Genomic DNA, 127402 nt, shown 5'->3' on the forward strand with positions numbered 1-127402 from the left:
CACTTTGGCAGGGAGGGGCCTGGCCCAGGCCTGGGTTGTCAATGGCAACAGCGCCATTCTTTTTTGTGTGGAGCTTGGCTCCTTGGCTGCAACGGCAGCAGCTGCACAGCCTCTGACAGCACAGCTGCCAACTTGTGATACAGGCCCTGGAAGCAAAAGCTTTTGGGCTGCAGGCACCTTATTTTTTCCCTTTTCATTGAACTTTATTAGGGTGACATTGGTTAATAAATGATATGGGTCTCAGGTATACAGTTGTATAACACATCATCTGTATATCGTACTGTGTGTTCACCACCCGTGTCTTGTTTTAGAAGACTTACAGGAACAGGAACCGGCTAGTAAGTAACAGGAAAACCATGGTATGGACTCGGGGCAGTTCTGGGGGTTTTTTTTGTTTACAGGGCACATGTGGGCAGAGAAGGTAGTATTCAGAAGCTTTCCCTAAAGCAGAATGTTTAACAGCTCTTGTCTTTTACTTTTTACTTAAGATCATCAGTATCCTTTGCTCAGAGTCCAAAGCCTGGTTCCTCAGGGTTGAGCCTAGCTGTGAAGGTGAGCCGACCTCACTCCTCTAAGACCAGCTGCCCAGGGAGACAGGGCGACTTCCTTCCGCACAGGGAGCTCCCACAGGCTCCTGGCAGCAGCCCTGGAGGATCTCTCCCCACCACCCTCCCGGCAGGCCACCTCCTCCGGACCCCCGGACGCCAGCAGCCCCCGATGATGAGGGTTCTGAAGGACTTGCCTCCTGCTGGCTGAGTCACAAGGCCCAGAGCTTGAGAGAGGATATTATTTACTTGGCTCCACTGAAAGGTGTTCAGAAATAATAGTCAAAAGGAAAGAGACCAGACTTTTAATGATACTTTCCATAAAACAGTTCAGGTTGGTGAAGCAGAAAAGGGATGTGATTACAACTTAAATGAAATCAGTCACTTGCACAATTAATCCTCTCGGCACCATACAAACTAGGTTTTAACGGCAAACGATCATAGCACAGCCAACACGTGCGGAGGGAGGCTGGAGCCGGGCTCTCTGACCTGAGGGGCAGGGGCCTGCGCTACAGCTGACGACGCCGCCCACCTCGCCCTGCGCTGACGGCGCTCCTGTGGCTGCACTCGGCCGGGGACCCCCGCCCTGGCGGCAGGAACTGGCCTTCCTGCACTTTTCCAGGGCCCGCGGGAGAGGCCGCTCCAGCCACAGAGGGGCCGTGAGAGCTTAGGGGAAGGGGGAGGGGGAGGTTGAAGTGGGATAAGTATATCTAAATAGACGTATGTACACTAACCGATGAAGGAGAGGTTTGGCTTTAAGAAATAAATATGTCCCCAACCCCAGAAGCCACACTGCCGAGTGGGTTCCACAGGTGAGATACACATTTAACACTCAACCAGGGCCAGTACACCTGACTGGCTTAATTCTGTTACACTTGTCATCACTATACACTGAGTAGAATACAGTGGATTAGCAAAGGTTTCTCCACCATGGAGAGAGATTTGTGTTGCCACAAACTGTTCTATCACCCACCTAGGTGGGAGGACTTCTGAGAAAGGTTTCTCGTCCAAGGAGCACATGACGGCGTGAGGCCCTGCCTCCGCACAAGCTCTGAGCGAGGAGCCACGCGAGCCGAGAGCGTGGCCCAGGGAAAGCCCTGAAGAGCACAAAAGTCAGCTTTTAAAAGAGGTGTGGTAAGGCTACACAGTTAAATTTCAAAATACAAACAGGCACATTTACATCACTGGTGCTAAGCGCACAATTCAAATGAGTCCAATCACTTTCCCAGAGAGCCTTCATGATATTCAAACAGTTCTGCTCAAGTAAAATCAAGCAATAAAAACACGACAGCAATTCAAGAGAGATGTGTGCATCTTTTAAGCCAAGAGTGCCAGCCTGTCTGAGGACCACTTCCCCCAACGAGTGGTCTGCAGTGGTCCAGCCTGCTGCTGAACTCCATCTGGTATGAAAACAGCTCTTCTCCACCAGTCAACACTGGCCGAGCTTTACTGCTGAAGCAACGGCAGCTGCCTGCTTGGAGACTCGACCTGCGTGCAGGTGCTGGGAGTGACAGCTGTGCACCTTCTACCTGGGTCCATAGCAGATGCTCACCAAGATCAGAGTGGAGTTAAATTAAGGTAGTGATATGTTAGATCAAATTAAGTGAAACTAATTTCTGAAGATCAAAAATAACAATTTCAGTTGGTTCACATAATGTAATTTAGCATTGTGAACTGCTTTAAATAGGTTCCTCTTCTAGACTAAGTTTTAAGACCTAAACATGACGACAAAGCTTTTTTTCCTCTGGAGTAAAAACTCAGACCCCACCATCCGCGAAAACGACAGAGCGATGGAAATGTGTTGGGTCTGCACAGCCCCATGCCGTGAGCCGGAGTGACTGAGAACCGAGTTCTTTAACTGAGTTAAACGTGCAGCTGTGACCACTGTCCTGAGAGGTCAGGGTGAGACATGATCTCAGTTCGCTCCTGGTCATGCTAAAGTGTTAGCAGACGGGAGCGCCTTTCTGTTTACTGGGTAGGTTGCTACCTGATTCATAAATTGTTGAATAAAGCCAATTAGATTTTTTTAAAAAGTGTTTAATGAATATGGCTTACTCTGAGGAAATGTGGGATTTAACATGGGATTCTAGTTCCAAATTTCAATTTGAGTTAAATTTGAATAAATTCTGAAAATTTAAAAAAACTATTAAGAGATAGAAACTACTTATTGAATACTTCCAACCTGCTCTGCTAAGTTGGACAAGCTAATGGAATAGGGCCATAAGACTCATTTTCTTCTGTAGAAGCAGGGCCCACAGTGTTACCTGAGAAGCAGGTGGTCAAAATAAGCTCTGGAGTTGGGCGAAGTAGGACCAAAGAGGACACGCAGTTATCCTCAGTGCTCAGTCAACGGGGGAACAGATGCTGATGCCAACAAAGCCATGTTCCCATCTCACTGGGAGCACCAAAACCATGTAGCTGAGTCAGGATTTTTTAAACACTAAATGTATTTGGTCTTTTCTGTACTCCTATCTTCTCCATGAAAACACACATTAAAAATACACCTCAAACCCAACAGAGTAATTCTTGAATTTGCAGTACAGATATCAGTTATTTCGTTCATGCTAATAAACAGCAGCTTTGAGAAATACAAGAGCATCGGTTACCTGGTCTGCTTATTGATGCCCTGCTACCTTTACAGGCAGAATGAATGATTCCTGAGCAGTCACTGAAATCCCATGGGCCACAGATTCCACACACACGTGATTCTTGATTCAGAGTCAGCCTGGTCTCCAGCACAGCTGTGCAGGCAGCTGCATTGCTCTCCAGTCAGGAACATGCCTTACTGTCAGCATGTGAGAGCAACAAAGCATTGATGTAAATGTGCCTCAAAGTGAGAACTGAAACATTAATATAAAAACGTCCAATAGAACTAAGTTCTTGGAACTACATATAAAAACTGAATTATTACCACTAAAGCAGCAAATCAAAATATCTGCTGAGGTTTTCTGGTAGAACTAAAAAAAAAATTAGTTGGTGCCCAGGTTCACTACCATTGACAAAATAAAACTAAACCCCAAATAGGAAATTGAAAAGTGCATAATGAAATTAAATCTTGGATCAAGTATTTATGGAAAATTGGAAATGTTTGTCCGGCATAGTTGACGAGTAGCGGTGGAGAGGAGGTATTAAAGTTTATCCGCCCCAGCTCTGGCCTGGCGCTCCACATAGAAGAGGATGTAGGCCTTGGCCTTCACCACGGTGTCTTCCTCCGTCAGCGTCACCGTGCTGTCATTGAAATGGAACCAGCGGCCTTCGTGAGTCGCATATGCTGTGTAATGTCCAGAACCCACCCTGTGAGGAGGAGTGAGAAGATAAAACTGTAGTAAGTGCTACAATGGAATAAACTCTAGAGAACTGTGGTTTAAGATGGTTTACTGAGCTCACATGTTTATCTTCCTCAAAACCTACTGAAATGACAAGGCAGAGGCTGACACCAGAGTGGAAGATTTTCTCAAACACAAAGGTGTATTCACGGCCCTGGATTAATGGAGAAACTAGCTGAGTAACGCTCAACCTAACAAGCACAGGCTAAGGCTATAGGAAACAGAACACAGAACCAGACTTCCCGTTGAGAGTTTTGGGGAGGGGTAACTGAGCTTAATAAAGAACCTAGCTGAAGGAAAGTGCCTTTCCCCTATTTTGGCCATCAAGGGCTTTTTTCTGTCAGCACGACCCACCCAATCTCCCAGGCAGAACAGCCTGCAGGTATAACAGAGACTGTCACAGTAATTAACCACTGAGGAAATGAAGGCAAAAAAACAGAGAACTTCACAACTGTTAGAAAAACCCTTACCATCCTATGTATAATCCTATGTAATAAAAGCCTAATATGCTAGGTGTCTGGTCGTCTGGTGACCGGTTGACTGCCAACCAACCAAAGCATAATATGTTAATGATATGCTAAGGCCGCTCAACCACCTGCTATAATGTGCAATGACCACCAGGAGGCAGTCAACTAGTCAACCAGGAGCTATGACATGCACTGACCACCAGGGCAGATGCTCCAACTGGTAGGTTAGCTTGCTGCTGGGGTCTGGCCGATTGGTACTGAGTGAGATGGGCTGGACACGCCCTGGAGCCCTCTCATGGTTCCTCCTGGGCTGGCCAACCAGGACTGGGTGAGACAGGACCGGACACAGCCCTCGCGCAGTCCCTCCCGGGCCCCATCATGCATTGATGGGGTCCCTTGGCCTGGCCTGTGCCCTCCTGGAACCCATGACCCCTGGGGGGATTTCGGAAAGCCAGTTTCAGCCTGATCCCACAGGCTGCTCCCCTGGGGAAGGCGCCAGATGCAGCGCTCACGGTTGCAAGCACCACTGCAGCAGCAGGAGTCTCTCCCAATTGGGACTGATTGGGCGCGAGCCTGTGGCAGGCACAGGGGGCCAGCATGAGTAAGACCTGCAGGTGGCGCTGGCCTGTGGGTTCTGGCCGATCCCCACCGGCCACCCAGAGGGGCCCACCCATGCATGAATTGGTGCACAGGGCCTTCGGTTTACCAATAATGACCAATCTCATCATTTATGATTCTGAATAAACATCCCAAAATCATCAGTCATGAGGGGGGAAAATAGCATGAAAGAGAAGTATCAGAAGAAAAAAAAACCACAGTAATTAACCACTGAGGAAATGAAGGCAAAAAAACAGAACTTTAAAAATTCTAATTAGTACCAATGTTTTCAAGAAGATACTGCAACCATAAAACAGGAACAGGCTGTTATGAAACAGTTCTGAGAAAAAATGTGATCTCCACAATATAAAAATTCATGGAGGAGCAAATCTTTAATTTGGAAAGAGATGTAACGCAGATTGCTGATTTGGCAAAATGGGCCAAAAAGATGGAAAACATTAAAGAATAATTAAAATATGTGAAAGATCCAAGAAAGTTACTATACATTTCACAAAGTGAGGTATTCAAGAGGAGAGTATGGGGTGGGAAAAACAAATTCCCATTATTGGAAGACAGGAGATTAAGACTGTTCCTTATCAACGATCAAGCAGGAATAGATCATCCAATGTTATTTCTTAAGTCCAAAGACAGAGGATCCTACAACCTTCTAAAGAAAGAAAACACAGAGGAGTGAGTTACCCAGCCAGTGTGGCTCAGTGGTTGAGTATCAGCCTATGAACCAAGCGGCCATGGTTTGATGCCCAATCAGGGCACATGCCCGGATTGCTGGCTCGAACTCCAGTGTGTAGGACTTGTAGGAAACAGCCCCTCAATGATCTCTCTCATCACTGATGTTTCTATTTCTCTGTCCCTCTCCCTTCCTCTCTGAAATCAATAAAAAAAATATTTTTTATAAAAAGGAGTAAAGACTCAGAATTGTAGTGGTGAAGTCAATGGAACAAAGTCTATAAAATTCTGAGGAAAAGGGTATTCAGTATGGAGAGTGGTTTTCTGAAGGTAAAACAGTCATTCTCAAACAGACCAAACTTTCAGGGGGAAAAATAATCAAGAATTATTCAACAAAATAAAAAATGAAATATAGGACACGAAGTTATAAATAATTTTCCATTTCCCCTATTTAAACATCAGTTGGCAAAGGAAATTCGTTGAGTGAAGAATGCTCCGGATTTGTGAACTGACTGGGTTCTGGATGCTAGGCTCAAACAAACCACCTTCCATCTAGCTTTTATGTGCCCTCACTTCACAGCATTCTTGCAGGAATATTCTTTCACACCAAACCTGAAGGAAAATTCTATTTCACCCACTTTAATGTGCCTGAATCCACATTTTTTAAGGGAGTTTGGGGAGATTGTCAGAGTGGTGCTATTCCTAACCGGGGCCAGCCGCTGGCATACTCACCCGGACCCATGGTGCACCACCACCGCGGCGAGGTCGTACAGGCAGCTCTCAGGGCCACTGTTCTCAGGCTGCGGACAAGGGAGAAGGCAGCCAGGACTGAGTTAGGGGCAGTGGTCAAGGGCATCCATATCTCCCACCTCAACAACCTCCAGCCTGTGTCAGTGAAGACTTAATTTTACTGAAGAGCCGTCTTCTCACCAGCTAACAATGATATTACCTTACCTCTAGTAAGTAGCATTTCATGTCTAGTCCTCTCAGTGGAAACTCTACGTAGGTGTCAACCTTGTTTCTTAAATATGCTGTCCAATGAAATCTTTTCAAATGTAAGCATAGCACCTGGATCAGAAACAAAGGCAAAGATTGTAAACAAACTACTTGGTTAACTGTCTATCAAATATTTTAGGTGGCTTTCAGTTTATCTTTTGGTCCTTGACATTGCTTTCTTCCATGCACGCACTATTGTGATACTATGATTTGTAATAATGAAATGTATTACTTGGTCGTAGTACCCTTTTCTGGTATATGGCTCCTAAAATTCTTAGAATTTCCTAAGTGACAGAGTGATGAAGGTCTTTAGTTGATGAATGAGGTGACTCACTTTAGGATGAGGGCCTACCTCCCTGATCTCGGGTAGGGTAGAGGAACTAGAAGTTAAATCAATGGCCAATGGCCAGTAATTTAATCAGTCACGTCTATGCCATGAGGGCACCTGGAGAGTTCCGGGTTGGGGAACCAGAATGCTTTCTTTCATATGCCCCATGCTGGCCCCAAACTCCACACGGCAGGAGGGTCCTCTGGAACCTCATCCTGTGTATCTCTTCATCAGATTATTTATTTCTATCCTTGGTAATAAATCAGTAATCTAGCGAGTAAACAGGTTTCCTCAGTTCTGTGAGCTCCTCTAGCAAATTAATGGAACCCAAGGATGGAGGGTGGAAACCTCTGACATACAGCCAAACAGAAGACTAAGCATCTAAAGTGCAAAGGGGTGGGGGGCGGGGTTTAAGATAACCTCTAATGTGTAGGTGAGAAACCTAAAGTAGCAATCTGGGCTTATGACTGGCTCTGAGGTGGAGGACCTGACGTCCCTTCAGCTGGTGTCAGAACTGAGCTGCAGTGGGGGTCACCGAGCTGGTGCCGTGGGAGCCTCTCTCCCTCCACACACTGCAAACTCTGATGGGGACACATTAAAGTATGCCTTATCAGAGAGTTTATTCAGCTTTTAATGAAAACACTAGAGACTAATACAGGAGAGATTACATAAAGTTACAGAAACAATTTGCTTTTCATCAGTCATAAAAGCACTGTTCCCTTGAAACTGCATTAGAATCTGAAACTCAACACTCACCTTGGGTAGTTTTTGAATCCAGAACTTTTTAGTGGACTTTTGTTTCTTTTTGCATTTGTGGCACATATATAACTCTGTCTCATCAAGCTCTTCCAGGTCGGTAAAACTGCGAAGACAATCTAAAACCAAATGGGTTTTGGCAGCATTACATCGGGAAGTCTTTAATAAAGGCAATTACTATAGAAAAAGACTGACCTTTGAAAGCAAACAACTTAGGCTCAGATCTCAGCTCTATTAGCTATGTGTTACTGTGGAAAAGTCAGCTCTCCTCAGTTACAAAATGAAGATTTAAAAAAATAACAACAAGCCCTAACCGGTTTGGCTCAGTGAATAAGAGCGTCGACCTACAGACTGAAGGGTCTCAGGTTCGATTCCAATCAAGGGCATGTACCTTGGTTTGGGGCACATCCCCAGTACAATAGGCAGCTGATTGATGTTTCTCTCTCATTAATGTTTCTAACTCTCTATCCTTCTCCCTTCCTCTCTGTAAAAAATAAATATATTTTTAAAAAAAACAACAATACCTACTAAGAACAACCGCTGTAAGGGAGACAAATAATGTGTACAAAGTGCGTGGCATCATAACTTATTAGAAAATAAACATAGATTACAGAAGGCCACCTTATTGGTCTTCCTCCTGTACTGCAATGAATCCTCTGTTCCAGACTACTTTCAATATGAATATATCTCTCTCTTCCCCTTGCTCTCTGAAATAAAAATATTTCAAAAAATGAAATCAATAAAAAAATATCCTCGGGAGAGGATTAAAAAATATATATATAAAGTTTAAAAAATAAATAAGACACATTTTATACTCATGATGGTTATTATTTTTTAAAAATGGGAAATAACATGTTATCTAGAATGTGGAGAAATTAGAACGCTCATGCATTGCTGATGAGAAGGTCAGATGGTGCAGCCACTGAGGATCCAGTGTTGTGGATCCTCAAAAAGTTAAACATAGAATTACCATATGATCCAGCAATTCCACTCCTAAGCCTACACCCAAAAGAATGGAAAGCAGGGACTCAAACAGGCGTTTGTACATTTATGTTAGAACAGCCCTGTTCACAATAGCCAAAGGTGGAAGCACCAGGCCCTGCATCACCTACTCCTTTTCTCCAACTCCTTCCTCCACAACCTTCTCCCTCAGCTTCTCGCTGCCCCCAGCACTTCCTGCTTCCCAACGTTTTCTTCCTTCGACCTTTTTGAGAAGCTAAGACTTGCAGGGTGACCACAGAGTGTCCCACAGCCTATTTACACGAGACAGCACAGCTTCCTCCTTTCCGTGTGAAGCCACGTGATGAACCAAAACAGAGTGAAAGGCCGTCCAAGCAGGTCACAAAGCACTGCAAGTGGAGCCTGGTTTTTCAAGTGCTCGGTTTAAAAAATGGTGGCCTCTAGGAGCCCTTTTTTTTTTCTTTTCACACCTCTCGCTGCGGCTACAACAGGCTCAGTAACCCCACAACCACTACTGTACCCAGACAATGAAGCAGCCTCACTGTCAGCTACATCAGGTCAGAAGGCTGGTGTGCCCGGGGCAGCCACGAGGGAATTTCAACAACGAGGCAGCATCATGCACTCTTGCTGAGCTAGTGCTGAACTACCAGTCACCTCCATCTGGGTTTTTAAAAACTTCCTAAGCTCTTCTGAAAACCTAATGCCCATTTGTAATGGTTTCTATGGATTAAAAAACAAAACATAGTTTTTTCCCTAAAAAGTTCCAACCGATGCCCCTTTATAAAACAGCTTTTAAATCTGTTTTTAAACAGAAATACTTTAAAAAAAAAAAAAAAATATATATATATATATATATATATATATATATATATATATATATATATTTTATCAATTTTTTACAGAGAGGAAGGGAGAGGGATAGAGAGTTAGAAACATCGGTCAGCTGCCTGCTGCACACCCCCCTACTGGGGATGTGCCCACAACCAAGGTACATGCCCTTGACCGGAATCAAACCCGGGACCTTTCAGTCCGCAGGCCAAGGCTCTATCCACTGAACCAAACCGGTTTTGGCTAAACAGAAATATTCTTAATCATGGTATTTCTGGACAGGGCTTATAAGGAAAGGGTATTTATTTTCCTCTCCGCGCTCTTTTGAATTCTCCTTGTCTGTAATAAGGAAAACCATTATGAAAATACACCCACACACATCTCTTTAAGAGCAAGATTGCCTCAATACAGCATCTCCTCTACACTCATAGATTTGACAGTTACCATCTATATCTATAACAATAAAAGTGTAACATGCAAATCAATTGAAGAGCCCAACACCAGAACGACTGTCCGGACGACCATGCTATGACACACACTGAGGCCAGGCCAGCTAAGACGGGAGTGATGCGATTGGTCAGGGGGGCCCCACCACTGCCCCACAGAGGAAGGCCCAGGCCACGCTCTTCGGGGTGACTGATCAAGGGGGGGGGGGGGAGGGCTGTGCGATCGACTGCCCCAAAGAGGGAGGCCCAGGCAACCAAGCTGAAGGCTGAGGTGGGAGGGTGGAGCCTCCCTCTGCAGGGCAGTGGATCACGTGGTCCAGACTGCAAGAGGGCACAGGCTGGGCTGAGGAAACTCCCGCCAAGAAAGTGCACAAATTTCATGCACTGGGCCTCTAGTTTTAAATATTTGAAAACTCTGACCCTGAATGTACTAGAGTAATATTTTGCAGCAGCACAAATAAGAATTTCACCTCAAAGCTTATATATGGAAGTGAATTATCTCTAGTAGGTATCCACAGTCACACCTCAGCAAAGCTTTGTTGCTCTCTACTGACCTTCACTTCTCTCATTAAGAACCTCAAGAAGCTGCTTAAATTTTCATTTGTATTTCATGAGGGGGAAAAAATGTCTTGGTTGTTTTTTAAACTCCTAAGATTCTCAAAGCTTTCAGGGCATATATTTCACAAGTGTCAGTCTTCTACATTATATTAACTGTTAAACAGAATTCCTATAGAAAGCAAGGAATAAAACTGGTTTGTTGAAGTTATTGAGTCATTTTTATATATTTTGTAAGTTTAATTTAGCAAAGCAGTAATAGTGAAGTATGCATAAATTAATCCATATTTTTATTCCTCTCAAATAAATACCTAATTATAAAGGTGACAAAAGTTAAAAAATTCAAACAATATAAAAGAACATGAAAAAGAAGTCACAATTCCATTTATTCCTAAATCCCATTCCTTAAGATAATCACTGTGAACAGACGGTGTATGCTATTCAAGAATTTTAATGTTTTTTTTTTATCATACACAATGGATTAATTCAAACTACATACATCCATGGAGTGTTTTATTCTATAATATTTTGTATTCATCTTTCTGTGCCTGGGCTATTCATCAACTTTAGATTTCTTAATTGCTACATAGTATAATTTATTGAGCCAATACCCTACTGTTGGGCATATAAATTGTTTCTGATGTCTTGCAGTAACAAAGAATGCTCCAATGAATATCATTTACATATGTTAATGTCCACATTTGCAAGTGAAATTACTATGTCTAAGGAAATGCCTATTAAAAATTATCACTACCCTCCAAAAACTGCACCAATTTATACTCCTAACACCAATATGAGAGCCCACTTTCAAAATTTTCACTAACAACAGCTATTATCTATCATTTTGACCAATTTTGTTTTACTTATACTTGAAAATGTGAGACATTTTTCAGATGTTAAATTGACCATTTGCATTTTTTCTTCTTAATATACTTTTCCCAAGTACTCTTTCTTACATTACAAATGTTTGTTCCCAGTTTATTAACTCCATCTGCCAAGTTTCTTGTTTGTAGTACCAATTAACCACCCACGCTGTGTCATGCACTCTCCAGGATGGTCTTAAGAAAGGAAGGTTGGTATTGAAGCATCTGGGATGGGTAATAAGTGCAAAGCTACAGAGAACCATGAATATGACCAATTTGGGCTGGGGAGAAGGGGGGGGGCAGGGGAGGAGACACACAGGGGGGGAAAAAAAAAAAGGAAAGAAGCCTGAACAAACAAGTATTTCTTGGGGCTTCCACCAAAGATCATCTGGATTTATTGGGTTTTATTAAATATTAGGAAATACTTTTAAAATATATACCCACATGTTTATATCAAGGAACAGTATTTAAAAAAAAAACAAAAACAAAAAAAACTAATGCCAATATTAAGACTTATTGAAGAAATTTCGCCAAAACCAGTTTGGCTCAGTGGATAGAGCGTTGTCTGCGGACTGAATGGTCCCAGGTTCGATTCCGGTCAAGGGCATGTACCTTGGTTGCGGGCACATCCCCAGTAGGGAGTGTGCAAGAGGCAGCTGATCAATGATTCTCTCTCATCGATATTTCTAACTCTCTATCCCTCTCTCTTCCTCTCTGTAAAAAAAAAAAAAAAGGTAACCAATGGCCTCCTTATGTTATTTAAAAAAAAAAAAAAGACTTATTGGAGATATTTCAAAATAAAGTCAATCCAATTTAGATTATATAGTTTTAGGCTCTCTAATTAATAATTTAATTTTTACTGATTCCCTCTAACTGATCAAATATTTATTTTTTAAAATTTTATTTTATTGATTTTTTTACAGAGAGGAAGGGAGAGGGAGAGTTAGAAACGTCGATGAGAGAGAAACATCGACCAGCTGCCTCCTGCACACCCCCCACTGGGGATGTGCCTGCAACCCAGGTACATGCCCTTGACTGGAATCGAACCTGGGATCTTTCAGTCCGCAGACCAACCTTCTACCACTGAGCCAAACCGGTTTCGGCTCAAATACTTATTTTCTGACTAGAGGGCTGGTGTATGAAAATCGTGCACAGAGGGCGGGGATCCCGCAGCCCAGCCTGCACGCTCTCGAATTCCAGGACATCCCTCTTACCATCTGGGACCACTGGCTCCTAACTGGTCACCTGCCTGATGGCCCCTAACCACTCTGCCTGCCTGAGCACCCCTAAATGCTTGCCTGCCTGCCTGCCTGATTGCCCCTGCCTCAACCCCCCTGCCAAGGCTTCATCAGGAAGAATGTCTGGATGGAAGGTTGTTTGGCTGTCTGGTCTAATTAGCATGTTATGCTTTTATTATTATAGATTAAGTTCACCTGTATTCATGTGCTACAAATATAAAGTATATCTGATGTCAAGTATATTGTGATATTTAAAAAACTGATCTCAAGTCAAAAACAGTTTTAGAGAAACACACAATAGCCTATATATTAGGGGAAGTGGAGTGGGCAGGGCTTCCTTAAAACTTCTCCTGTACTTCTGTTCAACAGAGACAATCTGCACTCACACAGGTGGGAACAAACTGAAAGCATCTATGAGGACAGGTTTGCTCTTGTTTCTCAGAGTAGTCCAGTGCCTTTGACAGTCATCCACTGAGAGATTTCCAGAAACTGCCTGAGCCACAGTTCTACAAGCAAGACTCCACAGCTCCTATTTAACGAGCCAAATGCCGCACTATGCACCTGTGACACAGAGAAGCTCGCCCCTCCCCAAACAGCTATATTTTTACTCAGAGAAGTTGATTCTAGAGCAGTGCTGTCCAGCAGAATTTTCTGCAATAATGGAAATGTTCTGCATCTGTGCTGTTGAATACCATAGCCAATAGCCACACGGTTCTTGAACACGTAAAATATGACTAGTGCAGGTGAGCAACAAAAAATTTTAAATGTCATTTTAATGCATTTTAATAACCACATGCAACTATGGTTGCCATACAAGGCAGTACAGTTTTCAAATCTCTTCTTTAAAAACAAAACAAAAACACACAAAACCTTCCTATCTATCTATCTATCTATCTATCTATCTATCTATCTATCTATCTAAAAGCCAGGGACCAGAACACTATAACAACTGTAATGACCGGTCACTATGATGCCCACTGCAGCCAGCAAATAGGCCTGATTAGGGGTGGTGCCAGCTGGCCAATCTCCCGCTGCCCCTCCCCCGGCTGGCCCTGCCCCTGATGGGCCTCCCACCCTAATCCAGGGCGAGGTGAACAGCTAACCCCCTCCCCTCCGCCCCCCCATAGCTCCCTCAGGCCAGCCCCATCCTGATAGCCCCGCCTACCTCAATAGGAGATGGGGCCGGCCATCCAACCTCCTGGAGCCCCTCCCTCCAGCCGGCCCGCCCTGATAAGCTCCCACCACCTGGATAGGCCCAAGGCCCCTACCCCCAGTCAGCTCTGCCCCTGATCAGCTCCCAACTCCTTTCAGGGATAAGGACGGCAGGCCAACCACCCATGGCTCCTCCCCCAGCCTGCTGGCATCCAACTGGCCACCTGCCTCATTCAGGGGTGGGGCCGGCTGGCCAATCGCCCTCAGCCCCTCCTCCCAGCCAAGCTGGCCGTGATCAGGTCCAGATCTGGACCAGCCAGCCAGCTGGCCAGCCAACCTCCCACCATCTCCTCCTCATGACAGGCCTGACCCTAATCAGGGTGGATTGGGGCCCAGTCGGCCCGACCTCACCCATGCACGAATTTGTGCAGTGGGCCTCTGGTCTAACTATAATTGTGACAATACTCCCTGAAACAGTTGAAGGAAAAAAAGTTACTTTTAGTCAACAATTGAGGGCAGAAATTATGTTGCTTGCCTTCAGTGTACAGTTGCTTAATGATAGAACATTTACTAGGTCCTCTTTTTTCTATCCTAGTTTCTTCTTTCTATGACTAAAAAGAACAATTAGTCATTATAGTGGCTCTTGCCTTCACTAAAGTACAATAGTTAATACTCACCAAGGAAAAAAGTTGTTCAAAATCTTGCAAATTAAATGTAAATTTTAATATTCTTGCAATTAAAAGTAGGGCCTATGTTTAACCAATGGTATTATCAACAGATTTCTCACACTATTTGTCATACAAAAGCATAAATAATACCATAATTCATAAAACTCTGCTAAGTATTCTTTCTTCCTGTGGATACTAGTGGGATATCCATAGAATAATTATATTTCATTAGGTCAGAAAAGGTTTTGTTATGAACTTTCACTTTTAAAAGAGAAAAGTGAAAAATGTTTTATGCTTGACCTACTATCTCTGAAAGGCCTTCTCATTAAACTGAATTTTTTTGGACAGGAAGAGACATCCAGGTTCAATTTTTGTTAAGTTACAACACAAATTCATTAAACTGATTAACAACACAGCACATAGTGATGGAACTTACAAATATATCTGGGTATTTCAGAGGGAAAAAAGAATTCTAGGATATTAATATCTTACCTCGTAATGAACAAACTGGTCCATTTTCTTGATTCTTAGAGCGCTTATTTCTGAATTGACTTGGAATATCTAATGAAAGGTCTTAAAAGGAAATAGGACAACAACTGTTAAAGACATATAACTCAAAGAGTAATTTCAAAAATTGTTTTTAAAAAATATATATATATTCTTTTTTTCATTTCAGAGAGGAAGGGAGAGGGAGAGACAGAAACATCAATGATGAGATGACAAGAGAGAATCATCGGCTGCCTCCTGCACGCACCCTACTGGGGATTGAGCACACAACCCAGCCATGTGCCCTTGGCCGGAATCAAACCTGGAACCCTTAAATCTGCAGGCTGATGCTCTATCCACTGAGCCAAACCGGCTAGGGCAAATTATGTATTTTTAATGATATATCTTCACTGTTTTAATTTTCAAAGGAAATAAAATTATTTAAATATAATATCTCCACATACCAAATATGTCTTACCTAGGAATGGATCAAACTTTCTAGATTCTGTCCCACATATAAGGCAGTTAACCTCATTTTGGAGAATGCCTCCAAATATAGCCGTGACAACTGTAGATGCTCCATTTCTAAAGAAAATCACATAAGAAAACATCTCAGTAAAAAAAAGAAACAATTTCTATTTAAATTATAAAATAATGCAAAAAAAGTTTAAATCTACAATATATAAATGTATTCTAAATAAGAGGGTTAAGCCATTGTTGGGCCTTCCCCCCAAACTGTCTACCTACTACTTTTTCCAACATTAACCGACACTAGACATTTGCCACTCCTAACAGGAGTCACACTCAGGCCAGAGAACACCTTCCCCACAATTATATGCCGAAGAAAAGTGGGAACCGCCTTATAATTTGAGTCTTTCCACGGCCTCTCATCTTACAGGGAGCTCTCAATTCCTTTACTTTGAATCACTACCTCAATCGGAAGTAGATTTCCATTTGTCAGGTTTGGGGAAAAAGAAGAAATGTAATACTTACTTAGTAATTACTGGGGAAGTTCTGACTTCACAATTGAAGTGCTGAATGTTATGGTCAATGAGACTTAAAAAGCTCACTTAGAATATTATGAATAACTAGAGGCCCAGTGCACAAAATTCGTAAACGAGGGGGGGGATGTCCCCTCAGCCCGGCCTGTGCCCTCGGAGGATGTCTGACTGATGGTTTAGGCCCAATCCCCATAGGGCATAAACCGACAGTCAGAGATCCCTCTCACCATCTGGGATGCTGCATGCACCAGTGACCATACTTTTCACACAGGAGAAAGGCATCTAGCTGTTGTATGGGCAGCTACATTTTTTGCCCTGATTATAAAAAGTAGTACATAATATGACCCTTCTGAGGCAGTAGTACCATTTTCTCCATCTTATGGGTGGAAAACTGAAGTAGAGAGAAGTTAAGTAATTGGCTTTATCACACAGTTATAAGTGTCAGAATCAGGGCTGACCACAAAATGTGCAAGCCAGGGCCCATGCATCTCACCGCTGCATTATCCTGTTTTTTCAGTGTTAGAGCAGCCTTGCCAGGTTTTAATTTTTAAATCTAAAAGACTGCTCCCAATATATAGGGTAGGGTTCCTAGGCCTGGCCAGTAATGCAAATATAAATGCCTCTGGTCTGAAAGTGGGAGGCAGGTGCTAGCCAGTCCACTCACAAAGTTCAAGAGCAAACATTTTCAGCCAGTCCACTCACAAAGTTCAAGAGCAAACATTTTCAGCCAGTCCACTCACAAAGTTCAAGAGCAAACATTTTCAGCAAAGATTAAGGAAAACTCTCCGCCTTCCATTATAAATCTAACAAAAAATAACACCAACAGAAATCTGAGGTTCTCCTAAAACAGCAAAGGAAACTAAATCTTACATGCAACATTTGTTACTTGCAGACAGAGTAGAATTCTCCTGCAGAATCGGTGAGCAGGATACACCATTGAAACCGCCCTGGAGTTCCAAGTGCAGGTGGTCCAAAAGGTAGCGCATGAATTCATGGGCATCCTGCTGCTGGTAGCCCCTGAAACAAACACAAACATCTGTCATGGGGGAGGCTCCACCTGCCCACCAAGCCCACAGGAGGAAAAGCGTGGGGGCAGAGATACACCCGGTGCTCAGAGCTCAGACTCAGGGAGGCTCCTGGAGACTTTTCATCCCCACCTGCTCCATGTTTTACACACAAAATTTCTCAGCAAGAAAAATAATTGTTTGGAAATAAAAAATATTAGAGGTAATTGGACTTGTAGTGATCTCAAATGAACCCTCTTTAGAGATGAGGTCAAAAAGGGGGTGAGGGTGGGATCTGCCTAAAGTCCTGCAGAGACAGAGCTATAACCCACGTCTCTCTCCTGGATGGACTCTGAATCTTCCCACTGTCCCACTGGCCTGTCCAGAAGATGCTAAACTGTTAAAATTTCATATCTCAACGTCACCATAAAACTAAATCTAAAACACTACCTCATGAAATAAGGAATCTAAAACTAATTCTTTAGATTGAAAGATACTAGTTTTTAAGCACTGGCTGAAAGATAAGAAACACTTTATAAAGGGTTAAAAAGACATCTACCATTCTATACCTAAATCCTAATCTCGATTCAAAAGACACTTTTAAATAAACATGTTTAAAAATGCATTGACTCATACACAATTATTCTCTATCCTAAAATTTGAATATATATAGCAACATTTTCTTAGGTTACTTCTTTCACTGTATTCAAATAGGAAATACATAGAATTCTTATACTAATGCAGACCAATGACAAGTAAACAGAAATGAAGGCTGACAGAAAATAAAGCTGATACAACTGGAAGGTCATAAGGGTTTATATAGATAAAATAAATCAAGCAATGAAATACAAGGTTCTTGCATAAAACTGTTGATGGAAAAGACTTATGCCTACATTTTGCCAGCATGGAAGGTTCTCTTTAATCTATCCTCTAAATCTCAAGGTTTTCTGGCTTGGTCTTGAGTCAAAACTTCCACTGCTCTTCCAGGCAATGGTTCCATAATCAAAATTTCTTTCAACCAGAATTTCCCTCAATCTATATTTTCCCCCTTTTCCTGAAATTTCTCCTGGAAGAAGAAATTATGAAAATAGTCTGCCTAATCAATGAAAACTTAAATCAGAAGTCACTTTGGCACTGCACTATAACTTTTTCTGAACTACTTAGTTACAAAATACCAATATGTGTTCAAATATTTCTTCTAAGATTCATATGAATAAATGTTAACATTCACAGTCAAAACTATTCATTGAAAGTTGATAGTTCCTTTATGTACCTAAGGAGGTGCTTTAAACCTTTTCAATACAACATCTTTTATTTTTTCATAACTCAAAGGTATTATTACTACTTCTGGACATGTGTGAAGTTCTACACATATAAAAATAGTTTTGTTCCTCCACCAAAATAACCTGATATCTAATCATCATGTTTCTAAAATGGATCATGAAAAACCAGTCAGTACATTGTAGTTATGCCAATTTGCATTTTCATCAGATATGTTAAAAAAAATAATGTTCTTAATGTATACTAATGAATGTTTCCAACCACACCATGATTTTATATTCTTTTATCAAAATATATTATATTCTAATGTTTATTTTTTACCACTGGAAACACATTTTTTACCTACATGAGATCATAGAACACTCAGCATTTTTATAAAGGTAAGTTATGGGTTTTAATGTGTGATCTTTACCAGAAAACAGACTCTTTTAAGACTAGGAAAATTTTCTAATTCTGACTAAAGAGACATTTACAATTCCATTTTTAAACATTTAAATAAAACCTTTTATTGAATTATATGGAAATCTTAATATTATTTAGTATGTTAAATTGAACAAACTTCAGTTAACTTTTTAATTATTTGCCAAATATACAATATGAGCTTCAGAGTTTCCTTGTAGTCAATTTAGAATCAAATATCTATTATTTAAACAAACATTTATCTAGTCAGATATATCCAACTTCTGTTCTCCTCCTTTAAATAAATAAATAAATAAATAAATAAATAAATAAATAGTAAAACCAGTCTTTACTATTTAGAATACCACACTTCACTGTAAATTGTTTCAGGAACAATATAAAGACTAATATTAATGTTTTAAATGACTTTCATTAAATAATACTTACCTAAAATTTGGCATAATCTTCCAAACAACATAAAATAAGGACTCTGGGCTAAATGCAGTTTGGCTACCTTGCCATAAAGCACATAGTGTCTTTCTAAACTCTTCCACCAAAGACCTGCAAAAGAGGAAGGGACAAGACTCTGAGCATTAATGAGAGGCTATTATTACAATGCATAATGTCTAAAGTTCACAACAAATTATACAATAAAAACATTAAGAGGGCCTGGTCTCTTCTGAGCTAAGTCTGACAATTAAGTAAAAGCCTTTCAAAAATTCATATAAACAGAAGTAATTACTGAGAAAACTAGTTTTGTAACCATATGGTGAAGTCTGTGACAAAAGACCGTCATCCTTGAACAATAAAGCAATGGGTAAGTTACAAACCAAATTATTAAAGAATATACATTTTTCAAACTTAAAATCTTCATTTCTCCTTCTTGCCCCTCACTAGGGGCACTTCTCTGCCTCAGAGAGTCCATCTGACCACAAAGCTTCAACATTCGGTTCCATACTAATGATTCTCAAAAATCCAAATCTAAAAGCTGCATTTTCTCATAACTTTTATTCAGGTTTCTCTAGCTTCCAACTGGAATTTTCCACTGAATGTCCTCTTGCCACTTCAAACTCAACATGCACTGAGCCTGTTCTCTGTACTCTCCCTATTGTCCCCCAATATCCATTCTCATCTTCTCCGTAAGAATAAAACTTCCTTTTTTCCCTTTGGCACATAAATTCCTGGAATAAAAAAGTTTGAGTGTGTTTAAATTCTGAGAAATTTCCTTAAAGAGAAATAGTCCTTATTAACCCTTCCTGCCTCCTTCTAGCTGGAATGAGGATGAACTGGTGACCTCCAGTTAGACCTCCAGCATCGTCTTGCACTGTGTGGCTGAGAGCCCCACCCCAGTGCTGATGGCACAGAGAGCGAGAAGGAGCCTAAAGACTGCGTGAAACAGTCCTAGACAGAAACTTCTAACTTTTGCGTGAGAAAATAAACCATGGATGTTTAGGTCACAGTTAATTTTGGTTATCTATGCATGTAGCTAAGTTGATAACACCTCCTCAACTTCAATGACTATAAACTATCATACTCATGGGTAGCTAAAAGATGAGATGACTCAGGGAATCTCAGTATCTTCTTTCTCAACGCATTATCCTGTAGGTCCCTGGAATACAAAGTACATTTTTTACTTAGTGCCTGAACTTATTTGAGGAATTCTCCACCTTAGTCTTGGTGAGAGTCAGAGCCCGTCTCCCGCTATGGAAGCTGGAAAGTCCGGATACTTGCTTTCCCAGCCTATCCCTCCATCCCCACTGCAGGAATGAGATACAGGGCCTGGGCTCTGCTTATCTGAGCAGGTGTTAGTGACACAGAGAATCTGGGACAGTACCATACCCTTTCTGGCGGCAAACATCATCGTCTGCAGCTCACCACGCACCCAGATGCAGCAGTGCAGCAGTGGGAGCTCGAGCTGCACTGGGCAGCAAAAGCAGTGTTTTCATGGGGAAGTTCTGTGGAGTGACTGTGGCTTTGGTTCTAGATGCCCGGACTTCATACCTGATTTTTTACCTATCCAGTAATGGTTAGCACTCCAATTAGACCTTCAGTAAATTCCTTTTCTGCTTAACATAGCCAGAAGGAATTTCTATAGTTTGTAACTAAACCCTAAATGGTTAATGCATCAAGTACTACTCACTCTTCCCTTAAGTTTTGTGCACATGCATTTTTTCCTCTACATTTCACTGCTATCCCCTCCAACCCAATCCTATGTAATAAAAGGCTAATACGCAAATTGTCCCCTTGACTGGGATTTCGACCGTAAGTTCAGTGAGGGAGCGGGGCCAACCAACCAACAGCCTGCAGTCCCTCCACCCAACCAGCTCCACCCCTGATCAGGCTCCCCAAGCCCTATCAGGGCAGACCAGCCAGACCCCACCTGTGAATGAGTTCATGCACTGGGCTTCTAGTTACTATGGAGTATGAGGCTCCCTGAATGCAGGCATTTTCCAGTTCATCCTATATCATTTTCCAGTTCTTCCTATATGCTGTTATCTAAGTGAATTCTTTTTTAAATATATGTTTATTGATTTGAGAGAGAGAGAGAGGAAGAGAGAGGGAGGGAGGGAGGGAGGGAGGGAGGAACATTGACCGGCTGTCTTCTACACGCCCTCTACTGGGGATCATGCCCACAACCCAGGCATGTACCCTGACTGTGAACTGAACCTTGACCTCCTGGTTCATAGGTCAATGCTCAATCACTAAGCCATGCAGGCCAGGCAAAGTAAACTCTTAAAACACCACTTCCAGTGATGTCATTCCATCCCTCTTCAATGCCTGGCTTTAAAGTTGCCCCATATTTTGGCTCTAACCATACTGGTATACTCATCTAACATGTTCTATCCTATTCTCCCTCAGCCACCTAGGCAGAACAGTGCCAGGTTATAAAACAGCTTTTTGGAATGTGTGGGATGGGGGTGTGGGTATGGGATGGGCAGGCAGGGAAAATATTACATTAAAAACATACACAGATGCCCTAGCTGGTTTGGCTCAGTGGATAGATCAGCCAATCAGCCCATGTACTGAAGGGTCCCAAGTTCGATTCCAGTCAAGGGCATGTACCTTGGTTGCAGGCTCCCGGCCTAGTTGGGGGTATGTGGGAAGTAACCAATGGATGTATCACTCTCACATCAGTGTTTATCTCTGTCTCTCCCTCTCCCTTCTACTCTCTCTAAAAATCAATGGAAAAAATATCTTTTGGTAAAATAAAAAAAACTCACACCAGATTATAAACCACAGACCTGTTGCAGTAATGGTAAGATATGAAAAAAGGTGCCCCTTACAATCATGATAATATGATAGATCATCTAAACCCCAAATAGTGTGTGGCTGCTCTGAATAGATATTAGTTCTCAATAATCACTAATCAATTCTTCCCCTCTTCATGTCAATGAAAAATGAACTGTATTGCCCAAGAGAGGTTTACCAAACAATATCAGACAAGTCAATTCACAAAGACTAGTGATATTCATGCTGGTCTTCACCTAAAACTGTATTTCATATATAGACATCAGTTTTAGAATGTCCAAATTCACAAAAATTCAGTAAATAGTGATAAAGTTATGCTGCCTTTTAAGTAAATACATATAAAGAATTTCACCAATTAAGATTATCTGCTAGATACTTAAACACAACTTTTAGAAGAGTTTTTTTTAAATGTCTGTGCCTGTGAACTGACATATGCAATGGAAATCACCAATAAGAGTCTTTTGTTTTGTATCAAAGCCAGAAAGGATATATAGTCTTAGAACTCACACGTTGTTATCCCCTTGGCTCCTGGTGTGGTATGTTCGCCTTCCTGCCGTCTTCCCATTCCTTAACTCCACAGCAGGCAGTTCTTTGAAATAACAGCAAAACTGTTCAATGTTACTATTTAAAAAGGAAGGGAAGAAAATTATTTTTTTTCATTTACTGTAAAGAAAGTTCTATGAAACCTACATATGGATTTTGTGAAAACAAAATCTCAACTTTTCATTTTAATTGTACTCAACGTATTCTCTTGCACTGGGTATCTTCATTAAGTTCCCACATTTATACTAAGTTTAAATACATGACTGCAGAAATGAACAAAGATCTTAAAACAAAATCTGTTAAAAAAGATCCTCAATCTCCCATCCCCACACATCTTTAGAACTGGTTGTCACCATTTCTTTCTTCTCAGGGTGTTTGTAGGTGGTAAACAATTCCCTCAAATAAAAACAACCCATAGAACCAAACATACACTATATGGAATAACAAGGAGGATTCAGTAGTGACTAAAATGTCTTCTTTGGGCAAACTGGATAAGCTAACAGTACCTTTAAGAAGAAATAAAAATATGGCTTCTGCCTTATTCCCAAGGTGGTCTCCAGAAGATAATTTATTCTGACTTTTGAAAGCTCATTAAAATCTAAAAGTAAACAACTTTCAAAATAATTTATTCTATACAACTTAGGGCAGCCTTCTTGGCCATTTTATTTTTACTGCTTATCTTACATTCTGAAGATCTTCTAAACATCCAATCTTATGACTACACTTAAGACTCAACTAATGATTCAAATAAGCTTTCTGAAAAAGGTTCCTTGTAGCCCAGGAGTCTGCAAACTACAGCCCACACACCATATCTGGCCCTGGGCCAGTGAGCTTTTACATTTTAACACAGATGTTTAAAAATGGAGGGAGGGGGTGGTTGAGGGGAGAAGAATAAGTGAGAGACGACTATATGTGGCAGGCAAAGATTAAAAGTATTTATTTAACTTGGCCTTTTACAGAAGAAATTTGATGGTCTCTGCTCTAGCCTATTCAAGAAGCAATAGAAAATAAATAATAACTGCTATCAGTTATTTAATGCAAGGTACTTTTCTAATAAGCACTTTATATAAATTATATTATATACTACCCAATTACCCTGTGAGGTAGAATTATTATTCCCAATTTTACTGATGAGAAATCTAAGGAACTGAGGTAACTTGCCCCAAGCCATATGATTAGAGTCGATGGCAGAGAGGATCTGAACCCACAGCCTTTGCTCTTAACTATTCCACTAGAAACTAACAGCAGATACTTGTCAGATTACCTGAGTGACTGAAGGATGGCATTCATAAAACACGTGTTTCCCAAGTTCCGAAGGCCAGTGGCACAAACGGCAGCGGTGCTTCCCTGTAAAATGGGACAAGAAGAGGCCGTCAGTAATGCCAAGAGAAAAACTGTTTCAAACATCGAAGCAAAGCAAAGGCCTATATTTTGAAACTCCAACATCAAGCCAATCTGGAATTGGTCCTTTTCTGTCCAATTAATATTTCAAAATCTGTTTATATTCTCTGTATAAGTGTCTACACATGTTTAGGTGGTTGTTTTTAATCCTGGGACTGTTCTAAATGGGAGTATCTTGTGGACGGTTATGAGGAAAGCAGCATTAATAAGTACCATGTAGTACAGAATGCAAAAACCAGGAAGATCCTTAAAAGAAGTAAAAATTAAGACTTAATGCCATTACAAGATTCTATTAAAACTACTACTCGTTACAAAAAAAAAAAATGTATACACCCCAAGTATTTCTGTCACCAAACTTTTAACGCTAAGCCATGCATAAATAACTAATATATATTTTTCTAGCAATAGAGTATTAATCTTAAAAAACTACCTGACTTTCCCTTAAACTAAGGCTTGATTTTCTAATTAGCTCTAAAAGTTCATCATGACATCTGAATACTACACCTGAACATTGGAAGTGAATCTACTGATCCAAATCAAAGCATCTCTGACCATAACTCAGTTGGGCAGAGAACACGTTAGCTCTTTCTTCCACCAAATAGAGACACTTTAAGAGTGTGTCTATACATAGCTGGCACAAGAGCAGAGAGATAGATGCAGGGTAAAATTATTGAAATATTTTCTGATTTTGCCCTGGCCAGGGTATTTCAGTTGATTGGAGTGTCGTCCAGTATACCAAAAGGTGGTGGGTTCAATCCTGGTCAGGGCACATGTGGGAGGCAACCAACAGACGTTTCTCTCTCACATCTATGTTCTCTCTCTAAAATCAATAAAAATTGTTTCAAAATAAATAAATATTTCATGATTTTAAAATTTTGCTAATCCATTAATGGCTCATACATCTGGTAACAGATGATTACCAGAATGAGAAAGCATATTATTTTATGGTGAAGTTATATTAATGAAGTCCTAAGAAACTTTTAGGACTTTAATTTTTAGAATATTAATATAAATATTCTGAAAAATATTTCAGACCCACAGATTTTATACTAGGGACTTTAACAGAAAGCAAGGATCTTTGGATCTTACAGAAACATTGTAATGAGGTACGTGAGTAGGCATTAAGAACAAACACTTTGGTGTGGTGAACACACAATACAATATACAGATGATGTATTATAAAATTGTACCCCTGAAACCTATATAATTAACCAGTCACCCAATATAGTCAATAAAATTAATTAATTTTAAAAAAAGAACAAATGCTTGCTAAAGCGGAGTACAGTAGCAATCGTGACAAAAGAAAGCACTGTCAATTGGACTCATTGGGGTATTTAGCCACATTAAGAATTATTGGTACAAGTGGCAAACATTTTATAAAATATTCTAAATCCAACGCATCCTATAATAAAGAGGTAATATGCAAATTAACCCTCATGCTCTCACAAGATGGTTGCCCACAACCAGGCCAACAGGGGGATTAGTGAGGGTCGACCAAATGACTGTACAGCAGGCTGCATGGGGTGACCAGGCCAGCAGGGGGTGGCAGTTCGGGACAACCAGGCTGGCAAGGGGGGACAGTTGGGGGCGACCAGGCTGGCAGGGGAGACAGTAAGAGGCAACCAGGCCGATGGGGGGTGGGCAGTTAGGGGCGACAATGCCTGCAGGAGGGTGCAGTTGGGGATGACTGAGCTGGCAGGGGAGGGCGGTAGGAGGTAATTAGGCTGGCAGGGGGGCAGTGAGGGGCAACTGGGCCAGCGAGCGTGGGGTGGGGGGGGGTAGTAAGGGGCAACCAGGCAGGCAGACATGAGTGATTAGAAGCCAGTGGTCCAAGACTGTGAGAGGAATATCCAACTGCCAATTTGGGGATCAGGTCTAAACTGGCAGTTAGATATCTCCCGAAGGGGCCCCAGACTGGAGAGGATGCAGGCTGGGCTGAGGGACCTATCCTGTGCACAAATTTCATGCACTGGGCTTCTAGTATACTTATAAAAGTGAACAAGGACTATCATTAATGTAATAAAGCAGACTATATCTGAAACAATTCTTATATTTGAATAAATTTTAATTACTTACATTTACTTTTAGTAACTTGGTGTTTAGTGATGAGTTTTCCAAAAGTTTTCTTTTCCTATGCCTGTCAGCTGTGAAAGCTGAGCTATTGAAACACAAACAAACAATAAAAAAAGACATTAATACACACACAAACTTCACAGCAGGTTTTAGAGAATATACTTGGCTGTTCTTAGTGTCTAGGTGCTTAGTCAGGTGAGGAAATGACCTATTACCGTGTTTCCCGAAAAGTAAGACATCCTCCGAAAATAAGACCTAGCACATGGAAAGATAAGACATCCCCTGAAAATAAGACCTAGCGCAACTTTGGGAGAAAAAAATTAATATAAGACACTGTCTTATTTTTGGGGAAACAGGGTAGGTCCACTGTGGCCCACAAAGTACTGAAGTAACTGAGGAGCTCCACTCCCTGGAAAAGCCCTGCGCTCCTTCAGCAAGATGAGCCAGAAGAAGCCACCACCGGGATGTGACATCAATCAGCTGCCTCCTGCACATCCTCCTAATGGGGATTGAGCCTGCAATTCGGGCAAGTGCCCTGACTGGGAATCAAACTAGCGACCTCTTGGTTCATGTGTCAATGCTTAACCACTGTCTTATTTGAAAAGCTGGCCAGGTAGGTAAACCCTTGCCATCGCCACTCTATTTGCCTAGGTGAAGCTTCACAAATGAGAACAGCCATTCCTCGTAACAAAAGTAAAACCCTGGTCTGGCAAGATTATTCTAAGATTTATCATAAATCTCAAATACTGTGCTACTTCTTTTATAATTTTGGTAAAGATATAAATCATGTTGTATTCATCTGTCATATTAGGTGATGATATAATCTAAGTTTGTGAAATAATAAAAAAGGATAGGTATATACAAATTCATTTGATCCAGCTATGCTACAAAGGATATCCTAAAATAAATAATTAGCACAGAAATTCTGAATTAAAATTGTTTAAATTTCTCTTGATGAAAGAAATATTTTATACCAAGCCCATGTGGCTCAGTAGTTAAGCATTGACACATGAACCAAGAGGTCGCTAGTTTGATTCCCAGTCAGGGCACTTGCCCGGATTGCAGGCTCAATCCCCATTAGGGGGATGTGCAGGAGGCAGCTGATTGATGTCACATCCATGTTTTTATCTCTGTATTCCTTTTCCTTCCTCTCTCTCTAAAAATCAATAAAAACGTATTTTTTAAAAGAAAGATATATTTTGCTTAAATTTATCAGAGATTAAGTACTATCTTCAAAGGGTCACTTTAAAATTATGTATCAGGAGATAAAATTATCATTAAACAACACAGACTTCTAAGTCTGCCAATTCTTTCCCATCTCCTAAAAATACTAAGCTTATCCATAGCAAATACAAAATTGCTTCTTTCCAGAATTTCCAGATGAACTATGTCTTTGGAGCATCAGATCTACTAACAGTCAGTTGCTTCAAATCTAAACACACTCATAGGAAACGTATCTTCAGAACTGCATGTCCCTCTCAGAGTATTGGTGGCTATAAGGTAAGAATAGACCAGTTCCATAGACTACTATGTTGTTATTCCTTCAAAATTTCTGTAAGTAGCCGAGGCCGGTTTGGCTCAGTGGTAGAGCGTCGGTCGGCAGACTGAAAGGTCCCAGGTTCGATTCCGGTCAAGGGCATATATTATACATTGGTTGCAGGCACATCCCCGGTAGGGGGTGTGCAAGAGGTAGCTGGTCGATGTTTCTCTCTCATCGACGTTTCTAGCTCTCTATCTCTCTCCTTTCCTCTCTGTAAAAAAATCAATAAAATATATATTTTTTAAAATTCTGTAAGTAAAGAAGTTGAATCACAAGCATAGGACATATGCTACTTAGTGACAATGGCTAACAGTTTATTTTTAATCTACATAAAACATTTAGCTTTTAAAACTAAAGTCATTAAAATTTATCATCAGGAAGTCTCAAAATAGCAAAATCCTCTAGATGCACACACTATGGTAGCCACTTGCAGCATGTGGCTACATATATCTAAATAAATTAAAATTAAATAATATTTAAAATTCAGTTCTCTAGTCACATTAGCCACTTTTCTGGTGCTCAATAGCCACGTGTGACCAGTGGCTATCATACTGGATACTGCTGATTACACAAAGTTCTAGTGCTGCTCTAGAGAATATGCAGAAAAGTCTCAAGGTAAGTAAAACATAAATGTAATCACAGTTTTTAAAATGTAGCTCCCATTATAAACTAAAGCCTATGTTTGAAAACATAAAAATGGATGTAGGTGTTTTTCAACACAGGAAAAGGATTGATTACAAGGTAGATGTTTCCGTGGGCCAAGTAGAAGTGTAGACAAGGTGGTCTGCAACATCTTTTACATGATGAAATGGTCAATGGAAATAAAAGATTGATAACTGCATAAATGCATGCAGGTTCCTGAATGTTTTCTTTTCCCTTTAACTTAGTCCTGATTAATTTATTAGGGATTAGATAGTAGACTTAAGAGAAAAACTATTCTGCTAGCTACCCACTTCTACAACAAAGCACCATCGTAGTAAGATCTTTACAATGACTTCACACAAAGAGTGATATTTCATCAATTACTGCAGGAATCTCCTACTTCACAGTTAATTGTGACTGTTTCAGACAAAATTAAATATTTTGGATTTGTCTGTCTAATCCTAGATAGGGCTCTGACTGCTTTGTTCCAATTAAGGGAAGAAGTGCTTTGAAAAAGAAAAAAGCCAAAAAAAAAAGATGACAAGCCAGAAAGTTCTTAAACCCAAAGTGCTTTAGTTTAGATTTAAAAAAATAAATTCTTCCCTTATCTGCTTTATAATCTATTTAGTCAAAGAGACATGCACATAGACTTAGTTAACCAAAGCTATGCAGTGTTTCACTTGAAGAACTTAAGTTATTTCCTCTCAATATACAATTTTAAAATATTCTATTGGCTTTACATTTAAGCTTGCTTTTGACATACTACATGATAAAAACCTAATATGCTAAGTATCTGGTCGACCGTTCAACCAATCAAAGCATAATATCCTAATGATATGCTAAGGCTGCTCAACCACTCACTATGATGTGCACTGACAACCAGGGGGGCAGACGCCGGACACAGGGACTGCCCCCTGGTGGTCAGTGCACTCCCACAGGGGGAGCTCTTCTCAGCCACAAGCCAGGGTCATGGCTGGCGAGTGCAGTGGTGGCGGTGGGGGCCTCTCCCACTTCTGCGGCAGTGCTAAGGATGTCCGACTGCCATGGAGAGCAGGCCTAAGCCGGCAGTCAGTCATTCCCCAAGGGCTCCTGGACTGGAAGGACAGAGGAACCTCCCCATCCCCACCCCTCCACCTCCAGAGTACACAAATTTCGTGCACCAGGCCGCTAGTATTCTCGTAATACCTTTTATATATCAACTGTGACAATAAATTTGATGGCACCTAATGACTCAGGATGATTTACACAGATTTCACTTGAGTCAGCAGTCATTCCAGGACTATGCTTCTATCCACTGTAGCTTCCAAGGCACTATTTGGATTTTTATTTAGCTGCCTGAATTTTGGGTCCAGTGAGTTTTCTCTGAATGGCCTATTTGGCTACAGCAAGAAAATTCTATTCATATAAATTCTTTAATTTCTTTATGATGACATAACAAAATATTTTTATATTTCCAATGAAAACAAAAAGGAAAAACAAAAGGAAAAAGAAGAAACTAGGATCTTGTGCTATCATAAAGATGCAAAGTGGACAATAAAATTAAACCTAATTTCCCTTAAAAAGAACACATAAACTTCAGTGCTTCTAAGAAGGCCTCATAATACATTTGATAAGGATTTTCTATTATCAAAGGTAACTGTATAAAGATTTCATATTGTCTTCTGACTTTTCCTTGCACCCCCCAAATTCTCCTAGCAAATAAACCAGGTGGCTTACAAGTCGGTGGGTTATAACTGAAAAACAGGCCCTGGGACCCTTGGATATATTTATGACAAATATTAAATGAAATAAATGCTGAGATGTGACCACTAACTATGGGCACTGTTTCACAGTTTAAGATAGCCAAACTCAAATCTTATTTTATTAACATTTCAATCACACTAAAAACATGAAGTTATAGAACTCATAAACAAAATCCCCACTCAAAGATTCAGAAAGATCCCTCAACCCCAATCAATCCAATCCCTCCTCCCCCCAAGGCTTATTACTTACTTTTCCAAGTTCTGCAAGTGTTCTCTGACTTTCTGTACCAGTCCCAGCTTGGTGTCATTAACCACAAAATCATCACAGCGATAACTGCAAGAAAAATATTCATCAATGTGTGTAAAGAGCTTGAGGAAACCACAGTAATGAAATCACTAAAAGGTCTGGTTGCTGCCAAGATGATCACATGGCTCTGCAGGCAGTTGGTGGCAAGTTTAAAGAGGACTTGGAATCCACAGCGGAATGTTTTTATGAGCCTTTTTAAAAAGCCACGTAGGCAATGAACACTAGTTTCTTTCACATTTTTATTCAAAAGCTCGATTCCTCCTTCAAAAATGAAATAAACTGCTACTTCTATTATATTCTTTTTAGAGATGCATAATATGTGAAAAATGAAATAAAAAGCAACCAACTCTATTCATAAAGCTTTAAAGTGATACTTCCCAACTCAAATTAATGGAGAAATTGGGGGCAGGGGGAGATTTAAATGAAAAATAGGGGGAAGGTAACTAACTAACCTGTAGGGAGAGTTGAATAAAAACACTAAAAATAAAACTATGTGTTTTAAACATAATTTAACTAAAATAAATTGTATTCAGATGGTTGAGAAGAATGAATCTTTTCATTCTGAGGTGCTAGAAAACAAAAGTATAAAACAGTGGCTACCTCTTTTGGAAAACTGATATCATTTAAAATGATACTCTGTGTGTGTGTGTGTTTGTGTGTGTATGTGTGGTGTGTTTACATGCTTCAGAACATCAATAACCAAATAACATAAGGAATCACACATAAATAAATTTTAACTTGTACATTAGCATTCAATTTTTTCCCCTGGGATAAGACCAATTTTAACAAAAACAACTTATGAGTTAGTACCAATATATTCTTTTGAATACCAGCTTTGTATAAAAGCACTTATTCTAACTACCGAGGAATAATGACAGTAATGCTGCCATTCTGAGCAAACAAAACTTTGAATGCATAGCAATTAGCAAAAATTAGGTCATCTCTAGCAGAATCCAAAAACCATTTCTTGCATATCTGAAACAGCAAATCTATTTTAAAGATTTGATGAGAAAATGAGGCAAAGTAGTAACTAAAAAATTTTTTTTATACAAAAGCATGGTTTGTGTCTTTTATTCTAGTGAATAAAACTTTAAATGAATGCTTTTGAAAACTTTAAATTACATATGTAATAATTTACACCCCATCCTCCCATTAACATTACTATGCTGTCAACCAAATCTCTCTCATCTACTGTCCAAGTTCCCAGAGTCAAATACGAACATTTCTATCAATAACAAAAGCCACCTTTTACATCCTAGTGTGTTTCTCTTTGGTTAAATAGCAATAATGGCAGGAGAGTAATGATCACTTTATGATAAATATGTAAAAAATTATGTAAGAGAAAAGTTTTAATTCTTTGTTCTTCTCAGCAAAGATGTTAAGAGGGTCAAATCTATTCTGTCTAAATTTGGGCTTAAGGCACTTGGTTCTTCCATGAACATTCAGCATTCACTGAAGAAGGAAATTGCACTGTTACTCTAATTCCTCCTTATATTTTAATTTTATGTTTGCATATACTTATGCAAGTATTTCAAATAAAACAGTATTCTATTCAAAATAAAAATACTCCAAATGCTAGTGTTCATCTGGGAAATGAAGTCTAAAAGGAAATTTACATCACCTTTCATGTACTGACAGGATATTCTACTATCTAATTGAAAAGTGAACCCCTTAACTTCCATAAATAGTGTAACTTCCCTAAAAATTGTTTGCTTTGTATAAAGAAACAAACTGTTTCAAATTAAATGAAGTAACTGATTTTTTTTTCTTATTAAAGCAATTCTTTAATTCATGCATTCAGCCAGGATATAAAATTACTTAACATCTGTTAAAATAATGTTTTCATATATTAAAATAGACTTATTTTGGGCCTTGTCTCCTTCAACTAATCTTGTTTAATTGGGTCTAGTTGTTTCATCTAAGTGAATTTTTATCATTAAAGTGAATAAGTTGCTATAGATTCTAGAGCTGTGCTAATATGTTTCATGCAATTTTATTTTTTTAAGGATTTTTAAGTTGACTTTTTAGAGAGAGAGGAAGGGAGAGAGAAAAAAAAACATTGATGTGATAGTGAAACATCAAATGGCTGCCTCCTGTACACCCCCTACTGGGGATGGAACCAACCTTTTGGTGCACAGAACTATCTATGCCCAACCAAGTGAGCCAAATTGGCCAGGGCTGACTTTTAATTTTTCAAAGTTGTAATTAATATAAAATTTTACTTAACAACTGAAGCAGTACAAAATATTTTTTAATTAATGACAATTTTATGGTCTAGGGGTGAAACTATATTTCACTTTTATTATATCACATAGATGTGTTGCAGCTTATTGTACTTTCTAGTGGAAACAAAAAGAAAAAACAAAAAGGAAAAGAAGAAACTAGGATCTTGTGCTATCATAAAGATGCAAAGTGGACAATATAATTAAACCTAATTTCCCTTAAAAAGAACACAAAAACTAGTGCTCCTAAGACGACCTCATAATACATTTGATAAGGATTTTCTAATATCAAAGGTAAATGTATCAAGATATCATATTGTCTTGATGGGGGCATGTCATTTCTAGTATAATATACATAAACAGAGCACCAATCTAGTTTGTATCAACAGAATGATTCAGTTGAAGTTATTTTTCCTTACAACAATGCAGCATTGTAATGTGTTTACTTGACTAGTTTATGAAGACAGCATGAGTTACAGTGATATTTATGTAAATCACAATTGGTAGTAAAATTGAAATATATTTTTAACTATAATAAATTATTTTTCTAGCTTACTAGTAAGAATAAAAATTTTAACTTTTTTTAACTTTCAAATGAAAACACACTAATGAGACAATTAAAAGGTATGGTATGTCACAAATTTTACAAAGAATGGCAATTATGATTTGCTACAGCAGAGTAAAATAAATCAGTTGTGTAAAACTAATCTATATATATAAAACCCTAATATGCAAATAGGCCGAACAGCAGTACAACCAAACTGGTCACTATGACGTGCACTGACCACCAGGAGGGGCATGCAGAACATGGCAGTGTTGGCTATGGCAGGATGGTGGAGCAGGTGAGTGGGGGCACCAGACCAACGTGGGGTTCTGGTTGCTGTCATCTCTTCCCCGCTCTCCCCCCCCCATCTTCCTCCTAATAAGCTGGCCACTCAGTGTGTGTGTGTGTGTGTGTGTGTGTGTGTGTGTGTGTATCACCATTTCAAAATTTATTAATTTTAGTTGTTTTCTACTACCCCGAGTTTTCTGAGCATCCTATAATTTGAAAACAGAAATAATTATTTTCTTCTTTTCCAACGTTTATAGTAATTATTTCATTTACTTATTACTTACTTCAATGGCTGGAACTGCCACAATGAAGTTTAATTACAGTGACAATCATGTAATTGATGATAGGAAGTATTTGTCTTGTTTCTGACTTGAACAAAAACAGCTTTCCTATTTCATCCACTAGTATAGAACATTTGACTTTTATGGAGGAAAACTGTCATATTTTAATAGTTTCCTTTTATTTTGATGTTAGTTTTATAAAATCAGAATTGGTTTCTTTATAAATGCATTTTTGCTTCTAATGGTACAATAATCTGAGGTTTCCTTAATAATGAATATGTTGGCAGACTGCAGGTATAATTTACTCAGTAGTTATATAATTTTTTTGATACTTCTTACTAGGCTAGATTTTCTTCAAGTTATAATTATTTGTAACTATTTTAATTAATGAAATTGACTTGTTTTCTTTTGGGAGTTTCCATTAAATTTAAAAAATATATATTTTATTGATTTTTAAAAAAATATATTTTATTGATTTTTTACAGAGAGGAAGGGAGAGGGATAGAGAGCTAGAAATGTCGATTAGAGAGAAACATCGACCAGCTGCCTCTTGCACACCCCTTACCGGGGATGTGCGCGCAACCAATGTACATGCTCTTGACCGGAATCGAACCTGGGACCTTTCAGACCGCAGACCGACGCTCTACTACTGAGCCAAACCGGCTTCGGCTATATTTTATTGACTTTTTTACAGAGAGGAAGAGAGAGAGATAGAGAGTTAGAAACATCGATGAGAGAGAGTCATCGATCAGCTGCCTCTTGCACACCCCCCACCGGGGATGTGCCCGCAGCCAAGGCACATGGCCAGGCCGATGCTCTATCCGCTGAGCCAGACCGGTTTTGCCTCCATCAAAGTTTTGTCTTAGACTTTGAACATTTCCTAACAATATACTCAATGTCAAATTTTAAGTTTGAGATTGTATTATGCAATAGATTAACTACCAGCCACATATGGCAATTTAACTTATATTAATTAAATCAAAATGAAACATTCAATTCCTCAGACCCCAAGCCACTTTTAATTGCCATCATAGTGTACCACACAGATGTTACATCTGATGTTAAAATTCTAAGTTTTTCCTCCATTCCTATTATCAGTGTTATTGAAGCTACCCAAGTCATACGGTTCTACATCATATTCTTAAGGAACTAATACTCCCAAATCATTCTTCTCCCATCTCAAACAAGTCACAATCATCATACAAATGAACATGACTTTCTATGCAACAGAAAAAAATTTCTTAATCTACTAGATACAAAGTTATCTTTATACAATAAGTCATATATAATACTAAAATCACCAAAACTTTTATGCAGAAAGTACCCTCAAGAAGGGGATAATGACAAATCTATCATTAAGTTTTAAATTCCTTTTCATTCCCTGGCATAATGTTTATATATCTGAGAGACAAATTTGACCTTCAGCTTTATTATAAACTAGTGTCCCAGTGCATAAAATTCATACATGGGGCAAGGGGTAGGAGGCCCCTCAGCCCAGCATGCACTCTCTTCAACTGGAGATCTCTTGGGGGACATCCCTCTCACAATTTAGGACCCCTGGCTCCTAACTGCTGACTTGCCTGCCTGCCTAATTTCCCCTAACTGCCTGTCCCTGCCTGGCTGATCTTGTCCCTCACTGCTCTGCCCTGCTGGCCTGATCACCCCCCCTAATTGCCCTCTCTTGCCAGCCTGATCTCACCCCCAACTGCCCTGCCCTGCTAGCCTAATCACCCCTAACTGCCTCTGCCCCTCCACCATGACTTTGTCTGGAAGGAATCGGACATGCAGCAGATGACTGGTCAACCTGGTCTAATTATAATAGCATGTTACCCTTTTATTAGTATAGATTATATAGGATATGATTGCTTAAATGGGTGGGGAAGCCTTTTTCATCAGGAGGAGATGCTCTTGGCAGACAAAAACACTTAATCCCTATATATGGACTGATAGGCAGCCATATGCACTATACTGCCAAACTGGTCACTAAAAAATGAACCCCTTTTTTTTTTTAAATGAACTTTCATTGTTCAGAATATTAGTTATTCCTCTTTTCCCTCCCCAGTTTCCATCCACCCAGTTCCCACCTCACCTTCTGCCCTTACCCACCCCCCTCCACTGTCCTCATCCATAGATGTACGATTTTTATCCACTCATCCTGCACCCCCCCCCCTCTTCCCCAAGAATTGTCAGTCCTCCCCCTTTCTATGCCTCTGATTCTATTATATTCACCAGTTTATTCTGTTCATCAGATTTTTTATTCACTTGATTTTTAGATTCATATTGTTTATATGTTGATATGTATCTGTTGTCACTTTGTTGTTCATAATTTTTATCTTTACCTTTTCCTCCTTCTTCCTCTTCTTAAAAGATACCCTTCAGCATTTCATATAATACTGGTTTGGTGTTGATGAACTACCTTAGCTTTTTCTTATCTGTGAAGCTCTTTATCTGACCTTCAATTCTGAATGATAGCTTTACTGGGTAATCTTGGTTGTAGGTTCTTGCTATTCATCACTTTGAATATTTCTTGCCACTCCCATCTGGCCTGCATAGTTTCTGTTGAGAAACAGCTGATAATTGTATGCATGCTCCCTTGTAGGTAACTGTTTTTCTCTTGCTGCTTTTAATATTCTGTCTTTTGCTCTTGGCAGTTTAATTATGATGTGTCTTGGTGTGGTCCTCTTTGGATTCATTTTGTTTGGGGTTCTTGCACTTCCCGGACTTGGAAGTCTATTTCTTTCACCAGGTAGGGGAAGTTTTCTGTCATTATTTCTTCAAATGGGTTTTCAGTATCTTGCTCTCTCTCTTCTCCTGGCACCCCCATAATTCAGATGTTGGTATGCTTGAAGTTCTCCTAGAGGCTCCTTAGACTATCTTCATATTCTTGGATTATTTTGTTTTTCTGGTTGGGTGTCTTTTGCTTCTTTGTATTTCAAATCTAGGACTTGACTTTTGGGATCCTCTAGTCTGCTGTTGGATCTCTGTATATTATTCTTTATTTCAATCAGTGTATGCTTAATTTCTAGTTGGTCTTTTTTAATATCCTCAAGGGTCTCACTAAATTTCTTATAAGTTGCCGAAACTGGTTTGGCTCAATGGATAGAGCATCGGCTTGGGGACTGAAGGGTCCCGGGTTCGATTCCGGTCAAGGGCATGTATGTACCTTGGTTGCGGGCATATCCCCAGTAGGGGGTGTGTAAGAGGCAGCTGATCAATGACTCTCATCGATGTTTCTAACTATCTCTCTCCCTTCCTCTCTGTACAAAATCAATAAAATGTTTAAAAAGTAAATAAATAAATTTCTCATAAGTTTCCAGAAGATTCCTGAGTAACCCTATAAATGTGGTTTTGGACTCTATATCCAGTAGTTTGCTTTCCTCCATTTCTTTCATTTGTGACTTGTCTTTGCATTTTGGCTGCTTCCGTGTATTAATATAGTGGCCTTGTGTGCTAGGTGACCTAAAGGTCTAGTGGTGCAGAGTCTGCCACCAAGTGTGTCTCTTATGGATCTGAAAAGTGATAATCTGGATGGTCTCACTCTAACCACTGGGTACACTGGCTCTTGGATCTCCAAGGAGGTGCAAAGTCAGCCACTGCCTGAGGCCACCCAGTAGGAGCTACAAAGATATCTGCAGATTCCTTCTCTTTGTTTGGGGTTTGGAGGTGCCCAGATAGGTCCAGTTGTGAAGCAATGCAAGCTGCTGTGGACCTTTAGGCCCTCTTTTGGAAGTTCTGGGACTTTTTGACACAGTTGCTGTTTGTTAGGTAATTTTAGATTACAAAAGGCCAGGACATTCATACACAAAAGCATTCTGCGCACAGCGTGGGTGGGGTTATAAATTGGGTGGGGCGGGGTCTCAGGAAATCACCAGGAGGGAGCAAACAGCAATGGCTGTCAGCCCTGCCCCAAAGAGGCCTCTGGGTTTCTGTGTCCCATGGCACTGTGCAGGAACAATGATGGCTGCAAGCACCTTTGAGAGAAAGCCACCCTTGTGTTCTGGCCCAATGCCAGACAGCCCACTCTCTCCCCAAATGAGTCTGGCCCAGAACTGGAGTTCAGAGAGTCGGGAGCTTGAGTCTCCAGTTCAGAGCAGTCGGGAGCTTGAATCTCCTTCCCAATTAAAAATGACAACAGCAGCCGAAACCGGTTTGGCTCAATGGATAGAGTGTCGGCTTGGGGACTGAAGGGACCCGGGTTCGATTCCGGTCAAGGGCATGTACCTTGGTTGCGGGCATATCCCCAGTGGGGGATGTGCAAGAGGCAGCTGATCTATGACTCTCTCTCATCGATGTTTCTAGCTCTCTCTCTCTCTCCCTTCCTCTCTGTACAAAATCAATAAAATATATTTTTAAAATAAATAAAATAAAATAAAATAAAAATGACAACAGCATACTCAGTTGCCAGACCCCTTCCGCACATGTGTGCACGCCTTTGTAGCTCCGCACTTCATTCCTGTACCTCCTCCAAGTCTCAGTGTGCTTTTCTCTTTCCTTCTAGTTGTATAAATTCCATTTAGCCAGCCTTCCAGTGGTTCTGGATGATACTCGTTTGTCTTTTAGTTTTAGTTTTGAACTAATTGTGTGAAGCAGCAAGTTCAGGGGTTTACCTATGCCATCTTGGTTTCTCCTAAACCCTTTGTTACACCTTACAGCAAATAGCTGTTGCCCTTAAAACCCATCCTCCCCCCCACTTTAGGTTCTGCCTTCGCAGTTCACCCAGATTAGATTCTGATTGGTCAGTTTCTATGATAGTCAACATCAAAAGCTCTGCCTCGTAGGCAGCAACTGGCTCCTCAGTTCACCCAGATTTGGTTCTGATTGGTGGGTTTCTATGCCAGTCAGCATCTCTGGGCCTATCTCTGGGGCTGATCTGCAGCACTGACTGCAAGACTGACTTACAGTGTTTGGTTGAGCATTTGGTTGTTTTGGACATTAGGGACCCTGGCTCTTTATATATATAGATAACATATAGATATGGAAGAAGAAAAACATCCAAGTGTATATCCTAGTAGCTTCATCTATTGTATTTCAAGACAAGAAAAGTTAAAATCCAAAAATCTATTTTAGAAAAGCAAGCTTATTTTTAAATTTTCCATTAAATTCTGATGTATTGCCATAAAATAAGCCAATTTTAAGAAAGTAGGAGAATACCTGCAGAGAATACTCATATCCTTTGTTTTGTTTTTTTTAATATATTTTATTTATTTATTTATTTATTTATTTTTTAATATATATTTTTTATTGATTTTGTACAGAGAGGAAGGGAGAGAGATAGTTAGAAACATCGATGAGAGAGAGTCATCAATCAGCCGCCTATTGCACACCCCTACTGAGGATATGCCTGCAACCAAGATACATGCCCCTGACCGGAATCGAACCTGGGACCCTTCAGTCCCCAAGTCGACGCTCTATCCATTGAGCCAAACCAGTCCTGGCATTGAGCCAAACCAGTCCTGGCCTCATATCCTTTGTTAAAAGCACACAAGTATCAGTTTTTATGCTTTTAGACCACTTCTGTTAAAGGGTTTATTTTTTCAATTTCAAAATAGTCTTTAAATAAACAAAACTCTTCCTGTTCTCTAATCTGTACACACTGAAGACTTGTTTCCAAAGAGTTTATAATGATAAAGAAAAGATTTTCTCCTTTTTTATTTTTAATCATAACGTCCTTAGAAAATGATTTAGTATTAACTTAAGCACACTAGGTAAGAGCTTTATTTTCATTAGTTTTGATTAAAACTGCTAATGTTACAGGTGTTTAAAATGTGAAATATAAGGGATTTTTTGAAGAAAAATGAATCAATTCATTATCATTTCACAATATTTCTTTGTTTGGAGTTAAGACATTACCCTGCCAGGAAAGAAAAAAAATCTATAGAAATTTTGTTTTAATACTCCTTTTATACTTTTGCATTCTCAGAAATTCAGCTATTGATAAGGATCAATTTGACAACACTATATCAGGTGTCAAAAATTATTTGTTCAGTATTTTCAATCAATTAACTCAATAAGATATCAAATTAATGTTCCTAATTTTTTTATTGAAGTTTTATATATGTCTCCTTTTTCCCAATTGACCCCACTTCCCCCGCCACTCCCACTCCGAGGGCAAGACTCTACCACTCCAGTGTCTGTGTCCATTGGTTATGCTAACATGCATGCATACAAGTCCTTTGGTTGATCTCTAAACCAAAGATCTCTCGGTCTTCTGTATATCTTCTTTCGAAAAGTTTCTATTTAGGTCCTTTGCCCATTTAAAAAAAAAAAAAAATAGATTATCTTCCGATTGTTAAGTTGTAGTTCTCTGTAAATTTTGGAGATGAACCCCTTATCTGAAATAGCATTGGGAAATATGTTCTCCCATGCAGTGGGCTTTCTTATTTTGTTGATGGTTTTTTTTTACCGTGCAGAAGCTTTTTATTTTGATGTAGTCCTATTTGTTTCTTTTCTTCTTAGTCTCCACTGCCCTAGGAGCTGTATTGGGAAAAATACTGCTATGACATATGTCTGATATTTTGCTGCCTATGGAGTCATCTAAGATTTTTATGTTTTCCCATCTTACATTTTAAGTCCTTCAGCCATTTTGAGTTTGTTTTTGAGTATGGTTTAAGTTGATCTAGTTTCATGTTTTTGCATATATTTGTCCAAATTTCCCAACACCATTTATTAAAGAGAGTCTTTTAAAAAAATGTATTTTACTAATTTTCTTACAGAGAGGAAGGGAGAAATAGTTTGAAACATCGAGGAGTGTGAAACATCAATTAGCTGCCTTCTGCAACCCCCCTCCTAGGGATGTGCCTGCAACCAAGTATATGCTCTTGACCGGAATTGAATGGGACCCTTCAGTTGGCAGGCCGACACTCTATCTACTGAGCCAAACCAGTTAGGGCAAAGAGACTGTCTTGACTCTATTGTATGCTCTTGTCTCCTTTGTCAAATATTGAGCATAATGGCTAGGGTCATTTCCTGGATCTCTGTTCTGTTCCATTGGTCTATATGTCTGTTCTTGTGCCAGTACCAGGCAATTTTGAGAACTGTCGTTTGTTATTATAGCTGGATATCTGGTATTGTGATCCCTCCAACTTTGTTGTTCTTTCTCATGATTGTTGTGGCTATATTGGGGTCTTTTTTTATTCTATATGAAATTTTAGAGTTTTTTTCTAGGTCTTTGAAATATGCCACTGGTATTTTAATGGGGATTGCATTAAAACTGTAGATTGCTTTGGTTAGTATGGCCATTTTAATCATTTGATTCTACCAATCCATGAACATGGTATGTTCTTCCATTTGTTTATGTATTTCTCTATCTTTTTTTTCAATGTACTGTAGTTTTCCAAGTACAGATCTTTTACCTCCTTAATTACGTTTATTCCTAGGTATCAATTTTTTTGGTGCAATAATAAATGGAATTGTTTTTTTAGTTTCTCTTTCTGTGAGTTCATTATTGATGTATAAAAAGGCCATAGATTTCTGGGTATTAATTTTGTATCCTGTTACATTACTGAATTCATTTATTAAGTCTAGTAGTTTTTTGATGGAGTCTTTGGGATTTTTTATGTACAGTATCATGTCCTCTGCGAATAAGGACAGTTTTACTTCTTTTCCGATTTGGATGCCTTTTATTTCTTCTTCTTGCTGATCACAATGGCTAGCACTTCTAGTACTTCATCAAACAGTAGTAGTGAAAATGAGCATCCCTCTCTTGTTTCTGTTTTTAGGAGAAATGGATTTAGTTTTTGACCATTGAGTATGATGTTGGCTGTAGGTTTGTCATATAAGGCTTTTATTATGTTGAGGTATGATCCCTCTAATCCCACTTTGTGGAGGGTATTACGAGTTTGTCAAATGCTTTTTCTGCAATGACTGATATGATTATGTGATTTTGTCTCTCAATTTTTTAATGCAAAGTATCACAATTATCGATTTGTGGGTATTATACCAACCTTGCATCCCCAAAATAAATCCTGCTTAGTCATGGCATATGATCTTTCTAATGTAATGCTGGATCTGATCTGTTAGAATTTTGTTGAGGATTTTAGCATCTATGTTCATCAAGAATATTGGCCTATATATCTCTGTTTTTGTGGTGTCTTTATCTGGTTTTGGAATTAGGGTAATGCTGACTTCATAGAAAGAGCTTGGAAGTGAGCCTTCCTATTGAATTTTTTTGAATAGTCTGAGGAGGACAGGTATTTCTTCTTTGAATGCTTGTTAGAACTCCCCTGTAAAGCCAGGGCTTTTGTTTGCTGGAAGATTATTGATTACTGCTTCAATTTCTTCAGTAGTTATTGGCCTATTCAGGGTTTTTTTTTTATTCTTCATGATTGAGTTTTGGGAGCTTTATTTTTCTACTATGTCCATTTCATCTAGGTTGTCCAGTTCAGTAGAATAGAGTTCTTCAAACTATCCTATCTAACAAAGAGGGAATATGTTAATTGACTCTCATGCTGTCATAAAGGAGATGCCCACTGCCAATAAGGAGGGAATATGCTAATTGACTGCCCCACCCTCAAATGTGGTGGCACCATAGCCACAACACGGACAGCAGGGAAGGCCAGTTGTGGGTAATCAAGCCAGCAGGGGAGGCAGTTAAAGGCGACCAGGTCAACAGGGGAAGGCAGTTGGGGGAACCAGGCCTGCAGGGGAGGTCAGTTAGGGGCAACCAGACTGGCAGGGGAGTGTGACCGAGCCTACAGGAAAGGGAAATTGGGGCCAACTGCAGCAGCAGAGGAGGGCAACTGGGGGCAATTGGGCCGGCAGGGGAGCAGTTAGGCATCAATCAGGCTGGCAGGGGAGTGGTTAGAGAATGATCAAGCTGGCAGTCAGAAGCGGTTAGGGGCAATCAGTCAGGCTGGCAAGTGCCTGGCCCATTCTCCAGATTGTGAGAGAGATGTCCAACTGCTGGTTTAGGCCCAATCCCTGTGGGCCTAAACCAGTAGTCGTACATATCCCAAGGGGTCCCAGATTGGAGAGGATGTAGGCTGGGCTGAGGGACACCCCACTCCCCCCCCCGCCCCAGTGCACAAATTTCATGCACCTGGCCTCTACTTTTTTTTCATAATCTGTTGTATTTCTTTGGGATCAGTTGTTACTTCACCTCTTTCATTACTGATTTTATTTGGGTCCTTTCTCTTTGCTTCTTGGTGAGCCTGCCTAGAGGTTCATTAATCTTATTTATCTTTTCAAAGAACCAGCTCTTGGTTTTGTTGATTTTTTGTTGTTTTTTTTTTTGTCTCTATGTTGTTTATTTCCACTCTGATCTTTATTTCCTTCCTTCTGCTTACGCTGGGCTTTCCTTCTTGCTCTGTAACTCTTTGAGTTCTATGGTTAAATAATTTATTACCATTTTTTCTTTTCTTTTTTTCTTCTTCTTTGGTAGGCCTGTAGAGCTATGAAACCTCCCCTTTTTTTAAATATCAAACCTACAAAATTATTGCAAATCCTATGGTAAATAAATCATGTTATATGATTAAGACATGTTTACTTTTCAGAGAACAGTGGAGCATATGAACTAATACTTTGTTATTTGTTTTTTTGTGTTACTTATTAATATATATTTTATTGATTTTTTTACAGAGAGGAAGAGAGGGATAGAGAGTTAGAAACATCGATCAGCTGCCTCTTACACACCCCCTACTGGAGATGTGCCCACAACCAAGGTACATGCCCTTGACCACAATCAAACCTGGGACCCTTGAGTCCGCAGGCCGACGCTCTATCGACTGAGCCAAACCAGTTTCGGCTGTTATTTCTTTATTAATTCTCACCCAAGAATATTTTTTCCATGGATTTTTTTTGGAGAGAGTGGGAGGGGAAAGATAGAGAGAAACATCAATGTGAGAGAGACACATCTATCGGTTGCCTCCCACTCACACCCAGGGGCAGGAAGGGAAACTGCAACCCAGGTAACGGCCTTGACCAGAATTGAATCCACAACCCTTTCAGTCCATGGGCCATGCTCTAACCAATGAGTCAAACCAGCTAGAGCTATACTAATTCTTATATACTTACTAGAGGCTCAGTGCATGAATTCATGCACAGGTGGTGGGGACCCTTGGCATGGCCTGCAGGGATTGGGCCGAAACCGGCAGTACAACATGCCTGCCGCTCCTGCTCATCCTGGCCCTGCTGTGCCTGCAACGGGCTTGTGCCCAGTCAGTCCTGAATAGGAGAGGCTTGCGCCACTACAGCGGGCAGGTGCTCACCAGCTGTGAGCCCTGCATCTGGTGCCTATCCCGAATTGAGTTGGGGGGGGAGGGGAGAGATTCATGATTGGCACTCTGGGCGGGTGGTGGGATGTTCTTGCCAGCCCAGGACCAGGATCTGTCATACTGACATTTGCGCTGGTTGTCGGGAGCCACTTTTATATCATTTCTTCCTTGCAGAGCGTCTAGGGAGGAGAAGGGGTTGCTGTGCTAGAGGCCAACAGCATTGTCAGGATCATGCCAGTGGCACTGGTCCATTGGTGACTGGCTCATTCTCCAGAGATTGGACCTGCAGGACTACTGAGGGAGTGAGTGGCTGCCACTCGGCTGGTGGGCTGGTGGGCTGCTGGAACAGGTCAGTCAGCTGAGCAACACTCCAACTGTGCGAGTGCATCGACCACCAGGGGGCAGCTCCTGTGTTGAGCATCTGCTTCCTGGTGGTCAGTTCACATCATAGCCACCAGTCAACCAGTTATTTGGCTGTATGGTTGCTTAGGCTTTTATATATATACTAGAGGCCTGGTGCAAGAAATTCATGCATGGGTGGGGGTGTTCTTCAGCCCAGCCTGCACCCTCTCTAATCTGGGATCCCTCTCCCAATGCAGACCTGGATTGGGGGCTGGGCCTGGGGCACAAGCAGAAATTTTCTGAATGGGTCCATCATGGTAGGTGGCATGCCAGATCAAAGTGGAGTAGCTATGCCAATAGGGGAACCTGCAAGGAGTTCCACCTGCAAGCCAGCCATAGATATCCAGCTCCCTGGTGACAAGCCAAGCCACTAGTACTGCACTACAGGGTCTGCAGAGCCCATGGGGTGGAAGGCAGCAGCCCCAGGTGTCCCTCATACCTCCTGTTGGCCCTGGCCTCAGCACTGGTCCTGAGTTGGTTTGCATAATACTAACTCATATTCTAGACACCAAGTAACAGATATAAAACCACCCATACTCATTATTTTTGTTTAAAATTAAGCATGATTCATTATTCTGAAAAACTATAAAGAAGGAGAGTCAGCAATTACCCTTTTTTTATATATATATTTTATTGATTTTTCACAGAGAGGAAGAGAGAGGGATAGAAAGTTAGAAACATCGATGAGAGAGAGTCATCGATCAGCTGCCTCTTGCACACCCCCTACTGGGGATGTGCACGCAACCAAGGTACATGCCCTTGACTGGAATCAAATCCGGGACCTTTCAGTCCGCAGGCTGATGCTCTATCCACTTAGCCAAACCGATGCCAGCTACCGTTTTGTTTGTTTTTTTATTTCAAAGAAGAAGGGGGAGAGAGAGAGAGGTAGAAACATCAATGATGAGAGAGAATCACCGATAGGCCGCCCCTGCATGCGCCCTATTGGGAACTGAGCCAGCAATGCGGGTATGTGCCCCTAACTGGAATCAAACCCGGGACCCTTCAGTCTGCAGGCTGACACTATCCATTGAGCAACTAGCTAGAACTCCCCTGCTATTACTATATGAACTATACCTCGGGGTAGCCAAATAGATGCAAGAATAAAAGATTCTAAACTTGAGAGGTTTCTTTGTTTTTCCCCCAGCAAAACAAAATAACATGTAAGTTAATTTTTCTTACAAATAGAGTAACATGTTTTTCTTAAAACAAAAAACAAGAACACCATATTTTAACTAGATAACATCTATTCTGTCAGAATGTAATCTGTTGCTAACCCACCTTACTTAAAAAAAAATCTTCATAGTTGTAAGTATTAACATATATTCCTCCTTTCCCCCACTGACCCCTTCTAGTCCGCCCCACCACCTAATTTTTTTTATAAGAGGAATATTCATCAATAAGCATTAACTCAGCAAGTAGAGACTTTAAGGAATAGCATCTCAACCAGCCAATGTGGCTCGGGTTGAGCATCGACCTATGAACCAAGAGGTTATGTTCAATTCCTTGATCAGGGCACATGCCCAGGGCACAATGAATGACTCTCTCCCATCATCAATGCATCTCTCCCTCCCTCCCTTTCTCTTTCCCTCATCTCTGAAATAAAAAAAAATATATTATAAAAAAAAAAAAGAATGGCATCTCTTTCTAGTGAGTCAAATCTCAGAAATGCAAAAGACTCTCTAAACAACCATGGTCTTAGGTATGGAAACACAGAGCTGGTAGGCTGCCTTCTTTCTCTTTATGTCATCAAACTTGATAAAGAAAAGACCTGGTCAACAGCATTAAGTAAAAATGATGACTTAATAAGGTAATGATTCATTCATGAATAAATATTAATAAACACATTCTAATAAACTTGGCTAATTGTTATTGAAATATTTTACATTCTTTTTCATTTGTGAGAAAAGCAATTTTGTAAATGTTTTTAAGTCCTCCATGTACTACATTTGGCTAAAAAAAATTCTCAATGCTGTATTTTCTAACTTACAAATATGCTAAAACCAGATAGAAAATTTGGGGGAGAGCCAATATACCTAAATCAAAGATAAAAGCAAATATTGCCTCAATGTTTTGACCTCAAATCACTGAGTAAGATGAACTCCTCTGAACTGTATGTTCAACTTGGCAAATAGTCACTGCAGTTAGCTACAAAGCAAAACCAGAGGAGTGGGTATATAGGTGGCTATTAATGGGCCAACAGTGGTTTGTCCCACAGTCTCTGAGAAACAGAGAGCCCAGTAGTGGACTAGACCCTGATAGTTACTAAGCCAGCAGAGTAGTGATTACAGAGGTTGACAGATAAAAAATTCCAACAAGTTTTATCTATGATAACTATACTGGCAACTTACTGACTATATATATTTTCAATTTAAATGTTTGATTATGGAAAAGTTAAAACACACACACACACACACACACACACACACACACATATATATATATATGTTTATATATATACAACACTATAATGAATTCCATTACCATCACTGAGTTTTAATAATTAGCCAATCATGTTTCATCTATACCTTCCACTCACTTATAGTGCCCATATTATTCTGAAACAAGTCTAGATCATATCATTTCACCTATAAATATTTCAATACTAGCGGCCAGGTTCACGGATTCATGCACATTGAAAAGAAATTAATTAGAATATTTTAATATCACTATTCACTCTTTATAAGTGTCAGAGATGAAAGAAAATTAATAAAATGTACATGAAAATAATATATAAATTCAATAAACAATAACATGATATAACAACAAAGACATATGAAAAAAGATGATATAAAAACAAAAAGATGATATAAAAACAAAAACATGACATAAAAAAATCGTTAAAAACAATGATTGATACATTGATTAAACTTATTCTAATATCTCCCAGTATAGCACATTAAGACTAAAAACGCTTTCAGAATGCTTGACTAATTTCCCTTGTGATGAAGTATTTACAACTTTAACGTCACACGCTCTTTGAACTCGAGAGAAGGCAACGTATTTCATCAGAGAAACTTAGGGATAGGCAAAATTGACATGTAACACCACATGTGTTACGTTCCACCACAACTGTGTTCGGTAACTGTATCCTCATTTACCTCATTTTCGCTATGAAGGCAGTTTCTACCAGTAGTGGTAGTACTTGTTGATGACTGGTTTCTTTCAGCTTCAGAGGTACATTGTACCAAACGTCGTTTTTCAGACACATTCTGTTGACACCACTGTCTTCTTTCACGTGTGCCAATTGCTGTTCTTCAGTCATATTCTGTAGACGAATTCGCCTTCTTTCGGATGGAGAAACATATGGTGGCAATTCTTGGTCATCAGGCATATTATATCGACGACAACGCTTTATTTGGGGATTGTTCTCGACAATTAGTCTGACAAGAGTCCTCTTTGCACTGTCGCTGTTCTGTGCCCCGCTGCCGTGCTTAACAACAGAAGCGTAGAGAGCGATGGGCACTGGAGCTGAGACTGGCTCCTGGCTCTCAGAAACTGTAGTAGTTTCATCCACTGAATTATAATCTTCAACTTCAGATTCCTCAATGACATCACTGATTTTCTGCTATGGCTCCAGCTCCCCCTCCTCACATTCCATAAACAGGTCCAGGTCCGTGTCCTCCATGCTCCTGTGGTCGCCGCCGGTAGTCTGACCCAGAGAAGGCGCCATCGCCTAAAGGGACCTTACGTTTAAATGGTAAACACCGCTGAAGTTTTACTCTTCAGGACAGCCCAGGAAGGTGCCAGAGAGCAATGAGGTACTGTTGGCGTGAACCTGATAATAACCAAATAGTCCATTTACTTTCTAAACCTCCACACAACTTTCCGTTACCACTTCTGGTTCTTCCAAAGTATTGGGCTTCTCTGGGTCCCGGATAGTTTGAATCAAATCATAAACCTCTAGCGCTTTCTCTTCCATGATCCGGGGCTGCCGGTCAAAGAGGCCCGAGAGCCACAGGACCCTGCTCAGCGTCCAGGAGAGCAGCCCTGACGCCCGCTTCATCCTCACGCTCCGCCATCCCTGGCGACTGTCCCACCCGAGCCGCCGTCTTCCAGCAGCTGGCCTCGCGATTTATCAACTTCCTGGTCTTCCAAAGGGCCAAGACCAACCTAAAAGTGTCCAGGGGAGCAGGGAATGGGCCTAAAGTTCTAATTTTAATCTGCTCCTGTTTGATAAAATAATTCACACCACATACAGTTCCATTTGTATTGACTAAAGGAGAGAAGTTGGGGGTAGGAAGAAAGAAAATATTACTTAAATAATAGAAGTGAACATGAGCCCCTGTGTGAAAATCTTGGTAAGATGCTCACTGCTATTGAAAGCTTCACTTACCTCTAGCTCAGTTAACATGATCTATCAAAGCGGTGGGTTTGTGTCAAATCAAAATTTTCTTTTTGGTATTTCTTTCAATCTTTTCAAACAGTGACCCATTTTTTGTTGTTCTATTTGGTTAATATGTACCCCTTCCAGACGCCCTATTTTATATCAGAAATGAAGGGAGCTGTTCTGCAAGGGTCTCCCTCTTGAGAGGTAAATGAAATGGCTCACATATGCCCAATTTATTTAGGTCTTCTTCAGGAATAGCGTTCTGTGGCCCAAGATGATCTGAGGGCACAGTATTCCAGATTTGGTATAAACCTGCCCATTCTGGGGAGATAATAACAAAATTCAATCTTTCCAATATATACTGCCTTTTGTGTACCAGACACTGAGTACTGTGGAAGATACAAAAATTTGGCATATGGTTCCTGCAGTCCCCAACGACATTTTCAAATATCTAACACATAGTAGGAAATTACAAGTATCCCAAGCTCTATGAGGTTAGGAGAAGTTACATCCAGTTACAGTTGGAGCTGGAAGGCGGGAATGGTGTCAGTTCAGTGACAATGTCATAAAGGGTATGTAAAAATAGGACAGGGCAGGGAATCTTGGAAAGGAAAGGATAGAGAAATTGTATTCCTCAGAGCATGTTTCACTTCTTTAGAGCATAGAGCAGATGGAAAAGAAATTTTACCATTAGCTATAGTCAAAATATTTTGACTACAAGCATAGTAATTAATAATCAAATAGGTTACACCTAATATATCAATATTTTACCTCTAAACCAAATCATTCTGTCTAACCACAAGAAATTTATGTACAATGAAAACTTACAAACAGGAATTGAATTACCAAAATGCCCCGAGAAATAATACATATACACATACCCCATAGAGAAAAAAGAAATTTTGTTTGTTTCCTAATCATAGTGAGGTGTGGGGAAAATGTTCATTTAAACTCCAGCTTCATCAATGTACAGCTATCACAGAATCCTTTTAGGCCTTCAGTGCAATCATAATACAGGATGAATCCCTGGCATTTTGTTCTAAAACCCACAAATGAAATGGTAATGCGCCCAGCTGCAGCTCCCTTCCTGAATTTCAGAAGCTCTGGGTGTCGCACACATGCAGCTCTGTATCACTTCACACAAAAGACTGGCAACTAGCCAAGAAGTCTCTGTATGGTATATATTCCCCAAGGTTTAAGAACTGCCACTTAATTACAATTCAGTCATAAAACGACAGGTACTTTTAGGACATTATCCCAATATAAAACAAATTCAATTCAAATTTATTTAATAAAGGTATTCCTCCAAATTGCAATATACAGTATAAAGACAGTAAAGTATATAACCTATATTTTTAAAAAGATCTATAATTGTAATTCCATTTCATTAAGATATTCTAAGATAATTCTTAAAATTTCCTCAGATTACGATTTCCTTATAATTTTACCAACAGCAAGAAAGCCCACCGCACACAGAGATTTAACTGTATTTGGAAACTTTTCCATAAGCAGTTAATCACGTTGCTAATTAAAAATCAAGATGAATGAATGTTTTAATATCTGGAACATGTAGGTTGACATGACCAACAATAATGAATGTGAGATAGATATCTCAAGAATGATCTTATTTTCTGTTTTACAACCCTTCCGAAATGCATAATTCTATCAATTAGGTAGCTACGTAATTCTAGTATGTAAGTTTCCTGAGAAAAAGGGAGGGGAAAATAAAGAAAACACCTTCAATAGCTTGGCTAATACTTAACTTTCGTAGAAAGTTTTACAAGAGCAAATAACAATAAACTGAACACTAGCCTTTCTATGAAAAGCTTAGGAAGATTTTCATCTTTACTGAAATGTTCATCTACTTCTAGCTTCTCTTTCTCCCATGGCTGGACATCTTCCATACAAAGGATCACTGATATATTAGTGATCTGAATGACTGAACTTTAAAATGTTATATTCAACAATCACAATTTAATAATGTTAAGCTTGTCAAAATTTAAGACTTAAGAAGCCAACTGATCTTTTTTTTCTCCTTTTGATGAACACCTTTCTACAATACAACTATCAACTAAAGATGATGTAGAAAGGATTAGCACACAACTTCAGTAGAAAATGTAAATTGAACATATTTGGAGTTTAAATTTCCACCCAGCCTACTACCACTTCATATGACAATCAAGGGCTATATAGGAAAAACACACACACACACAAAAACCTTCCACCCTGACCAGTCCGACCATGGGATCAAACCCGCAATCTAAGTATGTGCCCTAATGGGGAATCCAACCCTGTGTATGGGACAATGCTCCAATTAACTGAGTCACACCAATCAGGATGAGACATGAGTTTTTAAAGTCATATTCCCAGGTCTGCCCCCAAAAGAGCAGCTTGGTTTATAGCCTAATTGCTTAAATAATTCCAGATATTCTGACAAATCATACTGGTTTCCCCTTCTGAAACTTTCATTGCATGATAAGGGGACAGTGATGGAATGCTCCCCATCCTCTCACCCATGATAACTTCCATTGTTATTCCCTTGTCTTGTTCAGGTAGAACTTTCCTCTGGTCAACAGTATCATCATTATGAATATCCCCACTATAGGCAACATTCAGCAATTCCCATTCTTCTTCCAATCAAATCAAGGAAGGAAGAAATAGAAGAAAGGGAAGTAGGGAGAATATTTGCAAATAGTTTTCATGAGTTTCTCCTTTCCCCCCCCTTCATTACTACCCTCCTCAGATCTCACCCGAGAACATAGAAGCCATGTAATTCACTGCTATTCTCAAGTTTGTTTTCAGCTGTACTTTTGATAGTACCATTAGGCAGTAGGGCTTTGAAGTATTCTGGTTGAGCAATTATTTAATGAATGCATTTTAAATTTATTCCCTACTTTGTAAATTATACTATGGAAAAAAAACTTTCAAAGAAAGCCTTTAACTGGCCTTTCCCACTTCAGTGTCAAAAGCCTTTTGAATTAAGTAAACTGATTAAAACAACTGTTCATCATAATTTTCTAGTCAAGGAAATAAATTTGCTTCACACCAAAGTTAAAATTGTAAAATACATTGACTTTCTAAGGATATGGATTGTTAAACATCACTGTAATCTAAATAACCTAGATCTAAGTAGTTCTAAAAAGAGATACTTAACTTTATTGTCATTTATATGAAAATCTCCTCCTAAAAAATTTGATATTTAAAAAAAAAATAGCTACACATAAAATTTCTGACAATCATCTGCAGAGAAGTAGGAGAATGGAGCTATTCTGGAAGAGGGGACATTGTCACAGTAGTTTTTTATACAAAGAAATTAAATTTTTAGGGATTATGTAACAAAATATTAACTTGCACCATAGAAACATGGGTTTGTACCATATTCTTCAATTAAAAAAAAAAAGGAATTGTAATGAACAACAAAGAAATAGATATTTTTCATTTTCCTAAAGATTATTGGGATAGACAAGGAACATAAGGTGGGTAAAAAGAGGGGGCCAGGAAGTTGAAAGGAACAATGCAAAGTAAAAGCTAAGTGAATAGGATAGGCATTCCTGATGGCTCCAGGCCCATGAGTAAATCTTAAAAGAACTAAAAGGAGGTGTTAGCAGTAGCAACTGGCTTAGAGATTGGTGAGGAAGGGGAGCGAGGAAATGAAAAAACACTTGCACACTCATAGGAAGAAATATCACTTCTAGGAAAATATTAATACTTACCAGTATGTACTGTAGCTACTACAATCCATACACACTGTGTGCTGAGCTTTATCTTGTTTTTCTGATTTCTTATGGTTGGTTAAGGGTACTTGTGCATCTTCATAATGCTTCTTTGCATGGCCGTTCACATACCTTACAAAAACCAAATGAAAAATTATTTTAATCTAAATATTGCTTTGGAAGTTAAAGTAGTAGGAGATGATGATAAAATTAGATGGTAAACAAACTAGAGTAAGAAAGAATTCTTCCTTATAAGAGCATTCAATCATTTATTTATTAAATTGAATACTTAATTGAATGCTCCTTTTTCTGCAATCAAATATGACAATCAACTTGTGCTTTACAGCATATATACAAAGATGCACCCACTGGTGCATGATTGAGATTGCAGAGGGACTCAGGAGGTTGGCCAGCCAGGGAAGAACCACAGGAGGGCTCCAGGGCCTGTCTAGCCTATCTTATTCAGTCCTGATGAGCTGGACCCCAGCAGCAAGTTAATCTACTGGTCAGAGCATCTGCTCCCTTGTGGTCAGTGCATGTGATAGCGAGAGGCTGAGTGGCCTTGGCATATCATTGGCATATTACGTTTTGATGGGTTGAATAGCTGACTGGTTGACCAGACACTTAACGTATTAGGCTTTTATTATATAGTATGTTTAAATGATTAGTGTAAATGTCAGTAATAAAGTAGTAAGTGTATTACTGCCAATATTAAGATTGGCAATGTTTTGGCTAATATGTAAATACATCAATCAAATGTTAACAGTTTTATATAAAAAATGGCTAATATAAAAATAAGTATTTCCCTCAACTAGTTTTAGATTTTAACTAGGCAATTTGGTCTAAAAAGGAAAATGTCAATATATGTCACACATTTCTAACAATGAGCACAAAAAAGTTTTTAGATAACTTAAATGGGATGGTATTATGAAGACCAATAAATATATAACTCAAATATGCTGATAAACTATGTTTTCTAGTTGAAAAAATATTCAATTTTAGACTTCCCTACAGATAAGTGGTCTAAAATTACTAAAATCAGAATCTATGTCAATCAACACATAATAAAAGGGAATTAACCAATCAGCTATGTAAAATGAAAATCCAAATGCAGACTACTCTCACTTGTTTAATCTACTTAATCATATTCCTCTAAAACTATATAAAATGTTTAAATTTAAGATTCTGTGCAAATGGAAACAGACTACCTGCATAGTCTAGGAAATTTTCAATTTATTTTCTCAAAACCTGCTTAAAGAATTGTTTATTGCTTGCTATTAATAACACTAGTATCTCCAATTTTTTAGTTTGGTCTTTTTGTTGGCATATGACCTTCAAGATTTAGGTTGTAGAGCACTATGAGACAACTGGAGAACAGAACTATATAAATTTTATTGCATTATTAATTCTCACCTCTCAAAATCTAGGAGAGGAATCTGTCTCTTCAAGTGCAGAATTTAAGTGCTTGTACATTTCTTCTGTTTTAAAAAAGTGTTATCTGTACAAAGTATTTTCAGGTTCCCCAAATCCTAGAGATTTCAAAACCACAACAGCCAAAATTAAGAAATATGCAGTTAACATTTTCCAAAGGTACTCTTAAGTGTACATGGAAAAAAATATTAAATTTCAGGGCTCAAAATGTAAAAAATCAAAAGTTAACTGAATAAAGATGCTCTCTTCATGCAATGAGGGTTTTAAAATAACAATGGGGAAGCAGTCCTAATAAATATGATATAGATTTCAGTCTGTGTGACTTAGTATAATTTCCCATCCCCTGCTGCTAAACTTTTAACTTTGAAGCAAATTCAAAGTGGATTTTTTTAAGCTACAAGAACAATAGATATAAATGTGCTACTGCCAGGCTAAAAGAACACAAAGGTTGATATTTGAGTTTGTGTCAAAAGAAGAGTTACTTCAGTAACATCATTTTGAAACCAAGAACTGGGAGGAAACTCAGGCTTGAACCAGGATGGGGTTGGGGATGGGGAATTAGGTCCCTGGAAAACAAAAGTATCTTAATATAACAATGAAACATTTGACATATCTTAGAAATTAACTATGAACTCCACAGTGAGAACATTATCAAGGGAATTCCTTTTGCTGTAATATTTTAGTGTTACTTTTTCTTTCTTTTTTCTTCTTCTTCAGAAGAATGATGTAATACCTGGGATTTGAATCAAAAATCAGTAAATTAGGTGGAGATGGGGTAGGTAATAGGTGAAACAAGCTCGGCCATGTGCTGATGATTGCTGAAACTGGTCACCCTAATAAAAGTTTTAAAAACAACCATGAGGTAAACTTTTATTTAAATACTAGAGGATCGGTGCACAAAATTAGTGCATGGGTAGGGTCCCTAGGCCTGGCCAGCGATCAGGGTGGATCAGGGCCTTTTGGCTGCCAGCTGGGGCCTCCCTTCCCTTGCTGCCAATTGCTGGCCTGGACCTGCCTTCTTTCTGTGCTGCCCCCTGGTGGTCAAATATGTCATAGCAAGCGATCAGTCTCCCAGTTGAACTCCCAGGGGACAATTTACATATTAGGCTATTATATAGAGAGATTTCAAAGTTCCCATATATCATCTTTTCAATCAAATATTACTAGGTTTAGGTTATCTTGATCATCAAATGAATTCTAAGTATCAATATAAAGGGTTTCTCCCCTAGATTTTCCTTAGTTGTACCACTGGGGGGGAAAGAACCCAACTGATTCTATGGGGACAGATAAACTCTACAGAGAATTACACATTATGATTAAGCAATGGTGATAAATAAACCCAAATCAAACCATTAACATGAAGCTTAAAGGCAAACTGAAAAATGCAAGTAGGGAAGCCAAGCAATAAGTATGTCACCTACCTTCCACAGTGGACACTTGAACAAGTCAAACAGACCCAGGGGCTTTTGTTGGATCGGCACACTAATAAAAAGAAAAATACACAATATACCAATTGTACATGTTAATTTTCAATTTCTCCCCTAATCTGTAATGTCATACCCTATGATTCAGTTGTGAATTCCATGTCAGCGTAGGTGTACTGTGCTCACAGATCCCTGCCCTGTGAGAGCACTGACACGAAGAGACAGCCTAATTAGTTCTACTGAGAAGAATGTAAATGCACATACTCAGCAGCTGCTCATTTTAATTGTTGATTCAAACAGTTTAATTACTAGTTAAATACATATTTACTTTTTTCTTTTATTACTTATTCCTTTTACCAGTATCTGACAAAATTGGTAAGTCTATTTTCTCGTAGCATATTTAAAATTTTAAATTTATCTTTCATTAAAAGCATTTTAAGTCTAATGTGTAATCACGTCTTTGCCATGTAGATCACATCCTACATAATAAAGAGGGAATATGCAAATTGACCATCACTCCCCCCAAAGATGGCTGTGCCCACAGCGGAGGCAGGGTTTCCATAACAAGCCTTAAGGAGCAATCAGCCAGGGTTTCCATAACAAGCCTTAAGGAGCAATCAGCCGGGACCTGAGGCTGCACCCCCACAACCTCCATGGGGCTTAATGGGGGGCCTCAGGCCACGACCCCGCCCTGGTGCCAGACTGGGCGACCTCAGGTCATGCCCCCACCTTGGCACCAGGCCAGGGGACCTGAGGCTGCACCCCCTGCCCAGCAGGGCTTGACAGGGGACCTCAGGCTGCACCCTCCCCTGGTGCCAGGCAGGGGGACCTGAGGCCATGCCCCCACACCTCAAAGTGGTCCTGCCCTGGTTCTTGGCCATGGAACCTCAGGCTGCTCCTCCCACCCCAGTGCCAGGCTGCACCCCCCATCTGGCAGGGGTTGGCAGTGACTTCAGGCCTCGCCACCCCGCCCCAGTGCCGGGCCAGGGGACCTGAGGCTGCCTGCACCTCCTGCCCGGTGGGGCTTGACAAGGGTGGGACTGGCCAGGTCTGGATCTCACCCAATGGGGGAGGGGCCAGCCGGATCTGGGTCTTGTGCAATTTTTAGGTGCACTTGGGTGGGTGGGGACTTGACTCTGGAACCCGTGGTTTCCCCCAGACTCTGACAGAAGATTTTCATATACATTTTACTTAGTTTCTTTCATCTCTGACACTTCTTTTATTTAAAAAAAAAAAAGGGGGGGGGGCAAATACCAATATTAAAATACTTCCTTTAATTAATCCCCATTTAATGTGCATGAATTTCAGGCCACTAGTACTATTATAAATGACAATTTTCAGTTTATTTAGTAAAGACATAACTTAAGGATACAATTAGGAGCACTAAACCCAATTCTTCCCAAATCAATGTCTCAGTTACATAAAATATAACTCTAAATATGACAACTGCATATAATTCTTACTGAGAGTGTAATCAGAACATTAATTATTTTACTTTAAGTATTATGGAGTGGGGAAGGATAACAGGGTTATGAATATTTTTAAAATATTAATTGCAATTTTACTTGTTTATTCAACTTTTTTTCCAAAAAGCCCAATAAATATAACAATGATTTTCAAAAGGGAAGGGATATAAACATCACCTGGGAAGATTTTTCAAAACACATGTTCTGCTGAGGCAGAAAGAACGTGTATTTTGAGAAAAGCAGCTTCGCAGACAACTGCCTAATAATACAACCCCTTGAGAACCACTAGTTAGCCTCCTAGGAGGATGCGAGGAGCAGCACAGCACAGCCACACACACACACACACAGGATTATAGTAAATCCATTGTCTGGCATATAACATGTGTTCAATAAACATGTTGATCAACCAAAAGACTTGTATGCATGCATATATGCATAACCAATGGACACAGACAATAGGGAGGTCAGAGCCTGTGCTTGAAAGTGGGAGCAGGCTAGGAGAGGTCAATGGAAGAAAAAGGAGACATGTAAAACTTTCAACAATAAGAATTTTAAAAATAGTAATAAACATTTGTTGAAAGTAAGTTTAAATTTCTTAGTTTAAAATAGCAAGCTCTTCCAAAACCTGGTCCCTACCTTACTGCTCTTGCCTTATACAACACAACAGGTCTTTCTCACAGTTAAGAAAAATTAACCAGACCTAGCTGGTTTGGTTCAGTGGATGGAGCATTGGCCAGAGGATTGAAGGGTCCCTGGTTTGATTCCGGTCAAGGGCAAGTACCTTGGTTGCAGGCTCAATCCTGCAACCAATCTATGTGTCTCTCTCACATCGATATTTCTCTGTCTCTCCTCCTCCTTAGGTGAGGGGGGAGAGAGAGAGAGAGAGAGAGAGAGAGAGAGAGAGAGAGAGAGAGAGAGAGAGAGGGAGGGAGGGAGGGAGGGAGGGAGGGAGGGAGGAAAGAAAACTTACTCAAAATGGAGAATAAGGTGAATCAAGAACTATAAATCCTTCAAATATGTAATGAAACATTTTTAATAGGTCCTCCTAAAGATATTTTATTATAGTACCACTAGAGGCTGAATGCATGAAATTCATGCAAGGGGCTTGGAGCTGCATCTGGAAAGTTGTCTGGAAGGTCATTCGGCCATCCGGTCTATTTAGCATATTATGCTTTTATTATTATAGATTGTCTGATCTGGTTCTATAGATTAGGAACCAAATTCTATTAGGTTAAGGTAAATTTGTAAATTTTTATTCAGTAGAGATTTCTGTCCAACAGAATCCAAAGGTTTTACTACCCTGTAGGACATGAACCAATTTTGTACCTAATGGAGCTATTTAAATGTTCTTTCTTTAGTGTCAACATACACTCAATTCCTCAAATGCTTTTGGAATCAGCTTTACCATCCTGCTGTTTCCCTAATAGTGAGTTAAATAAATCTATGACATATGGTCATTCTGTATTTGTTTGGGAAGAGCAGAGTGGACAAAGAATAATAAAAGAACAGTGATATTCTGACCAGCAGGGCTCTATTTTTGTATTAGTTTTATATTGATAAAGAGAGAGACAAAAGAGAGAGAGAAGCATCTTTGTGAGAGCACATCAATGGCTGTCTCCTGCATGCACCCCAACAAGGATCAAGCCACAACCCTGGCCTGTGTTCTTGATTGGGAATTGAACCAGCAACCTCCTGTGCACTGGATGCTCAACCAACTGAACCACACATGGGCCAGAGCTCTAACCTACTCTTGAATATGAAGGCTTTGAACGTAAAATCCCTTTCCAGTTAGCCAAAGACGCAGTGAGAAAATCTTTATTTTACATTATTTGCCAGCGCATCCTAAAGGTATCTGAGTTTTTTACTCAGTTGGGTCCAATTTTGTTATGTTTTTGTAAGCTACATGACAGAAAGGCTAAGAAGGATACCTGCCAAACTGCTAACAATTATTTTAGGCAAGTACATGAGAAAACTGTTTTTGGAGGGAAACTGTTGGCTTTTTATTTGTACACTCCTGTGGTACTGGGATTTATGTCAACAAGAAGATGATGTATTTATAGTTTGAAAAGAAAGTCCTAAAATGATATTTTTAAGAAGGAAAATAGCCCTACCTGGTTTGGCTCAATGGATAGTGTCGGCCTATGGACTGAAGAGTCCCAGGTTCTTTTCCATGCACATGCCTGGGTTGCAGGCTCAATCCCAGTAGGGGGTGTGCAGGAGGCAGCCAATGAATGATTCTCTCTCATCACTGATATCTGAATCTCTCTCTCCCTCTTCCTTCCTTTCTAAAATCAATAGAAATGTTTTAATAAAATAAAAATAAATTAGAAAACAGCAAAAAAAAATTTTTACTCTTAGTGAATAGTAAGAAACCCTATAACTCAATTTGGGAAAAAATAACTATTGAAGTTTAATATTATCCTCACGTAATTATAATTGTTATAATAGTAACTATGAGCCCAATATTTTAACTACCTAGAGTTCTTTTTAATAATGAGATATTTATTATTATTTTAAATGAAAAATCTATAGCTAAATCACTATTACTTTGATATGTTTCCTACCAAGTGTTTCTCTCCCCTCCCCCCCATAGTTGTAAATATACACACAGTACATAAAATTTTATAATCTAACTAGTGGCCCACTGCATGGATTCATGCACATTGAAAGGAAATTAATTAGAAGGTGGCTGGCAGGGCAGGACTGGGCGAGACAAGCCAGACATGCCCTGAAGCCAACCTACAGCAGTCCCTCCCCAGGCAGCCACACCTGGGGCACACCATGGCTCGAAGGTCATCTGCGGAGTAAGCGGGATCCCTCTGGCAGGTGGGGTGCCTCAGCCTGGCCCTCGGGATCAGCCGAAACTGGCTCTCCTACATCCCCAGAGGGATCCTAGGGTGTGAGAGAGCACTCTGCAAAGTTGCTGTCATACAGAGTTTGGAACTCAAATGCAAGTGTGCAGTAAATCAGATTCAGGACCAACTGTGCCCCAGCAACAACATAATCCATGGCCAAAGGTGGAATCGTGCAACCCCATGAGGATTTGGGCTCCCTCCTCTCTGGTTCTGGGGTGCGTCACCTGAGAACCACCGATGCTAAGTCACAGCAGCTCAGTAGTAAACCAGATTCGGGGCTGACAGTGCCCAAACAACAACATAACCCATGGTCAAAGGTGGAATTTCGGGGCCCAGCAAGGAATTGGACTCCCTCCTCTCTGGTCCCAGGGTGCATCACCTGAAAAGCGCCACTGCCCCCTGGTGGTCAGTGTGCATCATACCTACTGGCCACTTTGAAAGGGTTAATGTTATGTTAAGCTGGTTGCTTAGCCTTTTATATATACTGTATATAGACTAATGGCCCGGTGCACGAATTTGTGCACATTGTAATAAAATTAATTAGAAGAAATATTTTAATACCGCTATTTGCTCTTTCTCTATAATAGAAGTGTCAAATTCATGATTTACAACGGCAGATCAAAACGTGTGTGAGTGGTGCCAGTGAGAGCTTTATATGTATTGCACATGGAAGAGTCAACTTAGCCTTTTATAGATATATAATAAACTTACTTAATTAGACCCTCTTTCTGATTTAGTTAACCTTTTTCCAGCTCAGTGAAGCACCCCAAATTCTCTTTCAGGTAATTGTCAGCAACACAACAGTAAATATCAACACAAAGCAGATTATTATTGTAGATCATGCAGGAAGAACAAAGGGAAAAATACTTAACTGCATCAGTGTTTGACTACATTCTGCACAATGAGAATACCTGAAGTCATTTTCAAGGTCCACCAGTTCTTTTCATTCAAATCAAGCTTTCTAAATCTCCATTTTCTGGCTAATGAAAAGAAAACAGGATTCCACCAAGTCTCCTATCTACCTACTTCATGACTTCTGTGAAGATCAAATGAGATGAAGCACTGGGAAATACTTCACAGACATTTGGTTAAAGTGTAAAATGTTTCCACCTGGCTATAAAGCAATTGGTGTTCCTGTGCTGAAGAAACTCCAAGGAGGCTAGCTGCTAGGGAGAGGAAGCTGGGCATTCTATGTGATGTCATTACTCAGTACCTACAGTAACCATTTCAGGGCTGGGTTGGGCTGTGAGCTGCATTTTGTGCCATGGGATCTTGGCAGCATTGGCTATGATTTGGTGGGTGATGCTCTAGGATGGTGGTAGGGCTTGTGTCCCACTTGGGGGAAGCCAAATGTTGCTTTGTGGGCACCAGATCTGCCATGCCATTTATTGTTAAATGGCCTATCACTAGGGAGAGGAAGCTGGGCGTTGCTACGTGACATCATTACCCAATGCCCACTACCACCGTTTCTGGACTGGGCTGGGCTGTGGGCTGCATTTTGTGCCATGGGGTCTCAGCAGAGTCAGCGGCAGTTTGGTGGGCCATCACTCCAGAGTGGTGGCAGTGCCTGTGTCCTACTTGCAGGAAGTCAAGCGTTGCTTGTTTTGTGCCAGGTCCGCAGTGCTGTTTCTCTGTAAATGGCCAGTGTGTGCCATGGCAACTCCTGCATTGAGCGTCTATTCTCTGATAGTGCACATTATAGCTACCAGTCAGACAGACACTTAGTATATTAGTCTTTTATATGTATAGATTGTTCCATTATTGGTATATTGGATGCATTTCCATTGGTATATTGGATGCATGAGAAGTAACTGTTTAATAGGTCTGATGTTTATTTTGGGGTGATGAAAATGTCTTGAAACTAGAAACTAGATAGGTTGTAGGTTTACTAAGAGTCACTGAATTGTGCACTTTGAAAGGGTTAATGTTATGTTATATGAATCGTACCTCAATAAAGTAAATATAAGTAAATAAGTAAGTAGGTATTTAAGACAGGAAAGGGGAGTGATGATGAAAGAGAATACTGACTTTCAAAAACATTGAAACAAATGACTATACCTTTTAATAAATCTCAAAAAAGACATTCTGAATCAAGATACCCAATTTCTTCTATCATAAACATTTATAATAACAGAGTGAAGATTTGTTAAGTCTTAATAATAGAGTAAGGGAGTTGGTCTTGGCTATTTAAAAGATTGTCTTCTGAAGGCTTAATTCTGCCACACTGGAAAAAACATTTGAAGGATAAGAGTTATAGAAAACCGGGTATGATAGGTATTCTAAAGCCATATATTGCATTGCTTTGGGGAATATTCACTCTTGTCTATACACTCCTTATCCAAATTAAGACCCTTAATGTAATAAAGCCAATTATAAAATAGAATGAAAATACTGGCTTTAAATTAACCAAATTCTCGATAATTATTTATAGAACAGGTCATAGCATGAAAAGGCACATATAATCTTAAAAAGTCATTTATTTTAATCACCTTAAGGAGAAATAATATAACAAGGTAGTCTCAATTGATAGATGAGTTCAAAAGTTTACTGTAGGTTGAATCTGTTTTCCATGGGAACAGTATTAGAGGTACCCAAGCTCTTCTGTAAAACTCTAAATGAACTATAACATAACTGAATTTTTATAAATATGATAAAATAAAATCATAATCCCTAAAATATTTTAGCTCTAAATTTACTATCTATTCAGTATGACATAAAAATATTAAACTGAAGGTTTATTTTAAAATTTGTAAGTGTTAGTATTTGAGAGAAAGAGAGTACTATGGATGGAAAGTTGTAGAAGTTCAAAAACTAAGTCTGAAAATTTATATGCTCTTTTTATTACTACATTTCAAGGACATTTGAATTTGCAGTGTATTTCTCATACTTTTCTACTTGGCCACGGCAGGGTCATTGGATCTCATAAACAGAGTCTTGTCTTCTTTCACGGAGATTATAAAATTTCTTTAAATGTTATAATTTAAAATTTTATAATTTAAAATCTTTCATGGAGATTATAAAATTCCCTCCTCCAGCAATCTCTCACTGGCCTCAATTCTTCCAACCCCAAGTACAGTGTCTCTTCTCTCAGTCTCTGGATATCTCAGCCTGAAGGTTGGCACTATCTAGGCTCCCTCCACCATTCTCCTTCAGGTATGGCTGCAGAACCTTCCTCTGGTCCACTTCTCACCCCAACCACAAGCTCTGCAAGTGTCAGCAGGCCTCTTTGGAGGAAATGGAGAATCTTGATCCTCTCCTTAGGCCATTCTCCAGAAGGTAGAAGCTGTTAACACATGCAGTGTGGGCAGAAGGCCTTTAAAACCTGCTCACTCACTGCTCAGTCTTCTTCCTAAAGCTCCCCAAAATGTTAATCCTCTTGGGAACCAGGAGGTGAGAACTGATGGGGCACAAAGGCAGAGGAGAGGCATCCAAGGGATCTAGAAACCAAAGTGGTTTTCTGGCCTACTAGTCCTGGGAAAGGAAATTGTAGTCTGCTCCTTTATCAATTGAGAAAAAAAGAGCAGAAAACTAGGGAGTTCGGCTCTTAAAGGAGCCTATTTATACAGGAATATTTTCAAATTGTGTTCAGGAGGCAAACAATTCATAAGACAAAATGGTATTGACACCAAATATAACATTCTTTCCACATAACCAATAATCTGCAAAATCTTTTGTATTCACTACATAGAACCTAGTAATATAGACATTTGATATTCAAGGCCTAGAAAGGGTTCTCCTGAAATTCTAAAAAAAAAAATTATAAAATATGATGCACTTAACGTTTATGATACAACTTATCCCTGTCTCTACACAGAAAACAGATCAAGCACACAGCACCAACAGGCAAGCCATTTATAGTGCATCCATTATTGAACAGTTGCTGCAACTGGGAGAGAGGCTCTTTTATCTTCTAAGTAATGCAAATGGTGAGGATCTGATGACCTGGATTTTAGTCTTGGCTCTTCCATTACTAGCTATAGAACTGAAAATATCACTACTCTTGGATCTATTTCTTCATGGTAGTTAGGTAATGAGCATGTCCCTTCTAATGATAAAATTATTCAAAGAATGTAAGGCAAAAAAATAAATTAAACAATCATGTCATCTATAATTTTTTTTTAATTCTGCTTTTCACCTACTTTTCTTTAAAGATTTAAAAAAAAAACTAATTGCTAATCCTATCTAATAAAAGGGTAATATGCAAATTAACCATCACTCTGCTACACCACAAGTCACGCCCACCAGCCACACTCACCATCCAATCAGAGCGAGTATGCAAATAAACCCAACCAGGATGGCTATGGCCACAAAGAGCAGGAGGGAGGCTTGGGTTTCCCAGGCAACGGAAGAAGCCAAGCTTTCCACCTGCTCTTGACTGCCTAGCCCTCCACTCAAGGCTACAAAGTTTCAATCATAGAAGGTAAACAAATCTAAACAGAAATGGCAGCAGCCACGGAGCTGGAGAGAGCAGGCTAGGGTTGCCCCCAGCAACAGAGGAAGCAAAGCTTTCTGCACACCCTGGCTGGTCCAGGTCTCTGCTTAAGGCTACAAAGTTTCAATTATAGAAGGTACATAAGTCCCAATAGAAATGGCTGCTGACCATGGAGCAAGCAGGAGGCTTGACTCTTCTCCAGGCTACAAAGTTTCAATTGTAAAAGGTAGATAAATTCCAGATAACAGGGCCTCTGCTTGGGTCTCCAGGAGGCATGGCTAGCCTGCAAACCACCACAGGCCGCTTGCCCAGGCTGCCCAACGCCCCAAGGGAACCTCCACCCTGATCCGGGACACCCTTCAGGGCAAACCAGCTGGCTCCCACTCATGCTCCAGGTCTCTTTCCTATCTAATAAAAGAGTAATATGCAGATTGACCATCACTCCAACACACAATAGCTGCCCCCATGTGGTCAAAGATCCTGCCCCTATGTGGACACAAGATGGCCACCACAAGATGGCCAGCAGGAGAGGGCAGTTGGGAGGCACCAGGCCTGCAAGGGAGGGCAGTTGAGAGAGGCCAGGCCTGCAAGGGAGGGCAGTTGTGGGCAATCATGCAAGCAGGGGAGGGCAGTTGGAAGGCACTAGGCCTGCAAGGGAGGGCAGTTGAGAGAGGCCAGGCCTGCAAGGGAGGGCAGTTTGGGGCAATCAACCCTGCAGGGAAGGGCAGTTAGGGGTGACCAGACTGGCAAGTGGAGGGCAGTTAGGGAAAACAGGCTGGCAGGGGAGCAGTTAGACATCAATCAGGCTGGCATGAGAGTGGTTAGGGGGTGATCAGGCTGGCAGGCAGAAGGGGTTAGGGGCAATCAGGAAGGCAGGCAGGCAAGCAGTTGAGAGCCAGTGGTCCTGGACTGTGAGAGGGATGCCGACTGCCCGTTTAAGGGATTAGGCATAAACGGGCAGTCAGACATCCCTTGAGAGGTCCCAGAGTAGAGAGGGTGCAAGTTGGGCTGAGGGACACTCCACCCCCACCCCATGCATGAATTTCGTGCACTGGGCCTCTAGTGTAGTATAATTTTCTAAACCAACAGCTTTTTGTTTTTTCAGGTGTTTTTTTTTCTGCCTCCCACCACCCCTGAGAAGCAAACACATTCCACCACATTGCCCATCAGTAACAGCAAGTCACTGCAAATGCGGAGTGGGAAGTGTGTGGAATCACCGTTCAAAACCATCTTAGGCAAACATGCTGCTCCCACAGTGAAGCTCAGAACATCCCCACCAAAGCATGCAGAATTGTTAAAGTTCAATACTCTAAAATATCAGCAATCCATAAGAAAACATCCATAATATGCATTTCTTACTAAGTAAATTCATTTTTACCTAGGTAATGCTTATTTAGTACATACTATGTGCTAAGTACTATCGCATCCACTTTATAACTATTACTTCATTTAATCCTTTACAATCCAGTGTGTTGCATATTGTTATTTGGCATGTTTACAAGGCAAAGAGAAGTTATATAACTTGCTAAGTTAGTGACAGAACTGGAACTCAAATTCAAACAATGTTTGCAATCATTTTAATTTTCATAAGATCCCAGTCTGTGTGTGTGTGTGTGTGTGTATTTACATATATATATATATATATATATATATATATATATATATATATATATATATATATATAAAACATACCTTTATACACATTTTTTAAAATCTGGGAGGTATATAGTAATTATGAACAATTAAATAAAAGGAATTAGATGGAGGATTAGAGGCACATAAACCACCTTTATACTGATTTTTTTCAGAAAAAAATTTTTATAATAAAAATAAACTTTAAATGCCTTATCTTAAAGATACTGGTATTCAAGTTGTCCTAATGAAAGAATTTATTCTAAATTAAGTATGAATAATAAGTTAAATCAAAATCCAAGATTACAACTCGGAGGTTTTATAAACACCCACACACCACATAAAAGTATCAATAGTAAAAGTGTTAGTCTTCTTGAAATTGGAGGATAGGGCACATATACCCAGGTTGCAGGTTCAGTCCCCAGTGGGAGCATGTGTGTGAGGCAACCCATCAGTTGATGTTCCTGACTCCTTTCATCTCACTAAAACCTATAAAAAACATATCCTCAAGAGGTGGGGGGGGGGGGGAGGGAGGGAGGGAGGGAGGGAGGGAGGGAGAGAGAGAGAGAGAGAGAGAGAGAGAGAGAGAGAGAGAGAGAAGAAGAAGAAGGAGGAGGAGGAGAAGGAGGAGGAGGGGAGGAGGAGGAGGGGGGGGAGGGGGAGGAGGAGGGGGAGGAGAAGGGAAGGAAGGAGACGGAGGAAGGGAAGAAGGGAGGGAGGGAGGGAACTGGTCCATAATGTAATCTAGAAAAGAAGAAATCCAGCTAAACTAAGTAACTGCCAAAGGTGCCAAAGGTGCCGAAGCTGCTAGAGTGCAGCCAAAATCACAATCTGTTGCACTCCTCACCCCCCTGCTAGGCACTGGGTTCCCAGGAATTCACAGGAATAGGGAAACAGGAGATTTCTCTTAAAAAGCAACAGAAAGTGTCCAAGGCCAAAGGATGATCCAAGGTAGAGCTTGGGAAGTTAAGCAGAAGTCTAAATAAGGCAGGAGGAAGAGACCAAGCATGAGCACCAAATTCAAAATGGTTGGAAGTAGAGGTTTGGACTCAAGGCCAAGATCATGGAAGCAAGAATTCACAACCCAAGCAAGAAGGGCAATTATGATGCAGTTTATCTTGGTTGTCTTTCTCCTTTATCCCAATGAGAATATTTTCCACCTTCCTCCTTCTAGCAGCTCCCTCTTGCTTCAGTCCCATTCTTATTCAAGGCTAGTAGTCAATTTCTCCTGAATCATTAGATAAGTAAATTGTTTTCTGGTGAAGTCACAGTTCAGTATTTCCCATAACCATTCTCTTTCCATTTAATGGCCCCCTGATAGATTAAAGAAAGTAACAAATTCTTTGACATTCTACTGAACAAGGCAGGTCTTCTGTCTGCTTTCCTTGTATAGGGCAGGCTCTGGAACTGCTCTGGCCAACTGAATGGCAGACATGACTCTGCCAGTTTGCAGGTCCAGGCCTTAAGAAACTGACAGCTTCCTCTTCCTATTGCTTGGGTGGCTAGCTCTTAGAGAAGCCAACCACCATATAAGAAGTCTGATCACCCTGAACCAACATATTATAAGAAGCCCAAACCTCATGGAGAGACTTTGGAGAATATGACATTTGTCAGGGTGAGGGAGACTGGGAAAGGGAGAAAGACAGAGACAGAGACCAGGGAGCACAGAGGCTCCAGATATGCGAATTAAGAAACCATCTTGGAAGAGGACTTTCCAGCCCAGGCACTCCAGTCACAGGTACTCCAGCTGATGCAACACCAGCTAAATTCTTTCTGAATTCCTGACCCAGAAAAAGATAAGCAAAATCACTAAAATGTAGGATAGCTTGTTATGCAGCAATAGATAACCAGAATACTAGATACAGCATTAACAACTCACCCTCACCAACAACTCACTGAAATGACTGACACTGTTATTCTGAAGTGAAGATGGGAACCTTCAAGGCTTTCTACCCCATAAGAATCAAAACTCTTTAAAGACTAACTATCCCCTCTGCAACAGAGGTAGGAAGAGTAAAGACATAGCAGTCTATCATCAACTAAGCTGCTATCATCCTTTGGACTAGCTCTTTTTGTGGCCCATCAATATTTTAATAACCCAAATACAGATGTGCTGTCATAAGGCAAAATAATTCTTTCTTGAGTACAAACATCGCTCCAAGTATTGTTCCTCATTGTAAAAATGACCTTCAAAATCTCAAAAACAGTATTCTTATAATAACCCCAAAGTCTGGGTTAAATCCTTAAGAAGGTCATTGGCACTTGCAGAATTCCTTTTCTCATTAAAAGCTACAAAGCCTTACCCTTCATTCCTTTTGCGTCATTGGATTATGTTCTTTAGAAGCATTCTGGGAAACCTCAGGTTTTATTGAAGGCTGAATTTGAAAAACTGACTCTGAATAAAAAAGTTGAGAACATCCTACTCCATCTCTGTTTCCAATTCTATTTTTACTCTAAGAGTTCTGACACATTCCTCTGCCAGCCTGACTTGATCCCCATCATACCAAGTGATGTCTCATTCCAGGCCTTTGAAGCTGGGATCAAGAGCCCACATCCAAACCAGAATCCCAAAATTTCTGCGGAAGTACACTTTTCTCTTCGTGCTCTCGGTCAATTGTTGCAGAGACCCAGAAGGAGGAGGTAGGCAAGGGGCACACTGACCAGAATTCTGCTTCATCTCATTTTTTACTGAACTGAGCAGAGGCCTTGATCACTTGCCCATGACCTCTAACACTATCAAAAGAACTCCTTCCTTCTTTAATACAAAAATGTACCAATCTGACTGGGTTCCTCTCATAGGAATGTAACTGCTACTCTGTAGATTCCAACATGTTACAGTGCTTGCCCCAGCCAGGGGATTTAGTTGGTTGGAGCATTGTCCTATACACCAAAAAGATTACAAATTCTATTCCAGGTCAAAGCACCTATCTAGGTTGTGGGTTCATCCATGATTGGAGTGCATTTGGGAGACAACCAATCAATGTTTCTCACATTGATGTTTCTCTCTCTCTTACCCTATCCCCTTACTCTCTCTCTAATCAGTAAAAAAAAAAAAATCCTCAGGAGAGATTTTTTTAAAAGCATTGTAGAGGACATGTGATATATAATGAAGCAGGCATGGGCTTCAGAATCAACAACCTTCTAGCTTTACCATTCTTTTAGCAACAACTTAGGGGAGTTGTTCCAGAGTCTACTTCCTCATCTGTAGAACATAAATAATACCACCTCTATTCACATGGCTATGGTAAGGATTTCATGAAATAAACAATATAAAGTGTACAGCAAAGGGCCTAACAAATAGAAAGCACCACATGATTGTTAGAGCTTTCCCTACTGAACACACACACATAATAAACATATACATATATACATATACATATACATATATATTTAAATATATATTTATTGATTTTTGAGAGGAACGGAGAAGGGAGAGAGAGACAGAAACATCAATGATGAGAAAGAATCATTGACTGGCTGCCTCCTGCATGTCTCCTACTGGGATCAAGCCCACAACCTGGGCATGTGCCCTTGACCAGAAATCAAACCTGGGACCACTCGTCCACAGGTTGATGCTCTATCCTCTGAGCCAAACCAGCTAGTGCTAAACATATATTTTAAAAAGTTTATTTCAAAAGTGATGTAACTACCATAGCCACCTTAATATAAGAATCATTAAGTTTTAATATATGCAATATAAAATACACACCTTAGGAAGCAAATTCATTTTAGAAACAAATTTTGAGAGATTTGCAAGGCGGTTTAGAAACATTTAAGTAAGTATAGAAGCAACTTAGGTGTCAAACCATACTGAAATATACCGAACTCAGGGGTATTCGGAGATTACCGTATTTTCCGGCGTATAAGACGACCCACTAATTTTACAGTTAAAACATAGGTTTAGGCCTTTATTTGCTGTATAAGACTAACCCCCACTTCAAAGATAGACTTACTTTGCCGTCAAGATCTGCAGGTAATTTTTGTGCAATTTTGGTCTTTTGCCCCCGATTTGCGGTTGACTTTTTTTTTTTTTTTAATATATTTTATTGATTTTTCACAGAGAGGAAAGGAGAGGGATAGAGAGTTAGAAACATCGATGAGAGAAAATCATCGATCAGCTGCATCTTGCACACCCCCCACTGGGGATGTGCCCACAACCAAGGTACATGCCCTTGCCCGGAATCGAACCCGGGACCTTTCAGTCAGCAGGCCGACGCTCTATCCACTGAGCCAAACCGGTCCTGGCCGGTTGACTTTTTTTCGTTTCAAAAGTCGTCTTATACACCGGAAAATGATTCACTAATCTGATCAATCAGAATACACCTTAGGTATTCCAATATCCAATACAATAAAGTTAGAAGCCCAGTCATTTAAAAATACTTTTATATTTCTAACTTTTGTTTTAACAAAGAAATAAATAGGAATGATTTCAACACATTCTACAATAGATTTAAGATAGGGTGATCAGCTTATTTTTAGGGACAGTAGGTTCAAACTTCTACTCTAAATAATTCACTTCTTCTTTTCCACTTTATTGCCTGCTTCTCTTTAAGGGCAATGTCCTTGGCTTTTAGAGACTATGCTCTAGCCTACTTTCTCAACCTTTTTCATGTCAGGACATGCACAGAAAATGATAGAATCTGTACGGCATAGGCACACAAACTGAAGACTTCTCAGGGCCAGAAGTGATCTGCTTGGAGGCTCTAACCACCCTTAGGCTGAGATTATTATCTCAACCCACATGTAATCCCTTCCCCTAATGGGAAGCCAGGCTCACCAATCTTTTACTTGGTTATCTAGTAATGTAAGAAGAAGTCCTCCTACTCCGATGACCACTTGTTTGAACAAAAGACTGGGAGTCATCAACCACCTGAGAGGGCCAGCAGAATTATCAGGCAATTTAAGATGCCACTCTTCTGAGAATCTACAGTTTATAAATACCCCTAATGCTCTGAAACCTATCGGAAAAAATAGATGCCCAAATCTTTATTTCTATCCTATGTAAAACTGTTTTACTGCCATTCTGTAACCCCAGGGATCAGCCAGTCAACAGTATGACATGAAGGAAAAATGAATTAAATTAAAAGAGAGAAGTGCCAGAAGTAGATGAGTCTGAGTAGAGGGTGATAAAACAGCATTGCTAAATATGTACAAGCAATAGTCAACTGCTTAAAATGTACCTGGATCCAAAGCATATGATTAGCTACCACTGACTAAAAATGTTTCCATGGTCACTTCCAGGTCTCTGATTTCAAGGTTGCCCAGGCAGAAAAATAATTACAATAAATATTTCACTTCAGCAGTCTTGAACACATTTTTAAGATCACAGTAAGAGCTCAAAGACAGGAGCAGGCAGACAAATATCTTGAAGTATTCTTTTTTTAAACATGTTTTTATTGACTGTTAGAGAGAAAAATATTTATGTGAGAGAGAAACATCAATCATTTGCCTCCTACACACACCTCCAGCAGGGATCAAACCCAAAACCAATAGGTGTCCTGACCACCTATTGAACCAGTGACCCTTTGATGCTTGGGACAATGTTCAACCAACTGAATCACACCAGCTAGGACTTGAAGTATTCTCATAAAATCACTTACATATTACTGTTCATACAATTAGAAAGTTAAAACTTTTCTTCTTCCTTGAAGACACTCAAAATACAAAAATGTATTTATATAAGGCTACCAGTTGCATCATTACTTGTAACTATAATATGTTGGAGACAATCTAAATGCCCTAACATAGGAGAGTGGTTGAATTCACTGTGACACATCCACAAATAGGAGTACTATGAAACTATTAGTGCTATCCAAAATATACTATTAATTGAAAGAAGCAAAGTCCAAAAGAGTATATTTAAGCTTGAGACCTTTTGTAGGAGAAAATAGGAAAAGATTCCTATATTTTCATTTAAAAATAAAAAAAGAAATGCAGGAAGGATAAATCAGAATAACTGGTTGTCTACAAGGAGTGAGTGGGAATGAGTAGAGGGATTGGGTAGTAACACTTCTAGAAACAGTTTTCATTTTTGGAACCATGCTAATGTTTTACATATTCAAAAAGTAAATAAAGCCAAAACCGGTTTGGCTCAATGAATAGAGCATCGGCCTGCGAACTGAAGGGTCCCGGGTTTGATTCCGGTCAAGGGCATGTACTGTGGTTGCGGGCATATCCCTGATGGGGGGTGTGCAGGAGGCAGCTGATCGATGACTCTCTCTCTCATCGATGTTTCTAACTCTCTATCCCTCTCTCTTCCTCTCTGTAAAAAAATCAATAAAATATATATATTTTTAAAGTAAATAAAAATCAGCAAGGATGTTGTGCAAAAAGATCTAAAATGGAAATTAAACACAAACAAATGTACTTAACTGTATGTCAAATAAATAATGTGTGTAGTAACAGGAGGGTGACTAACCCAAGTAATTTTTGAACATATACTTTATATATTGTCAGTATCCAGACAAAAAGAACTGTAAAGAAATGCTGACCTCTAGTTATAAGGGTTTTCTTTGCAGTGGTATGGGTTAGCAGTTCTGGAACTACTTTCTCTGATTATGTCATTGAGCAAATGAGTACATATGTTGGAGATAATGGGAACCATATTACCAGTCTTGGAAAAGGGCATTACAAGTAAGGAAAAGGGCAAGACTAGATCTGTAGTGTGAAGTTGGAATTATAGGCATCAAATAAACTATTGGTTTTATACACACACACACGTATAGACATGTATATTTGTATTTCTTAGCTCTTATCCACTGAGAGATCTTTGTTTATAAACATTATTTATTCCCAACAAAAAGAAATGAGTGCTACTTGGAGAAATGGCTGATTGCAAGCAAGGCTGGGGCAGGCTGAGTACAAAATGAGCCTGGAGCATCTTGCTGTACCAGAGTAAGAGCTCAAAGAACAATAGGGACATGTCAAAATTATGGCCCTAGGGGTTTCCTACTGGCCAAATCTAAGTCATGTTGAGCCTCAAAATAAGTAACAAAATATCACAAAATAAAGTAAAAATCTGAGTCTATACTAATAAAACAAACAAGGAAAACTTTCCCTCACAAAATATCAACTAATATGTTTAGAAGAAATACAAATTAGAAACTCAACATCTTGCAACTGCTCTAATAATAACTGATTCAGTCAAGAATTATCAATGTGTGGTAAATTTAGGTGCAAGTTTAGTAATGAACAGGATATATATACACACTGGGTGAAATGGGCTGGACATGCCCTGGGACCCTCCCATAGCCCCTCCCCAGCCCCAATCTTGCACCAGTGGGGTCCCTCAGCCAGGCCTACACCCTCTCACAATTCAGGACCCCTCGGGGGGATGTCCACAGGCCAGGCTAAGGGACCCCACTGTGCACGAAACTGTGCACCAGGCCTATAGTTAAGTATAAAGGTAAAAAAAAAAAAAAAAAAGCATCAGACTTGCATGGGGTCAAAAAGTAACCTCCCACAGGCAGAGAGCTCAATGATGTAACCCAGCAAAACAGTTAATAAACCAAGAAAGAGAAAGACAAAGAATCCAGGAAGTAGATCTAAAACAAGATAATAGGAAGGGAATCACAGGATAAGAGCTGTCCATTAAGGCCTAAGGAACAATTAGTTCAAATTGGAGCAAGAGGGCTCTGGGAAAGAGGGCTTCAGAGAAAAACAGTGGTAAGAGATTATCTCCCTGTTTAAGTGCTTGGAAAATAATATTCATAGACATTTGGCAGACTTGCAAGTATACTTGGGAGAAAACATGTAGAAGGTAAACTAAGCAATTTTTTAAAAAGGCAATTATTTACTCAAGGAAAAATAAAATGCTGGACAAAAAAAGAAAAAGCAATCACCGCACTAATCAGAATTTGTCATCAAATTGCAATGAGAAATGGAGAGGGGGGCAGAGGGAAGGGTGGTGCAACCATGAATGTCCCATTTAACCATAGCAAGATGTCGAGAGGTAATGCCTAAAATTGATAAATTAAGAAATAAGAGTGTATTACTTAGCAGTATGCAGGAAAATATGAGAGAAAAAGCTAAGTATGGCTTAAAGTGGTTGTCTGTGGACAGCAGGACTGAGGGTGAAATGGAAGGAGAATACTGTTCTATTTTAAACCTTTTGATACTATGACTTACTGTTTATATGTATTACTTTTTGAAAGCATGAATTAATATTTATAAGGTAAACTGATATATAAGTTATATCAATTTATAAGACTTCCCAAACCTTATTTTTTTTTTTTTAAGTATGCTTAAAATCCACTATTTGGCATAAAAATTACAATAGCAGTTTATCATTTGGAACCAATTCCCTATATACTGTAAGGCTAATTTGCAGACTTAATATGTGTCCTCTACTAGAGAAAGTGATTTCAAAGCTGGCCAAAATTTGTCATGCATATGTTAACAAATCCAGATACCTACAGAGACAGAAAAGAGAGGGCATCTGGTCCTGCTGACTTGCCACATAGAGACAAATTTCCATCCATAAGGCTAGTCCCCTCACCGTTTCAAGCACTTAAGTTTTGAAATGGATTTTTGAAATCAGTTTTCAACATCAAATGAAAACAACATATGGAAACAATATATGTGAAACCACATATTCTCAAAAACTGTAATGCACTAAACAAATTTGTTATTCACTCTGTCACAAACTCAGACTTGTTCAGGCCTAGTTTGGAGAAAAACACCTTTATAGGGCTGTTAATGCTCTATCTGCCAGTCTTCAGCTAACACTGGACCTGTGCCCCTACCTCCAAATGAGGGGAAAGGGCAGTGGGAAGAAGGATTAGAACTACTGAAGCCAAAGGAGATTACAAAATCAGAGACAAAATAGGCCACTTCTGCCTTTGGGAGATCAGACACAAATAACTATAGAAAAAATATCAGTTTACACTGTTTGGAAAATAACTTCCCCATGAAGTTAATTATGTGGAGAATGAACACAAAAGCCATGAATCACTTAAGAAAAATTCTGACATCCAATATTTTCATTTATTTAATATAGCAAGGTCTGATGCAACTGCATGCTTTTGCCAACAACCTGAGTAAGCAAAGCCAAGGTTAAACAGCAGTGTGATCTTCAAAAGAAATGAATCAAATTATAAATGTAAATACCACACAACTATCATTTAAAAATAATAGCAAGTGTATGCAATATAAGAAAATGTATATGTTTTTATAGGAAGCACTCCATCCCATAAATAAATTTTAAAAACTAAGAGCTTTAGGGATCTCTTATGAACAGACTTTACTCAGAGAACAATGTGTTTAATATATACATTGTATAATTCTCTTGCTATTTTTTGTGATTATATAATAAAAGTTAGTGCTAAAGCACATGGAGAAATTACCACACATATATTTACTGGTATGCTGGGAAATTTTGTTCTTTTAAAATTAATGGGACTATATATGAAGAAGTGGAAAATACAAATATAACAACTGGGCACAGACTTACACTCTGCTTAAAGGGCTGGATACCAGATATTAAAAAAATCGGCACCTGCAAACTCCAACCGCTATTATTTTTTAAAATATTTTATTGATTTTTGTACAGAAAGAAAGGGAAAGGAAGAGAGAATTAGAAACATCGATGAGAGAAACACTGGTCAGCTGCCTCTTGCGAACTCCCCACTAGAGATGTGCCTGCAATCAAGGTACATGCCCTTGACCTGAATCAAACCTGGGACCCTTCAGTCCGCAGGCCGACACTCTATCCACTGAGCCAAACCGGTTAGGGCTATTGTAATTATTTAATAAAAACCAGGAGTTAGGATTTTTTATGGCAAATAGACACAATTTTAAAATATGACACACATCTCCCCAAGAATCTTTATTAATAATTCAAAGGTGAAAAAAACAAAAGCCTGAAAAAATATTTTTTAAATGTATTTCTATTGATTTCAGAGACAAAGGCAGAGAGAGAGAGAAACATCAATGATGAAAGAGAATCATTGTTTGGCAGCCTCCTGTATGTCCCACTGGGGAATGAGCCTCACAACCTGGGACCAGGAATCGAACCCTGAACTCCTAGCTCATAGGTAGACACTCAACCACTGAGTCATGCCAGCTGGACTGAAAAAAAATATTTTTTACATGAAGCTTTAAAAAATACTACTATATACAAACAAAACACTTGAAAAAAGAAAACTAATACAGTCAAACTCTCAGAATTAAATTTTCATGTCATGGCCCTGCAGGTTGCAGCACTTCTGGTAAGATACATCAAAAAGGTTTTGGGTTTGGCCGAGACCGGTTTGGCTCAGTGGATGGAGTGTTGACCTGCAGACTGAAAGGTCCCAGGATCGATTCCAGTCAAGGGCATGTACTTTGGTTGTGGGCACATCCCCGGTAGGGGGTGTGCAAGAGGCAGCTGATCGATGATTCTCATCGATGTTTCTGACTCTCAATCCCTCTCTCTTCCTCTCTCTGAAAAATCAATAAAATGTTTTGTTTTGTTTTAAGGTTTTGGGTTTGATCTCCATTTGGGGCTCATATGGAAGGCAAACGATGTTTCCCTCTCTCTCTCTCTCTTTCTAAAATCAATTTAAAAAACATATCCTCAAGTGAGGATTAAGAAAATAAGTTCTCATAGCATGAACTTCTTCATATGTAGCTACTTCATACACGTAAGGTGAAATTTGAGTTCTTAGTTGTTAGCGCATCCATTAACATTCAGAATAATTCAGGTGAAAACTAGAGTTAATCTCAAGTCAAAGGACATTTTGTTGTATGACACTAAAACATACATAAATATTAATAATATGTCAACCATAAAGTTTTAAGGTATATAGTTCTTTTTAAAAATGTTATATCAAACATCAACAAACGACAAGTGTTGGCGAGGTTGTGGAGAAAAAGGAACCCTCATGCACTGCTGGTGGGAATGCAGACTGGTGCAACCACTGTGGAGAACAGTGTGGCGTTTCCTCAAAAAACTGAAAATGGAACTCCCATTTGACCCAGTAATCCCACTTCTAGGACTATATCCCAAGAAACTAGAAACACCAATCAGAAAGGATATATGCACCCCTATGTTCATAGCAGCACAATCTACAATAGCCAGAATTTGGAAACAGCCTAGGTGCCCGTCAGCAGATGATTGGATCCAAAAACTATGGTACATCTACACAATGGAATACTATGCTGCCATAAAAAAGAAGGAATTCTCATCATTTGCAGCAACCTGGATGGAATTGGAGAACATCATGCTGAGTGAAATAAGCCAATCAATGAAAGAGAAACACCACATGACCTCACTCATTTGTGGATGATAAAGAACATTATAAATTGATGAACCAAGAGACAGATATAGAGACAGTAAATCAACAGGCAGACTGTCAAATTACAGTGGGGAGGGGAGGAAGATCTGGGGGAGATAATAGATCAACCGAAGGACTTGTGTACGTGCATATAAGTACAACCAACAGACATAAAACTCTGGGGAGGGAGGGTATGTATGGGAGGGAAGGAGGTGGGGCAAAAAAAAAAATCAATAAAATGTATTTTAAAAAAAAAATAAATAAATAAAAATGTTATATCAAAACATTTCTCTAACATGTTATCTAACAATTATCCCAAGGAAACATTCTATCACAAAAATTTGTTTCCTAAAAATTTCAGGTTGATATTCACCATTTTGATTAAGATAGTACAATCCCAATATTGTAAAAAAAAAAAAAAAAAAAAAAAAGTTCAAAACAAAGGAATGAGCAATAATCTGTTCTTTGGAAAAGAAAACCTGAGCATGGTCAGAAAGGACAAATATTTAAAGAAGCTAAAACAATAAGTGTACTATCTTATAATCAGTTAAATTAAACCTTCAGGAAGAATGGTTAATCACCAGCCAGTTCTTCTTGGTGATGAGATAGTACAAGAACAGTCCATAAAATTAAGAGTCTTCTGGTTGGACCAAAGATAAACAGGGCAAGCAGATTTCTACAAAGCTGTCTTAAACCCAGCTATCGGGTCTAGTAATAATTAATGTCGTTTTGGCGTTGACTTGTATTGACATAACCTTCAAACACGTGGTATCTACAGAACGTGTGAAGTGCAATTAACAAGTTTTGCTTGAAAAAGTTTGTGTTTGGTTTGGTTTTTGTTGCAAAACTAGGGCTAAGAAGATGGCGGATGAAGAGCATATTCGGCACTGCATGCTTTACGAGTTCCAATTAGGAAGAAAAGCAAGTGAGGCTGCAAAAAAACATCTGTAGTGCTCTTGGTCAAGATGCAGTTAGCGCCAGAAAATGCCAGCGTTGGTTTGAGAAATTTCGCGAGGGAAATTTTTCGTTAGATGACAAGAGTGGTCGAGGCCGTGTGTCCAATTTTGATCAAGAAGCTCTTCAAGCTCTTTTGGTGCAAAATCCTCAAATTACCCAACAAGAGCTTGCGACAACTTTAAATTGTTCACAAAAAACAATTTCCAATCAATTGCGTGCACTTGGCTAAGTCCAAAAGTTTGGAAAATGGGTTCCTCATGAGTTGACCGACAACAACCGTAATCAAAGAGTCACAATTTGCAGTTCGCTCCTCTCTCGTCAAAACCGTTTGCCATTTTTAGAGCAAATTGTTACCGGAGATGAAAAATGGGTGCTGTATGTTAATTTGAAAAGGCGGCCTCAATGGTTGGACAAAAATGAGGCTCCGCAGCCCACGCCAAAACCTGACTTGCATGCGAAAAAAGTGATGTTGTGTGTTTGGTGGAATTTTAAAGGAATTCTTCATTATGAACTTTTACCATCTAACCAAACCATTACAAGTGCAGTGTATAGTGCCCAATTGGAAAGGTTAGCCCAAGCTTTAAGAGAAAAAGAACCCGCGCTGATTAATCGAAAGGGCGTAATTCTTCACCACGATAACGCAAGACCACATACTGCAAGAATCACTGCTGAAAAACTGCGCCAGTTGGAATGGGAAGTTCTCCCTCAAATCCTGCATATTCTCCTGATATTGCCCCTTCCGATTACCATTTGTTTCGTTCTTTGCAAAACTTTCTTCTTGGAAAAAAATTTAATAATGAAGAATGCCTCAAAAATGCATTGACCCAATTTTTTGCATCAAAATCACAAGAATTTTACAACAGAGGGATTAAAATGCTTGCTGAGCGTTTGGCTCAAGTAGTAGAAAACAACGGCAACTATATTGTTGATTAAATTTTGTTGTATTGTTTAAATAAATTCGATTTAAAAAAAAGGATTAGAAAACGACATTAATTATTACTAGACCTAATATATACATTAAAATCCTTTAAATTTATCATACATTAAGTTACTGGATGACAAAATAAAGACAACCCAAAAGTATAGTTTGAATGGCATTTAAATTTAAGCTTTAGGCTCTATCTACTACCCTCCCCCTCCCCCAAGCATGTTAAGCAACTCTCTTAATCTGTCTCAGTTTCACAATCTATAAAACAGGAAAAACTACAAGGATGGGTAGTTAATTAAATTAGGAATAAATGCTAGCAAGCTGCTTTGAAGTTACTTTATGCTGTTCTCAGTTCTCCTCCTACTCAGTAAAACTAATAAATGAGAAAACATCTGGAATTACTATAGATACTAACATCTGCAATCTCACAGCAGTTAAAAAATGATCTCTATTTACAAGCTTCTAAACCAAAGTTCATTCAACAACCCCAAAAGATTTCAGGATACAATTGCAAAGAACATTTTTAAGGTAAATTTCCTTTCAGTCTGAAAGATACCTAATCTTACCTACATTCTCAAAACAGGCTATTACAAATTGCAGAACATCTTGAGCAGTCTTGGCACAAAATAATTCTTGGTAAGATGAACAAGCTGTCACTGTTGTTAATGCTATTTTCAGCATTCTAAACTGTCAATCAAGGTAAGCTTCCTCACAAATACTCCCTCCAAAAAGTACTAGTCCCTGCTGAGAATCTAAATACTTCCTTCTAAGCCATCTGTCCAGGAAAGCTCTATTAAAACACCTAGAATGCAGTTGCTCTCAGTCTAAAGAAGCTGTGAATAAAAATAAACACTTAAAACATTAAACCATCTACATTTTCCACTTCTAACACTGATAAACTACCTACCCAAGTCTATTCTGATGCCCAGGTTGAATACAAAACCCACAGGCAGGTTGGTCAGAAACTGTAGCTTAATCAAAGGAGACTAATACGATATTTTTTTTCCAAAAGAAGAAAATTTTATAAAATAGCTCAAGAAGGGAGGGAGGGGGAGGGCTCAAAAAGAAAAAAACAAAGCAGATTAGGAGGAAATGTACATGTAAATTACTCCCTGATGGAAGACTCAATTAAATTTTAAAACAGGAATTTAAATTACTCAATGAGCTACAACCTCAATTACTCTCTGTTCTGCTTACTAGCTACAAACACTATAAAAAAATGTAAGTATCTCTAAATCTAATTTGAAGGATCCAAAATTAATCTATTATATTCTAGTAAAGAAGGAAGTTGCACAAATTTCAACGAGGAAACAGTAGGATGTTCTAAGAGACTAAAGCTAATGCTGTAAAAGCAAAGAATGAGAATGAATTATTTTGAGAATAAAGGATTAATGGGAAAGTGAACCAAAGAGTTCAAATTCTCGCCTCAACCTCATTCTTTCTTCTGCTTAATAGTATACAAAGAATATACTTCCTGGCCTAAGAAGGCTGTTTAGAAAATAACTTCTGATCAATGTGTCAAAACTTTTTCACAACAGCAAAATACTAACCTCAATCCCTAGATGGCAGTTTCCTCAACCAAACTAATGACAGACATTCTAAATTCCAGCTCTTTCACATCTACTACTACTTATTCTGAGACTGAAAATATGGTGAGGTTACCTTAAGGTCCCAGGGGAGGAGGTGGGGGGCAGAATACTACTGCCAGAAAAACTAGAAAGGCAATTTGGCTCAAGCTTACAAATATTACCTTAAAAAGTTAAAATCCTCTAGAAAAGTAAATAAAGTTTAAATATTAATCTTTAAAATTAAGGTGAAAAAGGATCACCTGCCCACAGATTTTTAACTGCCTTATTCACATTTACTACTACAATGTCCACCTGCTCACCTATAAACACAGAATGTCAAAATACAAATTCATTGTGATGACAACATCGCCACAGATGGTCATGTGCTGAGAATCCAAAGTTACAGGATAAAATATTGGCAGTGACTCTGGGGGGAAGCTCACTTGCTTTGCATTCATTTTCAACATAAAGACCATTCCAGCCACGATGTAAATGTAAGAAAATATCTTCATCCTTTAAACACATATTTACTGTCTTATATTCTAGACTCTTAATACTTCACAAAATATACTTCAAAAAGTAAATGCATTTTTCCTAAGGAACTGATCATATCTAGAAAAATTAATCAGAATAGAAGAATCCTCTTTAGAAGTAGGTTGTAAGAGAAATGTGACAAAAAAAAATTAACTGATTTCTTACTTTTGTCACAAATTACACACTTATTACCACTGACAAGGACTCAATGATCAGTTCATTATCCTACTATGTGAATCTTCAAAAATAGGATTTATCTCCTAAATCCACCCCAAACCTGCCAAACATTTACTTGATCTATACTTACTTTTCATAAGTAATGCGAGGGGAAGTGTGTATTGATAACTATAAAGAGGCATACACAACTCCTTGAAGTTATCAGGGAAATTATCAGGGAAATTTTTTGATGCCTGTAACTATTAAAATATTTCCAATTTAACTGGCTAACCAAAACCCCTAACATCCAAATGCCTGGTCTTCAGCCTTCCTTGGTTATTGAAAACAGTTGTGTTTAAGGCATCTTTTTGGGTTTTTTTTTAAAGAATTTGTGTGTTTTTCCCCTGTATTTTGTCACTGGTTCAATGCTTCTATCCACAGAAAAAAATAACTGCCCAAGCCTCCAGCTTCTGAATATAACATCTGGTATGTGCACACATCAAAAAGCTTGAGAGAATGTCCTAGTTTTTATTTAAATTTTTTCATTTAAAATGAGAATGCCTTTAAGCAAAGATTAGACAAAAATCAGCTTTTACCTTATTAGGAGATTGCTATTTTCAACATTTACCTTAAACCACAACATGGATTTATCTTCTAACCAGTTAGCTTCCTGTCTCTCCCCAACTAGATTAAACTAACATTTTTGAAAGCAAAGGACTATTAGACCCCATGATCTGTTGCCCAGTTAATATATTTCAAAAGCTTTGTAAGTTTCCACAAAGATATAAGGATTGCTAGCCTTAAAGCTTTAAGGATTTCCCGAATACTTTATAGCTATTCTATTAAGAGCAGGTGTCCTTAGCTGTTACTATAGTTGTATACTAGTGGGTTCTCAAAGTGTGGTCCTGGACTCCTGAGAATTTCCAAGACTCTCATAGGGGGCATATGAGGTCAAATGATTCTCATAAATAATATTATAGTGTTACTTATATTTTTTATCCTCATTCTCTCACAAGCATGCATTAGTTTTCCAAATACTACATGATGTGTAATGTAACCAGAGACTGAATGCAAAAGCAGATATGAAAATCCAGCTGTCTCCTATTATGCTAGACAACAGAGTTGCAAAAATATAAAATAATGCTGCTTTTCCACTAAATTTTGTTTTGAAAAGATAGTTATTTTATGGAAACTATGGTTTATGTTAACAGATAATGGGTTATTTTTATTTCTAAGTTATTTAATAAATACACATTAAAAATTTTCCCTTTTAATTTCCGATACAGCAACTATCAATAGATGCTAGCCATACCAACAAAAGCTCTTTGGGTTCTCAAGGATTTTTAAGGGTAAAGGGATCCTGAGAACAAAAAGTTTGAGAACAGCTAAGGTACACAAGTACATAATCTAACAGACCGTGCCTTTCACAGATAAGCAGCTCAAGTTAACTCTGAAATATAATTACTTGTTAGACCCTCTAATCTTGTTGAGTAGTATGTCTCTTTGGAAAGCATAATTCATCATGAAGCCATTCTGTCCTAGGCCCTATTTAAGGGGCTTTAGATATTGACGTAAGATGTCCTGACCTATAATACTTCCTATTGTTTGAATAATTTCTTAACATTTTTCACAAAAATTGCCTTGTTCATCCTAACAGCAACCTGTGAAGTATTACTCTTTTTACAGATGATGTCGTCATGAAATTGATGCTTAAAAGGAAACAGAACTACTTGTCCAAGGATGTAGTGCTAACTAACAGGGCCTAGAATGTTCGTCTTTTGCAATTGCTTGGCTGCTTTAAAGCTGTTTTACTATGGTGTAATTCCAATGAAAACAGGGTAAGGGCATTACTTTTAATGCCAAAACAGGGATTTTTTTTTTTTTTTTTTTTTTTTTTTTGCTCGTTAATAAGAACAATCAGACACAATACAGGGTCATACCATTATTCAACACACGAGCTACCCTTTTGGAGAGAAAGGGAGGGAGGGAAGGAGGAAGGGAGGGAGGGAGGGATTGATTCAAGAGTGTTGGAGGATAAATACCAGAATATATAATCCTCCAAGATGATGAATTAGTTAAGGACTCACACACAGATAAGGACTCACAGATTACTAATCATTTAATCACTGAAACAACAGGCAGGTAAGAACAAGATCGAGCTCAATACAGTAACATTATATTAATGAATGGATGGATGCCAATAGGTCCAATTTACAGAATGGAATATGGACAGAAAAAAAAAATCCCCACATAAAGTTAAACTTGCTTTATTGGTCTACAAACCCAAGCCAGAGGCAAAGGTACCATCCTACCGTTGAACAAAAATCATCCCTCCCTTAGGGCTAGACATTCTTGTTACCAGCACAAGTCTCTAGTTATGCTCCATTTTAACCGACATTCCTCAAGAAATGCCCACTTTTCTGCATCTCTTTTCCACAGTCTGTCAAAGGCAAGACTGACTCACAAGAGGAAATCTGCCACTTGCATGTGCCCAGCGAGGCCATTTTAAAATTTGATGTGATTTTACCAGAAACACACACACACAGACACACACACACACACACACACACACACTCACACACACAGAAGTGCGCTAACTGTCCTGTAGTTTATTTTTCAACAGATGAGCAAGAGTAATTTCATCATTCTCATGAGGTATGCTTTTCCTAGTGTTTACTTTGGCCATTTCCCCCCCCCCCAAATCTCTTTTGGGGAAAAACGAAAAGTTATAGTATCACAGCTATAGCTACAATTTTAGCTTCTGCACCAACAATTTGTAAAGCAATTTGATGCACCTTATTTGTTGTTCCATACTCAACATTTACTGCAAAAGATGTATTCCTATGTAAGAGCTAATTTATACAAGTATCTGCACCCCTATAGAAGAATGGCAATACCACATTGTAAAGCCAATTAACCGGATGATCTTTAGAGGCTTCTTGCAGGAAGATGATGATGATAATAATAATAATAATAATAATAATAATAATAATCCGACTTTACAAAGGCAAGCAAAGCATCAAACCTCTGAGAGGTCCAGGGAACTGGGGCTATTTCTATTCCTTATCCTGGAGTGTATTTTTCTTTGTGGCGGTACCTGTGTTTTTTCTTTCCTCCAAGGGCATAATTACCATTTACGAAGAAACCTGTCAAAAGTGTTCAGGCAAGTCTCTAAACTACCTCCCCAGCTGCATGCAGCCCATCACGAGAAATGTCACACTTGCTAACATCGTTCCCATTGCTGTGTGCCTACATTTCCTCAAAGAAACGTTAAGGTTTTGGTTTTTTTTTGTAGGGCACCGTTCAAATGGTACTCTACAGCCCAAGCTACCACGAATCCTCTCAAATCTAATAAACAAAAGCCTCTAGCGGCAGCACCAGGGCCCTACCAGGAAGTAATCAAAGCCGTGCGATCCTAAGTCGCTACCACAGACAATAAGCGGGCACTGGGGTTTCCAACCGGCCGGCAGAAGGAGCCCATTCGCGTAAGCAACACAAAAGCATTGCCTGCACCTACTGACTGCTGTTATAGGGCACAAGCGCTGGGAATGCCAGCGCAATTGCAGACTACCAAAACGTCCCAAAGCCGGCCACCGGGCCGCCGCTCCGCCGCAGCTGCCGGGTCAGCCGGCAGGGCTCGCCAGCCCTCAGCTTGTTTTCAAACTTCACCCTCCCCGGAGGAGGGAAGACTCCGACCCCGGCCGCCCGGCGCGGGGCCCGAGCACCTCCCGCGGCTCCGAGCTCCCGCCCGCCCCGCACAGGTCGGGTTGCCCGAGGGCCAGCGGAGGGGAGCGGGGCTGGGGCGAGCGCGAAAGGCCGGGGCGCCCCGAAGCCCAGACAAAGCTGCGCCCCAAGAGCGGCGTTTCCCCGGCCGGCCGGCCGGGGACACGACGCCGCTCGGGCACCTCCACACGTGAGACCGCCCTGCGGGGGGCCGGACGCCCGCCACTACCGCCCCCGACCCGGCGACTCGGGGAGAGCACAGCCCCAGGGCGGGGCGGGGGCGCGGGCCGCGGGCCCGGCGACTCCCGGGCGGCGCGTCGCTGCCCCCACGCGCTCGCGGCCCCGGCGGGCTCCCGCCCCGCGCGGCCTCGGCCCTTCGCCGGCGCGACCGTCGGGCCGCGTAAAACAAAGGAGCGGCGGCCGCTCCGCCCGCCGCGCCCGCCTCACCGCACACCCTCCCCGGCCCCCGCGGCACCGGCTCGCCCTCACCCCTGTGGAGTCCGCGCGCCGGCCGCCCTCGGCCCCTAGACGGCAGGCCCGGCGGAGCCGGGGCCTCGGGTGCGCGGCGGGGCCGCCTGGGGCCGCACTCACCGCTGCAGCACCAAGACGACGGGGAGCCGTTGGGGAACTTGGCTGAGTCCGGAGCAATGCAGACGCTGGAGCTGAGGTGCGGACACTCCATGGCCACGAGGAGAGCCGCGAGGAGGGCCGAGGCTCGGGGTCCGGGCGAGGTGGGGGGCGGAGGGACTCCGAAGGCTCCGTCTGGGGTCGCTCCTCGCTGGGCGCTTCGGCCGACGGCGGCTGCGTCCCGAGCCCTTGCGTCAAAGAAAGCAAAGGCTTCCGGGCGCCGGGTTTTCTCGCCCGCCGTCTCCAGAAGCCCCGCTCCGGAGAACTGGACGCTCCGGGATCCGGGTTCTGTCGCCACCTTTTAGGCGGGGGCTTCCGTCTTCCCAGGCAGGCCACGCCCCCTCCACTGGGCAGGCCCCGCCCCCAACGCCCCGCCCCCGGCCACTCCGCGGGGTGGGGTCCTGCAGCGCTGGAGCTCCCCCGCGGTGTCCCGGAGTCCAGCCGCGCTCCTAAATGACTTTCTCAACTCCGCCGCCCGGGGCGGCCGCGGCTCCCCCGAACCCCTGGGCTCCAGGAGGAGGCACGCCGGTCAGGTCCGCTGCGTTCACCGCGGCCAGCGAGCACTCGCACTCACAAGACTGATCCTGCGTGGTGTGGGGTGGTCTGACTATACCGGGGTAGGAAATCTGGCCGTACAAGAAAGTGTGAAAGAGACCAAAAAGAAAAAGAAAGTGTGAGGGAGAAAAGAAAAAACGCTCGGGCCGACAAACACCGTGGCCCCCATTTTACACAAGATGACACAAGCTCAGGGTAAGAGCCTGCCCCCTCCCCGCGCGGCCCGGGAGGCTGCAGAGCAGAATTGAGTGGTGTTCTCCCGGCGGCGCAGGTGCGATCCTGACCGGGTTCTAGGTTCTGACCACGTGGGCTGAGCCAGGCACCTGGGTGCTGCGTGACGGGACCCGCTGGGGCGCCCACGAACCTGAGTTCAAACCCTGTCGTTGTGACTCACCTTGTGCATTACCTCCAGCACGTGGTAGGACTTGCATACACCTCACCCTATACTGGGCGTTTGAGAGATGCCTAATGGGGGCTTGCTGAGCGCGAGGTCCGGGTAGCCAGCCGATAAAAAAAGACGAGGGATCTAACATTTGTTAGACACCTACTCCCGTCTCCCAACCAGGCACTTTACACACAATACCTCACTTAAACCTCTCACCACCCTGCAAGCTGCAGTTAGCATCCCCCTTTTTTCCGCGGGGAGGAGGTGGGAGGGAGAGAGACTGAGTCTACCTGTAATTGGTTAAGGCATGTGGGGATAGAATCCTCGACTCAGAGCGGATAGGGGAAAGCTGCAAGGGGCCTTTTGAGCAGGCGTTAACCCAGGCGAGCCTGTGATCTCTCTGGGACAAGGCCTTGAGGACTCTGGGGCTATTACAAATACTGACTCGAAACTGGAGCTCCTTGTAAAGCCCGGCGAAGGAACAGCAAGGCCAGGAAGCGAACAGAAGGAGGAGGAGGAGGAGGAGGAGGAGGAGGAGGAGGAGGAGGAGGAGGAGGAGGAGGAGGAGGAGGAGGATGTGGCAATCCTGCGGGCAGAACGAGAAGAGGAAGGTCAGGAAATGATTAACCGGGCTGGGCCGGGTAGTGGTTAGAACAGGGTACCTCCCTGCAGAGCAGGAGCAGCTGAGGGACGACCTCTCGGTCACCTCTCACGCCTCACCACCCCACCCCACCCCCTCCACCCTCTGGTGCCTCAGCACCATTCGATTTGTGCCTAACTGTCCACTCCCCGGGGGCGTCTGTGCTGACCCTGTCTGCCAGTACTATTTCCGATTCCTAAGTCCACTTTCCACGTTTTGATTATTGTTTGCCTTCCAAGTTTTGATTACTATTATAGAGCAAGCTTTGGTCTTGGGAGTTTATGACAGTAAAGCGTTGGGAAAAGTACAGCTTTAGTTCTCCCAAGCCTTTTTCTTTTCTTATCTGTAAAACTGGGACAGTAATACTTATTTAGCAAGAAGGATGTGAGAGTTCGTGTGAATTGCTACCACGTGGTGAGTAGCAAGTAAATTACAGCTTTTAAAAGTATAGGAGGTGAGGGAACAATTCTTAGGAAAGAAGATGATAAATAAAAATGACCTTTGCTCAACTCTCCAGCCCTCTCCTATCAACTGATTTTTCCCCCAAAGGTCTGGCTGGACCAACTTCTGTCTCCCTCTGGACACCTACCTCCATTTAGAATCCATACCCCCACCTTTAGCCAAGGAGGATGCCCTGACCCATGCTGTCTTTCATATGGGCATTCAATGTTTCTTTTTCCACCCTCTCAGGGACTCGGTTTCCTTATTCTCTAGACTTCATCTTAAACATTAGGGAGGCCTTCTGTACCTCTAGGTACACCTCCAGATGTGTAATGCCCTGCCTGCCCCCACACTCAGCCTTTTTAAAAACACTCTTCATGCATATAATTGTTCAATGTCTGCCTTCCCCCTGGAGTTCCATAAGGATAGCAAACAAGTCTGTCTGGTTTCCTGTTGTATTCCTAACATAACAGGTCCAATAAACGTGTTCAGTAACAAGTGAGTGATCAGTTAGCAGTGTCTTCCATGGGCAAGAGTTTAGGAAGTGGCACAACACATGCCAGGCATTTGCCCCCACCAAGATGATCTCTAAATTTCCTTTAGCTTTGAATGTATGATTTTGACGTCATCGGGAATGTGAAAGTACCTTGTAAGGTGTGAACTGCTAAAAAAAAAAAAATAGATTTTAAAAAATAAGGAAAAGAAAAAAAAATTTTTTTTTATTAGAATTCTCTCCCCAGCTAGAATAAAAACCTCTGGGGCCCTAATTTAGTCATTGACTGCGGTAGTCCCCAGAGGCAGTCCTGAGAAGCCGGGCAAAGCCGGAGGCCCTCCTGGGGCTTCAGCTAGGTTTCCTGAAGCACAGGGAACTTTCCTGTGTCTCTGAAAGTTTTCTTAAGAAATTTAAAGAAAAACTCAGGGTGAGTAAATGTGTCAAATGGGGGAAGACCACGGGGCACACTGGGAAACCGGCATTTTTAGTTCTGTGTTTCTTTGGCTACATTTAATACACGTTTGCTTTTTTGTTCTTGGCCAGAATCGCTTTGGCACTGAGGAGCTCTGACATACATGCCAGTAGCCCTGACGGTGTGAGCCAGCTCCAGCTCCGGTGCTCCTAATGCTTGGCCTGGGGGTCACCAGCCAGCCCTCTGCAGCCACACACACACACCACACACACCACACACACACACACACACACACATCACACACACACACACTACACACACACACACACATCACACACACCACACACACACACCAGCCCTCTGCAGCCACACACACACACACCACACACACCACACACACACACACACACACACATCACACACACACACACTACACACACACACACACATCACACACACCACACACACACACCAGCCCTCTGCAGCCACACACACACACACCACACACACACACACACACACACACACACACACATCACACACACTCACCAGCCCTCTGCAGCCACACACACACACCACACACACACACACACACACACACATCACACACACCACACACACACACCAGCCCTCTGCAGCCACACAAACCACACACACACACACACACACACACACACACACATCACACACACTCACCAGCCCTCTGCAGCCACACACACACACCACACACACACACACACCACACACACACACACACACACACACACATCACACACACCACACACACACCACACACACACACACACACACACACACACACATCACACACACCACACACACACACCAGCCCTCTGCAGCCACACACACCACACACACACACACACCAGCCCTCTGCAGCCACACACACACACATACACACACACACCAGCCCTCTGCAGCCACACAAACCACACACACACACACACACACATCACACACACCACACACACACACCAGCCCTCAGCAGACACACACACACCACACACACACACACACCACACACACACCAGCCCTCTGCAGCCACACACACCACACACACACATACACACATCACACACACCACACACACACACTAGCCCTTAGCAGACACACACACCACACACACACACACACACACACACACACACCCCACACACACACTAGCCCTCAGCAGACACACACACCACACACACACCACACACACACACACACACACACCACACACACACCAGCTCTCAGCAGCCACACACCACACACACCACACACACACACACCAGCCCTCAGCAGACACACACACACACCACACACACCCACACACACACATCACACACACCACACACACACACTAGCCCTCAGCAGACACACACACCACACACACACACACACACACACCACACACACACACTAGCCCTCAGCAGACACACCACACACACACACACACACACCAGCCCTCAGCAGCCACACACCACACACACCACACACACACACACACACACCACACACACACACCAGCCCTCAGCAGACACACACACACACCACACACACCCACACACACAGACATACCAGCCCTCTGTAGCCACACACACACACACACCAGCCCTCTGCAGCCACACACACCACACACACACACACACACCACACACACACACCAGCCCTCAGCAGACACACACACACACCACACACACCCACACACACAGACATACCAGCCCTCTTTAGCCACACACACACACACCAGCCCTCTGCAGCCACACACCACACACACACACACACACCACACACACACCAGCCCTCTGCAGACACACACACACAACACACACACACACCGCACACACACACACACACCACACACACACACCAGCCCTCAGCAGCCACACACACACACCACACGCACACACCGCACACACACACACACCAGCCCTCAGCAGCCACACACACACACCACACACACACACCATACACACACACACATACCAGCCCTCTGCAGTCACACACACACCACACACACACACACCACACACACCAACCCTCAGCAGCCACACACACACCACACACACACACACACACCAGCCCTCAGCAGACACACACCACGCACACTCACATACCAGCTCTCTGTAGCCACACACACACCACACACACACACCACACACACCACACACACACCAGCCCTCTGCAGCCACACACACACACACACACACACACACACACACACACCAGCCCTCTGCAGCCACACACACACCACACACACACACACACCCCAGCCCTCTGCAGCCACACACACCACACACACACACACACACACACCAGCCCTCTGCAGCCACACACACACACACACACACACACACACACACACCAGCCCTCTGCAGCCACACACACACACACACACACACACACACCAGTCCTTAGCAGACACACACATATACACACCACATACACACCACACACACACACACACACACACACACACACACACTTGTGCCCTGTGGAGCAATTCCTGCCCACAGAGATGAGTGAGTTTTAAGTTTATATTTTTCAGAGAAGATCACACAATTTCAACCATACTAACAAATGTTTCTCTTCTAAAGGAGATATATAGATTTATGGGGGGCGGGGGGCTGATACGGGAAGAGGACATACGTTGCCATGGGAACAATGATCAGGCAAGGTCTCAAGGTTGCTGTGACCTTCCTCTAGCCTTAGACTTGAGACTCCTGGCAGAATGAGGAGTCCTGCAGCAGGGATTACAAGCTGACCAGGCCCTGGGGAAGACTAGCTGTCACTAACCCCATTCAGGCAAGGCTTATTGGGAGAACCAGAGAGCCGGGTTAATGAATTACCACAGAGATTTTTCTAGGAGCAAAGCCTCCCAGGGAAATCAAAGTTACATCAAGAAGAGGCTTGGAGAGCGTTCAGAAGGGCGTGAAGGGGGAGAGGGGAAGGCCCCAGGAACTCTTTTATCACCTCACTTAATTTCCCAAGCGGCATTTATCTGATGGTTCTCTGCGTGTTTACTTGTTTATCTACTGTCCGTCTCCTCCATGAGAACAGAAACCTTGCCAGTCCTGTTTGTTGCCTAACCGAAGCGCCTGGAATCCAGCCCGGTCCGAGGCAGGCCCTCAGGAGCTATCTGCTGAGTGACTAAATGAATGAGGGGCTGCGTGAGGCTTCAGCCGGCCGGCCTCACCTCTCCCTCAGGAGCACCAGCAGCGTGGCGTTCTCTCACTTCTTTCCATGCATCCCTGCCGCGCGGTTTTCCTGCCCAGAATTCTTCGGTGGCTCCCTGTCTCCGGCAAGATAAAATCAGCTGGAACCTCACCGTCACCTGTCCCTGTCTTTTGCTAAAGTGGTTTCTTTCTTTCTTTCTTTCTTTTCTTTTTTTTTTTAAAGCTGTTCCAGCAGTACCTTAAATAGTTCCCTCGTGATGGAAAATGTGCTCCTTCACAGCTCTGTCTCCTCCCCTACCCCGTTCCCTTCTGCCAGGCCGGCTCCTCCTCCTCCTCCATGAAGCATGTGGCCTCAAGGGAGCCCTCCATCACTCACCTAAGCAGACCGTTAAGCTCTCCTGCTCCCCTCCCCCCCCTTTCTGTCTCTGCAGCTTGTTTGTTACCTGGTGCTGTTATGTTCTGACCTCCTTGGAAACAGAAGCTTTTCTTTTTATCTGTGGATCCTAGGCACCTAGTTTAATAATTACAGGTATTTTTTAAAAAAAGATTATATGGGGGAGGGGGAGAAGAGGTAGAAGCCGGCATAAAGGGGATACATTGTGATAGAAAAAAATAAAAGAATAAAAAGATTAAATGTTGGGAGTGCCCTCTGAGCATGATCATATCAATCATTGCATGTAATGGTCCCCTGGGTATTCACAGAAAGGAACTCAGCTCTATGAGAACAAAACTTACATATATTGGGTTCCACCTAGGTGCCAGATACTATGTCAAAAAGTTGTTTTCATTTCTCCATTAATTCCCACAGCAAACCTGACAGGTAGGCATAGCAAACCTGACAGGTAGGCATTATCGTCTCCATTTTCCCGAGGAAAGAAATAAGGCTCGAAAAAGGTTAAATAATTGCACAGATATACACAATTAAGACCGGGTCTTTCACCAAAGGTGGAGGCATCCCACCCACCCCTCAAACACAGGTTAGCTAGCCGGTTTTGCAGTGGTAGATGAGGGGAGCTGAAGTTCCTGATAAGGAGGATTCTTAGGGACCACAGGACACAGCAGAGCCTTCTGAGCAACTAAAGAATCTCTTAGGTACCATAGTAATCATTATTCATCAACATCTTAATTTGTACTGCTCTTAAGTCTTCTTCATCACTGAAATGTGAACAGCACTTTTATGAAGGAGATGGAAAGCTCTCTTATGTAAGACCCACTTTGCAGATGAAACACTGGCCAATTAAGAGAAACAGTATTGCTCGAGCAACAAACAACTTTGACAGCGAAGGAGTCACTTCTTTCTCTGGGCCCCCTTTTCCCGTCTGTAAATCAGGGGGCTGAACTACATGCTTTCCAAGGGCCTTTCCGGAGTGCGCGTTCAGCGATCCTGTGCTAGCTTATGCCCACCTGGTGACACTGGCCCAGGCAAGAAGGCTCTAGGACCTTTTGTGGCAGAGACTGCTAATTGTTCACCCCCGATCTGCTCTCTTTTCCTCCCGGAGGAGAAATTTCTCATCTTCCTTGTAGCTAGGTGTAGCCATTTTTAGTCAATGGTGTCTGAGCAAGAGTCGTAAGGATCACTGTGGGCAGCCGGCCAACACAAAAGTACCTCAGTGTCCAGTTTTGTTTATCAACACGTGGAAGAAAAGAGGGAAATAGATTAGGACAGGTCCAGGAAGAAATGTGGCTTTCAGTCTGTCTTTTCTGTGTTCTTCAACCATTTGTTCTCTTATTCAACTAATCTTATCTATGCTCCTGCCATGTGCCAGGCACTGAAGATACAGGGACTCAACTCTGACCAGTGTGGCTAAATGTTTGGAGCATTAGCCTGCCGTCGAGGGATCTCAGATTTGATTCCTAGTCAAGGGCACGTACAGGTTCAATCTCTGGCCCCAGTCAGGGCACATGTGGGAGGCAACCAGTTGATGTGTCTCTCTCATTTTGATATCTCTCTCTCTCTCTCCCGCTCCCTCTCTTTCTCTCTCTTCCACTCTCTAAAAATCAATGGAAAAAATATCCTCTGATGAAGATTAACAACAACAACAACAACAACAACAACAAAAAGATACAGGGACTCAGAGCTTAGTGCTACCTGGAGACCTCTATTGACATCCCATTGCCACTCTCAAATGAAAAACATCTGATACCACTCTTTCCCCCTGAACTTGTCTGAACCCAATAAATGTAAGTTTTGTTCTGATTGGACATCAGAGCCTCTGAGTTTCAAAGTGCTGTCTAGAGATAGGGCTTTAAGCCTTTTAATTGTAATGACTTTACATGTAAAGGGCCTGTCTTGGTGCTTGGCACACAGTACACCCTCAATAAATGTCAGATAGGAGGATTGATGAGGGAGAGGAAATAATTGATTCTAGTATAGCTGGTTGCATACGGTTAAATTGCTGTTCTTTGAAAAGAATAGGGACCAGATCATTCATTCAACAAATACCTCTGATGCTCAAGGCTCATGGGATATAAAAGTGGGCATCACAAAGTCTCATCGTCAAAAGAATAAGGAAGGGGCAAGAGAAACAGATCAGCAAACAAGCAATTACGACACAGTGTGATAAGTGCTAGGAGAGGAAGTACAGGATGTTGCTTAGCCACAAACAAGGGGCAACTAACCCAGGCTAATGGGCGGGGGCGGGGGCAGCATGAGACAGGGCTTCCTGGAGGAAATGACATATGACCTGAAACTTGATTGATACCTAAGATTTAGCCAGGTAAAGTGGAGTAGGGGGAGGGGACATGCTGTCCCAAACAGAGCGAACTGTATCTGCAGAGGCTCTGAGAAAACCTGATACTGTCAGTCTGGCCGTCGAGTCATGGGCAAGGAGACATGAAGCTGAGAGGTGAGCTGGCAAGGCAGGCTGAAGCCGCATCTGGAACAGAGGACTGCCAACACAGGGAGATCGGTCCACAGGACCCTGACATCTTTCAGGGTTGCACTAGGCCAGGTCTGGGAGAAGGGCTAAGGGGGAAAAGGTGCAGAAAGTTAAAAGATAAGACAAAGTAAAGAAAGAAACTAGCAGTTATTAAACATCTGTAAGATGTTGGACAGCAGTAGTCATCTGAGCAATGCAAATTAAAACCACAGTGCACACCTACCCAGAAACAAATAAGCAGGATTAGAAAGCAGATGTAACTCCCCCTCCCCCCACTCCGCCCCCACAGTCATGACCATGAAATCCCTTGATTTGTGCTTGAGGAGCTTACAACCCGCTGGGAGGGAGCGGCTCATACACAACAGGAGTAGGATTTTGATGGGGTAAAGAACTGTAGGCCTGCCAAACCTGAGAGGCAGCTGATCGATGATTCTCATCGATGTTTCTAACTCTCTATCCTTCTCTCTTCCTCTCTGTAAAAAATCAATAAAATATATATTTTTTAAAAAAGAACCCTAGGCCTGGAGAACCTCCGTCTCTGCCTTCCTCTCTTCTTTGCCAACCTTAATCTGACCTGACAATTCAGCTCTCTGAAATAGTCAGCTGGCCAGAAAAGGAATTTCTCAAACATCCAGAGCATAGATTCTTATAGCCCCAGACCCTTCTATGAGGTGCCTGATGCATTGGAAAGATTCAGGGTTTTGGGTGCAATCAGGCTGGGTCCTGTCTCCGCAGCAGCCTGACCTCCGGAGCCTCCGTCTGTGCAATGGGATTAATCCTAGCTGCTTTCAATGTGGTGACTTGCCTGTTCTATCTCCCTTCCCCAAACACTTAGGCTTGGAAAGAGAGAACAGGGATTCACGTGTTGTGATCAGAACCATTTCCGGAAGTTGCCAACACCCATACTTTATGCACTTACGTAACCAGGCCAAAGGGTCTAAGCATATTTTATAAGTATTGTACATCGTCTAGAAAGCACTGCTGCTGCGCCTGACCTGATTATCAATTGGCAGCAGTGGGTGTGGGGGAAGGTATTTAACACTCTCGCCACCTAAAGAACAATGGTGGGAAAGTAAGCGAAGTGCCTGAGAGCCCTTCTGGCCTTTCTCAGTTACCTGCGGGGCAACTGGGGTTTTCCGGCTGCAAACGGAGGCAGCAAGGCTTCATGGAAGTACCCTTGCTGGGAGCCCTGAGGGCAGTGGTCAGCAAACTCATTAGTCAACAGAGCGAAATGTCAACAGTACAAAGACTGAAATTTCTTTCTCGAGAGCCAAATTTTTTAAACTTGAACTTCTTCTAACGCCACTTCTTCAAAATAGACTCTCCCAGGCCGTGGTATTTTGAGGAAGAGCCACACTCAAGAGGCCAAAGAGCTGCATGTGGCTTGAGAGCCGCAGTTTGCTGACCACCACGGCCCTCGGGCAGAATGATTGGACAACTGGCGGGTCAGGAGTGTCACGGAGGCGGAGACTGGTCTCAGAGAGTCGCTGTGTTTCTCCAGCCCTCCACAGGGCCTCTGGTGGCTCCTGACCCCTTGGTGCGCCTCGCTTGCCGGAGTCTGCGTGCAGCCAGGCTGGAGAAGTGCTTGCTTGGGCACCTCCTTTGGCCTGTCCTGAGCTTGGGATGCACAAGCTGGTTCTATGGGAGAAAGAGATGGTATACCGAGGGGGGAAGCTCTGAGGGCAGCAGTCAGTATAGCGGGTCCCGCCATAAATATCCTTCAGACTCAAGCCAGGGAGCGCTGGGAAGGCAGCTGTAGTCCCCGTGCAGAGAGCCCGGCGTGCACGAGGCACTCAGGCAGTCCCATCCGTCTGGTATCAATGAGTGTGCATCATGCGAGAAGTTCAGTCTGAAGCTTACTCTGGAAGCTGTGGGCTCTGGAGAGGAAGACTTGGTGGGAGAGGGAGGGAAATTTACTTTTCACTGTACATCCTTTTATTCCTTTAGAATTTGGTACCACTGGGTTTGAAAAAGTTATAATTAAAGAAAGAATTTTAAGTCTAACGTAACCACCCCCTCCCCCCGCCCCGCTCAGAAACATGTGTGCCGCAATAGGAGGGAGTGAGGTGGGTCTTGAGAGTTTAACTTAACGTTGACTTCCAGATAATCCTGCTGCTTCCTAGCTCTGGGCCCTAAAACAAGCTGCCCATCTTCTCTGAGCCTCAGTATCTAACTACAGTGGGGACAATGGTCCTCCATTGGACAGTTGGAAAGGCAAAATGTAGGAACACATTAACACCCCCCCCCCAAGACTCACCATGTGCCAAGCACATTTCCTAATGCTTTCTGTCTATGTGTTAACTCATTTCCTCGTAAGACAACCCTATTAGAGGGATGCCATTTGTTCCCTCCTCCCTGTTTTTTACAGATGACGAAACTGAGGTGCAGAGAGACTAAGGAGCTTACTTACAGTCTCACAGTCAGGCCTGCCAGCTCCTGAACCTGGCTCTTCCCATCTCCACTCTGCTGCCTTGAAATGTTAGTGGCTCCTTTTCCATAAGGAATTCTTTAAAAATGTAAGCATTTTCAAGCTCCCCCAAAATGTCTTCATAACTGTGAGCTGTTGGATATGGTATCAGGCTAGTGAGGGCAGTGCTGGTTAAGGAATCAGCAAAGCAGAGGGAGGGAGGGAGAGAGAGAGGTGCATCAGTTCTAATGCAATCAGAGAATATAGTTGAATGGTAGCATATATATAATTTTTCTGTTTTATACTTTATTTCTATTAATATTATTTTTAAAATTGTGAATTATATATTGGAGGAGGGTACCATAATTTCTTAGGATTTGGGGCCTCTGCAAAAATTAATGAGGTGAAGCAAACTTTTAGGCAGGTGCTTCCCCCTGTGGGCCCTAGACTGAGTCATCTCCTGCTTACACGACTGATTCTGCCTATGATATCGATAGTAGGTGTTTTTATGGTTTACATCTGATATTAACTTATCTGTGACCATTTACCTCTTTTTCTTCTAATTCAATTTGTAAGAATTCCAATGAATTGGACACCCAGGCAATTGGGCTCTCAATTCCATTGACTTTCTATTGCACTTGGAAGAAAAGTATGGAGTAACCTCAAAAATTTAAAAATGGAACTGCCTTGTGACCCAGCAATTCCACTTCTGGGAATGTATCTTAAGAAACCCAAAACATGCCGAAACCAGTTTGGTTCAGTGGATAGAGCATCGGCCTGTGGACAGAAAGGTCCCAGGTTCAATTCCAGTCAAGGGCAAGTACCTTAGTTGCGGGCACATCCCCAGTAGGGTGTGTGCAAGAGGCAGCTGATCAATGATTCTCTCTCATCGATGTTTCTAACTCTCTATCCCTCTCTCTTTCTCTCTGTGAAAAATCAATAAAATATATTTTTTTAAAGTAAAAAAAAAAAAAAAAGTAGAGTCAAGCTGGCTCTCTCTAAAAAACAAAACAAAAAAACACACACACACACTAATTTGAAAGAATATAGTATTTGCACCCCTGTGTTCATTGCAGTGTTATTTACAAAAGCCAAGATTTGGAGGCAGCCCAAGTGCCCATCAGTAGATGAGTGGATAAAAAAGCCCTGGTACATTTACACAATGGCATACTAGTACTGCTCAGCCATAAGAAAGAAGGATCTCTTACCTTTTGCAATAGCATGGGTGGCCCTGGAGAGCATTATGCTAAGTGAAATAAGCCAGTCAGAGAAAGTCAAGTACAATATGATTTCACTTATATGTGGAATCTAATGAAAAAAAATAAAGGAACAAACAAAATAGAAATAGACTCATGGATAGGGAACAGACTGACAGCAGTCAGAGGAATGGGTTGCGGGGCTAGGTGGGAAAGGTGAAGGGATTAAGCAAAAAATAAACAAAACAAAAAAACAAACAAACTCATAGACACAGACAACAGTAAGGTGATTACTGGATGGAAAGGCAGGAAGGGGAAGACAGAAGGGGAAAGAGGGGGGATAAATGGTGATGTAAGTCAAGTATACAATATACAGATGATGCATTATAGAATTGTACACCTGAAACCTAAATAATTGTATTATCCAATGCCACCCCAATAAATTTAATAAAAAAGTAAAAAAATAAAAATAAAAAAGGAAAAGAAAATCATAATTCCAATGAATTGAACACCCAGGCAATTGGGTTCTTAATTTCATTACCTTTTTATTGGAAGAAAAAATTCATCTGTGTGTGTGCTTCCTTAAAAAAACCTACAAAGTCAGGAATGAGTCTGAATTTGTGAGGGGTGAGGAGCCTTATTTTGCCTTGGCCGAATTGAAAAGCCTTCTTCATGCCCCCGGTTGTGTTTCCTTTCCATTTCCCCTGTCCATGCCCCTAGGACCCTCAGTGTTTCCTATTACCCTTCCCCATCTGCCCCCAACCATCAGGCCACTCCCTCCTCTGAGCCCCTCCCAAAGGCCTTGAAGGGGCCTGTGCTTAGCCTGTGCTAAGACAGGGAACTTCTACCGCTGGAACCAATCCCCCTCTTCATGCCCCTCCCCTCAGTGCTCAGCCTGGCAGTGGGCATTGGCCAAAGGAAGGAGGAACCATAAAAAGGCCTTATCCCCACCTCCCATCGCCCATTCTCACTGCAAACTTGCATCATCTCTTCCTGCCTCTGCTCTTATCAGAAGCTTTCAACAACTCCCCTGTTGCTGCTAGAAGCAAGCCTGGACCCTTCCCTGGCTTGGCATCAAGGCTCCCCTACATTTGGTCCCCACCCACCTGCCAGCCTTGCCTCTCTCCACACCCCCACACCGGCCTGACTGCTGAGCAGATCCTGAATGCTCTGGCCCTAGCTTCTCCTTCAAGCTGCTTCCTCTGCTCCGCTCATTCCAGCGGGTGGAAGTCCTCTCCTTGACGAAGGCGTACCACGAAGCCCATCCCCTTGAAAAGTTGTTCCCAGCACCCATTTCATTCATATTTTCTCTTTTTTCCCCTTCCTCCTTCCCTTTCCCCTCCCTCTCTCCCTTCTCTCCTCTCTTCCATGCCTCTCTCACACACACAGTGTGACTTGATCTCCTTCTTTCATGCACTCTCCCTTGGGCCTCTGCATATATCTTAGAAATAGCACTTACTTCAGTCTACTTTGGAATAGAATTCACGTTTGCCTCACCTCCCAGCTAAAAACTGCATCCCTAGAATGCAAGAGCTACTCGTTCTTCATTCACATCTGCACATTTATCATAGTACTGGCCCCAGGGTGTTTTTTTGTTTGTTTGTTTGTTTTTGTTTTTTACACGTAATGGGTTCTCAATACATGGTTGGCCCTTGAGTACAGTCACTTGATGGACAGAGCCTTGGCTTTGGCAATGGACACAACTGAATTTGAGTGCCCCACCACTTTCAATAAGTGTGTGACCTTGGACAAACCACCTACTCTCTCTCTGAACTTTTTAGGTCCATTGGGTGGTGAGGAATGATTGAGATAATGTACGCAGAACATGTAACTCGTGCTATTCATCAAGTAGGTTCCTCATAAACATGACTCACCATCTTCATCTTAACGAATGAATACTATTGAAGAGCTGGACCCTGTGGAGTGGATAGCTGGGGGAAAGGCTACGAGAACATTTGCATTGGAAGACAACAGTGACCTCCTTTCAACCTGGGCCTATCTTCCAAAGGGATGGCAAAGACGGCAAGGATTCTTATGGAAGGGGGAGGCACAAAACGGGCAGCCCCAGGCCGTGTAGGATGTGGGTCACACCCTTCCCAACTAGAGAGGCCAGACACTGCCCAGGAAATCAGCTCCTCCAGTATCACGTGTGATATGGCAACACCTTCTAGAGCACATGTGTCAAACACAAGGCCCGCGGGCCAAATCCGTCCCGCCAGGCCTTGCAATGTGGCCCGCACCGCGCTGTCATCACTGCACTCCGCTGCGTTTCCATCACAATGACAGTTTATGACTATTCAGTAAACCATTCGGCCCGCGATTTCGGCTGGATTTTAGATTTTGGCCCCTTCTCTGATTGAGTTCGACACCCCTATTCTAGAGAATCTCCATACCTTTATATGAGTCTGTGTATTTGGAGACTAGGAAAAGCAGCTTGGAGCATGGAGAAATGGCCTTTTCAAAGGAATTGGCCAGTGTGTCTCTGGCATTTTGGGGGAGGGGAGAGAGGGTGGTGAGGGAAATGGGCCCAGTAGGATACGATTCTGGAAGGCCGCCCTATCATGGAGACACTCACTCCTGCCAAACACCTTCTGATCTTCCGTTAGTTTCTAGGAGCAGCCATCCTAGAAAGGGGCGATGGGGGAGAGGTGAGAACAAATCAGTCTCCCCTGCTTGGCAGCTCTGGTTCTCAGTGCACATTATTAAATGGTGGTTTTGATACATTTCCGTCTCCTGAGAATTTGGGTAGAATCTGCTCTCCTCAGGGCTGAGCTCCCTTGAGGAAGCTGAGCTACTTCTTTCTGTGCAGCGTCCCCATCAGTGGTGGGTGGTGGTGATACTAGCTTGCAGAGTGTGACTTGAATACCATATGGCAGCCTGTCCCTTGGAGATAGGATCCTGTTCGAGGATTTTAACATTTCAATGACTTTTAGAGATCACCTCGTCCAACCCACTCTTTTTCTAGATGAGAAAACAGAGACTCAAAGAGATCAAGTCAGTTCACAATGTACACTTTAAATACCTTATGTATAAGCTAAAAATGAAAGTGAAAATTAATTTTAAAAGATTTTCAGCCAGAAGGAGAACCCAGGTCTCCTCATCTTCGGTTCAGAGTTTTTATCCTATTTCTGTAGGACAGCCCCATAAAGACACTTTAATGTGGTATGGTGCACGTGTTTCCACATGGTTGAAAATTATATATCTGGATTTGACTCGAAAGTGTGAATCTTCCTTGTTCTAATCTCAAAGAGGGAGCCCCAACTTACTCTTTGCCTGACGTGTAGCTTCTCATTCTTTGGGGGCAGGGGTGTGGTAAGAGGGGAAGAGTGGGACTTGTGCAAACTGTATCTAGATTCACATTCTGATAAAACCTTGGGTGGAGTTGGGGGAAGTCCAAGGCCTGAGAGTTTTGGCTTAATCAGCCTGATTTTTTTAGTGTTGTGTAGACGGGCAGGCAGGCGTTTTCTCCTTCTTCTCTAAAAGATACCCAGCCTCTTTAAGTCCAAAAAATTAGGTATGCCATGAGATACCCCAGAAAGGTAGATGCCAGCACCAGTGGTGAAAAACCGACAGTAACTCATGTTGGCTCAAAAAGAGCACAGCCCCAGCGGGTGGCTCAGTTGGTTGGAGCATCGTCCTGAACACCAAAAAGGTTGTGGGTTCAATTCCTGGTCAGGGCACATACCTAGGTTGCAGGTTTGGGCCCCTGTCAGGGCGTGTATGGGAGGCAACTGATCTATGTTTCTCTCACACATTGATGTTCTCATATCTCTCTCTCTCTCTCTCTCTCTCTCTCTCTCTCTCTCTCTCTCAAAAAAAAAAAATAAAATAAATAAATAAATAAATAAACATATGTTTGGGTGAGGATTAAAAAACCACTAGTACATGAAGCTAGGGGATGACAAAAGGAAGGGGATATCCAAAGGACCAATGAAACATTCATTCACTCTTTCAAGAGATCTTGAACTGAACACTCAATTAAACCAGGTACAGTTCTAAGCACTGGGGAAATCAGCCCAAGAAAGGTACAGAGCACCAGGCAAGTACTCTAGAAGAGGAAAACTGCAAGTCATCGACAGATTCTCAGTTAAATGGAAAGTGAGGTTAAAGGAGGACAGTGGGAGGAATGGGATCTTAAAATGATTAGTCAGAAATTTCAAGAAGATAACATCTACACAGGTAACATTTTTTTAAAAACATGTAAGAAAGGAGCCAGAGGGAGATCACATTGGCATTCTAGAGTAAACCAAAGTGTTTGCACTGAATGCTGGATGATTCATTCACTGAGCAACTACGGACTCAACATCCATTTCTCTGGCTCTCAGAAGGCTCTTTGCTGTTCCTTGCCTTCACCAGACACCCCCACCCCCACCCACCTTGCCTTTAATACCCAGTGTCCTCTCTGTTTGAGGGCTTCCCCCACTCCAAAACAATAGCACCATTTAGAGAAACATACACAAGCTGAAAGTGCGGTGACAGGAGAATGAAAAATATCCTAGTGAGGACCCTGTCTAAGTCATCTTCATGCACCAGTGCCAGGCACATAGTAGGCATTGAGGAGATTTTGGTGAATGAATGAATATAATTGCTAGGCGATGAGAAGGCCACATTTGTATAATAATAAATGCTTCCATGATTACACTTTTGTAAAAGTTCATTCAAAATTGTTTTTAAAATCCATTGGAAAACACTAACAGGGTTGAATGATGGAATTATGGGCTTTTCTTTTCCTCATTTTGTGTACTAAAGCAACATTTTCTAATAATGAAATTATATTTTAGCCCATCCCTGCCCTGCTTCCTCCCCAAAAGAGAATTGTGAGAATAATTTACTCCCTAATTTTGTGCCATGTGAAGACTGAGAAAATATGACCTGAATTTCATAATGCAACCAGATAAAATTTATCACCACATTATTTTGAGGTGTATGGTGGTAGGCATGATCATTGAGTAGCCGGCCATAAATGATAGTCCCCATAAGACACTTTGATTAGTGCTGACCTGAAATAGCCAAGCTGGGCCTTTTGTTGGAGTATTGGAGCAGGGGAGGCAGGAATTGGACTAAGGAGGATATGGCTCTGCTGGCTTCACAAGGAACCCCACTTCTCTGGCAGATGATGTCAGGACCTGGGAGCTCCAAGGACCTCGGCTGACAGATGTTCTGGCCTCCAGGTGTAGGCAGCAGAGCAGGGCAGTAACGGGGGCTTTCAGGCCTCACAAGGGGCTTTTCACCCCACCAGGTCCCACTACCACCCCAAACTCTCCTTTCCCTCCAGGGTCAGCCTCCCGGATATGAGGACGCCAATGAGGATCCTGTCTGTAATGTCATCAATAAATACTTATTTGGGCAGTGGAACCATTGTTTTGTAAAGGGCCAGAGGGGCGTGTTCATTCATTCACACGACAAATACTCACTCATTGAGAACCTGCAGTGCACCAACCAAAAGCAAGGTCCTACACATACACGATATCATCTCTTGCTTTCATCAACATTATGTGGATGTTATTGTCCCTATTATATCGATAACGGAACAGGCTCAGAGAGGTTAAGGAACTAGACCTAGGTCAGACATTTAAGGAAGTAATGGGAATTGGTTGGAGAGGGATGTAAAGAGGGAAAGAGGAGTGATCCAGGCTGACCTTTGTTCGACTTGGATATCCGTTCTCTCTATACTTCCCGTTGGGGCAAAGCAGAGGTTTCCAGACTTGATGTTTAAAGGCTGTATGATTATCAATGACCACTCTGGTTTTCAGTCTCCTTGTTTATAAAAATAAAGTGCTTGAGAATATGTTTTTTCAAGTGTCCTTCCTGCGCTGGGTTCTTTTCACAGTGTTTCCACTACTTGCGTTTCTAAAAGCTCTGCCGAACAGTTCTCTTTCTGGCCACTGGTGCAGAGCAACAGGTCTCTCCGGAGATCGCCCCCTAGAGGAGATCGGTGGTGTTGCAGGAGCCTTGGCTTCCTGGGAGAATACAAGCAACAGACAAAACCAACATAATCTCTTGGTAGAAGCCAACTTTAATTACCTCTTTGCTTTTAAAAAAAACATTTAGAAAACATTCTCACAGCCCTTCCCAGGCTCACCACACCAAGGCTGCTGGAGCATTTAATGACGGGGAGCATTTGTAGCCTGAACTACTGGTTCTATGAGTCATTTTAAGATTGGATTATATTATATTTTACTTCCTACCCCTCAGTTTCTTTTAGGCCTTGTGAGGCCTCTTAATGATTCAGTCCTGGTTTTTCAGGGCTGCCGAACAGTGATTCTAAAACAATGTATTTGTCACTACTTCTTTATTTTTATTGCAATAGTCAGTTTTTGGTTAGGTAACATATGCACGTGGTAAACATTCATAAGTCACTTCAGAGTTTTCAGTAATTTCATGTGACCCAGCAATTCCACTCCTGGGTATATACCCCCAAAATTGAAAACAGACATTCAAACAAAAAGACATGAATTTTCACAGTGGCAGTGTTCACAATAGCCCCAAAGTGGAAACAATAGAAATGTCATCAACTGGCAAGAGATAAAATGTGGTTTATCCAAACAATGGAATATTATTCAGTCATAAAAAGAGGAATGAACTCCTGATATATGCCACTATTTGGAAGGACCTTGAAAACATTATGCTAACTGAAAGAAGCCAGACACAAAAGGCCGCATATTATATTATTCCATGTATATGACATATTCCGAAGAGGTAAATCAATAGAGATTTTCTCATCTGTAAATTAGTGGTTCCCAGGGTCTGGGAGAAGGAGGGCAATGGGAAGTGACTGCTCATGAGTATGAAGTCTCCTTCTGGGGTGATGGAAATGTTCTAGAACTAGATAGTGGTAGTAGTGCACAACATTGTGAATGTACTAAATGTCACTGAATTGAGCACTTGAAACTAGTTAAAAAGGTAAATGTTATGTGTTCTTTACCACAATACAAATAAAAAAAGGAGATTCATAAAAAAGAAGTACCTCTTTCTCTAGGTCCCCTTCTGAAGACAACACCAATACCAGCTCTCTTCTCTATCCTTCCAGATATTACTGTATGTATGTGCATGCGAATAGTGTTCATATATTATATATGTGCTTATGTTATGTATAGTATATATATGCATATATATGAAATATATATGTCCTTTTCTTTCTTTTTTTGAACACAGATGATCACACCATTCTATAACTTGCTTTTTCCACTTAAATGGGTTCATCTTTTTTTTTTTTAATATATTTTATTGATTTTTTACAGAGAGGAAGGGAGAGAGATAGAGAGCTGGAAACGTCGATGAGAGAGAAACATCGACCAGCTGCCTCTTGCACACCCCCTACCGGGGATGTGCCCGCAACCAATGTACATGCCCTTGACCGGAATCGAACCTGGGACCCTTCAGTCAGCAGACTGACGCTCTACTACTGAGCCAAACCAGTTTTGGCTGGGTTCATCTTTTTAATGGATTTTGATCTTTCCAAAATGATATGTGAAAAATATCATCTCATTACAGTTTCTGTCTTTATTTACTTTCTTATGAATGAAAATTGAGCATCTTTTTACGTATTTCAGATCAACTTGTGTTTTCTTATCTGTGAATTTTCTTTTCATATACTTTGCCCATTTTTATTTGAGGTTTTTTTGTGTGTTTTGTTTTATTTTTGGTTTGTAGGTGCTCTTTATAAATTAAGATTCTTAGTTCTTTATGATATGAATTCCAAATATGTTACCCAATTGCCTTTGACCCCTCCTCTCTAACATCTGTCTAACCAGAAGCATTAATTGTCCCTGTTTGAATCACCCAGCATGGTTCCAGGTTTCCTGACTGGAACTTGACAGATACATTTGGGTGTTGTTGTTTTTATTATTATTCATTTGTAAGAACTCTTTGATTAAAGAAATTGGCCAATTATCTATCATATGTTGCAATTATTTTTATTAGTTTGTTTTGGCTCTTGTTTATTTTTACTCTTATTCAAACATTTAAATTTTTTAATATATTCAAGTTTACCAATGTTTGCCATTATAGTTTCCATATTTCTTTTTTAAAATATTTTCTTTATTTTATTTTATTTTATTTCATCATCATTTATTCCCCCTATACCCTCTTCCAGCTCCACTCCCCCCTAATCATCATACTGTTGCCCATGTCCATGAGTTCTTTCTCTTTATATTTTTTCTATTTTGCTCAATCCCTCCACCACCTCCATAACCAGAGCTGTCTGTTTGCTCTCTATTTCTGAGTCTGTCTCTATTTTGCTTATTAGTTCAGTTTGTTTATTAAATTCTATATGGTACTTATCTTTCTCTGACTGGCTGAATTCAATATAGTTTTCATATTTCATGGCCTGCTAAGATAGGCCTTCTTCATTTCAAAATTATAAACACATTCACCTGTATTTTCTTGGTATACTTTCATGCTTTACATTGAATTTTTTATTCATCTGGAATTTATTTTGGAGTAAGGAGTGAGGTAGCAGTATAATTTAAATGGTTTTCCCAAATGGAAAATGGTGTCTAGTCAATTGTCTCAATAGTATTTATTGAATAGCTCTTCCCTTCTCCTTTAATTTAAAATGCCAATTTATTAAGTATTACATTCAAATATATACTTGAGCCTATTTCTGGACTTCTTTTTCTATTAGCCTATCTGTCTATTTGTAAGTCAGTTATACTTTATTTAACCAGAAATCAGCATTTAGATACTCATTAATTTAAATACCTCTACATTTGAAGTAAGGAACTCTTGGAAGTGAAAACACAAGAAAGGGAGGGTGGAGTCCCTCCATGCCTGAGAAGTCAGAGGCCAATTCAAAAGGATATATTGAAAAATTAATCTCTTAGCCAAAGGCTTCCTGAATAATTTTTGGTTGATAAAGCAAATACATCTTAAATGTCTGATTTCAACAAAAAGGTTATATTTTTGTTTGTTTGTTTGTTTATGTATTTTCTGGGAGATTTCATAAATTCTATCTTCCAACTCTTACTGAGCTGTCCCTTCTGCTATCATTTTTTTTTTAATTCTGAGAATTCCTTGTTATTTTCCAAAGCTCTTTTTTAAAATAGCACCTGTTCTTGTTTCATGGATATCTTACTTTCTCTTCTCTTTTCTGCCTGCTTTTATAGTCTCTGAGTTCATCGTTTTGTTGGTTTTATCTTTTATCTTTTAGATTAGAGATTTTCCTCAGTTATATATATGATTTTGGTTCTTTATCCTTAAGAGTGAAGCATGAAAAAGCTCATTGGAAAGTGGGGGGTGGGGAGAGGGAGAGAGAGAATAGGGTTATTGATTAAAAGGCTTCAGGCAGGATAACTAGGCAGAGACCTCGCTGTTTATTTAGGTGACCTTCAACTGTCAATCTCTTAAGCTTTTTTTTCTTGGGCAACTTTCTCCTGAAAAGAAACCTCCAGCCCCCTTTCTAGTGGATAGCTATCTGGCTGCCTGCTCCTAGGGAGTTAAGCTGAGAAGAAAATGGGGGATGGGAAGGTGGTACTGGCAACACAGGGACACTACAAAATGGGAAGATGTGGTGGTGGTGGTGGGGAGGGAGGAATTTGACATTTGATTTCTCAAAAAAGCATTCAAGTACTACTATGTGGAAAATCTATGTTCAAGACCAGTGAGATTGCTGGGCAAGGCCTCTGGATGAGTGAGGTGTCGCTACATTAATAACTGTTGACCTAAGTGTGTGTTTGAAGTACAGACACAGCTTGTACCCTTCGCCGTTCAATGGTCTCTGGCCACTGCAATGCACCTAAACACTGGAGAGAGCCCATGGGTGTGTGCTGGCGGGATGTGGGGATGTGGTGGAGGCGGGGCTTTTGGGAAACACTTCCATTCACAGGCACCCTAGTCTACATCCCTATAACCTTTAGGGTTTTGTGCTGATGACAACCATTTTGGTGGCCTGACCGGCCCCTCTGAAAAGCTCTCAAAAAGCTCTCAATTGTTCCTTCTTCCCTTTTAACTAGGGATCAGATGTGTGGGAAGGGTTTGCTTTGAAGTGGTTTTTTTTTTTTTTTTTTTTTTTTTTGCCAGCAAGAAGGCTCGGTTTTAAACACAACGTGTACTTGGTTTAGGGCTCTGCTCTCAAACTCCCAAAGGGAAGATCTTTTATAAGTTTGCTAAATTCACCATGAGCTTGGGTCTAAATTCTACTGTTGGCAAAGTATTTTGCAGGTGACAGGGACATCATTTTGAAACAGGAAGTTAGCTTTTCATCCTTAGTCTGAAATCAAGTGCTTCCAAAAACAGAGTCTTCAGCCTGAGAATCCAACACGACCAAAGTCACCACAGGAAACTAGGTGACTCTGGCTTTGCCTCTCCATTCACAGCCTGCTCATTCATTCGTCCGTCTCTTAAATACCCAATTTGTGCACGGCCTCCTTTAACACCGCCGTCTACACCAACCAAATGAGCTACGCCGTCAAAATGCAAGACTTCCCATGAGCGAACACGGTGGAAAGAGGCTTTCTTTTCACTGCTGTAAAATATTCTCTGTCGTGTGAGTGAGCCACAATTCACTTATTCATTCTCCTGCTGATTCACGATGTTGGGTTGGCTCTAGTTTTTTCTATTACTAACAATACTGCAATAAACAACTTAGCACATCCCTCCTGTGGCTTCATTCACTGAAGCAGCGGTTCTCAAAGTGGGATCTAAGGACTCATGGGGGTCCCTGAGGCTATTTTAGGCAACTGTCCATCTTTAAATGGTAAATCTCATAACTACTGAGAATTAAATTCAGATTTTTTTTTTTTTAATTTTTAAAAAACTTATTTATTTTAATTTTGCTAGAGTAGAAGGAAGGGAGAGGAGGGGTAGAGAAAAAGAAAGATGGATGTGAGAGAGACACATGGATTGGCTGCCTCCTGCTCCTGCCTGACCGGGACTGGGGTTCTAACCTGCAACCGAAGTACATGCCCTTGGCTGGGAATCGAACCCGTGATTCTCTGGTCGATGGGCCAACACTCTGGGGCCTGGTTGATATTATTTATATAGAACTCCACCCAAAAAAACTGCATGATTAAAGTATGTATATTTAGGTGAAGAATGCATACATGTTTGCTGAAACCGAAAACAAAAAACAGAGGGCAATGTTATGCTGAAATACAGGAGAGTGGCTACCTTTTATGAGGAGGCAGGGGCAACGGTGGGAGATCGGATTAGTTCTTGGCCTGTGTTTTGTAAGGAAGGACCTTTTCTCTAGTCTTTAATGTTCTCTCAGCAGGTCTCAATGAAATGGACATGAGGCAGCCCTAGCGGGCTTGACTCAGTGGGTGGAGTGTTGGGGGCATATGCCTGGGTTGTGGGCTGAGGGCGTGTAGGAGGCAGCCGATTGATGATTCTCTCTCATCATTGATGTTCCTATCTCTTTCTCCCTCCCCTTCTTCTCTGAAATCAATAAAAATATATATTTTAAAAATTGACATGAGACAGATACACAACATAAAAAAATAACCCAATTTAATTACAAAGGTATGTATGGGGGACTCCACATACATGAGAGAGTCAAAGAGCCTACATACATGAGAGGTTCAGAGACAGCAGCGGAAAATGAGGCGTACGGCATTTCCCTGAGCTGGAGGAGGCCGAGTGCCTTGGGCTTTAGAAGACCATTGCAGGGAGGTAAGAGCGGATGCTCCGTCACTCGTCGTTTGCTCTGCCACACAGATGGGTCAAAAAAGTTACTTCTGATGGCAATGCTTCTGAAGGGCAAGGTCCCTCATTTAAATTCTTTAAGGACAGGTGAAAGCTTCCGATGAGCTAGCTCTCAGGGTCTTGTCTGCCTTTAGCTCGGCATAACCTTCACACTCAGAGCAGCACATCTTGGGGTGACTCACTCTGAATCCCTAAAGGTCATTAGTGTGCTTTACAACTGACAGATGGGCTGCAGCTTTCGTGTATGTGTATTACATGCTGTGTGAACATTTTATTTGCTAGCTATAAGGAAGACACAGTGTCAGGGGCTCCCAGCCTGCCGCTGAGATCTGAGTGAAAACCACACTCCTCTTGCCTCTGGGTTTCAGTCAACCGAGAAAGAGACCCAGGGCGAAGAGTCTCGGCTTTGTCGTTGACAAAGCTGGACTTGAGGAAGTGGAGGCCAGATGGCTTTCCCCTCCTTTCTCCCTGGACCCAGGCGGTCTGGTGCAAACTAGGGGGCCCCTGCCAACCTCTCCCCAGGTGGCAGGGCCGACATGGTGGAAGAGGAGGCTGGAGAGAAGCCACGGAAGGGACAAGGAAGGAGGGGCTTTCCTTCCCGGCGAGTGGAGGGCAGTCCCTGGATGAGACACACACGAACTCTTCCCAGGATGAGTCCCTGGAGGCCGAGCAGGAGGTGACAAGTGCTGATGGAGGGCCATGAGCACGGGAGCTGTGCCAGGCCGAGCTGTTTGCAGGTGACAGTGGGATGGAAGGCTTCTCAGGGGAGGCCACACATATTTTGCCTCCGAGTTCCGAAAGACGGTTGCGATCTGGGCCAGTAAATGGTATTAACCCAGTGGCTGAAGCAGTGGGATGGGGCAAGGGGCGGAGGCCTCAGTTGGGGTTTCTGTGAGCCCCACAGGACAGAACTGGCCCTTTTGTGGACACGAAGGGTGTGCCACCTAAAAGCATTGCAGCAGGGGGGCCACCCTGCGGGGTGAATGAGGCGGGGTCGGGGGAGGGGCTGGCTAGGAGTGGGGAGAACCGCCTCTCTGTGTCCTCCCACCTGTGAGAGAACCCTTCCAGCTGCTGACTCCTGGGCAGGCACAGGGACACAGCAGGAAGCATGGGGTCCTGCCCGAAAGAGAAGTCCCTACCTCTCCCTCCAGCGGCCAGGGGAGCTGGGTTTGTGACCCGGTGGCCTGCCAGTGGCTTGATTTGGAGCCAGGAGCCAGGTGAGTCACATTCAGCGAAAACCTACTTCCTGTGTGTCAGGGTCTTATTTTCTGTGCATCGTGTTCTCCAATGGCACCTGATCCCGACAGCCACTCCGTGGGGTGGGCGGTCTCATCTCCCATTCACAGAGGAAGACTTTGAGGGTCCGGGGAGATGAGTAATTATCCAAAGTAGTGCAGGTGGTACGGGATGCCAGCTGTGAGGTTAGAACCCAGCTGCCTGCCACGAAAGGTGATGGATGCCCTTTCTATTACACTGCTTACCCTTCCTGGGCCTCAGTTTCCCCTCCTGTAAAATGGAGATATAACATCCACATCCCAGATCTGTCATGAAAACGAATTGCCCAGCACCTAGCACACGGTTGACTTCCCTTCAGGTCCGGGCTACAGGGTCAGGCTGACTCAGTAACAGTTACATTTCCCCCCTCGCTGACTGCGGGGGGGGGGGGGGGGGGAGGCCCCCTCCCCCGGTTATGCTCGGTCACACCCAGGCTGAGCTGGTACCCGGGCTCTCTCAGGAGTGAGAGCCTCACACTCTTGACCCTGAGAGCCAGCCGTTTCCCACAGGCGGGGACTCAGAAACCAGAGTGGACCCACAGAGCAGCGAGCTAAGAAGAGGAACCCCTCAGACGATCAGAATGGGCCCCGTGCTGTGCCCGCCTCCTCTGAGCCGCTGTGGCTTCTGCAAGGCGCCAGCGGACCTTATTTTCAAGGCTTGCCTGCAGTTCAATCGGTCTGATTCTATTTACCTAAGTTTAGTTCCTTTCAGCAGCGAAGTGGCAGGTGCTGGGCAAGGTTCCTGTGTGTAGGTTGCTGAAGCTCAGCTCCCCGGAAAACAATTTGGTCAGGGATGTCATTCCAGAAATGGAGCCTAATTCGCAAGACATTTTAACTAGAGCAGGGATGGAATGGGAGGGACTTGAAGGCTCTGTGAGTTTTATTATTATTGAGGAGTCTAGCTCTCTGCCTGTTGTGCTTCTCCAGGGAGAGGGATGATTCATTCACATCTCACCCCAAACAGGCTCCTCCCCTGTAGTTTATAAACGTGTGTGTTTGTGTCTCTACGGAGCTGGACAAGGAGGGAAAACAAACGTAGTGAAAGCTGTCCCCCTCGCCTTCTCTCAACTGGAAATTTCCGATTCTGACATCCTGGTTAAGTTTTTAACACTCTGAAACTATATCTTCATCTAGTTTGAGTGGGCCATACTGACCACAAAACAGTAAGGGGGCAGTGATAGATATTCAGGTTAGCTGGCAACAAAACAAAATGAGTGAAACTAGTCAATGGCTGGAGAAATCGTACATGTCAGCGGGACCTTACAAAGAGAGACAAAACAAGATGAAGGAAAAAAACCCGGCAGAACTGAACGCTGTTGACCTTCTTGCAACCACAAATGAAGTGAGCTCAGAGCCCTGTGGGAGGGTAACAAAACAGAGAGAAGGTGGAGGTGGAGGTGGAGGCTGCTCTGCGCCCGAGTCCCATCCAGCCTGCCTGGGCAGGGAACTGTCCGCCTTGCAGAAACTGAAATCAGATTGAGGAGAAAGTCACAAGCACAAGGGACTTTGTGAGTCTACAGACGTGGGTTTCTCCCAGGGAATGTGCAAAAACGGTAAGGTGGCCTTGTATGCCGGTGGTTGCCCCTTTGGCACCCTGGCACCGCTGCCTGGCAGGAGACTTCAGGAGCCCAGGACTGGGAAGCGTTCAGGAGCTTAACCTCCTGGAGGCCCGCCTGAGGGCATGGATCAGAGACTGAACACCAGCCCTCTCCCTCAGGAGAGGTGAGAGAGGGGAGAGTCTCAGCCCACTCATTAACCAGCTAATTAATTCTGGAGCATATCGTGGAGATGTCACAGGGAGGACGAAACGAATGAGATGAGGCCCAGGCCCCCAAGGGGAGGGAAGGCAGATGCATATTCACAACCAGTGACATAAGCCACATGAAGGTGGGTAAAGGGGGTAAACAAAGCACGACAGGAACTCTTCCTCTTCAGGAGTCTTTTCCTTACAGAGGCCACCGTGCAATTTGTTGTTGTTGTTTTTATTGATTTTTAGAGAGAGGAAGGGAGAGGAAGAGGGAGAGAGAAACATCTGTGTGAAAGTGGAACATTGATCGCTGCTTTCTGCCCTTACACACACACACACACACACACACACACACACACACACACACACACACACCCCGCCAGGGATCGAGCCTGAAAACTGAAACCGGGGATGTGCCCTGAGCAGGAATAGACCCGGCAACCTTTTGGTGCTTGGCATGATGGCCAACCAACTGAGCCACATCTGCTAGGGTTAGACCATGCTTTCATAGGAGGAAAAAAAAAAAAAAAAACTTAGCAAAAAGAAAAAAATGAAAATCACATTATATTATCCCACCCAGAGAAGCATCATTAACATTTTGGAGTACATCCTATCCAGACTTTGACCTTATTCAAATATATGCATCCGTTCAAGACAAATAATGTGCTCTCTCTGCTCTGTTTTTCTGAAACAGAATTATATTACAGATAGGATTTTGCCTTTTGGAAGCTCACAACACACCATGAACATCTTTTCAACTAACACATCTATAGGCTAGTATTAGCATCGCCGGATTTAATAACTGCATCGCACTCGTCATCTGACTTTAAAATAATTTAGTTGACCGAGGTGAGGAGATGGGGGCTTGGGGTCTCCAATGGCAACACTCGGTGAACTCGATATGTGTGTCTTACAGTGTTGAAAAGAGGCAGCGTTGGAATCAGATCCCGCCTCAGAAAGCCTAAAGGGTAAACGCAGGCCGGCTGGCAGCTGATGGACAAGATAAAGGCACGGGGTTGTGCAGGGATCAGCCTCCGTCCCCAGGGCGGAGGGTGTGAGCATTTCTCAGAAATGCCGGGTGGCTCGGTGATTGCATCAGCATAAAGGTTACAGCGGGTAAAAGAGCTCAGACTCCATTTCCATGCTAATGAGGACCCTCCGGGAGGCCGAGGTGGGGGGGGAATGAGGCTGTCAGAGCCCGGCTGAAGGAGATGGATCTGCTAATTGTGTGTAAGACAACTGGAGGGAGGGCGGGCCAGAGCGGAGGAAGCCGGTTCAGCCGCTTAGCCAAAGTCCGAAGACAAACGCTCCTCCTTCCAGGGAGGTAGAGTCTAGTTCTGGGTTCACGTGTGGCCTCAACCTCTGCGAACCGGAGCCAGCCGGGCAGTCCCTTTCCGGAGCCTTACAAGGGCCTAGCAGCCCCGGGCGATGCCAGCGCGCTGGCACCTGCGAACCGTGGTGGTTGCAGGGCTCCGTGAGCAGCACTAATGGCGCAGAATTGGACACTCTGTAGCAATTAATCCCACGTTCTGTGAATTTCACCTCAATTAAAAACCAAAAACAACACCACCGCCGAGGTTGTGGTGAGGATTAAGCCAGTCCAGTGGGTTTGTTTTTGTCCTCTGTGGGCAAACAGGAAATTGGCTTTATTCCCATCGTTGCTTAACCCTTCTGCGCCTGGATCCCTCCACAGGCATGGGGCAACAATTTAGTGGGTTTCTAGGCTTTTAGTTCAACGTGGTTACTAAAATCTCACTCACGGTGCAGTTTATAATTTCAATGCAGGCACAGCTCAGGAATACTGCGGGTTCGGTTCCAGACCCCTGTGATACAGCGAGTATCGCAATCAATTGAGTGGTAATCTTTTTCTGGCGGAGGATCTTGCCTTTAGTTGGTAAGAGACACGTCACCTGTAAAGCACAGTCACACCAGAGGAGCCTGCCTCCGTGTTCTTCCTGGTCCTGCTGCTTCTGCGCAGGCTGCTGAGCGTGGGAGGTGGCAACCCTGGCTCTCAGGCCCCTTCCTGGGACTTCCCTTGCCTGAGTCATCACCACATGGCTCCTGGCCACAGAGCCTCTTCTGGGTGCTGCTGGGGACGGGCGGGCCTCTCCCTGCTCCAGCAGGGCGGCCTCCGTGTGGGTACTGGTCAGGCTTCCTGGGCAGCATTCAGCCAGGCCCCACTGAGGACCCCAGCGGGCAGCCATGTACCCCCATCCCAGAGCTCTCCTGGTGCTAGCTTGGCTGTGACTGACCACTCAGGCAACCCAAAAGTTCTCAGCTACTCCCCAACTCCCCACCCTCCGAATGTCTAGTTTCCTTCTGAGGAGTCCCTGTGTCCTCCCAGCTTCTGGCCCCCAGCCGCTGAGGGTGAAGCCTCTGCTGAACCTCAGCCCGCTGCCCGCCGTACCGCTGGCCACCAGCTACAAGAAGAATTTACTTCTCCTCCTCCTCTGGCTTTGTGCTCAGTTTCCACTGATACCAGGCTAACATTTCCTTCCAGCGACTCAACAAGGACAGATGCCGCCCACCCTTTATGGCTCCTCCCTCGCTGGTCCCTGGCCTGTCTCAGTCATTACGGGATGGACTGGAGGAAACTAGTCATTGAGGAAAGAGGAATGGCACAGAGAGAGAGAGAGAGAGAGAGGAGAAACAGACGTTCTTAGCTTTTGTCGCCATGCCAGCCCTTGTCTGCCGAAAGCACACTCACCGCCCCAAGACACTTGCTTGCCAGCACTTCAGACATTCTGGCTGTCACCGAAGACATGTCAAATGGCAGGGCTTTTTGGACTGAAATGGAGGAGGCCGAGGCCTGTCTGAAGCCTCCCCCGCCCCTGGTAAAGCTGAAAGCGCTGACAGACACCGCCATCCAAGTACCCTGTTTCCCCGAAAATAAGACAGTGTCTTATATTAATTTTTTTTCTCCCAAAGTTGCGCTAGGTCTTATTTTCAGGGGATGTCTTATTTTCGGGGAAACACGGTATGTATAAACAATGGCAGTGCTTCCTCTCCCTGTAGTAACCTCCTTTTTCTCTTCTCTGGGTGAAGGTCTCCTACTGACCCTTCCAAGCCCAGCTCAGTTAGGGCCCCGTCCTCTGGGTGGGCCTGTCAGGTAGAAAGGACAGGATGCGTGGCTCGGCGCCTCTCCTCTCGCCCTGGCAGAGTGTCCTGTGAGGGCCACTGGACATCCTGTGTGCATGTTACCTGGTGCCGGAAGCTACGAAGCACCACATTAAAAATAATACCTGGCTGGAGTTAGTTATTTGCTTGTACCTGTTTCTGAACTATGAGCTCTTTGATGTCAAGGATGCTTTATTTATTTATTTATTTATTTATTTATTTATTTATTTATTTATATTTTTAAAATATGTTTTTATTGATATTTTTTTGGGGGGGAGAGAAAGGAAGGGAGAGAGAGAGATAGAAATAGATGGAGGGAGGGAGGGAGGGAGAAAGAGAGAGAGAGACAGAGACAGAGACAGAGAGAGAGAGAGAGAGAGAGAGAGAGAGAGAAGCACGGATGTGAGAGAAGCATTGATCTGTTACCTCCTGCATGTGCCTTGAAGGGGAATCAAACTAGCAACCTTTCGGTGCACGGGATTGAGCCACATCATGTAAAATGTTGTCTCAACACTTTACACAATGTTCAGTGCAAAAGCAGGCACTTGACAGACGTGCCAGGCAGGGCAGCTGCTCCACCCAGGCCGACAGCCGGGCAGGAAGGCTGGCACCTGGCGCCGTAGAGGGCACAGCTGCTGGCTTTGCCTGTGGCCAGTCTTCCTTTGGGACTCCTGTGATCTGGTTTGCCTTCGCTGCTCCCAGGAGCTCTTGCTACTAACTCCTCCGGACTCCTGGCGCCCCCTACCCGCTGCCGCAGCCACCCAGCACTGGACGATGGCCTCTGACTTCAGCTCCCCCCTGGCAGGTTCTCACCCTGGACCTGCCGTAGCCTCCCCAGCACTGTCCCCTGCTTGACGGACCCAGGTTTGTCTCCTTAAGCCAGGCTTCAGGCCTCACGTGTGATCCCAAGTTCAGTGCGTTTATATCAGCGTTAGAGAGAACATCAGGGCTGTGGACTGATGGGCTGCAGTCAAGCAGGGACAGAGCTGGGGTCCGGTCCGGCTCAGCCCCTTATTAGCTGTGTGACCAGGACCAGCCGCTGAACTTCTTAGAAGTTCCGTTTTCTCATCTGTACCTGAGAAACACACACACACACAGACACCCCCCCGATGCAGAGGGTCACTGTGAAGACTAGGACACCTAGTAAGCCCCTGGCCCTGTGCTTCACGCACAGCAGACTCTCAGTAAGTGTCGGTTTCCTTCCTTCCTTTCCTGTTTTCAGGGAAGCCTTGTCCCAGTCTAAAAGTCCAGGAGCCTGGGGAACACAGGTGCCCGTGTTAAACTATAACCCGGGAAGGTCACCACGCTGCTAGGAAGTTTATCTTCCCAGAGGAACGAGGACCCCAGGCGACCTCTGTGTCCCAGCCTCGCCCCTGTGGAAAGCCGGGCAGGCCCGGAGCGGGTGTGGAAGGCGTTCCGAGCTCAGGAAGCACCGGGACAGGGCAGTGCCAGCAGAGCTCCGGGAGGCCTGGGCGTGACCCCGGGGCTCAGAGGGAGGGCAGCGACCTGAGAGCAGTGACTCTGCACACAGCTGGGAGCACGGGGCTCACCCAGGGACCTCTGCCCCTGGCTGGGGGGGGGGGGGGGGGGGAGCATGCAGTCTCTGACACAGACTCCCAGGAAAACGGGAGAGCCGAGGCAGCACGTGCCCTCGTGGGCAGACCGGGGAAATGGGCACATTGGGGACATGCCACGCTGAACAGAAAGGTGGTGGCAGCAGAGGGGAGGACAGCCAGCCGAGTCAGCTTGCTGCGGTCCCTTGGAGCAGTGGTTCTGAGAGGGGTCCCAGGAACTGCTGTGTCAGTGTCACCAGGGTTTGTTAGAGATGCAGGTCAGCCGGTCCCCGCCCACCCCCTACAGGCCTACTGAATCAGAAACTCAGGGGTGCGACCAGCTGTCCGGATTCTAATAAGGCCCCCTGGGTGACGTGGATGCTGGCTGAAGTTTGAGAACCACAGACTTGGCGGGTGCTTTTGCCCCGCTAACCTGAAATTTCCTTCCCATTTTGAAGGGACGGGAGATGGTATGACACTGGAATGGTTGTAACTGTCAGAATCCATTTATATCTCTGAGGCCTGATTTCTTCAAGTGTAGCACCTCTACCATGCAGGGTTAGATGGTTAGGTTTAGAGAGCATGCATGGAAAGTATTGAGCAGAGTGCCTGGCACGTAGTAGGTGCTCACCATCACTACCATCATCACCACCATGACCAGGAAGGAGACCCTGCGGAGTCTCAGCCATAGATGCACCTGTGGGACGTCATCGGGCCACCCGGGACGCATCTTGACCCGCGAGTGTTTAATAAGCTGTTCGAGATGTTACTGTATGCCACCTGTAGGAACGACTTAAAGATAATAATCACGTTCAAATTTGAAGAGAAACTAACTTTCCTATCTAATTTGGATAGACCCAGGAAAGCCCCAAGGAGAGAAATAATCCTCATTATAATAAAACCAGACATCTCCCCACCCTACCACTTTCCCTTTCCCCTTTAGATAAGCCCCTTAAGCACACAGAAGCCCTGGGTAAATATTTGCTGAGTGTTGAATGAATGGATTGACTCGGTCTGATTTGAAAATGCCCAGCTGTTGTGTAACATAAGGAAACCAATCTGGGACCAGACCTTTAGCCTCTTATGGAAGGAGCATGGCAGCCATGGTACCTACAGGGTAACACACTGACATCTGGAGAAATGAGGCATCGGGGGGACCAGGAGAGACCAGGTCTCTGGGACAGGGGATGGAGGTGGTTTCCTGAACTTAGTGACGGCCTTTTATGATGAGACGGCCAGCGGCTCTCACCCCTGGCTGTGACATGGCATCTTCTTTCACGCCCGGTGCTGCCGTAGCCTCTGTGTGGGCCTCCTGCTTCCAGCTTGACTTTCTTCACTCAACTCCATTGTCTACAGCACACGGCTCATCATTCACTCCCACTCCCTGCCCACAGGACGAAGTCCCCTTGGCAGGGAGATCAGGGTCCTTGGCAATTTGGTCCCAATGTCCATGTCCAGCTTTCCTACCCGCAGTCAGTGCCTCGGCCACACCTAAGTCCCGCCTGCGAGAGCCTTGCTGTGTCACACCCCCAGCCCCTGACTGACGGGCCTGGGCCCCTCTTGTCTGCCTGGAGACCTGGACACCTCTCCCCAGCCCCTGCTCCAAGGCAGTTTTCTGTGAAGGGGGCCCGTCAAGGCCCAGTGGCTTTGTGAATTCTTTCCTAAGTCTTTACTGGACCTGAAATTCCCTTTACCTCCTTTTCCAACCCACGGATTCCTAGTTTTCAGGATGTGGCTCTAATATTGGTTTAACATTTTTTTATTATAAAAAATGATTTCTGCCAAAACCGGTGTGAGGTGGATAGAGCGTCAGTCTGCGGACGGAAAGGTCCCGAGTTCGATTCCGGTCAAGGGCATATACATTGGTTGTGGGCACATCCCAAGTAAGGGGTGTGCAAGAGGCAGCTGATCGATGATTCTCTCTCATCGATGTTTCTAACTCTCTATCCCTCTCTCTTCCTCTCTGTAAAAAATCAATAAAATATATTAAAAAAAAAAAGATTTCTTCACGTAATTCCAGATTTAAAGGGAAGTTGCAAGGATAGTACAAATCATTCTTGTACACCTTCCACCCATATTTCCTAAATATTAAAGTTTTGTTTCATCTGCCTTAATCTCATCAATCTAGGTATATCATTTTATTTTTCCTAAACTGTGAGTTATCTGGTTTTTTCTCACATATCCCATCAACAAATGTTTATGGTGGGCCTACTATGTACCAGGCAGTGTTATAGATAATAGGGGTGTGGTAGGGAACAAATAGCTTGCATTAGAATGTGGTGGGACTCTGCAAATCCCAGCAAATCCAGCTAAAGTGGCTTGAACAATAACAAGAAGGCTAACTGTAGAGCAGCTCCAGGGTTGACTGAGCAGATCAAAGATGTTAGCTAAGGTTTATATTCTCTGGATTTCTCTTAGCTTTCCCCTTGGGGAAACAAGATGGTTGCCTTAGTTTTAAGCAAGACATCCTCAAAGGGAACAAAGGGGACATTCCTGCCACGGTCCCTGTATATTGGGAAAGAAAGTCTCGCTAGAATCCTCCCCATAGACTTCCCTTCCACATCCTTGGCCAGAACCACATCACCAGCCCAGGCCTACACCCACCTCTCAGCGAGAGGCGTGAGGCACCATGCCTACCACCCAGACCACTTCCTGGCTCAACCATCACCAAAGCACTGGGTCGTCAGAAGAGTAGGAGGAGAGTGAACAAAATCTCAATTTTCTTTTAAGAAGAAAAGAGGGGGAAAGGTTATGGAGAGGGCAACTGACGGTATTTGTCAACTCTCCCATTTACTAACTTACCAAATATTTACAGACTCTGGCTTCTCAGAAACTCTTGTTTATACAAATATAAAGTCGCCTCATTGCTAGTCCTCATGCTCATTGTATCAAGTTCTACGTTTTACTTACTAGGTTACATAATGTCTCTACATCTATCCCTCTGTCTCTTATCTCATCCAAAATAAGGTCTCCAGTTTCTGAGGGCACAGAATCTTAGCCAGGGAAGATTTTAAGAAGATTCAATAACTGCTTCCAGGATGCTCATGGGCCACTGCACAGGGCGGGCCTGGAGGGCTCGGCTGCGCCAGCATTCACCGTTTAGTTGCTGGATGGGGAGACCCAGTGGAAGGGCCGGGAAGGCTGGGAAGACACTAGGGTCCGCTTTCTCAACTGGTCTGGAAGTACTTATTTCAATCGTTTAACAACCAGAATGACGGTACCCAGGGGACAAGCTGGACATGGGCTCCAATTCCCATAAGACCATTTGCAGTGTCCATGTTCTATCTGTGGCACAATCTTCCCTGCTTTTGCCCCAGGGTCAGGCATTTGGGCCGCCTCCATTAAAAAAATACATATTTTTTTTATTGATTTCAGAGCGGAAGGGAGAGGGAAAGAAAGACAGAAACATCCATGATGAGTGAGAATCGTTGGCTGCTGCCTCCTGCATGCTCTCCACTGGGGACTGAGCCTGTGACCCAGGCACGTGCCCTGTCTGGGAATCGAACCAGTGACCTCTTGGTTCATAGGTCGATGCTCTGAGCCACACGGGCTGGGCTGCCTCCAGTTTTAACTGCTGTAGTCAGCTCAGTTTTAAGCATCCCTGTATACACCTTTGTTATAATTGACAACATCTAAACATATATTTATATGACATATGTGTTTTTATAAACACATCCTTCATATTTTTTATTTATTTGTTTCCTCTGAACACTTTTCTCAAAGTGGTGCTCCAAGGTCAAAGGGTATGACCGATTTTATAATTTGCTGCAGCGATTTGAAAGCATGAAGCAATGGTTGAGAAACATCCTTACCGACTTTTCCATAGACTACCGCTGCTGGAGTGAGGGGAGGCACGCGGTGCAGTGGGAAGCGGGTGGGCGCTGGGAGGAGGAGAGTGGGGCTCAGTTCTGGGCCACGTTACTTTTTGGTAGGGCTGGGGACCCGGCAGTCTCTCAGCCTTTCTGGAGCTTGGTTTCCCCGACTGTGAACCAGGGGAGATGCCATCTCTCTCAGCACCAGGCACAGTAGCTTCCATTGCCTCTGTCTGTGCCTGACGTTGGCCTGAGGTCGTCGCCGCCCTTGCCATGCCCTTACCAGGGCTCACTTTTGAGAGATTAACTGTTCGTGTCCTGGAAGCGGCTGGGTTTGGACCATAAGGCAGTGTGTAGACTGCCACCTTCTGGTGTACAGAGTCAGTGTTCAGATGACGCAGGGCACCAAGCTGCTGCCCCATGTGGATCTGCCCCAACAGCCAAGCTGCCGAAGGAAGGGGAGGCCCTCCCCACCTAGACTTGCCCTGGCCTTGGTGGTGCTTCAAGGTGATGCCCTCCTTCTGCCAGTGAAACCTGTGGAGGGAGAGGCTGCGTTTTGAAAAAGCTGCTATAAATGATGGTGTTTGGGGTTTTGAAGACGGTGAGGGGGCTGGCAAAGGCACCTTTGCAGAAGCAGGAGGTCTGTCAGTGATCTATTAAACTTTGTTTAGAGAGGCTGATGGCTGTGGTCAGTCAGTCCACACATGTTTACAGAACACCTACCATGTGCCAGACAAGTGCTTTGGCAAGCAGCGTTGAATAAGACAGTCAGGGCCCCTACTGTTCTTGTCCAGTGGGAAAGTTAGGGGATAAGATCACTTCTTTTAAAATAAGTATAATTTTTGCCCTGGCTGGTGTGGCTCTGCTGATTGGAGCATCATCCCAAACACTGAAAGGTTGTGGGTTCAATTCCGGTCATGGCACATAACCAGGTTGTGGGTTTGATCCCCCATCAGCAACCTGAATCAATGCTTCTCTCTCACATCACTGTTCCTCCCTCTCTTCCTTTTCTCCCTCTCTAAAATCAATAAACATATCCTCATGTGAGGCTTAAAAATGTTTTAAAAATTAATATACTTAAAAAAAATATGAAATGCATCATGAACTTGCAGGGTCCACGCTAATCTTCTCTGTATGGTTCCAATTTTAGTATACATGCTGCTGAGGTGAGAACTAGACACCTTTATTTATGTAATTGAAGACAAAAGGGCATCTATAACAGAAGAATTTTCAACACAATATTTCACTTCCTGAACACTATAGCTACTTTTATTTTACCATCTTCCAGTCCCTGTATGGTTACAAGCACATTTTTAGAGCTATACTCATGTTACACGTTATCCTGAAGTTTGTTATATTTTATCTATAATAAATGCTTCTCCACATTGCTACTTAATCTTCATAATTATCACTATGGCTCTATAAAAGGCAAAGTGTGACTATATCAAAATCTATGTAGCAATTCCCATTTTTTTTCTCCATGTGCTGTAATAGATATTGCTGATGTTAACTTCTTCGTGCAGATTTTTATTGCATGAATATGGTTCATCCCCTTTGCTGCCATATTGCTTCTCAAAAGAACTATTACTAATTTACAATGCCACCAATATGATACCAGTGCGTCAATTTTACTACAGCAGGTGCTTTGAATATTGTTGCTTTCATACATTTTTGAGAATTAATATTTTAAAGTTGGGTCCCAAATTTGCTTTCATCTGCATTTTTTTTTTTTTGGATGCCAGTAGGCAGGTTCTTTTTTGCATGTGTACTGCTTATAATTGCTTTTGTGTGAAATGTCTCTTCATATTGCGGTTAAATTTTGAATGAGTTTCTTGTTTGATGTCTTTCCTTAGAAGAGAGAAAAGCAATAGGAGAGAGCGCGCAGTATTGCAGCCCAGGGACCAGAGTGGTACTCACTACATTATTCATTGGTTAATACCTCCTCCTGGAATCTTCCTAAGGAAGCCTAGATGCTCCAGAATCTAAAGTGCCAGTCTCTTCTGCTTCCCTGAACTACGAAGTGAGAAAAGTGATTGTATAATACCCTTGGCTGTGCTTGACTCAAGGGCGGAAATGACACAATTTCTTACTGTGTATGAAAAAGAGTTGGACACCAGCCCAGGTGACAATAATGCAAATGAAAATTATGTGGTTGGAGAGTTAATCTGCTTCCTAATGACTCTGAAGTATACAGAGTGTCCCTGAGTGTCTCCAATGGAGGAGTCCCTCTGATATGATCCAAACCCTTGGTCCAGAGAAGTGAAGTAACTTGCCCAAACTCACACAGCAAGCCAAAAGCCCAGCTCCCAATTCTCACTGCATCTTTCCTGTGTCCTGAATGTGAGTGTAAATGAACCCGTGATTCTCTCCTTCCAGGGATTGTCAGGCAGACAATCCCAGTCTGCCTCCAGCACTGGGGTTGTCTGCCTCCCAGCCTGCCTCCAGCACTGGGGGTGTCTGCCTCCCAGCCTGCCTCCAGCACTGGGGGTGTCTGCCTCCCAGCCTGCCTCCAGCACTGGGGCTGTCTGCCTCCCAGGCTGGACCATTTTCAGAACGCAGCCCTGGGAGGGCTTTCTGTGCTGGGAGTTGGCTTCCTTTTCCTGCAGGCCGCTAATGAGAACCTGGGCCTTTTCTTTCCGATAACGCAAAGTATTGTACCATGTAGGGCCTGAGCAGTAGCTGAAAGACCAGTTTATCGGAGCACAAATCCTCCCGGAAGAACCTGTGAATGTTAGAAACTGGGTTTGTATGAAGGTGAGCCTTTTGACTCCATCAGTAAGGCTTTCTGGTTTAATTCCTCATTTCTGCTTTCTCGATGATTAGATGAAGAAGGGAACTAACATTTGGTTAACACATACTATGTAGTAGGTACTATCTCTTTTAATTTCATAAAACCACATCTGCCTTCACACCAGTCACAGATTTGGAAATGGAGGCTCAGAGAGGTTGTATAACAGCTGAGATAATCATTATCTCATTGATCCTCAGCTAGGGTGGAGGGATCTAGAATGGCCAGTTAGAATAGCCTAGGACAGTGGTAGGCAAACTCATTAGTCAACAGAGCCAAATATCAACAGTACGATGATTGAAATTTCTTTTGAGAGCCAAATTTTTTAAACGTAAACTTCTTCTAACACTACTCCTTTAAAATAGACTCGGCTAGGTATTTTGTGGAAGAGACACACTCAAGGGGTCAAAGAGCCGCATGTGGCTCAAGGGCTGCAGTTTGCTGACCACAGGGCTATGAGCTTTTTCAAACTATCCGTGCATGTTTCCATGCATCTTTCCTATTGAGAACAAGTGCATCCACAGTGCCACCTGTGGGATTTGTGTGCCCACGTGCTACTCCACAGCCATGTATTCTGGACAAGTGCCAACACACTGGAGCTGTCTAGTGGGAGGCAGAGATCCATGTAGAGGGGCCGCAACAAAGACAAGGAAAACCAGCACCTGGGAAAATTCCGTGTAGAAGAGATAGGAGAATTCCAAGGATTGTGACACTGGGGAACATAACTCAAGACCAGAGAAGAGAGACAGTCTTGGTGGGTGGGAGTGTACCAGGGACAGGCCCAGAGGAGGCTGACCAATTCCCAGGAAGAATGTGGTCAGGGGAGGGGGGCCTGGTGCAGGATTTGGGGGGCACCTGTGGCAGAATCTCAATCTACCACATTAGTATGAGAGACAGCAGCTCTGGTAGAAGGAGCACTTGACCAGGAGTTCTGAGACCTAGTCCTGGCTATGTGACTTCAGGCAAGTCACATCACCTCTCTGACTTGGTTTCATTGATTGATTGATTGGTTAGGTTAATGCTACCTGAGGATATTTTTTCCACTGATTTCTAGAGAGGGTAGAAGGGTTGAAGGGAGGAAAGAAGGGAAGGAGGAAAGAGAGAGAGAGAAAGAGAGAGAGAGAGAGAGAGAGAGAGAGAGAGAGAGAGAGAGAGAGAGAGATTGATTGGTTGCCTCCCCCATGTGGCCCAACTGGGACTAAGTATCGAACCTTTAGCCCAGGTATGTGGGAACTGGACCTGAAGCCCTTCGGTGTGTGGGCTGACACTCCAACCACTGAACAACATTGGCCAGGATGTCTTTCTCTTTGAAATGGACTTAAAAATAACCTCCTCTGGCTACCTCTCAGAAGGATTATGGGAAATGATCGAGTTAACTCACATGATAGTTTTTAATAAATTATGAAACACTATGCACACGTCACAGAAGGACTACTAGAAGCAGCTATAAGTTCTAATTCATCATCATTCCGAATTTCAGTGTTTTCAGCTATGTTTTATCAATGGGTGAATTTGATGCCTGTTGAGAATCGTGCACCAAAGCTTGGCTCAGGGCAAGCCCCCATGTTAGTATCCCTACCCCACCCTGATGTTGTACCACTAGCCCAGTTAGTATGGATTTCAGCTATACAGAAAACACCCTCTGATAGTGATCTGACTGCCCTTAAAAAAACATATATATATATATATATATGCTTACATGAATGAACTTTTATATAGCATAAAAAGTACAACTTAAAGAACAATAAAACACACCACACAGTGAGCTGAGGAAAAAATTTCACTAGTATGTGCAGAGTGCCTACTTGTCCATCCCTGATGCATTCTCTTCACTCTTCTGTTCTCATTGTGTGTTCATCTTTCTCTTGCATTTTTAAAATAGCTTTACCACCTATATTATCCCTAAGCAATATATTCTTTAGTTTTCCCTGTCTCTGAATGTCTATAAAGGGGGTCATTGTATGAGTGTTCTATAACTCGTTTTTTGCTTCTGGGACCTCCCTGTGTTGAGAGATGCAGTTGCACCTCATTCAGTTTTACTGCTGTATTGGACTCCCCTGTGGGAATGGATTATCACTGATTTATCTTCCAACAACAAATGGACATTGGGTAGTTTCCTTTTTAGGAATATTATAAACAACACTTGTCTCTGTCTCCTGTGCATGCTCTTGTGTGACTGATTTGTAGTAGCTTTTTATAGATTCTGCACACGACTCTGTTGCCAGTTGTGTGTATTATCTTCTCCTGGTCTCCGGCTGGTCTTCAAACTCTGTGTGTGATTTTTTTTTCCTTAAAGGAATAGACGTTTTTAATTGTAGTGCAGTTAATCTCAATCTTTTCTTTCATCGTTTACTTTCATTTTTGGCATCTTGTTCGATAAATTATTATTATTTTTTATCTGAGGTCAGAAATATGATCTCCTGTAAAGCTTAAAAATGCCAAATGTCGCCGAGACCGGTTTGGCTCAATGGATAGAGCATCGGCTTGGGGACTGAAGGGTCCCGGGTTCGATTCCGGTCAAGGGCATGTACCTTGGTTGCGGGCATATCCCCAGTAGGGGGTGTGCAAGAGGCAGCTGATGGATGACTCTCTCTCATCGATGTTTCTAGCTTTCTATCTCTCTCCCTTCCTCTCTGTACAAAATCAATAAAATATATTTTAAAAAAATATTTTAAAAAAATGTCAAATGTCTTTCTTAAAACTGTTCTGTCTCCTGAGCTCCCGAATCTTTCCATAAAATGCTCCCGGAAGCCTGAGGCTATTTCTATTCCTGTGGGTCTTCTCTCAGCACGGAGACCTTGGAGTTCTGACAAATACCTAGAGAAAGACTCCATTCTTAGAGTGGGCGCTGCAGGCCTAGCTCTCAAAGGCCGCGTGTGTCCTGTGCTTTCTAACTACCTCAGGCCTCTAGGGGGCGCACTCACACCAGATACTGAGCTCCCTGCAGCCTGCGGAGCTCAGAGATGGAGCCATCCAGGAGGTCCTGAAATTCAGCCCCCGCCAGGGTGCACTTACCACCCTGCAGGCTGCAGGGGCAACACCTCTGCCTCAGCCGTCCCCCCCACCCCGTGCTCTCACCCAGCTTCTCCCTGGGCCTAAACCGCTGGTCCCAGGTTTCCCTCTCTTCTTGCTTTTGAAGGAACTGCACCAAAGCTTCCCAGCGGGTCTTGCTTTCAAATCTGCCCTTCCACCTCTTGCTCTATTTCCTTTCTTGGAAACTTCCTGATCCCTAATGTCTTTTGGGGGACAATTCAGTGAAGATTTTTTTACTGGGTCAGAGGCTAGTGTGGTTCAAACCTGAGCTGCTGTGGCTCCTGCTGCAGAGGGCGGGATGGAAACGTGCTGCACTCTGGCCCTGGCCCTGGTCCTGAGGGGGTGCGGTGGCACTAGGAGAGGGACAAGGGTGGTGGCTGCTAAGGCTTATGAGTTCAGGAACAGGGTGAGCTACTGTTAGGACCACTCCGGTCAAGAAGCAGGGCGAGGGGCTGAGGCCTGGGACAGAGAAGACTGGTGTACCAGATACTAATTTGAATCCCAGCTCCTCCACTAGCTAGATGCCAGAGCTTAAGTTACTCACCCTTTATCAAACAAGTTTCCTCATCTGCATAATGGAATAACAAAGTCTGCCTTGCAAGTAATTGAGTGTATAGTGCCTTGCAGTCCATCTAGTTGCCTCTGGTTCCCCTTTCTCATCTCATCTCTAATCTCAGGAGCCACTGATGCAATATTGGGGGTGCTTGTGTCCCCTAGAAGGTGTAGGAAGACCTCTTGACTTCTGGGTCTGGAAGATTTTCTCAGTGAGTGCTTCTCAAGCTGTGACATCCA

At 42.4% G+C, this 127402-nt stretch overlaps 1 protein-coding gene and 1 pseudogene across 6 annotated transcripts; both read right to left on the bottom strand.

The window, feature by feature from the left end:
* Positions 1-834: 834 nt before the first annotated feature.
* USP3 (ubiquitin specific peptidase 3) lies at positions 835-86210 on the bottom strand. 6 transcript variants are annotated; one of them, XM_036439671.2, is made up of 15 exons: positions 86006-86207; positions 54921-54981; positions 52069-52200; positions 30024-30107; positions 25853-25934; positions 23640-23722; positions 22340-22453; positions 19031-19144; positions 16770-16916; positions 15377-15483; positions 14905-14985; positions 7703-7821; positions 6577-6690; positions 6355-6422; positions 835-3839 (listed from the first exon to the last, which is right to left on the bottom strand). In XM_036439671.2, the coding sequence occupies exons 1-15, from the start codon at positions 86142-86144 to the stop codon at positions 3674-3676; spliced, it is 1611 nt and encodes a 536-aa protein (XP_036295564.1). In that variant the 5' UTR covers positions 86145-86207; the 3' UTR covers positions 835-3673. The 6 variants fall into 6 exon arrangements, with proteins under 6 accessions (XP_036295564.1, XP_036295573.1, XP_036295580.1 ...); XM_036439680.2 differs by lacking the exon at positions 86006-86207 and adding an exon at positions 85021-85327; XM_036439687.2 differs by lacking the exon at positions 86006-86207 and adding an exon at positions 66426-66536.
* Positions 86211-121871: 35661 nt separating this feature from the next.
* On the bottom strand, positions 121872-121963 carry LOC118710200 (annotated as a pseudogene).
* Positions 121964-127402: the final 5439 nt, after the last annotated feature.

The sequence above is a fragment of the Pipistrellus kuhlii genome, unplaced genomic scaffold (assembly GCF_014108245.1).
Source record: "Pipistrellus kuhlii isolate mPipKuh1 unplaced genomic scaffold, mPipKuh1.p scaffold_m20_p_1, whole genome shotgun sequence".
Lineage (NCBI taxonomy): Eukaryota > Metazoa > Chordata > Mammalia > Chiroptera > Vespertilionidae > Pipistrellus > Pipistrellus kuhlii.

Excerpts from the sequence above, each read along its gene's own strand:
- USP3 (XM_036439671.2), bottom strand. The coding sequence starts at position 86,144 with ATGTTAGATCCCTCGTCTTTTTTTATCGGCTGGCTACCCGGACCTCGC. Across the intron at positions 30,108-52,068 it reads AGTAGCTACAGTACATACTG|TTATCGCTGTGATGATTTTG; the intron begins GTAAGTATTAAT and ends TTTTTCTTGCAG. Across the intron at positions 14,986-15,376 it reads AAAGTTTGATCCATTCCTAG|ACCTTTCATTAGATATTCCA; the intron begins GTAAGACATATT and ends TTTCCTTTTAAG.